Source organism: Acipenser ruthenus, chromosome 6 (genome assembly GCF_902713425.1).
Source record: "Acipenser ruthenus chromosome 6, fAciRut3.2 maternal haplotype, whole genome shotgun sequence".
In the NCBI taxonomy this organism is placed as follows: Eukaryota; Metazoa; Chordata; class Actinopteri; order Acipenseriformes; family Acipenseridae; genus Acipenser; species Acipenser ruthenus.
Genome location: NC_081194.1, coordinates 5,232,887 through 5,377,065, shown reverse-complemented (window position 1 = coordinate 5,377,065; position 144,179 = coordinate 5,232,887). Strand labels below are relative to the sequence as shown.

The following is a 144,179-nucleotide window of genomic DNA, read 5'->3' as shown; positions in this document are numbered from 1 at the left end:
TCTGGGACTCTGCAGCTCCCGTCTAGGAGTGGTATTATCTGTTTCTTGCTGCCTCCCTGTTATTGAGGGATAGATAATCTGAAATTAATTAAATACCTATATTTGTTATTTTGGAATAGACTCACTTAGCTATTTTTTTTTTTTTGTCTGCAGAACAATTTCCTTGTCTTGTAGATAAATATGTGATCTGGCGAACATCTTTGCTATCTTTTAAGTTAATAACATAACAGGTGGTCCAGTGGTTACAAAAAGGGCTTGTTACCAGGAGGTTCCTGGTTCAATCTCAACTCAGTCACTGTGTGTGACCCTGAGCAAGTCACTTATCCTCCTTGTGCTCCGTAATTCGTAATAATAATTTACTAACCACATAACAACTGATACTGACACATTCTGCTCTGCTTAAAAAAAAAAATAACTAAATAAAAACTCACTTGCATAACCTGAAACCTCAGCATTTTGTAATTTATTTTTGGTGTATAGAGTTCTATATTACTCTGTACAACTAAAACCATTTTGTATCTCTCAGACTCTATATTGCTGTCAGTGTTTTGGGATGTGCAGTACTAACCAATTGAAAATCATTTTCAGCTCTTAGAATTGAAGTCCATTAAGAGTCCTGAAATGATTTTAGCTACAGGGCTTGAACTGCGAATAATTCCACACAGACATGAAATAGGTCTTCTTTTGGAAGATGAAAGGGAACTAAAGCTTCCGTAACCCAGTACCTTTCAGTAAATCTTGTCAAATTAGTGCCTTGTTACTGAATGGATAGGAAAAGATGTTTGAGTAACTTTTAAAACAAGGGTTCAGATCTGAGGTGAAATAACAGGGCCTGCTCAGTATTTTAGTTGAAAACCATGAAAGACGTTGAGTAGCAAAATGTTAATACGGAGTCTAGAAACTGAAATTATAAAAAGAGTTTCTGTCAAGCTGTTTTCTGAAAGGCCTTTGCAGGACTGCACAGCAGATGGAAAAAACAAAATAACATTAAAACATTGTAGGGTGTCACTAATGTATGTATATTAAGTCTTTTGTCCTAGCCAGGCTGTCAACATGACTTTTAATATCTTACTTTCATCTTCATAGATATAAAAAATATAAACAAATTGTGTTGTGGATAAAATCAAAGCCTGAATCTCAAAATATACCATTTTTAAGGATGATCACAGTTCTGAAAAAATAATGTGTGGGTCAACTGCCAGCCAATCTGTTGCACAGTTTCTTGAGTGTGCCTTATTATTAACTTATTTAGCTGCTGTTTGTAGCAGAACTTAATTGGCAAGTTTCACAGACCCTGATAACACTAACCTTGGACTACCTAATGTTTTCTTCAGTAAAGTAGTTCAGGATTGGCTAATCAAGGTCTGTGAAACCAACTGTCCTAAGGATTAGGTTATATATATTAACAGATCATATGGGGATGAGAATATCTGTCTTCACCTCTTATTGGTAACTTTGACACCACCTGGGGAATAATGCTTTTTACCCACAGTTTTTTGGTATTTGGTTTCTCAGGAGCCTCTGAATTGTTTTTATTTCAATTATAGTAGCCTATAGTTTCTAAGTTCTTTTACACAATGATTTTCCAACATTAATGATGAAAGTTTGGCACGTGTGTCAGGTCTTCTCTCATTGTGTCTGGTGTCACAGGAGCCGTGTTAGTGTTCCAGTGCTTGGACTGCCATGTCATCTGCCTGGACTGTTTCCACCTTTACTGCGTGACAAAGCTGAATCAACGGCAGTATGTTCATGACCCTCAGATTGGATATTCCTTGCCACGTGCAGGTAAGTCTGTTTTAGTCCCTAATGTGTGCCATTTCTCTTCATTTAGTGAGTTGTGAAAGGTGAGAGATTGCCAGCAATGGAGACAGAAGACGTGTCTCTCCTCTGAGCTGAAAGAATGGGGTCCAAGCTATTTGTCTGTTTTTTACTGTTAGATTTATGGCTATAACTCTTAAACTATAAAGGTCACATGTACATGTCATAGGTGAAATGAATGTGCACACACTAGGCTTCCATAAAAAAGTGAAGAGTCTGAGACTCGCTCTGTTCAATAGATGACAAACCACAGAAAAAGAGAGATGTTTTTAAAATATATATATATATTGTTTCTTTTAGCATGGCCAGCTCAAATCTGACAGTGTACAATGAAACTTCAACATGTAGGGAACATGGAAAAAATGTTTTGAACACATTGGATAATCAATAAAGGAATCATGGCCATATATACAAAAGAGAACTGAACAATTGAAGAAAAAAAAAAAGAAAAGAAAACACATTAAAATTTTGTCCCAGGGACCCTGATCAAATGGCGCAAAATAGAGCTATTCACTATGGGTTGAATGGCCAGCAAGGTGGCGACCAGGGCAACCTAACTCTAACAGCTCTTGTCTCATGCATCTGATCCACAAACACAAAAAACAAATATATATGTATCGGAAAATAGGTCCTGTGCCACTGTGTGACCCTGAGCAAGTTACTTAATGTCCTTGTGCGCCGCCTTTCGGGTGAGACGTTGTTGTAAGTGACTCTGCAGCTGATGCATAGTTCACACACCCTAGTCTCTGTAAGTTGCCTTGGAAAAAGGCATCTGCTAAATAAATAATAATAATAGTGTGTGGACCTTATTCAACTGTAATTATTTGCAAGGGAGAAACAAATCCACTCTAGGGTGGGGGTAATACCAGCTGGATTAAAAAGGGCAGCTGGATTAAAAAGGGCAGCTGGGGCTCCCGTGGTGCATCCAGTAAAGGTGCTCCATGTGGAGTGCAGGATGTGCCCTATAGTCTGGATGTCGCGAGTTCGAGTCCAGGCTATTCCTTTGCCGACCGAGTATGGGAGCTTCCAGGGGGCGGCGCTCAATTGGCTGAGCGCTGCCCGGGGGGAGGGAGGGTTAGGTCGGCCTGGGTGTCCTCCGGGCTTGCCTGTAAGCTGCCCGAGAGCTGCATTGTCCTCCGACGCTGTAGCTCTTGGGTGGCTGCATGGTGAGTCCGCAGTGTGAAAAAAAGCTTTGGAGGAGCTTTATAATTTTTATAAAGCATGCACTTCTACATAAAGGAAGGAAATCAATTATTTATGTATTGTGTTCAATGTCAAAGACTTGCAATTATAGTTTCTATGACATTTCTATGACATAACAAAAATGAATAGGGCTTATGTGAATTCTTCAAATGTAAATGCGAGGCTTCAGTGCCTAGCTATGGGTTTTTAATGATGATTCATTACTGTATAGACATATACTATATACTGGATAATACACAAAGTCAAGCAGCTTCAGAAAATGATTTCAAGTTTTAAGTAACCTCCAATCGACAATAATTCTCTGAAATGACTTACAATGAGCTGTTGCGTGTATATTGAACTACTGCGCACAATCCATCTTGATTGTATAGTGAAAAACAACTCGCTCCTTCTATCAGCTTCTGTGTGGTTAACCTATTTGCTGAGAAGGTGTAATATTCAGTAAGCCAATGCAAATAGAGGTTTTACCACATGATTTGGACTGTGTTTGGAAAATCACACAAAAACCACTTTAATATACATGGTCACATATAAAATACACAAGCAACCCTCTCTGCTTGTGAGGCAAAAACTCAACCAATGTAAATCCACGACTAGCAGGCTCTATAAGAGTATTAGCTTTCAACACATAACCTATTTTAAAATTCATACTGTGAATTATGTTTCATTACTTTTGATCACTTTTCAAAAAAATCAGACTCCAACTATTAGTATTTTTAAAAGCATTTAACTGATGTCAACCAGATATTTTGTGCAGTTTTATTATTAAAAAATATTTAACTTGGAAACAAAGCCCAGTATGTGTTATTACCGGATTGATTTATGCAAAATCTGTTTTGGGGTCATAGTGATGAGAAGGTGATATTACTATGATTATTATTATTATTTCTATATATTATCATATATTATCATTTAGTAGCAAATGCTTTTATCCAAAGCAACTCTGAGAGGCTAGGGGTTGAACTATTATTATTATTATTTATTTCTTAGCAGATGCCCTTATAGCAGCAGTGTCCCCCACCTGGGATTGAACCCACGACCCTCCAGTCAAGAGTCCAAAGCCCCAACCACTACTCCACACTCTATGCATCAATAACTGCTGCTACAGAGGCATTAACAATTGGACCTCGGTTTTACATCTCATCTGAATGACGAGGACATTACTTATTGTGAGTTTGAAAGTCCTATAAACTCTAGTAGGAAAGGTCAATAGTTACTGTACATTGTGATTATCTCTGACAATGCCAGGAACATAGCTTTTTTCTGTAACATGTTTAAATATATAACTGACCTTATTTATGGTCTTTGAGATACAGGTTTCTGTGTCTTCTGAATGTCTATGGAACAGGGGCAGGTTGTGAGATATGTGATGGATCCAATTATGGGGAAATCGCACAATTCCAGAGTTTCAGATAATGTCATTGTCAGATGTTGACAAGCCTCATCCAGTTTAATGACAAACTTGAGAGCTGTCAGCTACAATGACAGACTGTATTAGTTCATATCAGTGACGAATCGCAGTCAACACACCTTAAGCCCATCTAAAAGTAAATATTTGTTTTTATTATACCAATTTATCACCAGGCTTTTTTTTTTTTGCTGAAGTCATAGAGTGAATATAATTTCAATGAAAAAGTGGTGGTGGAAATAAAGAGCCTGATAACAATGCACTGTTGAGCTAAACACTCATTGACAACTGTCATTGGCTGCATCGGTCATTGATTCCTCAACCTTGTTTACAAATCCTGAAGGAATGTCCCTTAAAATGAAGTTCACTATCCCTAACATGACTTTGAGTCATGAAATAAAATGTCAATAAATAGAATTACGCAAGATCATTGGAGGTGTTTATTGAAACAAGGCCAATGCAATGGTATTAGTGATGGTGGGTGGTAATGGAGCTCAGCTGGGATCAATTCAATGAACCTTTTCCGCTGTAATAAACAGCAGTGATTATAGATGTACGTATGGGAATTGAATCAAGATGTCATCAGTGACGTGTCTAATACAAATAGATCTTGTTTCCTATTCCTTCGGTTTATTTATGATTTTTATGTTCTCAAAATGTTTTTTTACTGCTAAAAAGATAATTGAATTGGGCACTTTGTCTCGGCTCACTAATCACGTACGCCCAGCAATCAATCAGTCAGTAATCAATATATCATCCTGGGGCTGTGAGTTGGTGGGGGGATGCCATATTACACATTGTGGACCTTTATTGGTTTAAATGCTTTTCAATTATAGTCAAAATATCATTGCAATATTCTTATTTTGAAGAGGTTATCAGATGGAGATACTTAGGACAGTATCAGGATGAGGAGATTTCTTTTTTACGATAGTCTTTCTCGGTTAGTTAAAGACCTCATTTCAAAAGCACCCAGCCCGTGAAATCCAATTTTTATTATTATCTTTAACTATCATTCTGAACTATCTAATGGTCCCTGAACATTTGCATCCTGTTCAGATCAAGCAATGAAAGAAGAATGACTTGTTGGAATGAAACTTTCTAAGGGTCAAACGTGAGAGATTATAAGCAGTTCTTTATGAGTTAAGCTGGATAAGACACCAGAGAAACGTCTCACCATGTCTTTGAGAAAGCCGCCCCTGGGACATAGTTTAATTGCACACAGTGTACTACTCAAACAATATACTGCACATACAGCTTTAATGACTATGGGAATGTTTTATATGAGAGAGAGTGCCATGGAATATTAGTAGATGCTTGTGCATAGCGGTTGAGCTGTTCCTGTTGGGGTTTTTTGTTTGTTGTTGGTGGTTTACTGCTGGTCTTATGTTTTAGAGCATCTGTTGCCATGGTGTTTTTAGAAGCCTACACTTGTAATAAATTCTGACTATGCACACAACAATAAAGCAGATGTACAAATTGAAGCTTGAAGTACTACCATTATGTTTTCCAGATGTGTGACCCCATGACTTGAAAAGGCAAAAGTGCTTTTTGTGGAAAGGGCTATTTTGGGATGAAATGTGAGGCATGATTTGATAGCCCTTTATTTTCAATGTTTATTTTTGAGGAGCAGTCAAAATACCTATTATATAGACTTTAGATACAGTTTCTCTAACTACATTGTAATTACACTGGAATAAGACAGTAATTACACATATCGTTGTGCAGTTACAATTCAAAGACATGCTTCAATAAAAAATGAAAATGGTTGTACTTGCACATGTGATTGTGTATTTACAATGTGATTATACTGCAGTCACAGTATAGTTAAAGAAAAATAATGCAAAGTACAAATTTGAATGATTTCAATGAGTAAACTTTAGTGTCAATTAGAGCAGTCTGAATTCTAAGAGAAAGGAAACGACAGTAGCCCATTCCATGTTATGTGTGTTACAACAACATTAAGGACTGGAAATCACTCCTTATGAGTTTTTAAAAATTATAATCAAGAAAATGTTCTTTTTAGGAAGCTTTTGGCTGTATAACTTCTAAAAATAACTGTTACACCAAGTTTTCACCCTACATTACAATGCAGGAGGGTGTGCTCCAAACTGCAACACACGGAACGTGGAATGGGCCTAATAGATTATTTATTTTTAATCTCACATTTGGATGTTCTGACATGTGTTTCACAGAACAATCCTGGCCTCATCGTGTTACATAATAAAAAAAGTAAAAATTGCGATATTTACATGGCAGAAGATATTTCTTTGTTATGTAAATAATTATTTACCACAATACAGTACAGGTGATGTGAAAGACTTATTTTTTACTGAGTGTGGGTCAAATATTTTATGCCGCTGCCTTCTTTTACACAAAGTATTAAACCTATTTTGTTAGAGAGAGGCATCCTGAAGGAATTAGCCACTCTGCCAGTTATTGCAGTTTTGAATTTTGCGATATTTATTCGTCACACATCTCTGAATGCCAATAAGAAACATCTGCTTGATGGAAGTTTAATTATGTTTTTGTAAGTTTTTAATCTCTGCTGGGGTATCTCTGACATCTGCACATTGAACCACTTATATCTGCAAGGTTGGAGTTTCACTTTTGCTTTACTCATTTGGGTACACATTTCTTTTAGGTTTTGTATCTAAACCAGTGTTTCTACAGTTTGTTTGCTGTAGTGCTCTCTTGAAGTGCTTGTCATTTAAACTGTGCGTGGACTCTATGGTGGGCTAAGGGTCTCTAAACACTCTATATATATATATATATGGCAGGTGTCTCAGACAGGTATAGTATGGAAGGAGTTAAAAGGGTTTAGTACTGAATTCTTTCCAAAGGCAGATTCAGTATCCATAGGGACAGGATTGATGTGGGATTGCTTTAACCTGCTTTGTGGTGAACAGCTAAGAAGATGTGAACAAGAGATGGAAACTGTGTATTTTGAGAATCGAATACATTTTTAATGCATCAATTGAAAAGGTATGAATGTATGAATACTAAAAAGCAAGTGAGAGAACATTTAAAAGCAGAGTATAGTGTATATTCTTTGTGGTGTACAGTATTTTCCTCTCAACTGCAAATGCAAGTGTTGCTTATTTATGGGGCTCCACAACAGATGCAAACTACTTAAAAATAATTATATTATAAAGTAAATGTGCTCAATCCACTTGTGCAATTAACTCTTAACCTGCCAGATAATTGCATCACATTCTAACACTTTGTTTCACAGATGGAACCACATAGCTGCCTTATAAAAACATAAAAATGAGTTTCATACAAAAATGATGCAGGCAATCCCTTGTTATACAAATCAGTTAAATGTCTGCATGCAGTTTCAATCCCTATTCAGGAGAGAAATTCTGTAACTGTTAAAAAATGAAGTTCTGTCTGGAAAACAAAGGGTTAACATTTTATGGGGGGAGGGGGGGGGATGCCATGCCTTACATACAGTAGATGTAATACTGCATTCCTACGTGAATAACAGGCAACTATTTATGATTGCACTTTCTGTTTGGTGATATGTCATTATAGGGTGTAACAGTAGGGCAGGCAGTGGTTATTGCAGAGCAAACAAAGTGGAGCTGATACAAGTTGGCAAGTAACAGGTTAAAAAGAAATGTGTTCAGGTTAATTGCTCATTGGTTAATTGGGTAACTGGGTAATTGTAAATTCTGGAAATTCCATGCTTTCAGTAGGAAAGGTGGGGAATTCAATTAGTCATTATCAGGTAGGAGGAAGCCACCTGCAGAAAGACACCACACTTACTGTTGGCTTCATTGTTGTTAATTCCTGTGGGATAGCACATTGGTATACTATGATTCTCTGAGCTTTTGGAATGGGGTGATACATGGGCTTCAGTAATAGATGGTTGCCGAACATAGCCAATGTGTGCGTGTGAGTGATTAGGATCATAGATCTACCGCTAGCCAGTGGACGGATGTTTTTAGTGTTTTGGGGAATACCTTGTTATCACAATCTACAGTTGTGCATGTTTCGTTCCCTCACCATTATGAAAGTGTGTGCAAAGGTTCGAGTCAATCCAACGTTCAGACACTATAAGGATGACTTTTCTATCACTTTGCTGCCTTCCACTTTCTGCAGTGGATAAATAATGTTAAAGATCTCCCTTATACAAATAAAAACATGTACCTTGAAATTCTGCCTCATTTCACAATTCAATTAAATGTGCTTGGTGAAAAATCTTGGTTATGATCGCCCATGTTTACCTGGCTGTGAATTTGTATTATTGACCTACAGTAATTAGGCTATTCACACACAGTATATGCACATTCACACACTCACGTGAGAGCACACTACCTACGAACATAAGAACGTGAACATCCTTTTAGTGGAAACGTCTTTTAGTATTTCATCAGTCTGTGCTATGACGTTGATGGACCAGTGATGGACTCGCACACGTTTTCTGTAGCATCCCCAGCCAACCATACAGAGTCAATGCAGGAAATAATTGCCCACTAATAGCCTTCTAATCAGACTGATTTCCAGCACAATACTGTTAAAAGTAAGCATGTCTTTTGTGTTTAATCATACAAATGTTAAAAAATAATCATCTTAACCAAGAAGCGTATCGATACTGATAACAAAGCCAACTGTCTCACTGATATCGGGGGAACAAATCATAAAAATGCAATTATGGCCTACTCTGTAAGGGAGTACAGCTTCAGGCTCCCTTCAACTTCAGTGCAGAACTGTCATTGTGGCTAATTATCCACCTGGTAGCCCGCTGTGTTGGGTATTAATGTTTAATTAATCTGGACTCACACTCCCTCTCAGGATGGGTCTTCTTTTCTGCTGCAGACACTTGCCATTTATCTTCCTGTATCTCACAGATCTGTGCCAAGTGGTTACGCAACTAGCTAACCAGTGGTGTCCTTATTATATTTCCAATCGTCCCCAAACATGCACTTGACTTTCCCTCCCTTCAGCAATTCAGAATTCTTCCACTCTTGAAATGTAGATGTCAAACTTTTAATCTTTGACTCAACTGAGGTTATGCTAAAGTGAACTAAACCAGGTCACAATTATGAAGAGCCTTTGGGGACAATATATACTGCTAGATTTCATTTTGGTGTTATTTGAAATGCTTATTTCCGCTCATTATTAAAAAATACGAGATTCGTAGTCCAGTTGAGCCACTGATTGCATCCTGGTTAACTCCTCCCACCCCTCAATATACACAATTTTCTTTGTTAATTCAAAAGTGAAGCAAGGAATCAATTTTTCCCAGTAATATTACACACGAGTTGGAGTCTATTCATAGTCCATGCCAATCGGTTATTTGAATTTACAATTGAAATTCCCATTCCAAACCAAGCTTTTATTTGACACCCTCTGTCACCTTTCATCAAAACCTCCGTTCTCTCTCCCCCTCGGTCTTTTCCTCTGCTGCTGTCTCGCACCTCCCCTTTATCCAGAATTCGTCCCTTCCTCACTAACTGCTCCATGCAGCTCCTAGTTCAGGCGTGGTACTGTCCCACCTTGACTACTGCAACTCCCTCCTGGCCGGCCTCCCTGCCTCTGCTATCCGTACGCTTCAGCTCATCCAAAACACTGCTGCTCACCTTGTCTTTTCCCATCCTTGTTTCTTCCACGCTACACCGCTGCTCCGCTCCCTCCTCTGGCTCCCTATTGCCGATCGCATCCAATTCAAAACTCTTGTACTCTACTATTGCTGCCTCGACCTTTCTGCTCCCTCCTATCTCCAGACTTTTAATTCTCCCTATACCCCTGCTTCTCCAACACCAGAACCTGCTTCTTCTCCAATCTTGCACCTCAGTGGTGGAACAATCTACCAACGGATATCAGGATTGCTCAGTCCCTGACCACCTTCCGGCACCTCCTCAAGACACACCTGTTCAGACAGCATCTGTAAACCTCACAAATCCGGACTATACTGGACTAGATGGCACCCAATTGTACCAGTATTCACTTATTGTACTTGCACAGAACTGCCACATATTCTGCCACTACTTTCTGTATCTTGTAGTTGATTTAATCTTAATACTAGAAGGACCGGAGATATACTCATACCTAGAAGCCCCGTAATTTCTGACAGCTGTATTCAAAACATCGTAAATAGTATAACGTTCCGTAAACATCTGAAAAACCGAAGCATATATATATATATATATATATATATATATATATAATATGACACACACGTACATATGAACATTTGTTCATGGACATGGGCAGCAGTGTGAAGTAGTGGTTAGGGCTCTGGACTCTTAACTGGCAAGTTGTGGGTTCAATCCCAGGTGGGGGACACGGCTGCTGTACCCTTGAGCAAGGTACTTTACCTAGATTGCTCCAGTAAAAAAAACCCAGCTCTATAAATGGGTGATTGTATGTAAAAATAATGTGTAAAAAATAATGTAATTGTATGTAAAAAAAAAATGTGATATCTTTGTAACAATTGTAAGTCCCCCTGGATAAGGGCGTCTGCTAAGAAATAATTTTTTTTTTTTTTTTACAAATCAAAACAAGAAAATGTCAGTAAATAAACATTTGAACAGACATTGGTTTACAACATACATATTTCCAGGATGTTAACAATGAAAAGAGAAATCACAGGTACATTATTTAAACACGTGAAGGGGGAAGGGGGAAATCCAGTGCACTCAAACTAGCTCGTTTCTTGTCTTGGGGTATACTCTGTGCCTGAAGGGTTAATGTCAAAATAAGAATGGCCCTCATTTTCAAAGATCTAAAAGAAACAGATGAGGTAAAATAAGAACTGTTTTGAGATGCTGTCATGTTTAATGCATGGTAGCCATTATATCCATGGCAGTGGCTAGCAGTGTTTAAAAATGAATGGATTTTGCTGCATGTAATGCCGTGATTGCACTCATCCACTCTCTCCGGAGGGCTGGAGCCCAAAGTCTGACTGTTGAAGCCTTATTTTAAAAGATAAATATAGCTCATCAGCCCTAAAAGTATGTCAGAAATGAGGCACTTGGTCTGCTTACTGCCCCCAGTGTCTTGCTTGTCTACCTCAGGGTGTCTGCAATATATGTCTTTATTGTGCTGAAGGCACAATATTGATCTTTTCTTTAACCCTTTGGCTCCTTGCAAAGCCCAGTTGACGGAACACAAGAAAGGGATCAGAATACAGTTTCAAGAAAGGGATCAGAATACAGTTTCTAGAAAGGGATCAGAATACAGTTTCTAGAAAGGGATCAGAATACAGTTTCTAGCCACACATCGGCTTCTGGCTTCAAGTACTTCTCAACCAAGCCATGGATTATTTATTTATTTATTTATTTATTTTTAAAAGTGAGTTTTCTGTTTCACTACACAACGCCACATCCGAAATCGGATGTTTACTTTGCTGTCAATTTCACATTTGTAGTAGATTAAAAATGAGAAACTTGAGCTACAGTTAATACAATAATCTTTTTTTAAACCCTTAGTTCTTTTTTGGTCAGTTATTTTATTTTGTGGCTTTGATGGCCATTGGAACAAGGCTTTGGAAAGTCAGATTCCAAAATGACTTTGTGAGCTTTACCAGAGAGCTGAATAATAGAACTACCTGACTGTGATACGTATACAATAGATTGGAATTGTGTATTGAGATGTCTGGTCTGACTGATAAATTGATCTCATACCCACAATCAGTGTCTGAACAGTCTGTACTGCCTTCTGTCCTAGAATAACATCAAACCAACCTGCCTATCGAACAGGATTAAAATGTATTTTTGTTTCATCTTTATCCTATTTACAAAAAAGTCTTTTCTTTTAATACAGTTTTAATAAGGCATTAAAATGGCTCTAATGAAAATGTAATTAGTGTTGATGTGATCAGAATTAACTATCTTAAAATCAGTCCAATTGTTATCACACTTTTCAGTGTGATTTATAATGACATTTGAAAATTTCTGTTTGAAGGATTAAGACAAATTGAAAAAAAAAATGTTTATGGATAAAAACAGCCGTTGTTGCTGCTTTGCCTTCTAACACTGTTTTGAAGGTATGCAATATTTTGAAGCTATCAATAATAATAATAATAATAATAAAACAGATACTGCATATGCAGTCATAGGCTTCAAATTACAAAGCGATAAGGCAAAATGCTGCTCAATTTTAGTCAAATGAAAACTGGCTGCTTGATCAAGGCAAAGGCCACTGGCAAACAAAAAGACAGAGCTGGGTTTTTTGTGTTTTTTTAACGTTCAATGCAATCGCATCAATATATCAACTGGATGTGCCACAGTAAATCCCCTGTGTCCAATACTAAGGCATGGGGATCAAGGCAGACTAGCCCCTTGCCCACTGGAAATATCCACTGCAGAAGAACTTGACTACCCTAAGCAACGTCTGTGTTGATGCTTGTGGCAGGACAGGGCCCTGCTTGTAGTGTTTGGTTTGTGTATTGGTGGTGGTGGTTGACAGGGATGGGGTTAATCCCAATGATAATACTCAGCCGTCCTGCCACATAGCTATTGTATTATGTTTACCTCATTGTGAACAAGGTGCTGGACAAAGAGCAAGACCAGCATTGATAGAGGTATACTTAATTCAATATTGTACACTTAAAAGCTCCATTTGATGTAACTTATAGAACAGGTTTATGTTCCTTCACAATTTTTTTTTTTCATGTGGCGATAAAGATGCCAGCTTCTTATAACATGTACGATTTACTCCGTTCTTCATTAATTTTGCTACATATTCATTAAGTGCATGTTTTTGTACAGGTTATTGTCATCGATTTCTCTGAAGGCCAGCTCTTAAGAAAAGTTGTTACTCTTAGATCATGGAGCAGAAGTACTACCACATTGTTAGACTGAGACTTAAATGACAACCAACTCGTTCAGTTTCTAAATGCCGTACAACTGCTCAAACCATGTTCTGCCTGTATGAAATCCTGTATTGTCAATGTTGCTGAAGATTATATGGTTTGCTTCTGTCGAGAATGCCCTTCATGGGTTCACAAAGGCTTTAAAAATGAGATGTAGAAGCCACCTGTATCATCTGCCTGTATCATCTGCTGACTGCCTGCGACCAGTTGAGCTGCATGATATATTGCACATATTTATATCCGCTGAAAAAATGCTTACAGTAATTTTGTGTGTATCGATTCAGTGCATTAGGCCCCGCTTTCCCTGTGACAGACCTCCGTAGTGTTTTGTTGTCTACTGCTAATAATAAAAGAAGAGTCTGATTTATATTTTGTTCTTGTAAGGATATGTTACTGAGTTGCCAGTTTGGCTAGGCTGCACTTATGTACTGTAGAGACTGTTGAGCCGAATTAAGGAATATTTTCATCAAACAGAATCCTAAGAAATCTCTGTGGAAAGCTTGTGGAAGCCATTATAGGGCACATACAGTACAGTACAGTACATAGCTTTCAATAAAATCCTAGCGGGTACCAGAAATCTCCTTTTGAACCATTTAAGATAAGTTTTGAAGGGACCTGCTTTTTGTAGAGCTGGAACTGCCCTCTCCTCATACCATTTAAAGTACAAAATGACATTTGTTTTGGATTTAGGTGATGTTTAAAACTATTATGGGTGGTTTGTAAAGGTCTTTCTTTGTTATTTTAGTTTCGTTCTTTTATAATACATACCCTTTTACAAATGCTGTGAGGATTTCTGAATAATATGTACAGATAATAGTGTTTTTGATATAGTAGCATATGTGAGGTACAAATTATACAAATGATGCATGCTCTACAAAAGATGCAACCCAAGGTAGCGTGTTATGCACATATTGCACATTATATTTGAAGAATCACTGCAGCTATAGAGACAAGGTGGTCAAGCTACAGCTAAAGTTAAAGGTGTATTACATTGTTAGTGTCCTAGCCCTGTTGAATACCTTTTATTTGCATGTAATATAAATCCCTCTTTTGGTAATTCATCCTCTATGAAGTCAGTCTCTTACAGGACAAACTGTATTAGACGACCAACACGTATTTTGTTCAAAAGGATTATGTTCTGAAATCGCTGAAACGAAAAAGTTTGCAGCAGACTTTGAGATTTCATCCTTTGTGTATAAATGCATGTTCTTTACCAAGGAAACTGGCATCCTTACGGTTTGTCCCTCAGCAAGGGCATCATCTTGGGACTCACTTGGATTCAGCCCCTGCTGCAGTGACAGAAAATAATTACCACATGACCTTGCTGGCTTTAAGCTAATGGGTTTTGGTCACCTCGGCCCAGTGCCTTGATTACAGTCCATTCCACTACATTTGGCACTTGCCACCAACTAATTTGTCAATTTCATCCCAAAAGAGCCCAGAGAACAAAGCAGAGACTGCAGTACGATACAAATGCATTCTGACGGAGAGGGTGGTCTGGCTGAAATGTGTTGTCCAGGCTAAATCTGACCCCAAGCAAACTGTTCCTGATTCTTCATCAGTCTTATTCAGCATGGTTCAGTTTACAACCAGAAACACATGAACCTTGGCACCAAGCCAAGTCCACGTCAGATAATTCTTTGTTCTCTTTCCCTAAACCTCTCCCTCTTTCCCTAAACCCCTCCCTCTCTTTTCCTATTCCTCCCTCTCTTTTCCTATCCCTCCCTCTCTTTTCCTATCCCTCCCTCTCTTTCCCTAAACCTCTCCCTCTTTCCCTAAACCTCTCCCTCTTTCCCTAAACCTCTCCCTCTTTCCCTAAACCTCTCCCTCTTTCCCTAAACCTCTCCCTCTCTTTTCTTAAACCTCCCTCTCTTTTCCCATCCCTCCCACTCTTTCCCTATCCCTCCCTCTTCCCCTCTCTTGCTCTTGGCATGTCTAAAAAAGCAATTCAAATTATATTTAAAGCTAATTACTCATTTTGTAATGGAAAATGCTTGAAACTCCTATCAGGTACTTTAGGGGTTTAATAAATATAGAGCAAATTCATTTTGGAGGTGTACAGTAGCTCTAGAATTGAAAAGGAATAGATTTTGCATTCTGTCGGCCTGCCTAAGCACCCAACAAAAATAATGTGTTTCTTCCATTTTGAATATAAAAAAATCCAACAATCATAGAGTTCCATGGAAACTATCAAGATTATTCTTAATCTGAGCTGGGGACAGTGCTGGTTGACTACACTGAACGACAGTTTGAATAGTGGTTTAAACCTTGGATACTTTAGAAATAAGTGCATGACACGGATAGCCAAATTTATATATTTATTGTTCCTTTTTTGAAAAATATAGATTTGTTTTCCCATGTTAAAGAAGAATTGGTATGCCCTTTACTTGGTATTCAAAGTGATTTGAATTTGGATTTGTAGAATCATGGGTGCCAGAATATATGAATTGCACAAGAAGACACAGAGGGGTCTATTCATAAAGGGTTAACACCTATTGAGGAAACAGGAGCACATGATCGGATTTCGTCCACAGCCACCTATTTGCAGTTGCTATTCATAAGAGAATTCAGATGTGTCGTTAAGCCCCAACGATTTTAGTCTATGAAGGCATGTTTTTAACAAATTGAAAGAAAGGTTAATGATGACCTAATTAGCATAAAGTATTCATCGGTCCTGAGCGTCAACCTACTATTCATAAGAGTGAACGACAGCAAAATGCTGTCGATAACTAGGAGTTATTGAACGCTCTCTACAGTCAAGTCTAAACTAACGACTGCCTCGGCAGACTATTTTATTACTACACTTGCTCTGTTATAGTTTGACATACCCGTGATTAACACTGCCTATTTTGAAAAAAAATAAATAAATCTGTAGCTTTATATGAAGGAACATGTTTAATTTAAATATATACCCACACAAGAACATTTTCTCTGGCATAATCATTTTGAAGCAGCGCTGTAAAGCAGAGAGCAAAATAAATATTATTATTTATTTGCCGTGATCCGCGGCTGACAGCGGTCCTTTTCTTTATATTTATTTTACCTGTGTTCACAATAAACAGTTTGCATACTGCCTGTGTGAACCTGTTTATTTTCATGGAGAGTTACAATATACAGTATACCAGTGCTGCTGATGCAGTCGGTGAGAAATTTGGGCTTGCTTGGTATTTCAAAAAACACTACGAGATTAGTGTTCAAAAGGGAGTCTTTTTTTTTCTTTTCGTGTGGCTACTTTATTAAAAAGGGAGCTCCTCCCAAATACAATGACAACATCCTCTTCAGCTGATCAACATTCATTTTGCATAACTGCCTGCACGGTGATCTGACCAATACAGCTTGCTCAATGCCTTAACTGCATTCAGCGTTTGGATAATTTTACATGTTGGCTGACACCTTTGAAATGGGACAGTCTTCTGCATCTGTTATTCTGGGACTTGGCTCTAATTAGTGAGTTTGCCGGCATGTTATTCTAGAATTGGCATAATGCTTCATATGTTTAGCAATGGAATTGGATTGGATATGTACATCACATGCAGTGGCTAGAATACAGTGTATGAGGTTCCAGTTGCAATTTGCCTTAATTGTCTTCAAAGCATTGAATTTGAAATTCTATTAGTCAATTTAAATTGATTTAGTAACAAAAAATCCATCTTTAGCAACTGAGGAGTTTAAAAAAATTCAAACGTGAAGCTGAAAAGTACACGGATCACTAAATTTACTCAAAAACTTCCTTACTCATCAGTAAACTGCTTTATCAAATCAGGCCCCAATAATTATTTTCAACCCTCTTCCAACAATTTAATATGGAGTTATCATTTTGATGTGAATTATAATCTTTTCAAAGACCCTCAACAGGTCACTCCCATATTTCTTCCTCGTTTAAGGAAACCCATTAAGCAGTGGTGAGCTGTTTATTATTATTATTATTATTATTATTAATTTATTTAGCGGACGCCTTTAGCCAAGGCGATTTACTGAGACTAAGAGACTGTATTAAGCTTACCACAAAAAAAAAAAAAATACACATGGACTGCAAAACAAGAGTAATTGTAGGCTTTCTAAAAATGAAAGTTATCGATGTTGAAATTGGTGATACAATAGTATACTTTCTTTTGAAAGGCCTGAATTATGGTTCTGTTTCCCAGACAGCCTAGCTGGAGTCTGAATGGAGCGCATGGGGGTTCTTGTGGAGCCCTGCAGTGCAATGCCCTACATTCAACTCAAGAATAGCCCTCTATCCAAGATTAATGGCCTCCCGGCAGAGATGGTTTATCCTTTCTGACACCTAATTGAGGCATTATTTGGAAACACTGATAACATAAATATACCTTTCCGTCTCAAGCTGTAGACAGGCGTTGCAGCTGAGGTCTATTGCACCTTGCTGTGCCGAGTGCTCCCAAGCAGAAGACAAGTGTTTCTTGAACTACAGAGTTGCTCAGCAATGATCCTGGAGCCACTGCTTCCTCCAGGGGCGAGATGATGGAAATGCAGACTTAATACCAAGCTGGTTGCGTGGGTCCTAGTTGTAAGTGCAAAGCCTCCATTTTTACTGAAAGGAAGAAAGAAATCTATGAACTGGCAACAACCAGGTGAGTTCTTACCTGAGGTCTGTAAAAAAGGGGCAAGGAACTGAATTTCAGCTTTAGCTTAAATAACTTTGACTGAAGATGTGAATACATTTAGCAATTTCATGTATTCCAATAATGATTGATTTGCACAGGGTGAAACGCACAGGAGTTGGTCAAAGCTGATTGTTCAGATAAAATAACAACCATTCTTAGAAGTGATTGCTGTACTCTAGGTCAGGCCTCAGCTAATATTTCTTGAGTGAGTTCAGCAAAATCCAGTAATGTACAGTATACTAAACAGCAGATTTCAAAAGCAAGAGGAAGGTAGTTTTGTAACTTACGAAGTGAGACTTTTAAACGCTGTGTTTGTTGAGAAAGAAATGATAAAAGGGTTACCACTGGCTGCTCACTCATTTATAGTGATCTTGATCATAGCTCACAAGGAAGGATTACACTGTAGCAGGAGAAACAAGGACATTAGTGGTCAGTAATTGGTGCCATTGAGTACCAAACTTACCACTGAAGTGAACTTAAATATAGGTAGTGTGCAGCATTTATGTTTGGATAGAACCCTCCAACAGTGGCCTCTCCTTTCACAAAAGATATTAAAAATGATTAATGTGAGCATATTTCAAGCACCCTCAATCTCTCTGTGTGGAGAGTACTCTTATAATATATATGGTATTTTCTTTTCTCTTAAAACTGATTTTCTTTTACAAAAAAATAAATAAACTGCTAAGATAGTGATACCAGATACAGACTTTCCACATCAGAAGTTTTGATAAGGTGCATTTTACTGTTATGCTTTTAAGTCCTTGAGCCTTTGAAGTACACCAATTGGTTTTCACTGCTCATATTACCATGGCAACTAGCGGATTCAAATCCATTAGGGATATAGCACCCAGAGGTAAACAAGCAAAGACTTAAGTCTTTTGACTTTATATGTTTACCCAAAACTTCCTAAAGATACACTGTGTCTCTTCTTTTAACAACCATATTGATTTTGTTAAATTCAGCTTTACACTTTTCATTTTTTATTGGCTACTTGTTTTGCAGGGGTACAAATTTGTCTCTCTGGCGCTAGATTCTAACAACATTAAATCAGCAACATTAAATTCTGGCACCAGTTGACAAATTTACATTTTTATTATTTTTTTATTTTTATTTCTTATCAACCATAGATGACGATAGTTACTCATTAGGTCTGGGCTACTCATATGACCCTCACACATACACAGGAGAGAAGGATATTTACTCTAACAGAAAACACTAAAAACTCATTGAGGAGCGGGGAGTTTGATTACAGTGGGGTTTGATAATGTTAAATTCAGTTCAAGTGGACGCACTGACTGCAGGTTTTCTTAACATCTATGAAATGCTCATTAAAACCATCCTTGTACTGTTTCTAAATCTCACTGTATTAAAAAAAAAAAAAAATTATCAAGACCATTCAAACTGCATGACACAGTCAATTCCATCAGCACACAGCAATACTCGCAGAGTTGTCTATTTCTGATCACACATTTGCTGTAGGCTAATCTAGCTTCAAAAAGATGATGATGACGATGAAGGTTTTATTTATTGCTTGTAATCGGATCTCTGACTGTTTGGCAAGGAGATTTAAACTTTTTGAAAATACAGATATAAGAGTTTTTCAAAGCTGATAAAATGTTTTTCTTTTTTTTTTTTTTTTTGACTGGTAATAAGCGTAGGTTATTGGTTCGCACTAAATTCTCAGGAAGCTTCCACACTGAATAACATCTGTTGGAGAATATTATTTTAATAGTCCCTCTGGAGGACTCAACAGCATGACTTTAAGATTAGCATTAAGTTCAAGGTTTTTGCATAAATAGGTTGATTTGCATTACATGAAGATGCTCCTGGAATCTTGGTTATTCCTGGAGCCTTTGCTTCTGGATGGAGTGACAAGGTGCTAATTAATCGCCATTGAAATCAATGCTACAAATGTCAATTGATTCTGTTTCTGCAGTTTGAAGGTTTGACATGTACTGAAAAGGTTTAAGTTAGAGGATCATTGTTCATACATGTTATGAAAACCAATAGATTTGTGTGTGAAGAATTATTGACATACTATAGAAATAACTGGCATGCTGTGAAATATCCTGTAGACACGTGCCGTTGGCAGTCACACAAAACTATTCAGTTTGTGTGTAAGATAGATACACAAACGTCAGTTTCATTCCTATAGGGACTTTATACCATGTGCGTTTTTGGAAGATTGAGTTTGATTCCACCACAGGTTAATGGTTCCACTGAGCGATTAACACTTAAACTCTGGTAGTTGGTGTGATGCACTGGGAGATGATTCTGAGAGTGCTATTGAGGTCACAGGGGTGCTTTTAAACTGCTGAATTTTAAAAAAGTCACTTGGATGCAGGGTGGCCAGATGTCCTGGTTTTACAGAGACACTCCCTTTTCCCATCAAATGTCCCGATGTCCTGACATTTTTTTCCTAAGCCTTTGTAGGATGAGGAGGATTTATTTTATAACTGCTTCTCAAATAGGTTTTTTTTTTTATTATTTTTTTCCCTAGGTGTGATATGTTTTAATAGGACAAAGTGATGCATTTGCCTGAAAACCATTTGGGACACAAAATCATTTACAGGAGTTAATGGCCCAGTGGACTTGCCTTGAAGGTACGCGGCTGAAAACTTTGTTGTATGGCAATTAAAGGCAGAATTAATCATGAACTGACACAGTGGCTGAAGGCACTAATCCAGTAGTACATTAACCAAGTGCATCTCATTTGTATTGGTAGCCATATAGCCATCCCTCAGGACTGGTTTAACTGAGACCTCAACTTCTACACCTGGAGATGTGGTATGTGTGTTAAAATCTGGAATTATACAGACATGGAGCAAAGCAAACTGGTGGCTTATTACACAGTAGTCTCCACACTAAAAGTAAACTTGATTCGTCAAAAGCCACTCCTAAAGATGGCATACCCAGGGCTCCCGGTTTCTAGAAGGCCTGTGCAGAGGTACTTAGATTCAGGGGCTTATAGACCCATTGCTATAAAATAAACTGATTAATAAGACCACACACTGAATTTTATTGACTTGGACAATATGATTACAATGTGAAATGTATTATTATTATTATTATTAACACAGCCTTTTGAACTGAGGAGGCAGTATTATACAGTATACAGTAACTGTTCATTTCTATGTATAAAAACCCAGCTGTTCTTTACTGTCCAGAGAGTTAAACAGACAGGTGATGTAAGGCAGTGGGACGGTAAACTAGGACAATTCCCATGTATCACTAATTTGAGATTAGTTCTGCAGATTAATCATTTTCTAAAACTATTAGCAAGAACTTTTTACCTGCAGCAGCTTGCAGTGTTTTTGGACCTCAAAGCTTTGAATGCGACAAAGTGGGGATTTGAAGGATCTGAGCGAGTTAATCTTAAGAATTTATCACACTTTGTAAATCCATTTGCCTTCAATGTGTAACCATAACAACATAAATGTCATTTTTAGTATCTTTAATTACATGTAGGCAAAGTGAGACGTTCCCTGTTTTAATATCCCAGCTCATCTCTCTGATTAACGCTGGTCTAATACATTTGCATAATAATAGTAATATAAAATAAAACGATATGAGTATGTGAGTGAGATAATTGCATTTGCATAGATAGCCTTCAGGGCATCCCTTATTTGATTGCATTCAGTCCCCTGAGTATGTACTCAGGCTTTTGTGTCCCACTTTAGAAAATAAACTGCATTTTTGTTGTAGGACGAGAACATGATAAACCAGTAGTGAGATACATGAGTTTTAATTATACCAATAAATGGTTTAGGCAAAAGCAAGGAGGAGACATTTCACATCTTTCACTTACTCTGCAGCTGCTTTGGTTGCATTGCTTTTTGTGGTTTTGTTAGGCAGTTGCAGCCAATGAAAACTGCATAAACTGTCTAGACTACAACTGTCTAGACTAGATACCATAATTAATATATATATATATATATATATATATATATATATATATATATATATATATATATATATATATGAAGTAATTCTTATCTTGATTATACCCGGTTTTGGCTGTTTTTGTAATTTAGTATTTTGACAGGGTTTTAGTGACCATTGTGGGAGGCGTTTATTTGTGCAGAGGGGTTTTAATTGTGTGGCGCTTTTTATTATTTCTGTTACTGCTCGGTTTTATCTTATCATTTTACAAGTCAACATACTCTGCATACTGTCTGATGCATCCAGCTGCGAGTGTCTGTCTGTCCTAGACAGACAAATCTAAACCTCTCTGGACCTGGACTGAACTTGGAGAGAACTGAATTTGATTATTATGTAAATAGTTTTATTTGTGATCTGTTATTGCTTTTATTCATTTCAATTTGGGTAAGAGCTGTGCTGGGTGTGACCACTTGCAGGCGCCTTCAGGGGGGCTATTTGCCATGTTAAATTGGGGGAAGGTGCCGCACGCCTGCTACGCAAGCCAGGTGTGGTCCGCAACGCAGGGTATTGGGCACAGACGGTATAGGGTCTTTATTGTTTCTTTTTTATGCGTCAGAGTGTATGCCTGTTTATTTTGTTTTTTAAAACATTGTCTGTTTGCACAATTAAAGTACTGTATCTTTGCGCAATTGGTGCAACATTAAAAAACTTATATTGCATTTTAACTGTGGTGTTGTCCCAGTGCATGTTGTTGGTCCTATTGTTGCTGCTCCCTGTCCAAGTTCCCTTTGCAATTGAGTCCCTATACTTCCTATAAAATTAGGGTGGCGTAGCACGACTACAACAGGGTTGTTAAGCATTTCTAATCGCACTATGCCTGTTCTTTTACTACTCAGCGAAAGATTCCCCTGCCTGTTACACTTGGTCGGCAGTGGAATCCACGGTTCACCGCACACCAGCGACCCCAGTGGCTGATAGGGTGCCTGTGAGTCTGCTGTGGAGCCATTCAGGTCCGTGTTGTCCTCCGGCACTATAGGTCTGGTGGCTTTGCTGTGGATCCGCAGTGCGAAAAATGACGGATTGGCAGGAACACGTTTCCAGAGTCGCCGGAGGGTTGCAGCGGTGAACCGGGATAAAAACAATAAATGGGCATTCCAAATTGGGGATAAAACCAGGGTAAAAACCATTGACAATGACTACGTTTATAAATAATAATAATAATAATAATAATACATTTATAAAAAATAATAATAATAATTTAAAAAATAAATAAATGGGATTAAGTAGGCATTTCGTATTAACAAGCCGTCCAAAATATCCATTGGCAGCAAAAGCCACTTCCACTTCATTAAATAAATCCTGTGTGTTTTAGCCAATCAGTCAACCATTTACAACTAAGACTCATATAAACTTTTAGTTTCCTGCCTAATCTCATATACTGTACATGTATATGATCAAAGCAACATTCTGTTCTGAAGTGAAGGGTTCACTTGACAGCAATAAAAGATTCATGTTCTGCGTCTCTGCCAAAGCATACAAGTAGCTAAGCTGAGTGTTTAGAGTCAATTTATTACATCTGAATCTCTAAACTGCCCCTCAAATGCTAATTGCAGTACCTTATTAATTAAGTGATCGTCCAAGGAGACAAGGATGCGATATCAGAATAATTTGTCATCCTCAAGCTCTACATTTTTCACCACTGGGAAATGGGGGGGGTTGAGTCTTGTTTGGGCCACTTCCAATTCTAGCTTTCAATAATTCTGTTTGTAGTTTGAAATTTGTATGCAGAAGCTTGTGAATTAAGCTTGGCAACTCTGTAGAGCTGTTACCAGACAAGTGGTCTGAGTAGCATTCACAATTTTAAATGTCTTCAGGTTTCACATGTTCTGATATATGTGGTATGAGATTTATATTTGTTATTTACATGGCGCAGGGAGAGGACCATTCTCCTTGACCTTTACAGCTGATTCACGGGGGGGGGGGGGGGGGCGACGACAAACACACACACACAAACACTGATACGCAAGGGATTCAACTTAATTAAACCTTTCACATTGTTGGCCATAACACATTGTCATTGTTATGTGATTTTCAGTAATATCAAATTAACCGCTGTTGATCGAGGGGGAAGGGCAGGATTCAAAAGGTGCCAGGCCAGATGTTGACTGGGCCAAAAACTAAAGTTGTGTAAGAAACAGTCAAACATATTTTTACACAACTTCCTTTTCTGATGCTGCCCTTGTTTGCATGGCTCCTCTATTATACTACCATACAACTCACACATCAGACAGTGCATCTCTTAGGTGAAACTATTGCCTCTTTTCAACTGTGCAACCGTGCCGAGTCAGCCTAGCATGGATTAGGAGAAGCCTGGTTTAAATTCCTCCCTGGTACTACAGTATATGTATATGTTTGACCTTGTTGCTATCAGTTTTGAATTTGAAGACCTGGCATAATGTAATAAGCTTATGTGAAATTAATATTCAAAGCTCCAAATCCTCAATCTTTTGGAAGAGCTTTTTCAAGAAATTGACGGAAGAAGATAAAGATTAGGCAGGGAAAATAAATAGTGACAAGTTGTAATAATCTCAACCTCTGGGATCAGTCCTACAGTGAATCAGTAGGAGAGAGGTTGGAGAATAGGAAATGCTACAGTTTCACAGTAAATTAAATTAGCTCAGTGTGGTCTTTATGTTTACATCTTACATTTGCATTTTAAAATATCTTTCATACAAAAGATAAATATAATAACTGTATTCATTACAATTGTTCTCACATTTTGTATTGTTTAATTCATTAACCGTAGTCTACACCCCAATCAAAATCTAACCATACTGGATACAGAAACTCACAGATAATTACCAAATTAATAACTCTGTAATTGTAATCTTGTGTGTTATTCGGGGGGCATGAGCGAGGGCTCCTCCCCCCTATTTCCTTCCTACCAATAACATCTGCTCAACCCCCGTTTAAATCCCAAGCCATGCGCTTGCTCTCTGTCTGTTGTTTTTTGTTTGCCTGTCGCGGCTGATCAGATACTAGATGCTGTCTCGCTCCGAATTCTCAAATGTATTCTCCATATAGATGCAGCAGTCAATGTCAACAGGTGTTTCACTGCAGAGGAACATTCTCCGCCCTGATATATCTTTGCTCAGGATATATCTTATGCCCAACATAGTATTGTAGCAAGCCCAGAGTGGGAGCCATCTCTCCAATGGGACCACCAGAGGTTTCCTCCCCCCAAAAAAGGAGGGGGTGGCGGTTCCTCTCCACTGAGATTAGTCTTTAATTACCCTATCAATATGTGTGTGTGTGTGTGTGTGTGTGTGTGTGTTCAATTTTGCATTGTTTTGCTTTGGTGGCGCAGCTGCGAGGTGCCTCCAGTAGGGTGGCTCTCCGCAAGCCAAGGGGAATTCTTACTCTCTAAGTCACAAAGCACATATCTCCTATTATCAATTCCGAGTATTTTTCTTCCCGCAGCCCTTGCTCATGTCCAGTGAATTTCTGTTAATTATTCCCTGGTGAATATAAATCATGAGTGTAATTCAAATGAAAAGCTCCCTATGATACCCTCATTTAAACCCTAAACTTTATTAACACTTTAAGGACCGGGATCATGTTAATACGATCATACTGAAGCAGGCTTCTAGGACCTCATTTTAATGACTTGCAGGCAGCGCTTCAGATAAGGTTTTGGGCCTGGGAGTAACTTACCCACTAATTTTAACACGGAGAGTAAAATGTATTTTCAGGGGGTAAAATGCAACATTACCTTGAAGTCATGAATAATCTCAATAAAAACTGTTAAATACTTAATGGTAATGGGGTAGGCATTAAAAAAGAGCCTTCCATCACAGCCTGCTTCAAAGAAACTTGTTTAGAGGTAAGAAAGACACAGAAAAACGGTGTAAATCCAATGCCTTTGACAGTTATATTAGAATATTTATTCTGTCTCGTGTTTTAATATATATACAGTTTATGTTTTAAAAACATTTATAAATATCAAGAAATGAGTTGATATAAGCAGATACTACTGATAATAATGGAATGAATAACTATTATTGTATTTTATAAATATTTATTTTGAGATAATAATCAAGAGTAGTGTCCATTATTGCTTATAAAGACCCTGAGAATAAACCTGTATTGTGTCATTGCAGTCGCTCAGGTGAAACAATGTTTTGTAATTTGCCCAAATATTAATATTTTTCAACCAAATGTTCAGGAAGTATTGTAAGGTCCCTCGGGTCATAGAATAACATGTTATTATACATGTATATCTAAGCAGAATACATTATATATATATATATATATATAATATATATATATATATATATTTTTTTTTTATATATATATATATATAATATATATATATATATATATATATATATATCACGCATTCTGCTGTGCAAACGTCTTAGACATGTTTCTACTCTGATGCATTATGAGCATCAAGAATTTACTCAAAGCCTCCACTAGTGTTTTCTACTATTATAACAACCTTGACTTGCATAAAGAAGGAAAAACATTGAGTGAAATCAATCAATCAATCAATCTTTATTTTATATCATGCCTTTCATAGTGGACCACCATCACAAAGCACTTTACAAGATGCAGTAACAACAAGAAAATCCATAATACGTTAAATACAGAGAAATGCATAATACATCATATACAGTAAAAAAAAAAAAGCATAATACAATACAGTGAAAAATTCATAATACATTAAGTACAGTGGAAATAGATCACATCACTCGATTTTCAAGGTGTGGTATCCATAGCATAATCAACAAGTACAGAGAAACATCATTTGTAATTGACAAACCCAGGACTGGAGGACCCAGAAAGCTGTCTAACGAGGATGAGCAACTGTGGCAAAGGGGTTTGCAGTGCGCAGGTACAGGAGTGATGCGGTGATCAATGAAAGACGGACAACGCTAATCCAGGTGCAATGGTGTTTATTTATAATCCAAAATCACTTGACAACTGTAAATAATAATGAATGGCAGTACACAACGATGTGTACTACTCCGTAGAACCCAGGGGTTCTGTGATGAAATAATATCCACCATATAAACACACACAAGACACAACACGGTCACAAGTCCAAAGTGAGTGCTAACGTGCAAGTGGTGAAATACAATTTATTATGTGAACAATAGTGCAGTTTTGTCCAGGTTTGTGCTGGCCTTTAGCGACAGCTACTGGTACTTGTTTAGCCGTCTATTAATAACAAATTAGCAATAATTAGACACGACAAAAACAAACAAACACAGTATAATTCATGTCCGTAACCATAACAAAGGAACAGATCACCTCACTACATCAACTTATGTACCGTCAATCACGCCCCCTTGGTAAATGATTGCAACCGCTCCTCCAGTCTGTGGCTGCCACATCGCTTCCCTTCTGGGTGGATGACTTGGTGTACCGTAGCTCAGCCCCCTTTCTAGATGGCCGACTTCCACTTAACCCTGGGAATTAATTTTCTGGCCATCCAGTCCAGGTCACTCTCTTCCCTTTACACAGCGCCCTCACAGGTCGGGAGGGAGATTATTCACAAAGAATCATTCTGTCTCTGTCACAGCAATCCTTGACGATAATATCCTTAAGGAATTGAAAGAAGACAAGCGTTGATTTGACAACAGAACTGGCAAAGGTGTCATTGTCCATCAGATCAACAGTACGAAGGTCACTCTTGAAATCAGGACTTAAAGGATGTGTTGCAGTAAGAATACCTCTATTAAGAAAGGGGAGCAAGACTAAAAAGGCTAAAATATGCATAAGAACACAGAAATTGGACTACGGAACAATGGTCAAAGGTGCTTTGGACTGTTGATGGATGGACAACGACACATGTGCCTTGTGCTAGTTCTGTTATCAATTCAAGCAACAGTTTTATTAACCTGGATAACACTCTTCAGACAATGTCTATAGGATATGTAATGTCCATAGAATAGAGAGGACCTTGGTTTAACATCTCATCCAAACTTGGGCACGGTGCCCTCTAACTCCACAGCGGAGCATTTATTGAATCTGCCTCAGAGGGAAACACCTGTTGCATATATGTTCTATGGAGGTCCCTTATCCAGGTACCAAGCCTGATCTTGCTTAGCTTTTGAAGGCTGACAAGACCAGGTTCAAATGGTGATGGGCTGGTGTGAAGTTTAAAAACATTTGGAAGGTCTTCCATGATTTAGAAGACATCATATGGGATGCACAGTGTACGTGACTTGTACTTTGGCAGATTTACAGAGAGAGTCAAGCTCTGTGTGTGAAGGCAGAGGAAAGGTTAGCAATCAGTAAGGTTAGCTTAGCATATTGAGTGTTCCCATGGATTGGAGGACATGGACTTGAAACATAGCAGGAGAAATATGAATAGGTACCCTGGGGAGGCTGCTACTCTGGAGTTCACTTAGTCATACAGTAGTACAAGAAAGACAGTTCTTAGAACAAGACAAGATGGCTAATACCAGCAACAACAATAATAATACTGCAACGATCAGCAATCCTAACGCAAAAGCTATTAGTGACTGAAAATGAATATAACTTCCCTGAAATATTGTAAATACCCAGGGTAGCAGGATTGAGCGAGAGCTAAGAAAATTGTTGGATAAGTCAGGTGGAATTATAACAAAAGGTGTATTTTAAATGTGCAGAGTTCACATAAAGATAGCACACCAGAAATAAAATTAATAAATATTGTTCCCATGTTCCCAACAGCACAACAAAACATTAAACAGTAATATTTATGCTATGCATTCTCAGCAGCCCCAAAACCTTGAATAACCTGTAAATTAAAGCAATGCAGAAAATAAAACAATGAAAATATTCAGATCATAAATATTTCTGTGTTTGTTTTGGACAATTCACATTAAACAGTTACTTACAATTCACCCTACAGAATTGCTTGCAATTCACACACACAAAAGCAACAGGTCATGCAGTTATTACTGTTTTGAGTCATGTGTGTTTCAGTCACTCGACAAGAGTTCCAAAAATCTATGTCCTTTGGCAAAAGCACAAAATAAGAGTCTTTCCAAAAAAAGGTCAGAAAAATGCAGTCTCTTAGAAATTCAGATACAAGCCATTTGACAGGCAAACAATAAAAAGAAAACAAAACCTCCTGAGACTTCTGTACTGGGCGCTTATGTAACCTGTAACTGGGTGAAGTGTTACATGTGTGGGTCGTCACTCAACAATACTGAGTCAGACACAGAGCACTGGGTGTTGACACGCTGCACGAGCACGCAGATTTAATTAACACAAGTGCTGACACTAGGGGACCAGCAATGGTAGCCCTAGTGTCACATTTAAAAAAGAAAGCAAAGCAAAACAAAGCTCAAATTAAAAGCTTGCCACACAAGGCAAGCGTTAGCCTCACTAAAAGAGACTTCCCGCTCCAGGAACCAACTACACTATGAAAACCCTCTCTATACACTGTTTGGGATCAACCTCCCCTAAACATTGCCACGCAGTAGCCTCGAGCTGTGGCCACAACCCCCCAGCCAATCCGGACCTCCCGATCAGCTCAGAGCCGGGCGAGCCGAACTGCTCAATTGGTTGCCCAGCAACGAATCTTCTGTTCCGCCTCCCAGCTGCCTACATTTGCACAGGAACCAGCGAAAGGGCTACCCCTGTCACAAACCCCAGTACATAGTTATATAAATGAGACTTCAATACGGGGTGCTCGTTTAACCCGATAACGCCCATGGAATATACCAGCACTGTAATAAAAAAAAGTAAACAAAAAACAGCTAGTTGTAACCCAACTCACAGGGAGTGAAAAAATGGTTTGGCTCATCAGCTTCTCTTGACTCTGCCGCTGTCTGCAACACCAGACATGACACAGGAAAAAAAAGGAGGTACTATATTTTAAATTACACTCTGACTGAGAAACAAAAATAACCGGGCTAAAGATGAATATACATATTTGTAGGTAGTTGACTACAAAAAGTGTTCAGGTCACAGAGCTATTGACCAGGAATGAATGGTGTTGAGTCTTGTGATTCGATCATTTAAAGGTCGCTGGGGAGGGTGACCTTCGAGAAAGGTTACCTCACTACATTTGGATACAAAATAACTGACAGGCTCAGGAAGCAGGTCGTCAACATATTCAGTGTGTCTTTATTTGCTGGTTTATCTGTCATAATAGTATCGATATCACAGGGCCGCTATAACTTGGTAATTGTAACAGCCATAGCAACATGTTCATTAAAAAGGTTTTCTCTGTTTTATAAAGACCTTTATTTTTTAGTATTAATGAATTCTGCTCATATTATAGGGCATTGTGTGGAAAACATTTTAAAATAAGCATGCTAAAGAAATCCTTTTGTATTTTTTTTGTAATTTCCTTTTGTAAGGAGGCTGTGTGGTCCAGTGGTTAAAGAAAAGGGCTTGTAACCAGGAGATCCCCGGTTCAAATCCCACTTCAGCTAGTGACTCATTGTGTGACCCTGAGCAAGTCACTTAACCTCCTTGTGCTCTGTCTTTCGGGTGAGACGTAATTGTAAGTGACTCTGCAGCTGATGCATAGTTCACACACTGTAGTCTCTGTAAGTCGCCTTGGATAAAGGCGTCTGCTAAATAAACTAATAATAATTTTCTTCCCCCTCAGTTAGTGTTATGATTTTGTTTATGATGTTGAATTGCTCTAGGTAGAAACTTCATACCCCTGTACCACGTGCTTCAATTTAATTTTACATAAAATACTAGTAAATACATGTCATATACAAGAAATAAAACCATGTATTAACCCTTTGAGTAGTGAGTTCTAAAATGCACTGTTGGTCCTACAGGAGTGAGTTTTTTTCTTCTGTCTTCTGCATGTGCTTGATTATGTTTTGACTAAAAAAAATAACATGTAGGCAATAAACATGTGATGTAAAACCCCATCTTTATCATGTAATACAGTAATCTTGAATGAGCCCTTTTTAAGTGGTGACTTGGGAATGCACTGTATAATATATTTAGCAGAAGTTGCAGAAAGAAACTGTTGGCTTTCCTAGATTCAGGGTGTAGCCAAAGTTTAGTATCGGCTGACTTACTGGGAAGCCCTGAGGTCTTGGACCAGTCTGAGGTCAAGATTATTTGTATTCATGGAGATATAAAAACTTACCCAGCTACCTTGGACACAGTAAAAAATTGGTTTACAATGATTTTAAATTAAAATGGGCATTTTACAGAGGTTGCCGTACCCTGTAATTGTGGGTCGGGACTGTCAATATTTTGACAAGTTGTTGCAGGCTAGAGAGGTAATTATCTCTAGTGGTGCAGTAGAACCAATTTTAGAGCCAGTGGATGGTCAGGATAACTGTTACCCTCACCCATACATACATTTCTGGCTAAGTGGTAAGGGCCCTACCAACAAGTAGAGAAAATAAACAAAGTAAATTATAAGGTCTTCCAGCCAGGTAAAAGGAAGCCACATCAAATTTGCCATGCTAATCTGTTGAAACCGTGGAAAGAAAGGGGTACACTTGTAGTGACAGTACCGGAAGAGGACATGGATCTGGGGCCTGAAATTAAAGCTTGAGTAAGTGATTGCCAGCTAAAAATTGGCAAAACCTTGATAAATGAACAGAAAGTAGCCGTTAGGTCAATGATAAATAGAAATAGAGATGAGCTACCAGGTAGAACGGACTGTATTGATCATAAAATCAGAACTCCTCCCAGGTTAAGAGTTCACAAAAGCCTTACAGGGTTCCAGAATCTAAGAGGGTCGATATGGCAGAAGTGAGAAAAATGTTGAAATTGGAAGTAATTGAGGAATCAAATAGTAACTGGTGCAGCCCGATGGCAGTGGTACCAAAACCTGACGTAACTGTAAGGTTCTGTATTGACTTTCGCCAGGTAAATGAAGTATCAAAATTCTACGTTTCCCCCCATGCTGAGGGTCGAGTTACTAGAAAAATTGGCCAAAGCTAAATTTATAACCAGGTCAAGGCTATTATGTACTACAGATGTCCGGTAAACAAAAAATAGGTTAGAACATTTCTTGGTTTAATGGGATACTATGGAAGATAAGATTTCGCCACAAGAGCAGTTCCTTTAACGGAACTAACCAGAGGCTCGGCTCCAAATATGGTAATCTGGTCAACTGAAGCGGAAACAGCATTTGAGGACTCAAATCAGCAATGTGTTCCGATCCTGTTCTACGAAGTCCACATCTTGAGCAACTGTTTAACTTGCAGACGGATGCCTCAGTAACAAATGTACGAGGGGGAAGAGCACCCCATTCTGTATTTAAGCAGGAAGCTTCTCCCCGAAGAGAAAAATTATGCAACAATTGAAAAGGAGTGTTTAGTCGTTAAATGGGCAATAGAAGCCCTCTGCTGTTATCTCTGGGGTAGAAAATGTACGCTTCTGACAGATCATGCCCCCTTACAGTGGATGCTTAAGCAAAAATAAAAATAATGCAAGAATAACAAGGTGGTTTCTGGCATTACAGCCTTACTGTTTTGATGTAAAGTACAGGAAAGGAAAGGAAAACATATAAATGCTGATTTCTTGTCAAGGTTCCCACAGACAGGAGAAAGTTTGTATGCCCGACCCCACAAGATCGTGCAAAGGGGGAGTGTATGTGATAGAGTGTACATTCCTAACCAGAATATGGAGTTAGGAATATGGACCCTGGGGTTAGGAGAGGTGCACTCTATCTTGGTAAAGATGGCTTTGTCAGGAGGCCATATTGGTGAAGGCCTCCTAATTGTATAACTAATTGCTCAATTGTTTGGGTTAATTCCATGATTGACGTTTAAAAGCTCAGTGAGGGAAATGTGAGGGAGAGTTGGAGAGTATTGAATTGAGTGAGTGAGTGAGTGAGTGAGTGAGTGAGTGAGTGAGAAGAAATTGTGTTTGTTTTGCTTGGGGTAAAAGGCTTAGTCTGTCCCTATTTAGACAGAAGTCTAATTGTTTAGTTAGGAACCCAGGGTGGGTTAGGTTTTGTTTTCTTTATTTTGTTTTTTAAACAGCATTTACATCCATCCTGGTGACTTTATTATTCTAAAGAAAGAAGACAGGTCTGGTGAGATCTGCCACCGTAATCAGGACAGTGTCTGTGTATTTATTTATCCAGAAAGAAACAAACAAAAAAAAATCTAACTCTCAGGAGTTCAGTGTTTGGTATTTGAGTTGAATTAAAATTAGCAACATTTGTTGATTAAGAATCTGTATAAATAGCCAATCGAAAATACATGATTTGAATTAACACAAGAACAGCAAAAGATGCAACCATGCCCCACTTCAGTAATGAAGATTGCCTGGTTGCTATCGGCATGATTGAAGGCGGTTTGTCTGTGAGAGAAGTTGCCCGGAGAATGAGATGATCTGTTTCAACAATCAGCAGACTAGTCCAGAGAAACCAGGAAACCGGCTATGTGAGGGGCAGGTCACGTCCTGGAAGGCAGAGGGTCACTACACCGGCCCACCAAGTCATGGTGAGCATTATGCTGACTGTTGCGTTGTTCAAGCCAACCGGTGGGACGGAGGAAGTGTGATGATGTGAGGAGGAATCTCCAGCAGTACAATGCAAGACCACACAGTGCTAGGATTACAATTGCACAACTTTAAGAAAACAATGTCGAGGTCTTGCCGTGGGCAGCTTTTTCTCCTGACCTGAGTCCAACACAACATCTGTTGGACCAAATCGCCAGTGGCATCCACAGGAGACAACCGCGACCAACCAACCTTGGCCAGCTGGCTGCAGCTGCACAGGAAGAGTGGCGGAACATCTCACAGCAGTCTATCCAGAGGCTGATCAGGTCTATGCATCAACACTGCCAGGATTGTGTTAATGCTCAGAGAGGTCATACCCAATACTAATATATATATATATATATATATATATATATATATATATATATATATATATATATATATATATATATATATATATATATATATACAGTACTGTGCAAAGGTTTTAGGCAGGTGTGAAAAAATGCTGTAAAGTAAGAATGCTTTCGAAAATAGACATGTTAGTAGATTATATTTATCAATTAATTAAATGCAAAGTTAGTGAACAGAAGAAAAATCAAAATCAAATCCATATTTGGTGTGACCACCCTGTGCCTTCAAAACAGCATCAATTCTTCTAGGTACACTTGCACAAAGTCAGGGATTTTGTAGGCATATAGTCAGGTGTATGATTAAACAATTATACCAAACAGGTGCTAATGAGCATCAATTCAATATGTAGGTTGAAACACAATCATTAACTGAAACAGAAACAGCTGAGTAGGAGGAATAAAACTGGGTGAGGAACAGCCAAACTCAGCTAACAAGGTGAGGTTGCTGAAGACAGTTTACTGTCAAAAGTCATACACCATGGCAAGACTGAGCACAGCAAAAAGACACAAGGTATTTATACTGCATCAGCAAGGTCTCTCCCAGGCAGAAATTTCAAGGCAGACAGGGGTTTCCAGATGTGCTGTCCAAGCTCTTTTGAAGAAGCACAAAGAAACGGGCAACGTTGAGGACCGTAGACGCAGTGGTCGGCTAAGGAAACTTACTACAGCAGATGAAAGACACATCATGCTTACTTCCCTTCGCAATCGGAAGATGTCCAGCAGTGCCATCAGCTCAGAATTGGCAGAAAACAGTGGGACCCTGGTACACCCATCTACTGTCCGGAGAAGTCTGGTCAGAAGTGGCCTTCATGGAAGACTTGCGGCCAAAAAGCCATACCTCCGACGTGGAAACAAGGCCAAGCGACTCAACTATGCACGAAAACACAGGAACTGGGGTGCAGAAAAATGGCAGCAGGTGCTCTGGACTGATGAGTCAAAATTTGAAATATTGGCTGTAGCAGAAGGCAGTTTGTTCGCCGAAGGGCTGGAGAGCGGTACACGAATGAGTGTCTGCAGGCAACAGTGAAGCATGGTGGAGGTTCCTTGCAAGTTTGGGGCTGCATTTCTGCAAATGGAGTTGGGGATTTGGTCAGAATTAATGGTCTCCTCAATGCTGAGAAGTACAGGCAGATACTTATCCATCATGCAATACCATCAGGGAGGCATCTGATTGGCCCCAAATTTATTCTGCAGCATGACAACGACCCCAAACATACAGCGAAAGTCATTAAGAACTATCTTCAGCGTAAAGAAGAACAAGGAGTCCTGGAAGTGATGGTATGGCCCCCACAGAGCCCTGATCTCAACATCATCGAGTCTGTCTGGGATTACATGAAGAGAGAGAAGCAACTGAGGCTGCCTAAATCCACAGAAGAACTGTGGTTAGTTCTCCAAGATGTTTGGGCCAACCTACCTGCCGAGTTCCTTCAGAAACTGTGTGCAAGTGTTCCTAGAAGAATTGATGCTGTTTTGAAGGCAAAGGGTGGTCACACCAAATATTGATTTGATGTAGATTTTTCTTCTGTTCACTCACTTTGCATTTTGTTAATTGATAAATATAAACTATTAACATGTCTATTTTTGAAAGCATTCTTACATTACAGCATTTTTCACACCTGCCTAAAACTTTTGCACAGTACTGTATGTGTATATATATATATATATATACATATATATATATATATATATATATATATATATATATATATATATATATATATATATATATATATATATATGCATACAATTGTTGTCAATAGTAACCCGACTTCCTTTTTCATATTTGTTTTTCTTCTCTTTTTCTCTCTTTAGCCGGCTGTCCAGACTCTCTGCTTAAAGAGCTTTACCATTTCTGAATCCTCGGAGAGGATCAGGTAAGTTAACTGTTCACAGCCAGTAGCTGCGTGTCCTGAAGGAGATGCCCTAATGAGACAGATCTGTCTGTCCTCGGGGAAGAGGAAGCTGAGAGTATCTCGTGACTCCACTGACCCAACTGGAGGAAAGCGCAGAAGAGACGCATGAATATGTTTCTGTTCTTCTTGCCAGTTTTGACAGGTTATTAATTGCTACATCTGCTAACTGGAAGAGCATCCCCCCCACCTACCAAAAAAACACAAGCATTCTTGCATTAAATTGACTTTGTAGAACTGATACATATTAATGTACACTACAATGCATCGAAAGATTTTGGAAAAGATCACATTAACTTTTCCCTTGTCAGATTCTTTAGTCTGTGTAGTTATCTGGAATGATTATGTACAGCTTTGCCAATGTAACGAGTTTTCTGAATACTGTAACTGATAAATAGAAAAGTTGCTTGAGCCCTTGAGCTTCCTGTTTTATCTGAAGCACTGATGTCACAGCAATCGAATAAGAGCTACTGTCAATTATATTTATTATATTTAATAAGTGGGTTTGCAGCTTTAAATGAACTCTTTCTACAGTGCATTTCCAGAAAAGAATCATCAATATGCACAAGAACAGAAGAAGGAGTCCCATTGCGTGGAGTTTAAGGATAAGCCATTCATATCTATGTATCCTCTCAGTGGCCTTGGGATCACCTGCCAATTTAACCCATAAGGTATAATTTTCCTCATTTAAGGATAGCCTACTCTGTAAAATTGGAGCATTTTTAACTGACATCTACCTGTTATTTTAATCTTCTCTTTAATTGTGGTTTAGGGGGGGCAGGAGCAAGGGCTCCTCTCCCCATTCTGTCCTGCCAATAATATCTGCTAAACCCCTTGGAGTAGGGCGAAAGCCCTAAATGTACTGTGTGTGTGTGTGTGTGTGTGTGTGTCTGTGGTTTAAGTAGAGAGTTGGCAGGGAGGGGGTTAATACTTTACCTAGATTGCTCCAGTAAAAACCCAACTGTATAAATAGGTAATTGTGTAAAAAAATAATGTAATTGTATGTAAAAATAATCTTATAACAATTGTAAGTCGCCCTGGATAAGGGTGTCTGCTAAGAAATACATAATAATAATAAGGCTCCAGCCACATGGTATATAAGGAAGTGTGTAGGTGAGTTTGGAAGTCTGTGGTGAAGGCAAATGCCCAACCTTCAGTTGCTTTTTGTATTGTTTTGTTTAAACCTACCTAATTTTGGCCCCTGTGTCTGTTTATTTGTTCCTGTTTATTAAACTGTAGTTTTCTGGGGTCTGAGTCTCATTATTGGTGCTATCCAGCTACACCCCTATCTAAATCCCAAGTCATGCACTTGCTCTCTGTCTTGCGTTATTTGTTTTCCACCATCCTCCCCTTCTCCTCCACTGCACTTTCCTCCTCTATTATGCCATCCCACCTCAGCAATGGTCTCCCTCTGGGTGAAGTTCACTTCCAAACCTTGGAGGCCCAGCCATGCTGGCTTTGTGCCCCACCTGGAAGATTCTCTGCAAGCCCAAGTGGACCTCTGGCCAAACCTATAACTCTCTTTCGTTTTCCCATTCTCTCACCTCTAGGTTCCCCTTGGGTGAAGTATTGGTTGCTTCCCAGGCTTAGAGGCAGATCGGTTCGATCTCATCTCTGTGAGGGCGGCTCTCTGCGCGCCAAGGGGAAAACCATGTACTCTCAAAGCAATCTCTAAGTCACAAAGTGTTCCCGAGGTTCTCCTCCACACAGCCCTTGCTCCTGTCCCAGTCTGTTTCACTTGCTTATTAGTAAGAAGCAATACACAAACACACTGGTCGTAATACACATAGTACCTTTGAAGTGTAAAATTAGCTTTACAAAAATAGCATGACACAAATATGCACATAATCTTAAACTGTTATTAATCAAATGAGAATACAAACTTTTTTTTTTTTTTAAGTGCATTAGCTGATTAACATTTTCTAGAAATTGGATTTCTCTTGACATGCACATTCTTCTGTGTGCCGGAACATAGCAACTTAGATAATATGAGGGATCAATCAATGCCATCACTGGGGTTTGTAAATCACACAAAATAATGAGCTGTTTCAAGGTCAAACCTTGGTAAACTACCATATATCCCTAGACCTGCCAGAAAGCTTTCTTACTTACCTGTGTTTATAATACACAAACATTTCCAAACATCACACACCAGATAACTGAATTATGTACTTGATAAAACAGTCCTGTTTTAGCAAAAGGATCTAAAAAGTGCTTTCTCTGGCAAGTTTAAAGGAATATTCTATTTAATCTTAACTGTCCTAATATTCGTTACCCATTTAATATCTTATTGTGTGTGTTGTAGTGAAATAAACATTATTTCCCTACAACGTTTATATAGTAGTATAAACATTAGATACAAGCAAGCAAAGATGCGCAGGTCACAGCATGCCCTAATGTATACATTTGTATCATAACACAGACGTCCGTGGAGTCAAATCAAAGAATTGACTGACGGTTCACACAAAAACATTACATTAAATACTATGAATATATTAGCATTTCCACCCCATTTCTTATACTCTCTTCTGATCAGTATGGATCCACCCTGCTATCACACACCTTCAACACACCTCCTGGTAAGGGTGGAAACTCGCCCAAATCTATCACATTCTATAGTGCTTCACATTTAAGTATATTAACCTAATCTGTTAGAAACTGTTTCAAACTAGTCCTTTGTTTGTGTTGTTCTGTTTTCACACTGTGTCTCCACTCCTCCACCCATCTTGATTAGACCTGCTAACTTTGGCGCTCTGCCCAGACAACAAGATACGAGAGACTGCAAATGTCTTGCTTAGCTAGTTACATGTGCTTTAAGCTCTATTAAAATATGAAAATAAAACTAACATAAAAGTAAAGAAAATTATTATCAAATACATAATTAATACTTTATGCAGAATGTCATCGCGTACAGTGTGTTATTTGTTGTCTTTATTATTTCATTGCTTCAGTCTTAAGGAGTCTTTTCAGAAGCATAGTTTTTTTTCTGGAATAGTTAGTAAGCATAACAGATAACGATTAAGCAGAAACAACAATTGAAAACCGCACAGAATAGATATTACACTGGTAAGGAATAGATTATATAAAGTCATATTAATCCACTTACAGTTCAGTGATTGTATGCTGTTTTTATTACACAAAAGAAAATTGAACTCATTAAACAAAAAAAACTTGTGAAGAAAACACATTTTAAATGTACAGCACCCACTCATATTCTATCTACATAGCGCCATAGACACAGGGCAGCAGTGTGGAGTAGTGGTTAGGGCTCTGGACTCTTGACCGGAGGATCGTGGGTTCAATCCCAGGTGGGAGACACTGCTGCTGTACCCTTGAGCAAGGTAGTTTACCTAGATTGTTCCAGTAAAAACCCAACTGTATAAATGGTAATTGTATGTAAAAATAATGTGATATCTTGTAACAATTCTAAGTTGCCATGGATAAGGGTGTCTGCTAAGAAATAAATAATAATAACAAGGCAAATACAAAAATATATAAAATCCATATAAATGAAAATCTTTTTCAAAAAGTGTTTTTTTCTGTAATGTATCAGCTTTCAGAAACTTCAAGTGCATTTCTCATTTAAGATAGCAGCGTTTATAAATGACGGTGATTAAATCTCATTATGGAAAACAATGTTAATTAAGTGACTAGATGCATAATTCTACCAAATCCAGAAACTATTTAAAGTACTCTGCAACTAAAATAGACATTGATACTGATTTGAAAGTATGTTCTGTGATTTTCAAATAAGTTTGGTTTCCTTTTAGTATTACAAGACTCTACTAACAGTATGAACATTGAGTACCACCTTAGCCTATAACAGCAATGATTAGTTTCTATATTAGTTATCCAAACAGCGGCAAATCTGAATTACGCTTGGGTGATTGATTCATTGACCTTCATAATCATTTCACCAGATATAAGAACAGTAAAGAAATCTGCATCATAGCATGTTTACAAGTTTCACGATGATTGCATTATTAAGATTCAACGATGATTTAGATCATTTAAATGAAAACAATAGGCATTTTCATTGCGAATTGAAGACCATTCAAGCCTTGTCAGTAATCTAAGGGCTGCACTGATTCTTCGCACACCTCTTCTCCCTGTCTGTCCTGCACTACAATCGCTACCAGCGCTACTGGGCTGAATTAGAGTGTGTGCTTCAGATGGGGGGTCCTGTTCCCTACGCCTGGCTGTGGAACTGGGCTGCTCCCTGGCGATGGACAAAGAAGATTAGAGTGTGAACAAAGATGTGGGCATGGATGTGGGGTAAGCAGTCATTCATGTGCATACTGCTGATGTACAGTAGGTCATGGTGATCTACTTTTTCATGATATGTTATCTGTGGTATTTATTTATTGATTTCAGTGAGCTGATACCGTATACAGTGTATTTTTGTCCAGTAGTGGTGGTGCATTGTTTGTTCTCTGAATAACCACATTATAATGAGGACTTTGTTCACAGTTATCCTACATCTGAAACTGTCCCCTCTGGGGCAGCAGTGTGGAGTAGTGGTTAGGGCTCTGGACTCTTGACCGGAGGGTCATGGGTTCAGTCCCAGGTGGGGGACACTGCTGCTGTACCCTTGAGCAAGGTACGTTACCTAGATTGTATGTAAAAATAATGTGATATCTTGTAACAATTGTAAGTCGCCCTGGATAAGGGCGTCTGATAAATAATAACATTTATTTTACAAATCAAAACAAGAAAATGTAAGTAAATAAACATTTGAACAGACATCGGTTTACAACGTACATATTTCCAAAAATAATAATAATAGTAATAATAATAATAATAATAATAATCGTGAGCTGTCAGGTATCCTATTATCTGCACTACCCACTAATACCGGTAGCTAAGTACATCTCCAGACAGCGGTATTAACTTACCAGATCCCTGGAAATACCAGGAAGCAGCCAGGTTGGTATCTGAACTTTGCCTGGGTCTAGATAGATGCAGGCAGGGGTGTCAGGCTGGAGAGCACCTTGCTAATAGAAACTCCAAGTCCTTTGTTACTAAACCACCAGCTCACAGCTAATCAAAGAAAGAATTGTCAGTGACAGGGGAGGCATTTGCATCTCCTTCAGAGGAGACACTGCTGCAAGGGAATACACAGGGGATCAGGTTCTTTTGCTTTGATGATACTGTACCGTCCCACATTTCAAATTTTAACAAGTTCATCTATAAGCAGTAGCAATGTCTATGGAAGCAGTTACATCTGTACAATATGAAGGGGACTGGAGAAGATTAAATGCGTCTGGGTGACCCTTTCCAGTGATGTAGCAATATAGGATAATGACAGTCTGTTCTTTATTACCCAATAAGCACACTGTTCCGGGTTGATGTAAATGTGTTACACTCAGCTCCTTTTTTGCCCGGAGGCTAATATTCTAGCTACTGAGATCGCAACACTTTTAGAGGGTCTTAAATCACTTTAATTTCCATTAAGCAAGATGTAATTAAGCATTAATTATTATACAGTTACTGCATTATGTAATGTAATTGGATATGCAATTAAAAAAGAGGTACATGTTGAATTATAGTTGCTAGCGAATAATTGTTCCAGCATGTTTGTACTTAAACAACATAAATATGTTCATTATTCTTATATAACAGTGTATACACTAAGCTTTAATGGAATTGTGGCAGGTCAGAAGCCCTGCTGCTCTAAATAGTGTGTGTGGGAATGTAAGGTTGGCAGGGATGGGGTTAAATCCACCCCTGCCAGCAATTACAGGGGTGGTTATTCCCCAAAAAGGTAATTGGTGCTAATTAGGGGGGGGGGGGGCGTGCTGTGTCTTTTGTATGGGTTTAACTTGGTAGTGAAGGCTAATGCCCAGCCTAAAGTGTGTTTTTATTTTGTTTAAACCTTTATTTTGGCCGTCATGCTGTGTTTTGTTTGTACCTGTGCTTTCTGTCAATAGGTCTATTTCCTGCCAGTAGCCAACCTGGGCCGTGATGTTACCCTACCACAGCAATTTGAGTCCTGTGAAAGCAACGATGTGAATGCATTGATCTCATATTAAATCTGTTGTGAAGGCTCCACTCTTTGAAGACCATTCAAAAGTTTACTTTCAACATGGAGTACAGAGAGCTAAAGCATTGTAACTGTAATGTTGAACTCAGTTATGGGTCCGTGTTCAAAGCCCAGCACAAAAGCACATGGATTTCATGTAAAATAAGGTAACGTTTAAAGGATTTCAGTGTGTCAATGTTGTACTGAAGCCACAGAAACAAGCACCCCTGTTTGAATTTGCGCTACAAAGTCTTTATTCTTGAGAAGGTGTTGAGGGTCATTGTTCTTTCATAACTGCCCCGGCTTGTATTAACATTTACAGACCATGATCTTCAACCATGGTCATCAATGCCCAGTCCACTCTTTTGACTGTCAGTGAGCCAGTCCATGGATATAAACCTAGAAAGTGTAAATTTAGTGTACTTTGATTTGTGTTGATTTTATAACCACTGCCATGTCCGTGGTACAAACCACTGATATAATTACCATTGGAAATAGATCACTGGCAGTATGTGGTGGATGGAATTCATGGATTTGACAATGAAACGGGGGGGAACATTTAGGTAGGGGGGTGGCCTGCACTTGCTAGCTGCTTTACAATGATTACAATTAGCCTTTAACAACTACAGTGAAGCCGAGGTGCTCTGTATGCTTCTATTCTCAGGGCTTGCCCGTCTCATTTGCCTGACACTTTGGTTTTACAAAATAACAATATTGAGTGTTTTAATGGTTTTAAATGGGTTTTCCTGCATTCTGACGACTCACTGCCAGAGGGGTAGTAGCATGAGACCACTGAGCAATGTTATCTGACTGGTCAGCATTTGTGTGAGTGGGGTAGCCCAGTCACTCACAGTCAATAAGTGTGGCTGTGACAGGCAGACCGAGGTAAGGAGACTCAGGGTCAGGATGTGCAGGGAAAATAAAACACTTAATTAAACAAAATACACAAAACAAAAGGCACGATGGCCAACCAAAAAGACAAACACAAAAACAGGCTTTAAACAAACTATACCAAAAAGAACCACTCACTCTCTCACACAGGTCTTCTCACTCTCACAAACACTCACCAACTAACATACCCAACCACTCCCTTTTATACAGGTGCCGGGGCAAATTGGGCAATTCGCACCTCATTAGCCCAGGCACATTCCACACATTCCTCACACAAACTCACTCACTGAACCACACCCCAAACTCACTCATATCCACTCTAAACAATACAAAAAACACAAAACCACCACAAAATAGGCTGCACCCCATCACAGTGGCCAATGGGAATTTAAACATATCACCACTTAACCTTCCCAGTGCTAAGCAAGAATAACTCTTACGACTGATGTACTGTGCTGTGATTGTAATGGTTGTTACAATTATTGGACCAGATTTTGGCTTCTGAATGTTCTTTGTGTTTTATTTTATTTTATGTTAAGCTCACCAGATTCATCTCAGATTGAAATAAGACTGTCTTTGCTTAACAGTGTGATCTATTCCTGATTTTACTATGAGATTAATAAGACACACCTGTGCTTGTTACCAATACACAGGGGCTAAACACAAATTAAAACCTGGAATGGGTGAAACTGATATGCAATTGGAGTCTTGTTTCCATCTCTGTAAAATCTCATACACTTTTTTTAACAGGGTAAGTTAGAGGTATTGTGACTAGTCTGTAGTCTACTGTTTGTACATAAAGCTCCTCCAAGACAGGTCATATTTTTGCAATATACAATGTATAGTATACATTATTTTAACCTGGGTTTAGAGAAACAGAAATCAGAAATACTTTTTGTGTTATGGCTGCCATAATGTGGACATGTTAATTTTTTGGTTTCCAGGTAATGAAGACCAACAGCTATGAGATATTGACTTCATACTTGGTACACAACTATTCTATGATTCTCTTGTCAGGTTTGGTTGTGTGTATTGTGTACAAGAAACCCCTTCCTATATACATGTCACGGGTGTCTGGGCGTCAGAAACTATTTACCTGTTATTTGCAGGTTTATTTAAACACTGTGTGCTTAAGGGTTTATTGGCTTTTCATTGACCTGTGGCCTAATGTCATATTGAGGGCCTGTGACTTCGGTATAGAGACAGTTTCTTGGTATAGAGACCGTACAGTTTGAGTTGTCTTAATATGCAGTACACTGCTGTATATGCTATGGGTGTCTCAATTAGGTCCCTTCAGTGGGGTGGTCTGAGCTGTGCCAGTAGGCCTTGGGCTGTGTTTTCAGAGCATTCACTCTCAAGTTGTTTGTTTCCTATTTTTGTAGTTTTAGGTTGTGATTTCTCCTTTAACCCTTTGATTAGTGAGTCTATCTAGACCCTGTCGGCCCTACGGGAGTAATTTTTTTTTTCTTCTGTCTTCTGCACACGCTTGATTATTACGAGTACAGCATACAAACAGACAAATAATTTTTCACCGTAAATAAATAAAAACAAATAAATTAATTTATATTTTGTCATAGGGAAAGGTTTTATACTCCTTGAAGCATGGAGCAACGCACAGAGCTGTGTTGCACTCCATGCACATAAATTGTGTGTCCTTCCTCTGCCTGGGCCTACAAGTGCTGCCCTTTGCTGTTTGGGGTACAGGATGTGGAAAATGTCGGTCGGTGATCCTTGTCGGATTGTCTGAGCTTGGGCGTCCTCCACTGGATGACTTCCGCAGTATGTGGTATTTTTCTACCAGCTGCGAGACATTGTTGACATTTTTGTGACTGGGTTGATTGTGTGTAATTCAGTCAAAATCTGGTAGAGGGCGCAAGAAACCAATAAAATGTGTTACAGAAACCTAGTGTTACAATATCATGTTATCATGAGTTTTATAGGCTCAGTAATTCAAGTTTAAAGTTGCAGAACGTACCGGTACGTTCGCACTCCCTGGTGACCAGAGAGCAGTGAACATACTGGTACGTTCGTACTACACAAAGGGTTAGAAACACGACTGGAGTAAACACTTTGAAACTCTGGCCTTTTATTCTTAATTGAATTTCCAGGCCCCAGAAATGCTTCACAAGACTGCCACACTCAGCTGCCTTCCAAAGAGAAAGGGTGACTTTTTACACTGCAAACACATCAAGTGGCCACACATAACAACATGCCTCTAGTGGATCTGACCACATAGATCAAATGTGGTTATACCATGATTGCATTGTGGTTACTTTGTAATCACATTGTAAACAGTCAACCCAACACGTGTAAATACAGTGTAATTACACAAGTGTAATTTTCATTTTGCTGCATTGTAAATACGGTGTTACTACAGTGTAATTACAGTGTAGTCAAATACATTTATTTTTGGTGAATTAAATATAGGGTAACATTCAATAAACGTTTATTAAAGAAACCTATAATACTGTAGAAAAGTTACACGTCTATGAAACTTGTATTTACATACATGTAACTAGGACATTATAAGAAACCTTATTATGCAATTGGAACCACTTCCTTTAGGATATCAATGAAAGTATAAAGCAACATTGGCATTTTGGGGTTAGAAATATATATATATATATATATATATATATATGTACTGTATATATATATTTAGAAAAACAATCTGTGCAACATTAATATCTGAAGTAGAAGGCAAATAAAGCACAGGTCATAGTATTTGATATAACACTATGTACAGTAATACTATAATTTATACAGTATGTCCTTTCTCATCCACATATCATTGCATTTCATCAGTACTGACACATATCCCAGACTTCCAAAACAAAGCCATTTCCGCAACAGATTTTGCGTGACCCAGCCGTGTTAAGGATGGCAGTCTTGCATGCTCAAATGTGCAGCCTTCAAATTACGAGCTTTGATAATGTAAATTTCACTGTTGTGCTTCAAAGACACCGTGTGAGCTAAAAATGTAAATCAGCCTCCTAATCCCTAAAGAGAAAGGGACTTCAGTTAGGAATCATTAATATTCCTTTGAAGGCTAAGAATACGAATACTGTGTCTGTTTCTGTGTTGAGACAGTACTAGTTTGCCATCTAGTGTTTCAATGACTAATTTGCTCTCATAACAAGGTCAGGGGAAGTCTGTGGACAAGGAATGCATTTGCAGTGTAGTTTCCTCTTGTGAAAATGTGTAGCCTTTCAGCAAACCCAGATGTATATTCTTCTGTGACTTAGTTGTTTACCAGGACTCTAATACCAGTTTTTCTTTTCCTACCCAATAATATTAAGATAGCAAAGAATGTCTAACATTGTGAACTTGTGGAGGCCATTGAAACGGAAATGCCCTGGGGGCAATCTTTGTTATTGACCTAAATTGAGATGACAGTATTGCTCATATTAAATTGCCTTCTCACTTGGCTTGGCTTGCTGAGATCTATATCTATTAATGACAGAGTGTCCCAATACCCTGTCAGGAAAGCAATTTGTTCCTTGGTGGGGAGTCAGAGCAGCAGCTGGTCGAACTAGCCATCAGAGGTTATGCCACAGGGCAAGCCTTGTTTCTCCAGTTTAATGGAAAATGTTAGTCAACCTATTTCCCCCATCGCCAAGCCCTTGTGTCTACAATGTGTCTAAGACATGCCTTAGGTATCCATCCATCTGCCCAACACAACCGAGCTATCATTTGTCTCTGATGGTGCACAGACCCTGCTCATTATAGAGTGACAGACAACCTTGAGTTTGTGTTAAATGGATCTTCTCAATCCCCACCATCTTGTTACTCTGACTCCCATTGACACAGACTTGAACAGACACAAATTACATTTCGTACAGGACTCAGGATTACAGTCAATCTTTATATATACTGTTTTGAACTACTATAGCCATTAGTATTCTATAGATACATTTAATGATGGTACTATAGTGCTGCCACAGCTGTAGGGGTACAGTCATTTTCATTTCAAATGGTTCTAGACTCCATTACTAATACACACATTGTATAAGCCTGTATACAGAGATACACAGACCAAACCCTCAGTAGCCCACATGGCATCGTCATTGTCACAGTATTTCATTGTCGTGTGATAATACAGGAGATTATGTTAACAATAGTCACATGTGAAGAACAGTTTGTGAAGCCTCATGAAGGGCAGCTTTATACATGAGTGACTTAAAGTACATTTTCATACATGACAGTGGTTATAGGACGTCTTGGTTTTCGGATCATAGAGAACAAACTCTTTCACATATTGTCTAAACATTTTGTAATGTGAGGAAAAATTAGAACATTTCGACTGGTGTCTGTTTTTTGTTCTGTTGTGTTGTGTCTCACAGTCAATTTTGATCATCTCTGTCAATCAATAAAAGTTGACTATTTGTGGCCATATTTAGGATTCATTTGAATTTATGTTTTGCAGTATTTCTTTTCTTCGTGCCATTTAACACATAGCATTTTCTTACAAATAAGTAAACAGCATAATTTGGTTAATATGACTTTTAAATAAACCAAACATTCTGTTTTTTGTATGTTTTTTTAATTCCCTCAATGTTTCTCTCCAACCTTGGTCTTTTAACCTTCTGTCCAACTGTCATCCCAATTTCTTTCTTTCTTTGATGCTATAGCACGCTGAACAGTATTTCTGTAATGTATACAAATAATAATGTTCCTATATGTATGTGCACCTTACATCTTACAAAGAGGCTTGCTTAGCAGGTCCATTTAAGTAGGCTGGGTAAAAAATAAAATCAGATTTATATTACTCTGTGACTTCTTCTTCTTATTTATTTATTTATTTATTTATTAGCAGACACCCTTATCCAAGGCGACTTACAATTGTTATAAAATATCACAGTACAAAGTATCACATTACAAAATATCACACTGTAAAGTATCACATTTCAGAATATCGCATTACAGTGTGTCATATTACAGATAAGAGCAGTTGTAAAGTGCAATAAAGTCACTAGCAAAAAGACCAAATTCAAATAAGAGCACAACATAGAGAATACAGTAAATAATTGCATGTAAGAGCGGGTTCGACTAAGAGTAGATAACTTCAACTAGTGTCTATTTTTTGTTCTGTTTTGTTGTCTCTCATTGCCTGCAGTAAACGTCAAGCTGCATTTGATTAGAAGACTGAAACTGTCGAAAAAAGAAAAAAAAAACATCTAAAAGCTAAAGATATTTAAGTGATAATTCTTGAGATATCAGCACTTTGTTGGTAGTGAATTACCACTTTGTCAGTTAATGACCTTTTTGTCAAACAAGAAGGTCATTACCAATCAAGAGTGGACTGAATTTGAGTGTTTTATTACTGTTGTTTACCGACAATAACTGTACAAAAAAAAATAACTGCCATAAAATACTGTGATGACTGCTGCCTTCACAAACTACAACTACAGAAAGACATTGACATGCCTGTTCTTTTGTAACACAGGGGTCGGATGTGATTAACAGTTGGTACTTGTCACACACACACACACACTTGCTGGCTATTTCAGTCATTATTTGTTGTTAGTTTTTCAATTTGCTTTGACATATTTGTGTTTTCAATAACCAATTATTATTTTATTTTTCATTAAGCTTTGTAGTTTTAAATATAGCTACTTTATGCGGTTTGAAAAATAACACACAGCACAGCAGGTTGCTATTCTGCAGAAGAAGAAGTCAGGCTGAATGTAAAAAAAATGGTTTTGTATTTGAGAAAATCTTTTTCCATTCATTATATAACATATAGAATTATTGCATTTTGCCCCTGTCTGGGACGAAACAAAATTTCAGCCGCCATGGCTCTGGAGTAAACATTCAATCACTGCTCTGAAAGAGCCAGGCTCCCTCAGTGGAACTCTAGTACACACCTTGATAGGTTGTCTCTTAGATGGTATGTACATAAGCTCAAACAAAGCTCATCCCCCGGATGCACAGAGCAGCATACATAGAAATACTGGGAAGGGCATTTAAGTCCCTGTTTGGGTGCCATATTGTAAAAAATACGTAGGTTGCTTTGATATTAATGTAGGCAGTATACATGTACTGCTTCAGACAATACATAATTATTTTTACAGACCATACATAGCCAAGTTCCATAGTTCGATTGTATATTTGATTTGGGGTTTCAAATGATAAAACGCCGCCAAAACTAAAAATGAAATATATATATATATATATATATATATATATATATATACACACAATAAACAAAAGCCCACTTCGTCTTTTTAGCTCATTAATTACCAGGTCTTTCAGGATATACCCAAGACACGTCTATATAGCTCTCTGCGCTGTTTGCATTCTACACTGTACAACCCAGTATGTGAAGCAAAATACCTATCAGCGTTACTTAAAGGTAGAGTGACCAGTTGTAAAGGATATTATACAGTTATAATACTTGATGGGGAGAGAAGGAATCTAAGATGTAAGTCTACCTCCCAACCAGGAAGGACGCTTGGTAAGGTGATCAGTGCGCTTTCCCCAAGATGGCTCAACTCGATGCTAGGGCGAAACCTGAAGTAGGCCATCTTTGGGAGACAGCGTAGCTGCAGCAGGGCTAAACAAATCCATTGTGATGAGCACCTGAAATGATTAGTGACTATACTCTTTGTTATCATATTTTAATTACATGTAAAATAATATGAGATTCTACAAAATTGTAATACACAATACATTGTAAGGATGTAATTTCAGTATTACGAAAAATACAAAAAATAAAAATGTATTAAAGTTTCAGTGAGAAGGGACTGGCAATATTCATTGTTTTGAACATCATTTGCAGTGGTATTCTGAATTAATATAAGCCACGATATATAATACAACATTTGCACATGTGTTAGCTATACCCTGAGATATGTACACTACTCTGTAAGGCACACTACCATCCATAACACCCAGTAAAGGTATTAGCTAAAACATTTATCTACTTTGCTTGGATACCTTTCAAGATTAAACAATGCAAGACAGAAATCTTGTAGTCACAATAGCTTTCAAGGAAACCTGTGTCTTTACTCTTTACTTTTAGGTGAGTGCTGCTTCTTGCCATAAAGGTGCCAGTTATTTACTAGATGTTACGGTAGCTTGTAAGGTTATTGTCATCGGGAAGAATCACATTTATAAAAGTGATAAGATAAATTAAACTTATGTTGCTGGTGGCTGGCTAGCAGCTGCCACCTTGACCCGTGTATGAAGCGAGCATGGCAATATTTTGCTGAAAGAAACCTTAGGCTAATTTCACACCTGCTGAGAAGAATCCCTGGAGATCTTCACGAGATGAAACAAAACACTGCAGACATAAAACATTAATAATTGCCTTAACAAATGTGGTCAGCGGGTTCCTGCCTTGCTGTCCTTGTGTTAATAACACAACCAGTAAACACCAGTAAACAGCCCAGCATGTGCAAATATCTCATTTTACCTTTTTAAAGATGCCATTAGGATTTGTGTTGCTATGCTTTTACTTGCTTGGACATGCTTCCAGAATGCCATGATCAATCTCTTCAGCTGCGTTAGTTTATTATTGAACAAAGATAAGTTCAGAGATCGTAGATCCTACCAAAGTTACCGTACACTGTGTTGTATGTGCTCCATGCGCAACCATCGCTGGTAATGCCACGTGAGCTGTTCAGTGTGTTGATATGTAAATAAATCCTATTCGCCTGCGGGGGCGTATCATCTTCAACCTCTGTCTCGATCACATGCCAGGTCACTCAGCAGCGATTGCACGCATCCATGCGGCAGACGGCTACAGTGTCACAAGCATGTATTTTTCTAAACAAGGTATTTAGGGGAGCTCCCTAATAAAAGCTGAATCTCAAAACAATAATTGTGTGAATATAGTAATTGTTATAGCTGTGTATAATGGTATTCGCCTTTTTACATATCCGCCCTTACTCTGGTCCCATTGAGTTTTACATGAATGAAGGCTATATTTGCATCCTGAGTCATTCTAAAAAAAAAAAAAAGGCATAATACCACAGTAGTGATGTCAAAAAGTGATAATTCCTCTAGAGGAAAATATACTTGAACTTTGACCCATTCGACTCCTCGAGACCATCACTTTCAATTCAAACACAAAATGTCTCGTTTTCAATCACTCGACAGCACCCACAGTACAGAAATGTTCATTAATGAGCAACAAAATGAGAATACGTTAAAAAAAATGCAAACCTGGTACATTCGTGTCTCAGAGAAACTGGAGAAATGGATAACGACATATAATGTCTGTAAAGCACTGAAACACTATGCTTAAAAAAAACCCAACTGTACTGCTGAACCTCATCTTCTTTAATATTAGCATAACAAGGGTATCCATGTATTATAAAAAAATAATAGCTGGGCCTCTTCAGTGAGTTACAAGAAAACAATTCCATCTCGGGTTTCTGTGACAGTTTATAAATTACTCGACCTTCGGTCTCGTAATTTATGACGTCACAAATACCCTCGATACTGAAGCCCATCTATTATTCTATATACAGACGTGCTCAGATTTGTTGGTACCCCTCCACAAAAAACGAAGAATGCACAATTTTCTCTGAAATAACTTGAAACTGACAAAAGTAATTGGCATCCACCATTGTTTATTCCATATTTAATAGAAATCAGACTTTGCTTTTGATTTTTTATTCAACATAATTTTGTAAATAAGAAAACAAATGAAAATGGCATGGACAAAAATGATGGGACCGCTAACCTAATATTTTGTTGCACAACCTTTAGAGGCAATCACTGCAATCAAACGTTTTCTGTAGCTCTCAGTGAGACTTCTGCACCTGTTAACAGGTAGTTTGGCCCACTCTTCCTGAGCAAACTGCTCCAGCTGTCTCAGGTTTGATGGGTGCCTTCTCCAGACTGCAAGTTTCAGCTCTTTCCATAGATGTTCAATAGGATTCAGATCAGGACTCATAGAAGGCCACTTCAGAATAGTGCAATGTTTTGTTCTTATCCATTCTTGGGTGCTTTTAGCTGTGTGTTTTGGGTCATTATCCTGTTGGAGGACCCATGACCTGCGACTGAGACAGAGCTTTCTGACACTGGGCAGTACGTTTCGCTCCAGAATGCCTTGATAGTCTTGAGATTTCATTGTGCCCTGCACAGATTCAAGGCACCCTGTGCCAGGCGCAGCAAAGCAGCCCCAAAACATAACCGAGCCTCCTCCATGTTTCACTGTAGGTATGGTGTTCTTTTCTTTGAAAGCTTCATTTTTTCGTCTGTGAACATAGAGCTGATGTGACTTGCCAAAAAGCTCTAGTTTTGACTCATCTGTGCAAAGGACATTCTCCCAGAAGGATTGTGGCTTGTCAATATGCATTTTAGCAAATTCCAGTCTGGCTTTTTTATGTTTTTCTGTCAAAAGTTGAGTCCTCCTGGGTCTTCTTCCATGGAGCCCACTTTCGCTCAAAAAGCAACGGATGGTGCAATCAGAAACTGACGTATCTTCACCTTGGAGTTCAGCTTGTATCTCTTTGGCAGTTATCCTTGGTTCTTTTTCTACCATTCGCACTATCCTTCTGTTCACTCTGGGGTCGATTTTCCTCTTGCGGCCGCGCCCAGGGAGGTTGGCTACAGTTCCATGGACCTTAAACTTCTTAATAATATTTGCAACTGTTGTCACAGGAACATCAAGCTGCTTGGAGATGGTCTTGTAGCCTTTACCTTTACCATGCTCGTCTATTATTTTCTTTCTGATCTCCTCAGACAACTCTCTCTTTTGCTTTCTGTGGTCCATGTTCAGTGTGGTGCACACAATGGTACCAAACAGCACAGTGACTACTTTTCTCCATTTAAATAGGCTGAATGACTGATTACAAGATTGGAGACATGTGTGATACTAATTAAAGAAACTAATTAGTTTGAAATATCTCTATAATCCAATTATTTATTATCTTTTCTAAGGGGTACCAACAAATGTGTCCAGGCCATTTTAGAATATCTTTGTAGAATAAGCAATATTTCATCTCTTTTCACAGCTTCTTTGCTTTATTCTATGACATACCAAAGGCATGCAAGTATACATGATAAAATAGCTTTTAATTTCATCACTTTTCAGGAGGAATGAAGCATTATTTCAATGAGCTGTAAGGGTACCAACAAATTTGAGCATGTCTGTATATCAGTGGCAGAGGAAGAGAAAGATGGGCCCCAATGCAGGACCTTTTTACACATAAAACATGCCAAATCAAGTGTTAACAAATATTGAACAATGTTTTATTCTCATAATGTTAGCATGTATGAAACAGTATACAACTACTGTAATAAGCTTTTCTACTCACCCATCTACTTGAATTGCATTTTGCGTGCATCTTTTCTTCCAATACCACACTCTTTTTAATCACAAACTAACAAGTTTAATCACCAGTCCCTCCAGGATTCCGCAGAAATTCACAGAAATGTTCCTCGCACAGAAAATAGATTTTTTTCTAATAAAAAATACAGGCATGTTAATTTGCTTTTGTTTATTTTGGTACCCAGCAGCACTGATTAACAGCTTCCACCTGAACTACAGGATGAATCATGCTGCACACAGAATATAACTGCAAAAGACTGCTGAACAGTACCCCAAAACCTTCCATGAAGACAGTAGGAAACTGTTTTGCAGTATTGAGAGACCACGAGGCTAAAGTACAAGTGGTCCACTGTTTTGTCATTTCAAATATTTTCGCAAAACAAATGTCAACCTTTGAAACGGTAAGTATAATAAACTAATGCTATAATTTATTAACCTTTGTATTTCTTTCTTTTTGTTTTACTCAGGTAATTTTGGATTCTGCCACCAAGGACCACACACGGAAGAATAAAGCAAGCAGACCAGGTAAGTGCAATAATACAAAGTTTTTTTTTATACAGATGCGTATTCTGTACAGTTAACATTTTCAACTGCCACCAAGGTTTCAATTGTGCAAATACTATTCATAAAAACCATAACACCACAAGCCTATCATAAAGATGTATAAAACATTAAGAATATAAACCAATAAAAAGTATCACCAATAAAAAACCAATAAAAGGTATCTAGAACCAATAAAAAGTATCTAGAACAATAAAGTCTCGATGTCCAGGTTCCAGTTTGCCCGTATCCAGTATCGCAATCCCATTGGTTCAGAAAGTGATCAGAAATCCCACAGGTGTATGAGAGTGAACACAGCGCCTTAGCCACCACTAACTGCAAGGCTAGGTCCTTGCTACACCTCCATTCCCCTTCATCCCAACTCTGGTAAAGAAGTATAACAGATTGTTAAGCACCACAGATCAATGCCTCAGCCATATAGTGCTCCTACACCTAGGCTGGCTGGAATACTGGTACTTAACTCAGACCAGAGCGGGGTTAGTCTTGGGGGTAATCGCAGTGGCAGCCAACTCCTGTCTCCCTGGCAACGCGTCCTCTCCCTCATTCTCTCCCAATCCTCTGGGCAGGCCTCTGGGGGTACTGCACTCTTCAAGAGAGTAATACAGAGCAGCAGTATTTCATCAAAAATAATCTCCAACTGTCTAATGGTTATTCACTTCCTGGCAGTTCTTTGCTCATCAGCGTATACTACCGAAGCTACTTCGCTTTAGTTAGTGTCCGCTAATATCTGTTCACCATAGTTATATTTACTAATAGAAGACACAGCGTACTGCCCTGGTTATTCTTCATCTCTCATTCTAGATATTGATGCTTCAACTGGCTTTATCCGTTCCTTTGTGCTGTCTGTGCAGTGGACTCTCTTGCTCGGTTCGCTGCTCCCCACCTCCCACCTCCCACCTCCCACCTCCCATCTCCCATCTCCCACCTCCCATCTCCCATCTCCTCTCTGCCCTTTTCTGTTTCTATAGGGTTTATATAGTTGGGTCTAATACAATTGATCTCCTACAGGTGTGCTGGAATGCTGCACCTGGAGGTGATTGATGGTGGCTGTTTTTTTAGAAACCAGCTGTCTCTCATTTAACAACATTTACTAACACCAATGAAATAATGAAAAGAAAATACACAAACAAATCAAACAATACACATACCATAAATCAAAACCAATTATTGTGTCAATCTACTAATTAGCGAATTAAATTAAAGAAACCCACAATCTTTTTTACCTTCAAGTCTCTACAATTCAATTTTTCATCCCACTTAAAATCCTAATTCCCTGCCTCCTGCCATACTTTCACTTTTCTTCATTTAAAAATCTGCTTTTTATATCTGTTGTCATTTGTTCCTCATTGATTGTCCTGCCCAGGACCCAGCAGTTCGTTCTGCAGTGCCTTGCTGTTCCTCGTTCTCCTGCATGGAGCTTTTGTCCAGTGATTGGCAGGTGTGCCCATGGCTGAGTGAGGCAAGATTTGTATTTGTTCAGACTTTTCTTAATATAAGAAAGAAAATAACACATACACTGCAGGGGGAACAAACCCAATCTCATCTCACTGTGCTTTAACATAGAATCTGATTGCATTTTTGTTTTTCACATTGAGCTTTCTCTTTTGAAAATGCATTCTTATATGAGTGATACCTTGTATAATCATATATATAATATAATATATATATATTAGGGCTGTCAAGCGATTAAAATAATCTTAGTTAATCTTGATTTGTATCTAACCCTGATGTAACTATCAACACTGTTATCTGCTCTTGAACTGCCCTGATATCAAGTTGTACTGTGTTTTGTATTTGCTCTTATTAGGACTGAAGTCATTGTATTTTGTATCTTGCTCTTAATTGTACTGTAATTATTGATATGTATTTTTTTTTTGTATACAACTGTAAGTCGCCCTGGGTAAGGGCATCTGCTAAGAAATAAATAATAAAACAATATTGTTTACAATAAATGTGGTTATTGAAATAAAACAAAGCTACAATGTCAATGTCAACTATCGATTTTGCAACAGCACTGGTTATAATATAATACTTAGCTAGATTCATGTGTTTGCAGTGATCCTGAATTTTTAAAAGAGTACATTTTTTGTTGTATTGTTTTTGCCTGTAGCAGAAGAACTACTAGAAAGTGTATTTTGAGAAGTGAAAGCATGTTTAGCAGCACGTAGCTGGTACAGCAGTCTAGATGGACTTCTGTGATACTGGAACTCACTTTAACAGTAGTGTCACAGGTGACGCTGAACTAGTTATTCCATATAGTAAAACATTAGACTCCATTACATGGAGGATCTCAGTAAGCTACAGTAAATGGTTCATCAAATGAAACAGATTCAGTTATGTTAAGTTTGCTACTGATGATGTGGAAAAGAACAGTAATTGGATACCAGAAAATATGAATAACAGTGAGTTTTGGCCTACCTCTGTATTCTGGATGGAGGGCGTACCTCGCAAAGTGACTTTGTGCGAACAGAAGGAAATGTGTACAGATTCAGAACTATTGTACATGGTGCAGAATTAACCTGAATACGCGGATTTCGTGACAGTAGATAGAAGTAAACCTCTTTCTATCCAATGACCCGTCAGAAAGATTTTTTCAAAATAAACTTCCCACCATTCACAAGTCTTTCAGTTTTGAATGCTTTGCTTTGCCCCCCCCCCCCCCCCCACCAAATAAAACGATTTGTTTTGTTATAATTTACCAGTTTTATTAATATAATCTGTGACTCTTTCACTTGACATTGTTCTGGCAGAAAATTGACAACTTAATTGAAAACAGTAAATGGTTCATTGAAAAATTCTGCCTACGGCAACTTTTTGTAATGAATATCATCATTTGCAAATTTTTGTTTGTAGTCAGTACACTTAAAACAAAAAAAACAATGCCATTAATATAATGTGGCTTGATTATTCTTTACAAACTAACGTGGGATAGAAAACAATCTCAGATGACTCACAAAAAAAGTCTACCCAAATCGGAATGTCAGATCTTCAAATACTTCAGTGAAAACAGGATCTCTGTAGAATTTATGCAACTTCTCCTGCATTTTCTTATATTCCTTTAAATATCATTACATCAATTTCTGTTATTAAATGTTAATAGTTTCCACACAGATGAGTCCCAAAACAAATCAGGTGAAGAGAACAGCAATGGCATTCAAGGACAGATGACATTGTTGACAGTTTCCCTTGCTAGAATTCAAAGGACAGATACACTTAGCATGTATGGCTTGTCTGACAAGACATTTTAGAAATGACTTCAGAAACAGCGGAATTGGCACACTTGTCAATTTGAGGCAAGCACTCTTGTTGGCAGGATTTAGGGCTTAATTGAAAGTGACAGATGCAGCAGAAATGTGACTGGGGAGATGCTGGAAGTCACACAACGACAATAGGAAATGCATGATGGTTTATAGTAGTGAAGTGTTAAAACCTTTTTAAAAAGGGAAAGCCACTGGTGGTTACTGAATGTTGTTCCAAGGCTAGTTTGAGTGTGTGTGTGTGTGTGTGTGTGTGTGTGTGTGTGTGTGTGTGTGTGTGTGTGTGTGTTTGTCAGGCTGCTTACTGCTTCTCAAAACTATATACATAATTACCAGCTGCTTTGTATTTTTATTTTGTGACCTTTTTAAAAAATATATATTTTTCCAAGGTATACCATACCACAGGTTAAAGTTGAAATGTACAACTGAATCAGTATAGATTATATGAGTGTCTTCTTATGCCTACTACAGTACCTGAACAAGATCAGATGAGCACTAAAATCATTGCCAGGTTTATATGTCCTTTTTTAAAAATTTTGTTTAATTTGTTGACAACAGCTTTACAATCATACAGGCCATAAAAGCAGTTTTAGGCACACGCAACCCATGCAATTGTGTTCTATGCATTATAAAAAGACAGCAGTCTTCATACAGCGGTACTGCAACTGCTTTGCAAACCCATGGCTTTGGGTTTGAATCTCCACTGCGAAAGTACAACAGGGTCATTTTTAATGAGTCTCTCCATGAGTCTGTTTTTTTTTTTTTTTTTTTTTTTTGCTATTACTGTAGTAACATGCAGTGCATTCAAGTCTAACCATTTCCATTTGTTTCTGTTGCAAAGTCTAATTTTCTAATGTTAATTCCAACTTGCTAACTGTTTTTTGCGATTACTGTAGTAAAATGCAGTACATTCAGTACATGCAATATATAGTGTCGTTGTTGCCCTGTTTGAAAGTCATGGTATCGTAGTATTACTGGAAAGAGTAGGAGATAGAGGCCCCAGAATCGAGCTTCGCATGTGGCCACTGCAGGACAGACAGCATCACTGTGTCCATATGAAGACCCTTGTCTGCTTTTCAAGGTCTGTGTCCCTCCAGAGCTGGGCCGACAGGCAGGGAGTTGTGAGTAAACTTCATTTTTGATGTATGGTGTATAACAAACAAAGTGACCTTTTCCTGCTCAGTGCCTGAGACAAGTCAATGGTGTTGTTTCTGATGAAAAATTGTTTGTTTCACTGTTTGCTTGTCCTGACAGCAGCTGATGATTGAAAAGGGAGGCAAAGGAGCACATTTTGAGGTCTGGAGGAGCTGGTGCTAATAATGGCCCTTTGCATCTTTTCTGTAAAATGTAATTGACATCGCACCCTGTCGTTTGCTTTGCTGGGAATCTTGTGATAGGCTATTTGACTGATGGTTTCCTTTTGCCACTATTGCATAGAATCCTATGTATTATAGCGGGAGATCTGATTCTTACACATGATTTTTAACACACTGACGTATACACACACACACACACACACACACACACACACACACACACATATATACAGTTATTTAGCAGTTTTCACACATTTTTACTATTCAGCCTCCAAATCTATGTCACACAGCAAACCAACAGAGAAAATTAAGGAGTCTTTTGTACTTCACCAGAATTTTTACATGAGCATCAGCATTGATGATGCAAATAAAAAAGCAACCAAGGACACGACCTCGGTGTCCTCATAGCTAGTTATGGCCATGCATGCTTTATTAGATTTTGCTGTGCTTTTACTATAGTAAACATTTAAGGGATGTCACTAGTCTCTGTGCCTCTGAGACAAAATTGATTTACAAAGAATGGTATGTGCATATTTTATGCTAATCAGTATGGCCAACCTTTTCTTTTTTGTGACCAAATTATTATTATTTTTTTTAGTTTGGAAAGAGGAGAGAGTGAGGTGGCTGCCAGTGCAAAGCAATCATCTTTTTTGCCGCAGTAAGGCCTGCCAACCAGATCTGCCTCTGCTGTGATGAGTCATCATTCAGCAGAAGTAACGCAGGAGAACAGGAAATACTTTTAGACAAAATAGTGGATAAAGCAGTAGAGACCGGTTCCCAGAAACTGGCTACATCTGGACACTCCCAGACCATCTGTAAGAAAGTACCAAGAGTGCCCGGAGAGCAAAGCAAACAGACAGGGGTAGGGACAAGTTTCATTTGAAATCGTTTACGAGGGGTCAGATATAGTCTGTGAAGAAAATTATAATGAATCATCTGATGATTAGGGTTCCTGGAGGCAAAGCCTGTATTAGACCAGACAGTACCCCAATTAATTTCAGTGCCTGATGGTGGTAAATCCCAGTTCCAAACTGTTTTAATTGTTAATGGTTTATAAGAAGCTTTTAAGCTTTTATACTGAAGCCGAAATGCCAAATTTATTTGTACAGGGTCTGAAAGTATATCTCCCTTCAGAGATTTAATAGATATAATGTTTGCGAAATGCTCGTTAGCCCAGAGTCTCAAGTCTAGAAGATGACTAGGTCTTGAGATGTTGAAATAATAGTGCTGCCTAGCTCTATGAATAAGGAATTCAGCCCGCTGCCTGAGTGAAAGAGTAAGCTATTTTCTAATTAAATCCCATTCCAATACAGTGTTAGCAGAGAAATTAGAATGTAAAGTATTTTCTAGAAATGCCAGCTTGGTTTCTAATTCCTTAATTCTACTAAATCAAAACTTACTAAGGTTAGACGCGAATGATGTTGTACTACTCCTGATAAATCCTTTAATTGCATCCCACAACACACGTGGATCATCAGCCGAATTTCTGTTAAATGACCGAACTTTTCATTTTTAATTAACCTGATTAAAAAGTTCAGGAAAAAAAAAACAGTTTTAGTGCCACATGGGATTATTCAGTGAATCAACTTCTACTTTTATTTTATGCTTTGTTCAGCTAACACAGGTTTAAAGAATAACATTTGTATTTCTAACTTTTTTACCCCACATTAATCGAATCACAGGCATTTTATATTCAGGCATCTGTGACACAAAGCTGCAACAGTTTGATTGGTCCTCAGAGTTCTTATAAATTGACTCTAAATGTGGTTTGCCATTATGAGCTAACCTTGTGGTTAATGACAGCTTAAAATTCCCAAACTGTATCGAACACAATTGCTAATCGCAGGATGCATGCACAATGTAAAATCTCTGTAGAAACCCAATACACTGTTTATATACGCTTTCTGACTTATTGATAGCACACACAAAAAAACCAATCTGAGCCTTCTTTAGTGATCTGTGTGTTTTTCTTTCATCAATATTTGATTTGTATGAAATATTATAGACATTTTCCAATACTGTTTAATATTCCAGCAAGTACACAGAGGCAGTAGACTGTACCGTTTATGATGTACTTGCATGCCCTGTGCTTGGCATAAGACAGCTTGCAATCAGTGCAAATCCCCCATCTATCCCTTGTGGGACAGCACGCTCTGTACAGCCCTGCTGAGTTGCATGCAGTGTGCAAAGTTGTTCCCCATGTCTTTATTGACATTACATGATAAGAACATATTGCCATCTTGAGGTGAAGTGGACTGTACTGTAATGCAATCTGTGTTGCTTCTGTGACTTGCTCCATCTCATTGGTTCTTTTTATCAGCTAGTCTGGCAAAAATGTGTTGACCTTCAGCTCTTGATCACATGATATACAGGAGCCCCTGCAGGATTTTGTATAATGGAGTCATGGGTGCAAGCAACTGATAGGAACTACTTCTGTGGAACAGGGGGAGTAAGGTATTTGCAAACCGTGCCCATGTTCACCTTACAAATCTAATTGCTAAAGTCTGTTTCTATTTTAGACTTTTTATGGCTTTTTTAAAAAACATTCAATCAATGGAATTGTGGTCTTCATAAAGGGTACATCTTGATACTTTGTGAGTTACTGTACTTTCAAATGGATTATTCATTGCACAGTGTGTGGAGTGGCAGGTGCCCAGCCTTCGAAGTAATAAACTGACATTTCACTGCTGCATTATCTTTCTGACTATGGTAAAAACTGATGCTGGTCTTACTGTTTTTATATAAAGAACTGTTATGGGGACCTGCTGTTAATAATATAATAATATAATAATATAATCCACCTGTTAACTTCAAAAATCTATTCTAAAATGTTTTGGATTTTTTTTTTAAAGAAGTAACTTTACAAATCACTTCTTCCAGATATTTCTATGCAGTGCTTCTGCCTGCTCCATGTGAAATATCTAGAAGGAGAGATTGGTAGCTTCAAAAATGTGAATACAGGTGTACCATAATGTGTATATCTTTTGTCTTTTATATAGGGAATTGTGAGACCTGCAAAATGATGATAATACATATTTGTTAAGATTTACTAGAATTATATTATTGTGTTAGCTCTATGTACTTTAAGTGCATGTAAATCATACATAACTGTAGGCAGGTAGGTTTCAGGCACACATGCAATTTACATTTAACCCTTTCCTGGTTCATTCACTGGCTTCCGAATACAGTTCATTCCACCTAACCCTCACACTTCAGCCCTACTCCCCCTCTCTCCTGCCCCATCCGCTGCTTTCACTACTACTCTGCTCTCTGTGTACAGCGCAAGGGAAGAGATGTGCTCACATGAGGGGAGTGGTTTCAACTATAACACCCTAAAGGTGTAGTTCAGCTTCACATAGAGTTCTGTACAAACAGAGCAGATTCAGTCCTGAGAGCAGTTCCTAAACCTAAACATGCAACATTTAGCTTGGTTTGTTCTGTGTTCGGTCATGCATTTCAAGGCACAAGTGGTGCAAAGCGGTACATTGAAACATTGCTTTGCTTTGCAACCCAGTACAATGGAAGAGTCAGAATAAAATAACTGCTAAGACAATTAAAAAAAACAGCAAGATATTTTAGCACTTCTTCTGTTAATAATTATAATGCATTAAACATAGTTTGCTAACCAGGAGGTCCCCGGTTCAAATCCCACCTCAGCCACTGACTCACTGTGTGACCCTGAGCAAGTCACTTAACCTCCTTGTGCTCCGTCTTTCGGGTGAGATGTAGTTGTACGTGACTCTGCAGCTGATGCATAGTTCACACACCCTAGTCTCTGTAAGTCGCCTTGGATAAAGGCGTATGCTAAATAAACAAATAATAATAATAATAATAATAATAATAATAATAATAATAATAATAATAATAATAATAATAATAATAATAATGCTGGATACCAAATCCACATGACATTAGCACATTTGTGTAACACTAACAAACAAGTTTCTGTAGTCTTTGAGAACATTCTTTCCTCGTCAGTTTTACTGTTGGACAGTTGACAGATCGAAAATCATCCCTCATCACTTCTAATCAAAGCAGTTTTATTAATAGAACCCATCGAATAACACTTTCTTCCTAAAAGGTTTGTGGTAATTAATCAATTAGGTGCTTATTGGCCCTGCCAATTTATCAATTCGCTGAGTCTGTCAGTCAGCATATGCTTTGTAATTAATTACCAGCAAAGACAATGGAAGTCATCAAGCCCTGTGTTGTTTGAAAGTATAGAAACTCCACTGTATTGCAGAAACATTGGGACTAGGATATTCTTTTGGTGTTACAGGCAAGTGCTAGTTTTGTTCTTTATTAAAATGTAAAACAGATCTTGCTATCCACATTTCACTATTGGTTGCAATTACATGCCAGTTACACATGCGCAATTGGTCTGTTGGTGTTCTTTCTAGTGCACTACATTTGGCTCTGCAAGACTGGGTCTATACCTTACAGGGTCTGGTTGGATGCCTGTATTGCAGGGCTTACTCAGGTGCTGTTTGACCCCTCACAGCACTGTACAAATCAGTATGTCCTGTTTTCATTTCCAGTTTGTGGAGGAGTATAATGGAGGGGACTGCAGCGCCACCCACAGGTGGGAGAGAGGTGTTGACATGCACCCGGTTTGAACTTTTAGCTCAGAATGTTATTGACCTCTAAAGGATGAGTGAAGGATGTTGCAGAGGTGGGTGACCTTATCTTTTCAGGGTGTTGACAGAATGTCTTTAAGGCAGTACATTTGCCCCCAGTTGCCACCACAGCTATTGGAATGCTGTAGAGAAGCCAAACACAAGTTCATGTTGCAGCTCAGAGAAAGTGTGAACAGAAGTGTCTGAACCTGCTAGCAACATCACAGCCGTCGCAGTTGACAATCCTTTTAGAAGGGATATTAAATGTCTTACTCAATGTCCTTTACTATCCAGTACAGCAATGGATTTGTAATATCTATTTCTACACCAAAACTTGACCTCAAACACTAGTCCCGGTCAATGTCATGATACGAGACGTCCTAAGAATACCAGGAGCTGTTTGCATCTGTTGGTGACTCAGTGTGCATCTAAATAAACAACCCAGAAATGCTGTGGAACATTGAGGACATTGACTCTTATGCACACACATTAACAGAAATGTGTTTGTTTATTGTGTATACACCCTCTTGTGTTTGTTTGTTTGGTTAATGTTTCAAAGTAATTTAGTTCCTACATGGCAAAGTAACTATTGTTTTAGAAAAAATAAAAATACAAATTTTGAATCACTGGTTTCCATTTCATCAGATATTTCTTTTGTTTTTGTATGTACTTAAAATACAGCTACAGCACATTACCTACATGTAGCTGCACTGTAGTTATCTTTTATTAATATTTTGTATAACAGGAAACAGCGTAGTTAGTAGAAGAAAACAAAACATTTGCCCTGTTAACTTCTTCAGAGGAAAGTCTTTAAAAAAGTGAAGAAACTTAAGAGAGGAGTAATTTACATATAAGAGGAATGAAACTGAACTATGATGGGAAGAATAGTGAGAAAAATACAGAAACAAGCTCTGAAAACCAAGTTTACTATACAGAATTACTTTTTGTATGGAAACATGGTTAAGAATGCATCTGCAGTACATAGATGTTCCACAGGGGGGCACCTTTGTCACAACCATTTACAACAGCAACATCATACAATCCCCTCGAGTTATCAAGAAGTGGGATGGTAGTGTACGTCAGTGCATTAAACTACTGTAGAAACAGGACCAGTTCATATTTTTTTTCCAGGGTTGGGATGAAATTGTTAAAAAAAAAGAAAAAAAAATGTTACGTTAATATATTGAATTACATACCGGTTTGTGGTTTTCCATATACGAAAAACTGACAAAAATGGAAAAATGTGGTATTTCAAAATCTAACATGAAATACTGTACTACTATTTTGGCTTCCGGGAGACTTTTGCGGTATCATTTTTTAGTTTCTTTGATTACATGATATTAAATAAAATATCTCAATTATATTCATATAGTTTTTTAATATATATATAATTATGTCTCAATCCTAAAATTCTAGGCAACACTTTTGGCCATAGCTGTGGAGTTTCTGCGTTTCTTAAACACCACGGTTGGAATTTTATTTGATCACAATCATGTTTAGGTTGAGCCTGGCTGCATATGTTTTGGAGGTACATATAATTTAATATCAATGCAAACAATTAAATAAGCACAATACAGGCAACCCTGTATTATTTGTAAACTAAAGTTCTGTTGCCTCAGGCTTGTGTTTTACAAGCCGTAGGAAATTGCTGTCGTTCAATTAAAAAAAAAAAAAAATCAATCCGTAAATAGCTGGTTTGAAGTGCAAGACATATCTGTCATGAGTTCATTAGATGCATGATTTCAATGCTGTATTTTATATAAATTATCTGCAGGTCAAGTACATTAAACTATCATTCTGTAAATGAACGTGAGACGCATGCATGTACAATAGTCTCCTCCTGTCTTCTGCAAAACCTCGAAAGACCACTAGATGTCACCAGTCACAAACCTTAGATGTTGTTACACTGGACATTGCAAGGGCCTAACACTTAATCAGTTGTTTAAAAAATGCATTCAGGTTTGTCAAGGCTCTGAATATGCTCTGTGCTGGAGTTGAAATCGTCAGAACTTAATCAGAGGTTTAGTATAGTGATTAAAAAAAAAGCAGCCACAGATTTCATGGTTTGTTGGGAAATGACATTTGTTAAGATATTTTTGTCAACTGAATTTGTTCGAATGCACAATGTATTACTTAAAGAATCCAATTTTACATTGTACTGTACAGTAGTTAAAAAGAAACAAAGTACATTTTAAAAAGTTATGGGACAATGAGTATTTGGTGTGTATATGTTTTTTCAGATTACGTTTAACTTTATCATTCCAAAAGCAAACACCTGATCAGAAACTAAAAGTTCAACAAAGCAGTTAATTACAAAGGAGTGTCATACAGTGTTCAACCCTCGTAAGGTAACCTGGGGTCCATTCGGACCCCACGGTGCTTTAGTATCAGTTATTATGTGGATCTGGTGACTTGATTTTTGTTTCCTTTTAGGTAGTTGTCAGGCACCCATCCTGTTACACTATGCAAAGGATCATTCTAGTCCAGGTAGCCTGGTTCAATTTTCCAAACTGAAACCAAGGCTTGAGTCATGTGACATGAGTCAGCTCCTAAGTTTTGTTTGTTACCTATTACTCTGTCGCTTCAACAGATAGCGACTCCAGGAAAACTTCTGAAAGCCACCAGGCAACCTGCTTGAACAGCTTTTTGATCGTCTCTGCCTCAGTAACTGATGCTGCGAAAGAAATGTCAGATGCAAATGAGCAGTCAGGAGGGAGCTTTGAAACCATAAACCTTCACTGCCCGAGGTTAGTTCTCAGCCTACAAACAAAGCATATTGGAAGCTAGGCTTGGGGAGGTAGACAAACAGTGCTGTATGCCACATATATAATTTTCCTGAGTACAGACTCTGAAACATACATGTATTGTGGAAATAAAAGAAGTTATTTTTTATAATAAATGCTAAAGGGAGCCATGATGCTTGATGCGCCCATCGGATATGTGAAAAGTTAAACTACATTGTAGTTACATTATTAACTTCAGAGCATTATAAATTAACAATGTCAGGTACATCAGTGTAGCTAAAACACCAAAGTCTTGTATGTATACTATACAAAGAAAATCAGAACAAAGTTACTGCAAAAAAGGCAGTATTGAAAACAAAGCACTTCAATACAGTATTTGGCAATTTACAAAATAGCATTTAATTGACAAACACAGTAAGTGAGGTTAAAAGGCTTTATTGGGAGAGTAAACGGTATGAGCAAAAGGGACAGTGCAACTGTTTAGTCTTGCTTACAAGTCTCACCCACATTTCTCTCATTCTCAGTTCCTGTGTCCCCTACATAATGGTCAACCCTAATCAATCCTAATAGTCCAAATGCCAACATACATTAATTAAAATCTGTAATTTAAAGGTGCAGATACACATTTCAAACATAGTGGAAGTGATAAAAAAGACTTATTATCTGTCCCACACAGTTCTTACTGTAATTTCTTAGTTCATGCCAAAAGTTATCTGTACCATTCAATTGGTACCAGCATGTGTAAATAGCACATGCCAGAGGTAAAGTGACCATATAGCTCTGTGTTCAGTGGGACAGTTTGGGACAGTTCAGGCTTTCAACACAACCCAATGCATTCTGGTAAGCGTAGTCCTTCTTCTCTTAAAGGAAAGTACCTGGGGCAGGTAAAACGTACCAGAATGCATTGGGTTGTGAGTTGAAAAGCCTGAACTGTCCCAAACTGTTCTGCTGAACACTGAGCCATATGGTCACCTTAGCCAGTGGTCCATTGGTTAATAGAAGGTATCGTATTGTAATGTGTTGTATGCAACGCTAACCAGTCTCTTCGTTTACTCTGGACGCTCTCCTCGTGGGAGTCTGGTGACGTCACAGTATCTTACAGGTTCTACTGTACCTGACAATATACACAGCTTTGGGTTTTCAGTGGAATGTGTACTCTGCAAAACAAACACATTCAGTCTCTTATTTAACTAAGAATACCTAATACATTACTGGTAGTGTAACGATTATTATTTGTAAACTTTTAGCCTTAATATTATTACTCAGAATAACGAAATATAAATATAGGCCTGTATATATGTTTTTTGTTGCTTTTTTTGGTAACAAGCTCATATGCAAACATGCGCACCTGCAATACTACTACTACTACTACTAATAATAATAATAATAATAATAATAATAATTCAATAAAAACAGAAATGTCTATTTATTTTGAAAAATCGTGATGTTGAGAGGGTTTTTAAAATTGCCTTGACTATTTGTTATTTTTAATTGTTGTGAGTGGTAATTAAGCACAACTGAAATGTCGCTACACAGCTGTGTGTGCCGAGATGATGTCCAATCTTTTCTTCCTAATGTTGATAACCACTTCTTACGACGTTCATCTTTCCTCCCTCTTCTATCTGAGCATGCAACTGCACAAGTCTCCGGCATACTAAAAAATAAATATAGTCTCTCTCTAACTGAACTGTTGTACGACGGTATTCTCCGATTGCTGCAGGCTATGACCGACACTCTCTTGACTGTCAAAATGTTGGACATGGACTCTGTAACGTCATGTGCAAAACCACAATTGCACCCGGAGCGATCAGCCGCGACTGCATGCAATCGGATTGCATGCAATCACGCAATCGGATTGCACCGAAATTGCATCGTGTATCGTGGCCTTATCCTGCAGTGCGTCAATTGCCTTTAATGAAATTAAATTTTTTTGGTCTAACAGCCTCTTTGGGCCAACTTTCAGGTTACATCACTGGTGCTTTATAACAGCTGCTGTCTCTTGATGGTTTCACATGTAGAGTCGTTAACCAAGGCTTTCAATTTCAATAAACTGCCTGATGGAACAAGGTACTAATAAGATTGAAACCTGAATCATTCCTATCGCTGCTACAAGCGCGACTCATCCTTGGGGGTTTCCTTGGCATTGCACTTTGTAGTCATGCAGACGTTGTGGTTAGACTGTGTTGTGCTCACAGAAGAATTGACCTATAAATAGCTTTAGTGTCTGGAGTGCTGTAGAATTGTACGACTGTTAATAATTAAGCTGATACAATTCTCTGACAACAGGTTAACTTCTGATACATTGCTGGATATCCACATATATATTGAATCTGTATACAGATTTGAGTCTTAATGATCTTCAGTGATGGCAAATGCTACTTGTATTTTATTTGTCTGTAAATGTATTCAAATTTCTCAATTTGTTAAGGGTTAGTGCAACAGAGCAGATGTGTAACAGTACTTGCTGCTTGGATGCCAAGAGTAAAAAAAAAAAATGTTGCTCTACATTTATTATCCAATTTATATTCCCCAAACCATTTTTTTGTGTGTGTATTAGCTGGGAAAGTGTTGTTATAAGGAGGTACCAAAGCAGCAGGTTACTTGTTTCAGGGGGAAAGCTGTTGGCCTCATGTTGTTGTGGGCAGGAATGATGTCACAGGGAAATGGGAAAATGACTCTTCTGTTCTCCTGAGTCCTTCACTCTTGCAGCCCCACCCAAGTAAGTGAACCAAGGCAGCTGTCCAAAACACAAAACCACCACTACACTCAAGTGATAATTAGCCCTTTTTATGCCAGTTTCTCATAAACAGCAAGAACTGGATCTGCAGACTATAGACTAGAACAATCGTATTGTGTACACCCAGAACACTGTACAAACCTTTTTTCAAACCAAGTCCTTCTAAAATGTAATAAAAATACTCAACAGTAAAGCGACATCTAGATACATTGTTTTATAATCAGCTTGAACTGAAGTGTTTTGAGTTACAAGTTTAAGAAACACATCTCGCCAATGGCAGGTTACTGTTTACATTCTGTGTCTGCAGCTGAATCATGTGATGAATGAAAGAAACTAATATCAGCCTGCCACAGGGCTTGAGTCGCTGGCATGATGTTATTTATTTTGCAGACTGCAGCATGTAGTCTTGAATACGTATCATCTTACAATTCCAGTGAATTTTTATAGGACCAGCTAAGCAGTAGAACAAGAACAGTTTTAATCAAAATACTCAAAACATTTTCATGCGTGGGCACTATAATGTGCCCACGCATCGTGATCTAAACTGTTCTCTAAATATTATTTTCTTTAATAAACGGATGGGAATAAATAATGAGCTCATTTAACAATGTACTATATAAAACTGTATTAAACCTTCAATGTTAACCTGGATTCCTGCCTTTTGTTTGTAAATAAATATTTACAAACTGATAGTTTGAGTAATGTGTATTAACTTGACTTACTGGTTTTGGGTTCAGCACAGAAAACACCTCCTGTATTGGCCATGTTCATTGTAATAGAATGCAAAGCATAATGAATGCCTGTTTGATTTGTGTGATTAACTCGTTTTCAGTTGTGTGGCATTGTAAACATGCCAGTTGTCTTGATGATGCATCATGTTGTATTTGAATAGAAGGTATCTACTGTATATACAGTGCAGTATGTACAGTTGCTTACAATCTATGAAAGAGGCTTGTTATTAACCACATATGGACCACGTAATAGGTCTCCTATATACTGCAAAACAAAAAAAAAAAAAACAGCATGGAATCAATTTCACAAACATGTTTCCTAAAATAAACAATTTATTGAAAAAAAAAAGTATTTATTTGATCAGTTTTTGCAGAACAAACTTACAGAAGCTGGCAAAACATGTTCACAGAAGTCAGTGCGTTTGTACAAATTAAAAATAGGTGTGTAGCACAACAAAAACGGGAGAGCTTAAAAACACCTTACACAGTCCAAAATATTTAACAGAACCACCTCCTCTTTCCATAGGTCAGAACACATCAGATTAGTCTGGATTCAGTTCTCTTGAACAAGGGCGCTATCATTAAACCACAGATGGTCCATATACAGTAGTAATAGCACTTTGACTGAAACATGCAATTTTTTTTGTATTTATATTCTTTTATTATTATTATTATTATTATTATTATTATTATTATTATTATTATTATTATTATTATTTTACATTGCAAACAACATTAAAATGAGCAAACATGTGCCAGATAATTATACATGAGCAGCAGTGTATCGTGACATTTTCCAGTCACCGGTGCAGTCTTCAGTCAATGTCAAGGGTACAAGCTCCTAAGCTTGACCACCACCCAGGTCTGTTAATGCTGCCCAGGTCCTGTCTGTCACAGTGCAGGTCCATAAAATACAGGCTAACTTCTAATAAGGTGGCCCTTGATACTGTGCAGCAGGTTAGAAGGCAGTATGGTCACGGTTCCCATTTGTTGTATTATAATCCTGGCTCCCATTTGCCCCATTAGTGCTACATATTTTTCAAGATCCTCAACTGGCCAGGATGCACCAAACTTGATCAGACCAAAAGCAAAACCCTGAAAGACTGTGTACACGAGGCCGGTTTCACCAGAGCAAAATGAGACCTAGTAACTGCCTCCAGGTAAAAAATAAATAAATAAAATCTTCAGACTGATGGCCGTTGATTGTGTGATTCAGAGAAGTCCTGGTGGTTTGTGGACGATCAATTAATAAGCCAGTTTACTGTTTTTAAGCACTATGGGTTGGGGGAAAAAAATCTAATTGCACCCTTGTTGCTGTAGTGGGCAGCTGCATTACAAGTCTTTACTTGGCTATTAAGCTTTACAATTCTATATACAGGTATTACCAATCCAGCTTTATGTACAAAAAGAGTGAACAAACATAAAAGACTTGTATCTCAGCTGCCCAGTTGGGCTTGCTGATCTCTGTAAATGGGACGGGTGGTTAGCTTATCCTTAACTCTGAAGACATTCTTTGTAAATATTACATACAGTAGTGATTTGTATTTTCTTCCCATTTGTCAGAACAGATTGTTAGGGCCACTTTCAACTTCATTCTTCATCTGTGCAAACCTGAAATTAAAAACAAAATAGTTCTATTTATCTTTCCTTATTGTACAGAGCACACAGTCACATGCCAGTTAGAGTTTCTTTTCAGAGAAGTCTCACCTTGACGAATGTATGATCCAGGAGCTGGCTGGCAGTCCATCGTTGCTTTGGCTCACTCTCCAGGCAGTGAGTAAGGAAGTCCTTGCCCTCTGTACTTAGCTTCTCAGGGATGGGGGGTTTGTGGCCCATCCCCACCTTGTACATGATCTGAAAGTTGTGTTCGTACTCGTGCCAGGGACGCTTGAGACAAAAAAACACAATTAGCAATGAGCTCCTGCCCCTTTTATTATTATTATTATTATTATTATTATTATTATTATTATTATTATGCCCCTTATCCCTTGTCAGAAACAGCAGATTCTGAAACAGCTACAGTTTTGAAACCGATGGTGAGGCAATTACCAAAGCCCTAATCAAAACAAATCGTAACAATATTATTATAAAATCAATTTAAAAAGGTGGATATATGTCAAGAACATGTATAAAAAGCTTCACTCAACTGGGGGTAGGTCAAAATATCTATTTTTAATCAGAGAAAGGCATTTTACTTTTTTGTTATAGTAAGCATACCTCTATAGCATATTTGCAGTCATAAGAATGAATGATTTTAAAAGCTAATACTTTTTGTAATGCTTGCTGTCTTGGTGACACCAGTGCAGACAGGTCCTTACCTTGCCTGTGACCATCTCTATGAGAACACACCCGAGGCTCCAGATGTCCGCAGCTCGACCGTGTCCTTCCCCCTTTGCTCTTGTAATCACTTCAGGAGCCATGTAAGCTGCACAATGACATCAGTATTACTATGTTTACGTGCTCAAGGAATCCGTCTTTTTGGAATTGATTCTTTTGAATTGTTGTAAAAAATGTGCAGCATTTACTTTACTACTACTTTGCTACTTCTGAACATATGCATTTGAATCCGATTCAACTTTCAACCCAATTCTAGCTCAAAAGTGGTTTAAATGCAGCATACAGAGGATTTCAGAATCACTTCCTTAAATAGGTGGCTTGCATCTGATTATATTGTGCATATAAATTGGGCTACTGTTAAGAAATGGGTATGGTGTTTGTAGGGGGTTAATTAAAACCCAATGTAACAGACTGTATTGTATTCCCATGAATCTATTGGTTTACCTGCTGTTCCAAGCGTACTGTTTACCTCCCCAGGCATAGTCTGGGCATTGTTTTTTAACTTCACTGAACATCCAAAATCTCCCAGTTTAATTAATCCAGAGGATGTCAAGAAGATGTTGGCGCCTAAGAAAATAAAAAAAATAATAATTAAAAATAAATAATTCATCCCGATGAATTAAAATTAATTTGAATTGTATTGATTACACTTACTTTCCTGAATACAGAAACATACTATATTTGAAGTATATACTGTTGAATGTATTACTTGGCATGATACAGGCTTCATGAAAATAATAACAATGAAGTCAAGAAAATAAAGGAATGCCACAGGATTTCTCTTGAATACACTGAGAGGCAGCAGCAACATGGTTCACTGCACTCTGGAGCATAAAAGAAACAGCTAGGTGGGAAGATACTGTCATTCATATAAATGATTATATCAACATTGTTACTCACACCTTGAGAACCAGCAAAACGAGTCATTTACATCCCGGGCCTACCTTTAATATCCCGATGCACAATGCCGTGTTCGTGTAACACATTGATGGCGGTAGTGATCTGCTTGCTGTAGAGTCGGATTACATGTTCTTGAAGGCCCAGCCTTGCCACCTCCTCCAGAGTGCCTTCATCACAGTACTCCATAAAGATGTACATCTCTTCCTGTTTGCAAGGAACACATCATTCATTTGCATTTATTAATTAGCAGCAGTATTTAGATCTGCCAGTGTTTACATCATTAAATAGACCCGTCTTATGTAAGATATACTTGGTTTGCAAGGGGTGCCTTTACAAAAACATTTTGTGGACGTAATTAGGTCATGCTAGAAAGCCAAGCAAAATGTTAGTAATGCGAAATGTGGAAGCCAAAGCAAAACTTGATCAATTTTATTCTTTCTAAGAAACTGCAGCATGAAGTAAAAACTTCCAACATACCCAGCTGTTAGCTCTTTCATGAACAGCCTCCATAACAACTCTCTAGCTGTAGTGGGGTAAAGGAGTTACTAAAAGCATACAAACAGATACTGCAGCCGATACAGAGGAAGGCTCGTATCAGCAGTCAGCAAAGTACAATTATACACAGGCATGTTGAGGCCTGTGTCCAGGACAATGAGCTACTCACCCGATGCAACTCCACACCGAAGTACCGAACCAGGTTGGGGTGCTTGATGCCTTCAAAGATTTTTAATTCATCCGCTGTCTCTTTTATCGTTTTGTGATCATTCGGCTGGAATCTGATCTGGAGGACCAAACATGAAATCAGCATTTTTAACCGGACTTTCCTTTAGACATGTAATACGAGATCGAATTAGAAACGGTAAGTAGAAGTATAAAACATATACATTGTGTACTAAGTGTTAGCTGTAGAAAACATCTGTATAAAAACAAAAAAGACATACATTGGGTAATATCCTATAAATCTACAAATCAAAAGAGTCAAGAAAAAACACAATTCTAACACATGCTTACCTCTTTCATTGCCATCAGTTCACCAGTGTCAACGTTAATACATGTATATACTTTCCCATACTGCCCTTCACCTGGAAAATGTAAAGAGCCTGTATGATCCATAAGTTCCATAACTCCCAGTACACTTGTTTGTAACTGGTTCTTGCTACATTTAAGAGCAACACCAGCTACTATCCCGCTACGTAGGTAAAATACAATGCTAACATTTTTTAACAGAAGCCTTCATTTTCCAACAGATGCAAGTTATGTGTGTACATTATGTACACACTGTTGTGGTGGACTATGTTGTCGTATTAAACAAAACAATGGAACCCGAGCTCCTACTGCAAATACCAAGCGCTACAAGCAGGCCCATGTTTAATAGTCAACATTAGATATTGAGAGGACTAATTGCAAAACTGTGTCATGACATTTTTCACAGCCAACCTACACTTGGGAAATCAGAAACAACCAGCTGTTGAATGCTTGTTTGTGTTGCCATGCTACGGATATTTTACATAAAAAAATTTCTGAACAGAAGAGGGGGGATGAATTAGATTACTGTTGCAGTATCTGTTATATGTTTTTAAAAGTAGACAAAGTAGTTACATTACCTATTTTGTTGCCTCTTTGCCACTTAAAGGTGACTTTCCTTAACCCCACGTGCATGATGTTGTCGTAGGATTTGGGGGTGTTGCACACTTGGCCGATGATGTTCTTCTGCTTCATCATCCGGTACCTCTCCTGCTCGAACTGCTTGAGTGACTTCCGGACAGCCTCCATGGGACTCTGCTTCGCAGCCGTGTCTGAGCGAGAGGAGAGCAGGGGAGGCTAAGAAGCTGTGCAGTAAACCAGCCTTCATAATAAACACGGGAGTTAGTGTTCTCTCTGTTGCAAGTCTCATCTCACTTTGCTTTAAAATGTGTGCGTTTTTGTGCTCAAACAAAAGTGAGGAACTAAAATCGATAGTATTAGAAACTCTTTCCCTTTTCCAAATTCAAGGTCCGGCATAATATTTTTAAAATGGTAATATTTGGTACTTACAAAATAAAGCACAATAAAAAAAAAAAAAAAAAAAAGACAGCATTCAACATAATGTACAAATAACTGTGTGCATTAAATTACTGTACTCACCAATCCATCAGTAAAGTAAGACTGCTGTGCAGAAACCTTTGTAATCCAGATTGGTTTACAAGTGATTATAAACAGACGGATATGTCGACCAACATATGGCTATTTATGGACCTAGGTAAAGCTATTTCTCCTCAGTATATCACCACCTATACAGGTAGGTATGCTGGCTACTTACCCTTCGACTGACTGATAAATGTGCGCAGCTCCCAGCTCCTTCGTGCTGTAGCACTGGGGTCTCCCTTCGGATATGTGGGTTCTGATAAGATCAATAACATGTACTTTAATGTGCTTGTGATTACAAGGGGAAATATGTACCAGGGAGACAGGAGCGGGCAGAGCAGAGAAACGTCATCACCACCAAACAGCAAACAAACAAATCAAGGGGAATAGGAATTTAAAAAAAAAACATTTTAAATCATAAAGAGTGTGTGTTAACAAGGCAGGAGTCTGGCTTGAAAAAAAGTATTTTTTGGAACTTTCTGTAAATTGATAACTGACAATATGCCTTTCATCAAAAATAAATCAATGGATCCTGGTCTGAGGCTCCTTTCTGTAGTATTGGACTTGAAACCTAACTGGGCCTCCTGGATTCAACATCGGTACTATTGGAAACACAGCACTGCTGGTTAGGGTTGATGTGGTAATTGCAGATGTTGATGCTGACCGTATTCTGAATTCAACCTTCTAGTTACTGTTCCCACTGGTATTATAAATCCAGATGTGCACTGAACTAAACTGAGACCACCAACTAATTTCATTTGAACCGTTGCAAGTCTCCAATTGGTCTCACCCTCGCGATCCTCAGTGGGGCTTGAGTGTCGACTCAAGGATTTGAACTGCAGCTCGGCAGCAACTGAAGTGAGCCTGTCGTTTTCAGGCAGGTTGGTGCCTCTGTGAAGGAAACAAAGAAAATAAGGTTATCTAGAAATCTCTGAGCTTCTTAAACAAGAGGGCTTGTCCATTGCCACTTTCAGTGAAAAGTTTTCAGCAAAGAAACACACAGCCTTGAAGTTTATGCAATAAAATAAAAGACTCAAATAGAAAGATTTAAATAGAAAGATTTACCCTTCTTAGTGAATAAGGCTTTTGTGCCACTTTGTGGCCAAGAACAACATTCACTATGGTAGCATTTTTGCACCTTTAGCAGAAAGAACAAAAAACAAAATGAAGGTTGAATGAGCGTAAATATAATAATCTACTAGCTTTGTGTAGAGTATTGCTGCTGATAATCATTAATTATTTATCACACGCGGAAATAATGAAGTCAAGACAACAAATGCTGAAAACGTACAGTACAGAAACACACAGGATTTACAGACACATAACATTTACAATTATAGCCACTATTCATGGAGAATGCCAAGAACACCTAATAAAACCTGAAGCATAATCATGGTGGATTTGTTCAAGTCACTGAAGAAATACAACAGCAAGTTTTGTCCATAGTTCATGCACCATTTAAATTTACTGAACTGATTTATTTATTTATTTTAGTCCAGTACAACAGCAAGTTTTTTTTTTTGATAAGCTGAATGTGTGAGAACTCAGTACAAATGGTAGTGCAAACCAGAAAAAAAAAAAAACTTGCTATCTTTAAAAGTTTATGCCTAGATAAAACAATAACATGTATTAATTTAACTCTACCCAAGCTTCACATCCTGCACTGGCCCAAGTATCTTAAAAAAAAAAAAAAAAAAAAAAAAAATCAGTTCTAGAAATTAAAACCAGAAACAGATGGATATACTTCTAGAAACCTTAAACATTGGCATTTAAATAAAATGAGTTTCTCTCCCTATAACTGGACACTAAGGGTAAAAGAAAACCCACAGGAGGCCAAGCAAAAAAGTAGCAGTACAGCTGATTTAAAACTCCTCCTCCTGTAGCTTACTGAAATTGAATTTCAACCGATTAAACATCTGTGCATGCCATAGCCACTACGGTGCAAGAGACAAAGCCAAAACAGTAACACTGGCAAAGCAGCAGCCAAACATGAGTTGAGAGGGCAGACTTGCTGACAGCGCCAGTCTCACTCAGGAACGGAGGTGTGGTGGGTGGAGCTACCTGATGTCATTAGTGCTGCTGACAGGTTTGGGGTGAATAGGGTCCCCAGTGACTGGGGCGGGGCGGGTGACAGTAGTGCTCGACTGGTTCCGAAGGTCACACGGGAGGCTCCTAGAACTGTGGTGAGAAAACACACTTGAGGAACACTACCACTTCTCTAGGAACTGAGAATAAGACAGGACAGCAGATTTTTGTTGCATATCGGGAAAAAAGGGGGAGTGAGGCTAAACCGTTTCATGAAAATGCAAAAATCATTACTATAGTTATTTGATCTGTTTTTAACCACCCAGCTGCTTATCCCACGATTTCCACGTGGAGCACATGCAAGTCCAAATTTGTCACTCCCATGAGAATAGCGTGCAGGCGCTTCTGTGTGCATCGGCAAAGTTTAACACGTCTTTAACGTGCTTCAATGAAAAAATAAGAACACTGTATAGGCAGCACTCCCTAAGAAATGTGCTTGACAGCCCGGGTCATCTGTATACACACAGCTGAGAGTGAAAAATGTATGCCTGTGTAGCTACAGAGAATAAAACAAGGATATTTCTATCTATTTGTTGGTGTTACAGGTTGCAAGGAAGCCTTGTCAGGTTTAGTGCTGGTCAAAATGACTTTATTGATAATAATTCATACAACAGAGCTACACATCCGTGCCTGAAACTGGGGAAGATACTGTATAAAAACATGATTAAAATGTATGTGCGGTAGATAAAAACGTTGGCACTGATGAGGTTTTGAAGTGTGTCTGTTTTGAAATCTATCACACAAAAAATAATTTCTAAAAAGTGATATGCCTGCACAAGTATTATAATGTTATTATAATGCTGCCATTGTGAAAAATGATGTTATTTATACTTATATAATGCTGCCATTGGAAAAAAATGATGTTATGTTGTGATCTATATTATAATGATACAATTGCAAACACATTATTGTTATTTTGTTATTTAAGTTCTATTGAAATACTGTATTTCCATTTATCATAATCACAATAAAAAAATGTGTATTTAAAAAAATCTAACAAATTATTTTGAAAACTGTCCAAATTGCTTATTTGAGGGCTAAGAATGAAAAATCTGCAATAATAATAATAATAATAATAATAATAATAATAATAATAATAATAATAATAATAATAATAAAATAAGAGCATTTTTAACATGGAAATTGCCAAAATAAATGGGCAGCTGGGTGGTTACACTTGTTTTCGAAAAATAATGCAGACATAATGTAATACAGTAGCACATCCCGATAAAATAAAAATGGCTAAAATATAGTTGGATTAAAAGAAAAAACCTAAACAATTTTACCATGTGGAAAAAGACTTTTAATATAGAAATGCATGAAGAAACTGTATCAAAGTGCTTCTCACCCTCACAAAGAAACCCAAAGGTGACAAAAGATCTAATGAATTATCCAAGATACAGCTCAGAATATGGTGCACTTGCAAGATAACCTTAATAGAGTTATAAATGCAAGAAACTGATTTTCACATTTATTAAAACAACAAGGGTAGGTAGCCTTTTAGCTGCACTTTTCTTAAACCGAGCAATCTGACCCATTCCAAGTTTCACTGTTACTGTAGCTTTAGTGTTATTTGATTTCTACAAAAGTTTGGAAGCAGCTTTTATATATATTAAAAAAAAAAAAAAATGGAATGGCTGTGCAGTTTTGAGCAGACTTCCTGACGTTGTTAACGAGCACAAATTAAATCACAAGACAGTCTCTGTTCTCTCACACCCTGATCTATATGGTTCAACATTTGAATTAATCTCTGTCCTTAATTATAATCTGTTATTGAATATTTTACAGGACTTTATTTTAATTTCTTTTTAAAAAGCATTTGAAACCAAGCATGGGCTATACCAACTATGGCAGAACTAAATAGTTTGCAGCTCTGCATACAAGGAAAAGTAAGTCACCATGACCTACATCCACAGCATGTGGAATATCACACAAGATCATTAGATCTGTACTTGCATTGAAGACCTACAGTACGCTTAATGACTATCACATTTTCCCCAGATGCAGACCAACCAATCAATCTGTAACAGTTTTCCAAATATAGCAAAGGATGCTACTGTAGCATTCCCAATAACTAAATGAAGAATTTTGCGAGCAGAACAGACTTAGGTATTTGCAGATCACCAGGTTTTTGGAACTGCTCATTGAGCAGACCAGGCTGTTCAGTTGAATAAGAGGAACACTTTCCAAAACGGAAGGGGAAATCAAGTTGCCTAAAATCGGTCTGTTTAAATCTTACAAAATGACAAACTTAAAATGTTGGTGACCTGGGTGAAGAAAACACAGCACAGATCTGTCAGGATGATCTCAGTGATGGTAACACACTGAGTGAGCTATTTTCAAAGTCGTCACAAACAGTGCTTATTAAAATGATTAATGAACAGTGCACACCTGAATCAGCTAATGTTACATCCCCATTCGAACCTCCTAAGAGTGACGTCTCTTGGAAAAAAGATACAAATAATATTCTAACCATACAATTCCTTCCTGGTAACATAAAACAAGGTATTTTAACAAGGCCAACCTTACTACCCTACCCCTACCACCTTATTTCCTGTGCATCATTCTTAACTTGACAGTATTTGGATATATCCTCATTTTTATAAACAAACAAGATGATAATCTTTCTATATCTTTTTAGTTACTATTGCTCAAACTAAGCATTTTACATCCGGTTTGTAAACATCACTTCAATAAATACTGCACAGTTATTAATTTACAGCACTGGTATTCAGGTTGCTATGGTTTTGGTTTTTATTTTAGTCAATAAAAGGGCAGTAAACCATAATATCTTAGTAAAGGTTGGCAAAATGCTACCATAGAGAAAGATGATGGGTGCACATGCATACATCACACACAAGTGATGCTCATAGTGAGAAGATTCTGTCTAAAACCATGCAATCCCTTTCCAAGAGCTACTCAGAACACCAACACCATAAAGAGACAAGCAAGTGATGGAACAAGTTTCTGTTATTCCTTAAGTAGAACATCAAATAGCCCATTCCGTGACCACAGCTTAAGAGTGTCATACTAAGCTCCTACTATATCAGCCTCTTTGAGCATGGTATTAAAATGATCATTGCTAGCTTTTTTTTTTTTTTTTTTTTTAAACTAACTAGTTGTCCTTAAAGGGCACATAAGGACCTTTTTATTTTATTGTGTTACATGTTCCCATGTGTTGCTACAACTGTTTACATAAGGTGTGTGTGTTGTTTTAATTTATTATTATTTTTTTTACATTTTGACCACTTTTTTAAACTTAAATTGCATCCTCCTGTTCACTGGTAAATCCATATTATTTACATATGTGAGCAGGAGGATTATGGGTAATGTAGTTCCGAGAGGTCCATGCAGGGAATGCAATTTAAAAATTTTAAAAAGTTGTAAAAATGTAAAAAAAATAAAATAAAACACACACCTCTTACGTAAACAGTTGTAGCAACACATGGGAACATGTAACACAATACAATAAAAAGGTCCTTATGTACCCATTAAAAGATATATATAATATAATAAGAGACAGAAGAATCATCCTAAATCTATCACTTGCACAGAAAATTGTAGCAATTAATTTAATTATTCCGATATATATGCTGTGACTCCAACATGTCAACAAGTGTATTGTAACAGGGCAATGATTAAGTAACACACGTTCCCCCATGTTCACTCCTGAACCAGTTATGAAGCAGTGCAGAATACCTGAACCCCTCTGGATTGGGAATAATAAGGTGTGGGTTTGGAGGATCGCTGTGGCAGCGAGGGACTTTGACGGGACGAGGGCTGTTACGATTCGGTGCTGCAAAAAGACAAAAAGGTAACAAAATAAAAAATAGTCTTTAAATCAAACTTAGTCTCATATATATATATATATATATATATATATATATATATATATATATATATATATAGGATTCTGCCGAGTCAACACCCAGGGTAGTGCAAAAGGACATCACGAAAAAACACATTTGTAGGTAAAAAACGCTAAAATAGAAGTCGCTACATTTAAAAATATACATAAAACACATTAAATTTTCAGTCCACTTTTTGGTCCACTGTAAGTAAGAAATTGGAGTGTCCAGTGTGAAAACACAACATGAAATACTGTATTCCTTTGAATTTAAGATGCACTTTTTAAACCAATTTCTAAAAAAAAAAAAAATGTTCTGCATCTGAAATTCTAGTGATGTGTGTATCAAAATCGGCAACCAAAGACGTGAATACCAGAGTACACAAACAGCAACGTGACTGGCTGCTGAGAAAAGACGAGCAAAGACGTCACTGCCCGAATACACAAGCAGCAACGTGACTGACTGCCAAGAAAAGACGAACCAAAATGTTACTGCCCGATTTCGAATCATCCATGACATACAGGCAGCCTTTTTTAAAGTCATTAGCTTCCTGAGGAATTCAAATTGCAGAGTTTCATTATTAGGCTCCGTTCTAACAAACAGTACCAGCTATCAGAAATGCTGATCAGACCCCCTATATTTTTCGACATGCCAAGCAATACCACAGTTCACAAAAAGGGAGAAAAACAGGTGTGAGTAATCACGAGTGGAAATGAGAAGCAGCACATAACTAATGCTCTGTGTCACAGTAGACACAAACTGCCTCCTTATGTCGTTTTCTTACATGCGTAATTGAGGTTGTATCTTTGTAAATGCATATTTATTTGAGGTTTTATTTTTTCCTCAAATTGAGGGTGGGAAATTTGGGCTGCGTCTTAAATTCGAGGACATCTTAAATTCGAAGGAATAAGATATAAATGTTTCTATTCACGTGAGCCGTGATATTTCCCCTCAGGCAGTATTTGCACACGGTTACTAAAAACAAAAATGAATGGTGAAAATTGTACTTTCAGCTGAAAGTGGGGGGGGGGGGGGGTAGCGATCGTTCAAACGGGGGGTGTTGACTCGGCAGAATCCGGTATAATATACATACATAAATATAATTTTGTAATAATCTTTAATGGACACTCCCGACTCATTAACCAAAGCTGTTATATTTAGCTAATTAATCTATACACAGTCTTGTAATTTATTTTAAGATTTTAGACATTGTGTTAATGCAATTGCTTCAACACAGTATCAAAGATGAACTGCTTGTGAATGTTTAATAGAGATTTAAATCAGTTTTATATAAAAAGGCATTGAGAATCTTACCCAGGTAGAAGCCTGTGACAGGACTGTGGGGTTTGCCTATCACATGGCCAATGCACTCATTCATCAATGCTTGTAAGCTCTAGAAAATAAAAATAAAAATAAAACGATGCTATTTATTTTTTTTATTATGTACTGATGTGAAGAACGTTTACAGGCAGGACATGTTTAAGTTGTTTTTCAAATTTCTTTAGCATTTCTTTTTTAGCAGTAAAGTTATTTTTTTAAGCAGTCCTCATTTACCAGAAAGTCATCTTCAGGCAGTGCTGACACAAAGGCTGGCTCAATTGCTTGAAGGAAATCAAAGCCCTGTGTGGCCCACCTAACAGAAAAGTGACAAGATAATTTACAAACAAACATTCTCAGTTCAAGTTTACGAATGTTCATGCAGCCTTCTAAAGAACAGTGTTTTTACAAGCTAATGATTTTAAACATGTCTTGCTTTGCTGCCTAATGCTTTGCTTCTTACCTTGCAAAGCAGGGACACTCATTTTTTTTAAAATAAATAAATAAATAAATAAATACACATACATACATACATACATACATACATACATACATATATGTAACAGTGACACTTCATTATTTTGGCCACCAGATGGCAGAGCTGCATGACATTTTTTATTTTTTTATTTACTGTGTGAAACAGCAAATATGACACTCTTACAGATAGTTTTTGGTGCACAAGTTAACACAGGTGTCCCCATTAATAATAAAGTAGAAAATATGGGCATGATTAAAATAAATAAATAAATAAATAAATAAATAAATAAATAAATAAATTGGCAAATGGATATGCCATCCTCACCTGGGTCTTGTACCTCTGCCGCTTTCACACTTTGTTAAAACATAGTTCATCCACTTTCTGGCAAAGGCGATATATCGGTCACCAATCCTCTGTCTAAATTCACCAGACATCAGGCGCACAACTTCTTTATGATACTAAAAAAAAAAAAAAAAAAAAAAGAAAAAAAGAAAAAGGAAAACATTCACTTCTGGACAAGTGGGGGCAGGGGGGTGGAGTAACTTAGAAATACAATCTGCATCAATTCAATGATGTTTCATCAGGGACAGCGCAATGTTATGAATACACAACTGTGGAATAATAATAGTTACAAACAGACAGTTAGGGCTGCATTCATAAAAGGAAATATATGTTTTTAGCATTGTGCACAAAATGTTATGTTACTCAATTCTTGTTAAAATGACTAATTTCCTGATAGTACAAATGTTCTTCAATGTCTGTGCAAAATTTAGCAGTCACTTACTGTAAGTGACTTCTTACAATACAAATTCACTTAACATGAAATTCCTGATAGCATGAATTACTTTGGAGCCCTCCCAGGGAAGAAATGTGAATAAATTAAACATGCAAAGGATATTGGGAAATGTATTTATTAACTTAGTGCCTCTGTACTGTATTTTAGTGCTGTTTGGGGACTACAGATCCTATGATGCATTTCAAGTTGCCATAGTGCTCACGTTACAACGTGCACCATCCTTACAGACAGAACTGGAGAGGTGTTGAAAGCAGTGGATCATTTACCACAGTAGAAGAAAGAAAAATGTTGCTGAAGATTTCAAAACATTCCCACGAACACTGTCAACCATTCTGAAAAACCAGGATCCATTAATAGTCCTATGAGCTGTATTTAATAAAATGCACAGTACTTTTACTTTCTGGAATTGAAATTTGATTTCAGTGTTACTGTAACTTCAATAAAAAATGACAGTATGCATTTGACTTAGACTCCTGATAATAACAAGAATTACTGATAAGACATTTGTTTCCTGGTCCCTTGAAATTCACATGAACAAGAATAGACTGTATTTATTTAACTGTGAGAGTCTTACACAATTGCTTCCAGTAACTCCATGGTCATTAGGTTCAGATTCTAGGGTTTCCTGGCTTAGTAAGAGAGCATGTTACCGTTTAGACCAAGCCTCTAACTTTTTACTGTAAATGCAAGTTTAGTTGGCTTGTTCAGTCCCCCTATGAAAACATGATACACAGCAGCTACAATTGTGTAGGTTGGTGTCTCAGCCTGGGACTGCAGCCAGAGCGCAGCTAAATGCCTGGCATGGAAACAAGAGGTCAGTGTGCTACAGGAAATGATGCCACCTAGTCTACTCTGTGGATGTTCACCATCCTATTGACATGTTACAGAATTCTCATCTAGATCAATACGATTTTGTGTCTGTTCCCCACGGCTTAGTCTTCAACCCCTGCCTGATGTATAAGAGCTTACCTCAAAACCGAAGTTGTAGCTCTGAATCATGGCTTCTCTGTAGTACTGATGTAAGGTGGCAGATTCAGACTCATCAATTTCAGCTTCAAACTGGGAAGTAAACATGTACTCGACACGATCAATAGCACTGATTATCTTGTTGCATAGCTGCAACGCCTCGTTCTGGAAGGGAAGAGCAACACAAGTCAATGTTAACGTTATTCAAGCGGATTACAATACACTGGCAGTGAAGACAAAAACACTGGCCCACCACAACTGCAACTACAACTGCAAGACAACTCCCAAGCTTTCTTGCGTCACTGTTCTTGTCAACAGGCAATTACAAAACAAAGACTAAGCCAAATACAAATTCTAATTTGTATCCCTATAGCACAGAGCTACAGAGTCGAATGGAAAATAACGGGTAAAATAAAATTCAGACAGAAATGTGCTGCTACCTTAAGTTGTTCCAGCGCTTTGGCAATGACAGGCTGACTCGAGGTCTGTTCTCGGTGCAAGGTGATCAGATCGTCCATAGACTGCTGGAAAGCCTTCCTCTGGGCCACCAGATGAGCTGACTGCATGATTATCAGCAGCAGGTTATCAACCTGGAAAGAGAAATCAGATTTGGTTTCACAGACCACCCCGATTAGCAAAACAAGCGCAGGTCTAGATATGTTAGTTAATGCACCGGTATTTCCTTTCCATGCAGTGTTACTTTATATATATATATATATATATATATATATATATATATATATATACACACACGCATATACACACACACACTGTGTATATATATATATATAAAAAAAAAATGTATTATTATACCTGCATGGTTCTCAAGGTGTCCAACGTCTCCACCTGAGGCACTACCTTGACCTGCTTCCCTTCCCACAAGCTCCAGTTATCCCCCTGTTCACCATCTCTGGGTCTCTGTTTGATCATTAGTAAATACGCCTCGTCCATCATGTCATCCAAGTCCTTGGAGCAGTCCTTCCCCGCTGCTGTGTTCAAGAGCTGGAGAATAAGAGGCCTCTGCATGGAGAGGCTGGGAGGGATAAAGACATGGAGGTCTTCCAATCCTGGGACTTGGACCTGAACAATCAAAACACACATTCAGTGGAGATGAACACACACACACACACACACACACACACACACACTTTATACAGCAATACCCCCTTTAGAGATCACAATATTTGTGTTCTACCCATTGAAAATGCATTTGTAGGGTCGCCTTATACAGTAGGGTCACCTTATACGAGGGAGCAATGTGCGAACATTAGGGTACAAGGATCCAAACAGTTTCATATCCTAATATTCATCACAGCCTTGTTTATCCCAACTGTATCAACATTGCATAGTTGTTGTGTGTGGATTACTGCCAATGAAGACACAACCAAGTTTATCAGTCTTTCAGGACTAAAAGAACCAGTTAATTGAACTGTTATGCTTAATGGTTCTTGATAAAGGGTCATGGGTCAGGGCTATCACTCCCAAACATTGTGCATTGGGCAATTTTATCACAAAGGACATTTTACCACTAAGAAGCAAGTCTCAATTATGCAGTCATTAAATAAAATACAGATTTTTAAAATGAGTATTCTGGCTGGGAATTACTTTGAAGCTTACCTTTACATAACCTTTTGTCTTAAGTGTACTCAGAAGATCCAGCACACCAGCCGACACAATAAAATCTGCTGCAATTTCCAAGTCCTAAGGACAAGCCAAAAAAAGAGGGTGAGGGAAAGTTAGCATGTGAAAACAGTGCCTCAATTAATACAAACTCAAATGCCCTTGTGTTTGAGTCACCAGTACTTATCTATACTGATTCTGAGTGGAGTTGTGTGCATCACTTTGTCTTACTTCTAGATTGCAGATCTCCGAGATCCAGGTTTCTCTTTCTATAAGCCCAAAATGTTCAAAGGCCACATGAATGAAAAGAACCCAAACCCAATATAAAAAAATGCAGTCTATTTGCCAGGACCACAGTTTCTGTATTAACACAGAGACAATGGATAATAACAAGTAAATGTGGTACCTTTCTGAGCATTTTGGCAAATCCAAGTGCTTTTGATGCCCTCTCCCTGGCTTCATGAAACAGCTCCTTCAGTGACCTGCTGGTCTCAATCACTGACCTCCTGTAAAAGATGACAGAAGTCACTGGTTACCTGTCACACAAAGCACGGGCGATGTGACGCTTCTTTACACCACGAAGAGCAAGCCGAGCTTCCTCACCTGATTTCGTCCGAAGCCGTGCTGTCATCTGCGCTCTCCCAGAATTCATCACAGCTCTTCTGAAGCCCAGCCTCCACAAAGTCTCCAGTAGACTTCAGCAGCATCCCTGCTATGTCACTATAGAACACAGGAATTTAGACTGATTTATTTTGCTTCACCAACAACAACAACAACAACTATTCATATTTCTATAGCACCTTTCATCACAAGGATCCCAAAGCGCTTCACACACAAAAAAAACCCCAAAAAACATTTAAAATTAAAAACAGAAGTCTAATACAGAATTTAAAATTTTAAAATCTAGATAATATAATAAAATAATATCTAAGTGCTTTAAAATTATCTTTATAATACGCAATACACAAAATGCAACTACATGCAGTAAACTATTCAGGTCAGTGTATTTAACAACGTGATAACTGGATAGAGCCTTGATAGACCGAACAGGCCTCTTCTCCTTCCTAAACGTTTCATGTGTTCACCTGACTGCCTTGTTTTTCCATAACAACAACAACAATAAATAACAAAAAACACAAAACAAACAACCAAGTGCCTCCATACATGTTGCAAACAGGGGAAAAAAATAAAAATAAAAAAAACATTTTCCTACCAAAAAAGCTTCCCACATTGAGCCTCCCCTCCCCGGATATAGGGTGTTATTACTTTGGTGAAGTTCCACTCATCTTCTAGAAGGTTCTTTAGGCTGTGAGAGGCTTGAGGTAAATGCTGTAGCATTTGGATCCAGCTTCGCATGTAATCAAAATAAACCTGATGTGAGAAATTGGAAGCAGAAGTTAATCGCAACATAAAATACATTGCATACAGTAGTAGTCATTCAGGAGAATTCCTCAGTCTATGGGACTATGTGAAGCAATGATAAATATAACAGCTATTGGAAATAGATTTTATTTTTTTTATTTTTTTTATTGCTTGTCTGCATACCGAGTACTCTAAAACCAGCAGGTTTTATAGGTAGCAGTAAACTATTTGCAATTGCAAAACATGTGACAAACTTTTACAAATAAATGTACTCAGGCAACAAATGACAACAAAAAACTCATCCAATCATTTCATAAAAAAAGCAGAAGCACACATTAAATGCACAGTCCATAGTGAACTTGGGAACAGGACACACCACCATTTTTGAAACTCTTGATCTTGAATAACTAGCAACTGAAATCGAACACCACATTACTAGGGGTAGAGTCCTGCAGCGGGTCGGGTCACAGGTAAGAAGACGATGTTGCAGCGGGTTGCGGGTTCGGGTCGAGTCCTGTAGTAGCGGGGCCGGGTCAGAAGCGTGTCGTAAAAATCAAACCCGCGCAGGACTTTAACCAGGGGTCTACCTAAATCACAATTTAGTGGAAATCGGGAAATTGAGGGATCACCGGGAAATTCACCTCTTTAAAAAGGGGCCAATGCATGCCGGACAAGTACAGAGAAAAAAAAAACAAACCTTGTTTAAATGACCTACTGCACAACTCAAGCTAAGTATCTTCCTTCTGTAGATAGGCTTTTTTTTGTTTTTATTCCTTTGTTGTCTGTGTGCATTGCACTTAAGCAAAAAAAATCCTTCGACAATTTATAAAAAAATACTCCAAAGCGGTTAACCTTCTTGTTTACGTTCAAATAATAACAATGTTTTAATCAGCCTATCGGTGCATCTGTAATGGCTATTCTGTGACCTGCACTGTACAGTAGGAGGAGGGACAAAGTCAGTGCTGCATTGTTTTGATTTAGGTTGCTAAAATCTAGTTTTCAGCAAAATGCCAGAAATGGAGGACAAAGCCAAAAAAAAATTTAAAAAGTATATTTCGGCTGATGATTGTCAAGATATTTCCCAAAGAAACTGTACATGCAGATGGAGGTAATTGTTTTGCATATCTTGTAATGTGTCTTTGGATAAAATACGATCGATCGCTATTTAGCTTCAGAATCATACATTAAATGAAAGGCTTCTACAGAGGCTACTTAACAGAATGTAAAATAAACAGCTTTCAGAAAACAAACTGGAAAGTCAGCACATATAAAAAGTATTCCTGTCGGTTGTAACCAAGTTAAATCAGTACTACAGGTACGATCTAGCACAGCCACCTCGCTTCAAACAACCTGCTGCTTACTTTTTAAACCCAGTTAAAATTATTAGACCCGAATAGGCACGTTTTCTTTGTTTTGACTTGGTACTAATAAATTATTGGATGGGACAAATAACATGACAACCAACATGCTGCATATATTGCCTTTATTAAAATATGCCAGATGCCCTTGGGTAACCGAGTTTTGGGCCCGTTTCTAATCGATTTCCACATCTGTATAACTTGGCAAAGCTTTGCCTTACACTTCCAACCAGTTCAGTGGATGCAGACATGCAGTCTCAATGTATGGGCAGGTCCACACCAGACAGAATGTCGGCAGCAACTGCTGGGGGATGTTGCATGCTTGCCTTTAACAAATGACAGCACTCTGTTTTAGTAAGGAAGCAAGCACCACTATTTTTAGGCTTTTACAGAACTCTGAAATATTGTCTACGTAGGTTTATTTAATGTTTAAACAGGTCAGCGAAATCCTAATTTTATTCCATAACCTACCCACAAAAATTACCTAAATTTACAGCTATTTAAGTAGACCCCTACCCATTACTAACCCTGTGTTTTTACATATGCAGTCCTGAAAGTAAATACCAGGGTCTGTCAATTAAATCGCAGTTAACTTCTGCGATTAACACGTTAATTATTTTGGAGAGGAATTATTTTAGCACGTTAAATCACACTTCTGTGTCTTGAGCCTTTTTGCACACTGTACTTCAATCCCGGCAGCATTGGATTGAGTGTCTGAGTGCAGTTATTGTTTAAATAGAAAGTTAGTCACTGAACCGCGTAATGGAGCAAAGCAATACAAATCAATGGGAGCGTTTTGTTTTTTTTCTAAAATGTTCTGACGGCTCATTGGACAGAAAGACACTTACTTGTCTACTGTTAAAGTGAGTTCCAGTATTCACACACAGTATCACACATGAGTACATCTAGTCTCCTGCATGCTGAACACGCCTTCACTTCTCAAAATACACTAGCAGCTCTTCTGCTGCAGACAACAACAATACAACAACAAATTAAACCCAACAGAATTTCAGGATCAGTGCAAGCCCTTGAATCAAGCTAAATAAAGCTCTGTATGCTGCTGATCAAGCTTGAACCGCACGTTTTACTGTGTTGGTTGTATTTGTAATTTCTAAATTATTGCCCCTAGTAAATTTTGGTGACGGTTTCAATGCATACATTTCCTGGTTAAATAAACGAGACTCTGTGCGGTAGACCGAGGTACCGTTGTACCCTGCTCTCTCTCACTCATATTACGTCATGATATTCCTGGTTCCCACTAAACAAAAATGCCTATGTGTGCAGGTGGACACTTGCAGTTAAAACATAAATGAAATACTAGAAAAAGCACTGCAGAGACTCAGCAACTCAGCATCATCTCACAGAAAAAAGGGTGTATGGAGACCTGTTGGACGACCTAAAAAAAAAAAAAAAACTGGCACAAGTGAGCCCAAACAAGCCAGCATTCTGCAGGTCGTTGTCCATGGTAAAGCAAAAACACACTGTAGTTTGTGAATCGTTTCCAGTGATTAAAAATAGAAAAGGCTAATCCTAGTGTTTGATTTGTATTTATTTTTAGTCTAGTTAGGATTGCCTGCTTGTTCTCTTGAGTTTGTTTCAACAAGTTATTTACGTGAATACGTCTTTTTTTGTATAACTATAATTGTGTGTACTAATTATTTACGTGCACCACACAACATTGTAGGCAATGTGACAATCAAAAAACTTATATCCTGTTAATACATTTTGTTAAATGGCTTTGCTTTACACGTTTGGGGCAATGCCTAAAATAAAATTGACAAAGATGGCGAATTTGCAGTTAAGGATAATAACTGGGATAATAATAATAATAGCATCAGTAATAAAACAAATTTAAATTAGATGGATGTAGTAATTGTATCATTTTAATCACTTGACAGCCCTAATAAATACATAAATAAAATGTACAAATTGTGGTAACCTACCATTAACATTTTATGCAGGTCCTCTTCGAATTCATCAATGTTGCTGCTTTTCTGCAGTCCCTGAGGATCTGCAACAACCCCGCGCAACATGAACTGGTAGTACTGCTTCATAAGGAGGCCGCCCTTCAGGACTTCTTTGCATTCCCTTACAAGCTACAAAACATTAAATTAGACACTGCCTTCGTTCACTTGCAGCGCTTTTGCATAATTGCATGTTTTAAGTTTAAGAGCATTCGCTATTGCTAGCGCTGTACAAGGAGCCCATGCTAATTCAGTAACCCCATTACAAAAGAACACATTATTAGACTTTAAAATGATGAAACTGTGGTGCACAAAAATCCAACCAGTAAGTGATTAATTCATAAATTACTATGGAGTCATTGTGGGTAGTAATTAGCCACATCATATCTGTACCAGCTTATTTTATATCTCAGCAGTCTGGGCTTCAACAGGCTTCACTTTCTCAGTGATGTAATTCCAGACCTCAAGGCTCAAACACACAGATTCACTTCTGCCCCATGGTACATTAGGCTTTAAGTTTATTGGTTGTTTGTAATAACATAAGATAATATGATAGGAAGTTAAAATGTATGCAATGTGCCTAACATACAGCTATGACCAAAAGTTTGTTGTCAGTTTTTCCTTAAGTATATAGAAAACTACACAGCGGTATGTAATTCAATATGTTAACGTAACATTATTCAGTAGGTTTCATTCAATGTAATGAATCTAATTTGTTAAATCTATAGGGTGATGCAAAACTTTTGGCCATAGCCATACTGTACAGAAGCGGTTAAATGGGGATGTTACCGAAAATTGGTTGATTTTGCTTATAATTTGCTTGCCTCGTCTGCCTTTAACGCAGTTAACAAAAGCTGACCTTCAAAGTCCTGAGAAGTTGTAGCTGTGGGCTTGAATGCCATATTGAATGGAGGGTTATTATGACTAAACAGTTCAAAGCATTTTTGACGTTGCACTTCGTATCATGCAGCTCATTCAATGCGAGTATAAAAGCATTGCTGTCAGTTTAAACCAAGGAGGAGGATAATTGCCACCCACACTTCAGTTCAGAGGAAGAACAAACACCAAATTAAAAAAGCGAACCTGTTTTATACTGAGCAACGAAGGCTCTCCAGCCGGTCTCTGCTCCAGCCTGAGTTTGAGACACTCGTGTATGACATTAAGCAGCACTCTGCACAGCACCAGGAAGGCAGGCTCAAAGGAGGGCAGGTCCATGGCCACCAGCTCATCCCACGACACCGTGTTGCTGTTCTCTTCCGAGCAAGGAGCCTCATCTGATATGTGTTTAGTGAGCTCTGGCAAGTAATCGCTACACAGCATGGGATCTGGAAACTCTGAGAACTCCTTAAAAAAATAATAATGCAGGTCAATACAATGCACTTTGTAATAATAATGTTACTGTATAAGTAGAGATAATGGGTTTTTAAACTATTCTATTCTTAGTACTGCTAACTCGATATTAACCCCCTCCCACCTCCACCCCCACATCACCACTCCCATTATGAAGGTCACTAAATTCAAATTAAAATATGCTGGAAAGATGAATGCGTGGCTCGTCATCACGTGCTGATGAATGCGTGGCTCGTCATCACGTGCTGATGAATGCGTGGCTCGTCATCACGTGCTGATGAATGCGTGGCTCGTCATCACGTGCTGATGAATGCGTGGCTCGTCATCACGTGCTGATGAATGCGTGGCTCGTCATCACGTGCTGATGAATGCGTGGCTCGTCATCACGTGCTGATGAATGCGTGGCTCGTCATCACGTGCTGATGAATGCGTGGCTCGTCATCACAGGCTAATGAATGCATGACTCGTCTGGCTCATTCCATGAAAACACCCCCACGTGTACAACCTTGTTTTTCATTCATTCAGAAACAGCTTATCTGACAGGAAAGGCTGGAATTATCTCTAGTAGGTGGATAAGCAGGAGTGTGCAATTGTGAAAATCAACTCATTTAGAAATCACAAGGATAATTAACTCCCCCTCTTTCTCTCTCTCACAGACTGGCCAAACCAATACTTGGTAAATGATTTTCAATTGTAACTAATTGGGGTCAATAAGGCTTCTCTCCTGAGGCAGAAATTGATCAAATAAACTTTTAATAATTGCTCTCCTGGAACCAACATGGCCCTGACTGCTAGATGTACTAAAATATTTAGTTATAACATGCATTTGTCTTTCAAACATGTAAAACCCCTTTTTGTCCACCCCATCTTATCCAACTGAGACTGCTTGCTTATTAAATATATTTGTATACCGAATTAGATAAATTACCTGTCCTTCAAAAGCAACTGTACTCCACGTTGTCCTGGCATAACTGAGCATTTCATTTATTACCCACTCAACCCTATTTAACCCCCTTATTCACCTACCGTAAAAAACGTTGAATAGGCTGATTTTCTAGGCATTTTTGTGGGGCCCTTAAAAGGGAGGAGCGACTAATACACCGGTGTGACGTATGCGCCGGTGTGTCTAATACACCTTTCCCACCTGCACACCCGGTGCCGAGGCGAGCCAGCCTGGTACGGCTCGGGTAGCTGGAGTTGCTTTTACACTAGAGAAAGGCAAGCTGAGAGACGTCACAATGAACGTGCAGAGTTGATTACATTAAATGTCACAGACTGCAAAATAGAACTAAGCGTTAATTTATTTTATTGCATAAAAGTACTGAAAATGCGTGTGTGTGTGGGGGCGGGGGGATTGAAATACATACCTAAACAAAAGGAAGCAAAGATGGGGGACCTTATTACAGGTATACATAATTTAATTACATCCTTATAAAATGAAACATGTGGTATACAGTGCTTCCTCGTGGTCTAGTACGTGGTTATCTTTCCTAATGTATTTACTTTTTTGCTGTGAGAGGAGCTGCAGCTTTCTCTGGAAGACGAGACGCTTCAGCCCCGCTCCGGCAACCGAACCTGGGGCGAGCCCATTCCCTCTCCCCCTCTCCCGACCCGCTCTCATCCTTGCACTCCCGTCGCTTCAAACTCCCAACCGCTGTTTAGCTGCTAATTAAAATGACCCACGAGTGGGAATGTTACCTTTTTTTCTTTTTTTTGTAGAAAATAGCGTTGATTACATGGTGCTTTATGCATGGTTAATTCACAGAAAGTTACATTGTTGCTTCACTATATGTGCATTATAGAGAGGGAGTCATTTTATTTTGTATTTTAGTCAGATGTGTGTTGTTATGTGTCCCGCAGCATAAAGGTAAGGAGTTAGGAAAACATTTACCGGTTGTGGTCCTGGAGGTTGTCACTTTTTCTTGGACGCTTGAGCGTGATGATGAAATGCAATAACCCCGCCCACAGCCTGCTTCGGCCCCGAGCCAGATTCAGATATGTTGTGAGGCTGGAGTTTATTATTCCCACCCTCCGAGTCATTGATTTGTCAACATTCAAACTGAACCCGCCCCTGGGATCCATACCAAATAGCTATTGGTTATAAAGCTGAATAGTAAACTTTTCAAGACTTCTGTTCGTTGTAACTGCAATGCTATAATAATGCAGGTGACGGAGATTGGATAAAGAATGACAGTAAGAAAAAAAAGAAAATGCTACTCAACAGGTTTGAAATTTGCGCGTTGTTGAACTTGCCAAAATACATGTTAATCTCAATGCTGAAAAAACAGTACGTGACTGGAGACGAAACAAAGACAAACTTAAAATGGCCAAAGAAAACCTAGACAGGAGGAAAGTGTTTATGGTCATGTAGAAAATATGTTGTTTGAATGGAGTACTTTGAATGACTTTAATACATACTGTAACTTGTTCTACGTGTCAGTGCAACGCAGTGGTACACTTGTAAAGTATGTGTGTGGTTCTGATTAACAAAACTAAATGTATGTATTTGTACAGCTGGAAGTTTAATGCAATTGTACTGCACCGTATGCAACACTAACATGTTTTATTTACTGGTTATTAAATGGTGCACTGTTTAAATTTTGAAAAACTAATAGTTTCTAGCAGTTTAACTAAAAATGAAAAAAAAAACACTGTTAAATTATTAATGGAATAAAATGTTGCAAACAAGGGTTATTTCGAAACTAGACCTGTGCATCTTTCTTTCTTTATCAGTGTTGAGCATGTAGGAAAAAAATAAATTGTTAAAAAAGTATTTTAAAACACAAAAAAGGTGTTTTTCTAAAACTGAAGTCTCAAAAAGGGGGGAGCGACTTTTTTACCAGTGCGACCTATAAAATGATTTTTACGGTAATCTTGATACCCTGAATAAATCTCCCCCTTTGCCAATGCAAAAGAATTGTCAAGAGTGATGAGTGATAGCACATTGAAGTGGTAGAGAGACCACCCCTCCTCTAATACACAAAACATTTCCCTGAAAAAATATTGCGTCTCCAACACCATATTTTGGACCCATATGTGTTGCTACTGTAGCTTCTATGTACATACTGAAGATCATATGTATGTTGCTTTTATGTAGCTTTTTACAAAAATGTCCTTGTGCACAGCTTGCAACATGCTCATTATGGCAAACTTACCAAACCTTTATGATATTCTCACCTCTTGTAGTTTGTTATCATTTATTAGTGCTGAGCGCGCTCTTTGCAAAGACCCATCCATAAGTTTGTGCAGCCTCAAAATCAGCTTCCTGAGACCCATCTGCTTCAGTGCTTTATCCACAAAGGGTCTGTAAATCGATGTGGGGCAGAATTTACTGCTACCTGCCCCACTAGTGTAATCCTGTGCTCCGAAAGGAGCAATCTCATCCTCTGACATGAGTCTCTCTAGTTTGGGGGTTGCGCCTGTTGAATTGGGCTTGTGTTCATGGTTGTTGAGGGTGGTCTCTCCCCCCTCCACCTCCTCTGGCAGCTCCTCTCCCTCGCTGACCTCTGTGTACGTTGCCAGAGAGTCTTTCTCCTCGTCGTCTTCATCCTCATTCCCGTTTGAAGGCCGGGGGGATGGGATCTCAAACACTGGCCAGCCAATGTCTGACAGATTCCTTATCCCCAAAACAGTCCCCATAATCCTAAGCTTCTGGTTCAGGTCCTTGGTGATGTTCAACCACAGACAGAGTGCCTGCACTCTGGTTTGGAAATCCTTGGCTGCGTACTTGTCGTAGTCCCTTTGAAGGGTCTGCAATGACGGGTAAAGTGCTTCTACTGACTCCAGCAGCTCCATAACTCGCTTCACCTGCTCGAAAGCCAGCCGCTGGCGCTGGTGGTGCTCGTGATAACAGGAGGGGCCCATGGCATTGATTCCTGAAGTCCTACTACAGCGAACAGCATCACCCTCCTCCTCCTCCTCCTCCTCCTCCTCCTCTTCTCCCTCAGTACCATCAAGGACCATGTCCTCAGATTGACTAGCAAGGCTTCTGTAATCAACTTTAAAGTGCAAGACCTCGCTAATTATGTCGGGGATGGCTTGGCGAGCTGTGAACAGAAAGAAGTCTTGATCATTGACGGTGCGCCTTGCATGCCACGCCTGCAGCTCAAGCCAGATCACCTCGTTGTTCAGACCCATGAAGGAGGTGTTTTCTAAACCCCTCTGCTCTTTTTCCTTTTTCTTCGAAGAGATTGAGGTAAGCTTGAGTAAAAGCCGTAAGGTCTCAAAGAATTTTAAGCGGTCGGCAGGGCAGTCTGTGCGAGAGGTCTGCCGGGCTGTCCTGGCTAGGGGCACGGGTATGGGAACAGGAAGCTTTCCACTGACGCAGCCCAGGCTCAGGTAAGGCTTGCGGGGATCCATGCTCGGAATCGTGGGTTTAGTCAGAGACCCAGGATCGAGAATGAAAGAGCCTTCAAAGGTTTTCTTATGGTCCCGTTGGGCTGACCTGATGTTGGCACGCAGCTTCTTCCCGTGTTTGTAACTGTGCTCCTCTGGATTGTCGCTGGATTTGTTAGGTTCTTTATGCAGGGGTTGGTTTGATGCACTCATCTTTTCTAAAAAAAGAAAAGAAAGAAAAAAAATATTTTAAAATGGGCCATTTACATGCTAAATTAATATATTAAATATTACAACACATCATTCATTCCAGAAGTTCAAAAGTCTCAAAAAGAAAAATATTGTATATTATAATTTTAAAAAAAAAGTACTCTTACAGTATTAGAAAAATAAATCCAACACAATTATATTTTGTATTTTGATGAGGTGCAACAATATTTCAAGTCTTTAAACTTTTTAACCAAGGGACACGTTAATCCATTCTTCTGTCTGTGACCTCTGATTGATCACTCCAGAAGTAGAATGGAACAGAAGCAGAATAGCATATTAACTTGTGTTGTTACGACAGTAACTGGTTCTGTTACTGACAATTCTGTACCCCTCCAGTGCAATCCTCCGTCATATTTCTGCAAACTGACTGTGAATTATTTTGTCTTGACATCTACAGCATACATTGTGAAGATAACAACTTGCACTCTAAAAAAGGCTCAATACTTAGTATTTAAAATTCTTGCTATTCAGTGCCAATTATCTTAAAAATTCCTAGCAATGACAAATGAGCGCTCCAAAATGCTATGCAGATGTGGGTATGGTATTTCTTTGTTAATAACATTCTGTAAATTCCAAGCCTCTTTCAAAACAGCAATGCCCTCTGTTCCTGTAATGTTTAACTCTGACTTTAAACTTGCCATAAACAACAAATAATGTCTAAAATGGTACATTTATTAGTACCCCATTTTAGGGAATCAATCAAGTGCCTATCTATTGTCCGTCATCTAGCAACAGATGCTAACAATTGTAACAAGCTCCTTCTGAAAGAGAACACTCAAGTGTTTCAAACAAGACCCATTACCGGCTTACTTTAAATTCACTTTGTCTTTCACTTTGACTGCACAAGCTTAAAACATGCATTAACTAAGATTTTAAGCACGGTTACCATCTGTCACCTCATGATTTTTTTTTTTTTTTTTTTAAACAAATTAGTTTTATTAATTTCTCTCCAAATTTTGTAATGTCCAATTATTATTCAACCTGGCTCATCACTGCAACCCCTGAACTAACTCGGGAGTGAAGACAAGCTTTTTATTCACAACTTACAGCGTCGGAGGACCACGCAGTTCTGAATCGCGCACAGGCCAGCCTGCAGGCGCCCGGCCAGCCACAGGGGTCGCTGGTGTGCGGGGAGTCAAGGACTCCTCAGCCAACCTAACCCCTACACCGCCCGGGCAGCGCTTGGCCAATTGTGCGCCTCCCCCTGGGAACTCTCCTCCACAGTCAGCTGTGGCATAGCTTGGATTCAAACGGACGATCTCCAAGCTATAGGGCGCATCCTGCACTCCGACCGGAGTGCCTTTACCGGATGCGCCACTCGGGAGCCCCTCCTCATGAAATTTAAAACAAATTGGGAGAAAAACAATAAATAGATAAAATGCTTATTTTTTAAGTAACAAAATAACCTTAGCTGTACAGATGGCAATTTGCTTATAATGCATTTAGATATAATGCCATAGCAGCTGAGTGAAACACACTGTTTCATTATTACCAGGAAACTCTTTGTTGTTGTGTGTCAACAGTGCATGGAGATAAAACCATTGTTACAGAAACACTGGACTTTTTTGGTTTGTTTGTTTTAAGATTTGAGAATTCCCAATAACAAGCCTATGTCTTTTTTGTCTGATTGTTAACGGTTTAAAAAAACAATAGGTTCATTTGGTTATTTTGTTAGTCCCAACACAAAGATAAATGCATTTAAAACAATCAAAAGTAAGCAGAGTAAAAGTTGTGCCTAATACTGATAAAATAAATATCTGCATATCACCTGATATGCAGGACCGAGTCACATACATTTTAACCTGGAAGCACCAGAAATGCATCAGATAATTAGCCTACAGTAGCAAGCTAGCGGTCTGGGGTGATTCGTACATGCAGTCATGCATAGCCCTTTTCTCTTTGTGATACATTCTGCACACTATACTGCACGTATACTGTCCCTGTTAGTCACAGCATTTCTTGCCTTTACACGACAGAAACCAATTTAACAATCCAGGCCCTATGCCCACATTTAAATAAAGGGATTTCATAATAGCAGGTTCACTTTTGAAAACATAGGCTAAACCATTTTTGCTGCATTGTGTGTAATTATGGTAATCCACTCCTAATTATAATTGCAACAGTAAGTGCGGTCTGCAAAAAAATCCAGTGTTTGGGCAACACTGACATGCTTCCCCGCTGTTTGCGAGTTTTGTTCAGAAGCACGATTTACTGGAATAGTTAGTAAGCACGGCAAATAATGGTCTAAATAGAAGCAGAACACACACACACACACACAATAGGATATTACACAGCCAATAACACTGTGTAACAATTTTTTTTTTTTTTTTTTTGTTCCTGGGTAGTAAGTGTTATTTCCTAATTGCTTATGCCTCAAAAGTATAGAAAATGGCTATTATTCCCCACAAACTTTGCTTTTGTGACCAGGACAGTGATATTTTGAAATTTACCTATTTTCCAGAACATTCCAGATAGATTCAGTGCTGAGTAAACTTGGAGTAACTTCTAGAACTTTCTAGAACTTTCCAGTAATATAAATAGTAGTAGAAATACAGGGGCCTTAAGCCCACCAGTTCAGTTTAGTTCCAGCTGCCTAAGTGGATACATATCTGCATTTTTCTGAGATGGCATCAAGGTCATAGGAGACTTAAAAATGGTGGCATTCCTGATGGGTCTCCAAGGCAGTTTTACCAAGTTTCCCTGCTATCTTTGCCTTTGGGACAGCAGGGACACCAAGGCGCACTACCACAGGCGGGACTGGCCACAGCGGACCGAGTTCTCTGTGGGGAGGAACAACGTCAAGTGGGAGCCACTGGTGGACCCCCGGAAGGTGCTGATGCCACCACTGCACATCAAGTTGGGCCTTATGAAACAATTTGTCACAGCTCTAGATAAGGAGTCGGCAGCCTTCAAGTACCTTCAAGACTTCTTCCCTAAGCTGTCTGAGGCAAAGGTCAAAGCCGGTGTCTTCGTCGGACCACAGATAAAAAAGATACTGGAGTGCAATGAATTCCCCAAGAAGCTCACTAGTAAGGAGAAAGCGGCTTGGAACAGCTTTGTCGCAGTGGTTCGGGGCTTCCTGGGCAATCACAAGGCCGAAAACTATGTGGAGCTGGTTGAGACTCTGGTGAAGAACTACAGCACAATGGGCTGTAGGATGTCCCTCAAAGTCCATATCCTTGATGCTCATCTTGATAAATTCAAGGAAAACATGGGAGCGTACTCGGAGGAGCAAGGCGAGCGCTTCCACCAGGATATACTGGACTTTGAACGCCGCTACCAAGGACAATATAACGAGAACATGATGGGAGACTACATTTGGGGGCTGATTCGTGAAAGTGATTTACAGTATAATCGTAATTCTCGAAAAACTACTCACTTCTAAATCTTTTGCAGTCTTTTTTGTATTACTTTAGTATAAATACATGTTAATTTGGATTCACATGTTGTTTTTTTCTGACTTTATGTGAACGAAAAGACACAAATTCGTTTTCTCTTTGGAAATAGGTAAATTTCAAAATATCACTGTCCTGGTCACAAAAGCAAAGTTTGTGGGGAATAATAGCCATTTTCTATACTTTTGAGGCATAAGCAATTAGGAAATAACACTTACTACCCAGGAACAAAAATTGTGTTACATAGTGTAATGTATATATTATTAGCAAAATGTACATGATGTAAAGTATACAAAAGCCCCTGGAGGTGAGTAGGGAGGTCACGATATACCGGTTTTACGGTAATCCGCGGTATAAACTGCCACGGTTTTGAAACCGCAACCATTTTTTTATACCTTAACGGTTTAAGGTGATAAGGGCACGTTTTTTATTCACCATTTGTCCATGGGTGAGCCACTGTGTTCATTAGAACTAATGAACATAGACATCTGAAGTTATGAAAAATGCCATGCATGAGATTATCCGAGTAGGCAATTAAATAAGTGATGTCATATTTAATATAAAACGGCCTACTAAACAATGATCGCTATCAAACGTGATTGTCAGTAAATGAAAGACAAATACTCAAATATCAGCAAGAACAAGGCACTGTAACTTTACCAAACCAAAGTAACAGTAGCTACTATCTATCGTACCGGTCAAGAGAAACACAGTACTACAATTTTATTCCCATTAAAAAAATTAAACAAGTCCCCTAGATGCCACTTAACTTTGCAATGGTGTCATACCCACCTTAACTTTTCTTCTTTCCTTTGTGTTTGTTGCTGTTAACATGCAGTACAAAACAAAAAAGATTTGCAGGCGCATCATTAAGTTTTGCACTCTGCTGAGAGATCAGTGGGTGGGCTGCATGTCTTAAAACGGCTACTGCTAGGTAACACTTTGCTTCTCTTAACTAATAGGATGCAGTCCAAATGGATAAAGATGAAGAGGGTATTCAGTTGCAGTGGACACATCTTTACCTCCAATCGTTCCAGACTGAGCCCAGAAAATGTTAATATTTTGGTGCTTCTCCACAGTAATTTGAAATAAAATAACAGCATTATTTTGCTGAGCCTGTGTGAGCTGGCGTGAACACTACTTCCAGTTAGGTAGTGCCTGATAGAACTGTAGTACCAGTGTGTTGTATTTGTTTTAAAACTTTAAATTAAAAAGTTATTTTTCTTGTTTAAAAATGACTTGACTTGAGTGTATTTCTTTGAATAGCCATTTAAAAACGGATTACAAAAAAATTACATTATACCGCGGTACGACGATAACCGTGGTATATTTTTTGACAGTTACCATACCGTCAAAATGTGATACCGTGACATCCCTGGTGGTAATACAACACACTCTTCTATCACTCACACCGATTCTCATACAATATACAATATATAATATACAACAGCAGACTCAACAGCAGCATCTGATGCCCATGGTCACCCTACACTACATCCTACTGAGGTGTTTTAGGCATGGAAATAAGATTCCTACTGCATAGGTTTTACTGTGAGCTTCATCAACCACAGTGTGTATGTAACAAGATCAGGTGTGTCTTAAAAACTTATAGTAAAACCAGGAATGGATCAAGCTGCTATGCAATGGGAGCCTTGTTTCCATCCGTGTTTCCAATATTCTATCCAACCCCTGTACAATTTTATCAAAAAGTTTAAGCAAAATCAGACATCTGTTCCCAAGATATAGCCTTCAATAGCTTAGCCAATCGTGTATCATGTACCATCTCTAAAAAACAACAACAACATACAATTCACAATATGTGGATTACCTTATTATAACTAACACCCATGCAAAGTTTTCATAAGGCATGTTGTACAGTAGCCACAGTATATTCTAGCACCTGGTAATCTTCTGTTATTATCCAGCTACAATTGAACTCTTGAGCTGGCAGCTCTTTTATTATGTAATCACTGCAGCATGCAGAAGCCAGGTACAGCAACGGCCTATTCTTTTCAATAGTAATCCCTGCCTGGCAAATTCAGTTTAATATCAAACACCCTTCAAAATTAGCCTTATCTGCTGTTGGTTACCATGGAAAGTAATACAAATATTTACCATTACTGTAGGTTATGAACAGCATTTCCGAAATCCAACCCTTCCGCTCTTCTTACACAGCACGTTACAGTCAAATTGATGCAGCCACACTTTCAATGCACTGTCCTGTTTGACACACTGTTATAATAAAAGCAAGTTTCCTTTCAGATTCAGTACACCACATCCTTAATATGTGTCATTATAAAATGATATGCATATTGTAACAGGAGAAGGTGGGTGGGGGGTGGTGGGGGTTAAAGTTGAGACAGAAAAACACCACCGAAAATGTATCAATTTTATCTTTATTCTCTCCACAGAAGAATCGTATTGACAACAGGGCCACTCAATCACTTCCACTACCCAACATGCTGAACAAAACACCCCATTCCTGGAAGAACTGTCCTCCCCAACCTCCCTCGATGAACTGCCCATCTAAATCTTTCCCACACAACATTAAACAAGACTAAAGCGATGACTATACATCCCATCATTGCCAAACGTCTTACGAGAATGCAATGCTAATGACAGAAGTTTAACAGCAAGCACATGCCTCACATACCTAAACATGACTCTTGCAATGAATATGCAATTTCATTGGAATCAAATTAAACAAACAGATACAGCATGTCCCCAAAGTGATCAGTCCTACAAATTTGTATTTGTGTCAGTTAAAAAGGGACATTTCAATATCAAACTAAATATCTCCAACTAATTAAGGCACACCCCTGTAAAATATTGGACCGGAAAATAAATGAATGAATAAATTATTATTATTATTATCATTATTATTTCTTTCTTAGCAGACGCCCTTATCCAGGGCGACTTACAAGATATCACATTATTTTTTACATACAATTACCCATTTATACAGTTGGGTTTTTACTGGATCAATCTAGGAAAAGTACCTTGCTCAAGGGTACAGCAGCAGAGTCCAGAGCCCTAACCACCACTCCACACTGCTGCCCTGTTGTGTAATTATATATATATATATATATACCCAGACCCTCATCTCTCCCTAAACCCCCACTCGACCTCTCCGCTTCGCCTGCACTAGAAGACTGGCTGTACCTCCTCAACACTCCCCTGCCTCCAGAGCCTGCTCCTTCTCCACCCTCGCCCCGCAGTGGTGGAATGACCTTCCTACAGATGTCAGGACTGCCCACTCCCTGATCACCTTCCGGCGCCTCCTCAAGACTCACCTCTTCAGACAGCACCTGTAGAACTCTTCTTTTCCCTCTGGACACTATCACTCTTCCTTAATGTGCTTTACTTGCACGTATCTGCTCCCTATTTTACTGCATTTAATCCTGTACTTTACAGAGTACTGTAATCTGCCACTAGTGTTATTCAATCTGTAGTATTTTGCATTTAATCGTATCCTGATGTAACTATCACTGACACTGTTATCTGCTCTGATATTGATTCGTATTTTGTAAAAGTCTTGTACTTACTAGAACTGAAGTCATTGTATTTTATCTTGCTCTTAATTGCATTAATACTTGTACTGTGATTCTTGAAATGTATTTTTTGTTGACGACTAAGTCGCCCTGGATAAGGGCGCCTGCTAAGAAATAAATAAATAAATAAATAAATATGTAATTACACACTTTTTTTTTTTTTTAAACCAAATCAACCTATACAATTCATCCCTATAAAGCTGAATCATATAGGTTTCAGTTAAAACATATTATCTTTGTTGCATAAATTATACAGTGCTTCTATAGAAGGTGAATGCTAATTATCCCCCTTGGGACAGCAATTTAGAGGAAGGCCAGTAGACTACATCCGTAACGCACACTTGAATACACTGCCTTTCTGACGTATGGAAATCTGTAATTATCTTAAATGAAGTTGCATTCTGTGCCTTGATATTAATCGTTCACTGTTTCCCAGCTGCATGGGAGGTATGTCTATATATAAACAGTTCTGTGATAAACAGGCACACAGATGAGCTTCAACCTCATTTACCTGGGGAAGTCTCACTATGAATCCAAATGCAAAAACAAAAGTATCATGTCTGAAAAAGTAAAGCACAATTGGACAGAATGCAAGTTAATTGAATTTAAGCCATACATTAATGCTTTCTCTGTGGCTTGAGAGTGTGTAGTATTTTGCATTTTCAAAACATATTTTGGTTTGATGTGTGGACCCTTCAATTTGTTACATTTATTAAATCCTAATAAACTAATGTTTTTAAAAAAAATTTTGTTGTTTTTTTTAATTATTATTCAAGACTGAAAAAACTTCCAATCTGCAGAAAAGGGTGGAAACTAATGAAGGACACTATTATTCATGTTTACACTGAATACATGAATATGTAGAGTAGGTGTCAACATAGCCAGAACATCTGAAAATGTGTAATGCTGCCCAATGTACATCCACTCAAAAATTCTTAAAGCAACAGATGTCCCACAGTGTGTTACTGAAAATCATCTAAACTTAAAATGGCAAAAAAGGAAGATAATAAAGTCGTTTCGGGACAAACATCCAAACATTCGAACGAACGCTGCTTCACATGAAATCAAAAGCATCCAAACATTCGAACGAACGCTGCTTCACATGAAATCAAAAGCATCCAAACATTCGAACGAACGCTGCTTCACATGAAATCAAAAGCATCCCAAACATTCGAACGAACGCTGCTTCACATGAAACCAAAAGCATCCAAACATTCGAACGAACGCTGCTTCACATGAAACCAAAAGCATCCAAACATTCGAACGAACGCCGCTTCACATGAAACCAAAAGCATCCAAACATTCGAACGAACGCCGCTTCACATGAAACCAAAAGCATCCAAACATTCGAACGAACGCCGCTTCACATGAAACCAAAAGCATCCAAACATTCGAACGAACGCCGCTTCACATGAAATCAAAAGCATCCCAAACATTCGAACGAACGCTGCTTCACATGAAATCAAAAGCATCCAAACATTCGAACGAACGCCGCTTCACATGAAATCAAAAGCATCCAAACATTCGAACGAACGCCGCTTCACATGAAATCAAAAGCATCCCAAACATTCGAACGAACGCCGCTTCACATGAAATCAAAAGCATCCAAACATTCGAACGAACGCTGCTTCACATGAAATCAAAAGCATCCAAACATTCGAACGAACGCTGCTTCACATGAAATCAAAAGCATCCAAACATTCGAACGAACGCTGCTTCACATGAAACCAAAAGCATCCAAACATTCGAACGAACGCTGCTTCACATGAAATCAAAAGCATCCCAAACATTCGAACGAACGCTGCTTCACATGAAATCAAAAGCATCCAAACATTCGAACGAACGCTGCTTCACATGAAATCAAAAGCATCCAAACATTCGAACGAACGCTGCTTCACATGAAATCAAAAGCAACCACAGGGAGCTGAGGCATGGGAAGTGCTGGATTGAGCAATGTGAATAGTGTTAAACTAAAGCCATGACAGCACTATAAAAAGCAGGCTGTGAAATTATAATAGTGATACATGCAATCCTGTGAATAATGCTTCACGGCTCTGGTAATGCTGGCTGGAAATAGCTGGAGTGTGCAAACCAACACGACACACTGTGGATGACACTTCCTGCTGCAGCTAATACTAGGAGGCCTAATACGAATTCTAATAATATTTGGAAAACTGCTGTAATGTTATAAAAGTCGAAATTTGTGAGCAACCATTTCAAAATGTTATTTGATTGAGAAGACTGTCTCTGTCCTTAAGAAACTTCAATCCTCATGTTCCTCTAATGAAACAATGCCATACTTCCTGTGCTACAGACTAAAGCACACATTTACAGCATCCACAGCCTACTCATTTCACTTTGTGTGCATGCTTGAATGAATGAATGAATGAAACCACGGAAGCTATGGTACAGTAAACACCATATTTAGATTACATCCAAACAATTAAGACAAACTTCCTTCCAGCGAGCTACACATTGCATAAAGAAACAAAGGAATCACGATTTCTAGAAGGAAACATGACTTAAAATGAGAGTGCACGTGTGTCGATTTAATCCAGCCACATCAGTGAAGCCAGATAAAACAAACAGGAGAGCTGCCTGATAGCATCACAGCCCACCCTGGGGCTTCAGCTTGAGAATGCAAAAAGCCAGAAGGCTTCATTTAATCTCAAAAGTCATCTCTTTATGGTGAGGCATGAGCACAAAAACTGCAGTGTAAAATCACTAAAGTGTTAAATGCAACTACTTTTTTTTTTTCAAATGTTATTACACAGCACATGTTTCTACACCTGGCATATTCCTTCAAATGAACTCTGTGCCATGCCCTGACTGCTGCACGCTTTGTTCTTGTTCTGCATTAAAGTCATTGTAGTGGTTACACTGCTGCCAAAACACAAGGTAGAAATGATTCACTGCAATCAACTGACTGTAAATCTTTAACATGCAGAGATTGTTTTTTGAAATGACTGTTTTAAGATGCAAGCTCCAAGCCTTTGATAAAGAAATAAAACAACTGAGCTAACTAGGGATTTTGCGGAACAATTAATTTTCAATTTATTTATTTATTATTTATTATTTATTTCTTAGCAGATGCCCTTATCCAGGGCGACCTACAATCTTAAGCAAATACATTTCAAGTGTTAATCCTTTGCCTATATGTTAACATCTAACTTTGTGACAACTTGTGGTTAGTCAGCAGTGTATGTTTTTTTTTTTTATTATTATCATTTTTTTTTTTTAAATGGGATAGAAATTGTGGTATTACAGCAAATGTAGACTGGTACTGTATTGCAGAAGACTAATGTATTGGAAATGGAAAACAATTCCTGTTAAGTGAAATAAAAACACATTTCTAGGTAGATTTTCAGTAAAGAACTGTGCTTTGAATGAGCTTCTACTCAACTGCAGGTCCAAGTGAATAGGGTTCAGGGTCACTGTTAGGGAGTTCAAAGGTGCAGGTTGCGTACCAGGTCAGAAATTGAATTATGCAATTACCAAGGGCGTTCAGGGTTAGACACTAGCATTAGCCCTGCACCCAATGCTGTGTTTCTGAATACTTTAAGTATATATTGTTTAAAAACTAACAGGTTCCTTGTTTCAACTAGTCTGATACACTTCATAACGTATCTGAAAAGCAAAACGGTGTTCCTGCACATTGCCAGAAGTAGAAAAACGTTTCAACTAGTGCCTTCAGTGCTGTAGCTAAAATGTTTGTCTACCTGACAGCATTTCTCTACTTGTTCCTTTTTTCTAGGCAAGCCGACTGCCCACTTACAAACAAAACTGGTATTTACTTTAATAAAAGAAAAAGAAAGATCAAGGGTAGGTTACACGAGCAGCCTGGCACACAAGAATTGCTATACCTGCCACACACATTCAATTACTTAATGCCCTATGTAAAGATGTTTGTCCAAATATGTTCTAGCAATGGCACCTGGCAACAACGCTGGCTTCATTTTCGAAATATTCTGAATAAATGTACCGGATTCTGCTGAGTCAACGCCCCAGCTTATTGCTGAAAATAAAATTTGCACCATTAATTTCCGGTTTTTAATAACCATGCGCAAATAATGCCGGAGGGGAAATATCGCGGCTCACGCGAATAGAAAAAAACTGCCTAGAGGTAGTTGCTCTGTGTATTAATGATTCAGACAATTGCTGAGACATGACCCGAGTAGTGCACCACTGCTATAGTGCTACTTTGGATGCTACGTTAATTTATTACATTGTGTTGTGTTTTCACACTGGACACTCCAATTTCTTACTTTGAGATTATGTAAAGCCATTTATTTTAGTGGAACGAAAATTTCATGTGTTTATATATTTTTTAAATGCAACGACTTTTATCCTAGCAATTTTCACGTACAAATGTGGTTTTTCATGATGTCCTTTTACATTGCACACTGTAGCTTTAAAGTTGAATGTTTGTTTTGTGAAAATATTTGAAATGACAAAACAGTGGACATACTGCAGCAACTTTGAATTGTATTTCATCAGTCAATAAACATGTTGATTGCACTTCTTGATTCTGTAGCGTGACTGTGTGCATTGCTCTACCTTGGAATTTTAAGCATGCCTAATTGTAAACGTAATCTATTTACCTGATGTTAATACCAGTAATTTCGCCCCTGCCCCCTGGCTCATTTTCCAAGATGTCCTCATTCCTTTAAGTCCTGCCTTTCAACTTGTTGAAAATACACAGATTAAAATTGCAACTGAAGTTATTTAAACTTTATACGACACCTGAAAGGATGGAAAACACATAACTGCAAGCCTTATGACTAGTAGTGTGCAGCTGATCAATGCTAGTACCCTTTGCCAAAATGTTTGTGCAAGTTACTGTCATGTTTTCATGTTGTTGTTGTATTACTATCTAAAGCAGTTTGTGTTGCTTGACCTTGAAAGGCGCTACATGACCCTGGCTTGTACTGCTTTGTATAAAATAGTGCACCAGACTTCATACAACACTGCCAACCTCTGTTTGGTGCTCGGCTGACTGCTTTCGCCACGCTGTTCCTCTGGTGTTTTCCGGACATGCGTTTCACCTGACGGGGTGTGCATGGTGGGGAGGAGCTGAAAGCTTCCACATTTGGGTCGTCTGAAAACTCTTCCACTTCCAAACTCCCTGAAGCTGCGTCTTCTGATAGGCTGTCTTGCCTGGAAAAAATAGATAGTTAGGGAAAGTCCTCCAGACTAGATGAGAAATAATTCTTCAGAACAATTATGGGGGGGGGGGGGGGGGGGGGGGGGAGGAGAGACGACACGGATGACTGGGGGAGTAATCCTCCAGTCAGCTCTGTAACCTTTCTGTAGTTAGTCAGCAGTGTATGGACTGGGGGAGGTTAAATGTACTAGGGTCCACTTTTGACATGTAAAGAACGTTAGCTGCATGTACAGTGATTTATAAATGACAACAGGGAATGACAGGTAAAGTCGACCCTGTCTACAACTGAAATACAAATGCGTATAGATTGCATGCATGAGCTGCTGGCTTAGTAGTTATTTGCAGGTCCTGGTAAATAGAACTCAAGAGTCACAGTTATGGAGTTCAACAACTTGCAGATTGTGTACTACTGTATAGTCAGTGGTTTGCACCCACTGACTACAAATGCCTTTTGCCTATAGTAGCAGCGTCACTAGCCGGGTTTCAGAAATACACAGGTTACCAATTGATGACAGACAGACAGAAGCGAGACCTATTAATATATTAACTTGTCATTGACATCATGTTTTTCAGAGGCCCAACTGAATTCCAGTCAGCTGGCCATTTAAACACCTAAAAAGAAACCCAAGACTGGGAGCAGGGCTAATGCCCTGACCCAGCAGAACTAGCACTCCACAGCAACAGCAACTGCAACTGCACTTCCTGAACAGGTTCTCACATGTCCCACGGTCACTGTCATGCCAAAAAGGGTGTGCAGTGCAGTCATTCTTCCTGCCTTTATTTACTGAAAAGCTTATCAGTCATGAGGTTAAACTGAAAACGAACCTTGCTGTGTGGGTGGTGTTTCTCGTACGAATGTGAATCCACACAGATCCAGGTTAAAAAAATAAATCAAATTATATGCATATATGTATATATATATACAAACACACACACACCAATCTATCACAAGTTATTTAAAGCAGCTTGGCACTACATGTACAGACAAAAAGGCAATTTGTCCTCCTCTCTATTTTACACTTAAGAGTAAACCAACAAAAGCAACATTCCATTGAAAAACAAATATATACATAGTGTTCGAAAATTATATTGCCCGACACGCCCGGGGCACGTACAAATTTCGGTGGGGCATGTAAAAAAAATTGCTTACATGCCCGAGTTGGGCACCTACAATTTTTCAATGCCCTAAAACAAAAGCAAGTGATTACTTTATTACAGATTTAAACTTCATATTTGCTCCCACATCACTTTCTTTTTTTTTTTTTTTACCTACATCACTTCCAGCCAGCATCTCATGTGTTCCAGTATTGCGTTCCTGTCCACCTGCGCGAGCAGCAGAAAATGTAATGCCCGAGTGTTTTGAGCTGCTGTTGGTTAAGCTGTTCTGCTGTCGGAGTGATAACGGATTGTATTTGCAATGGATTACCGAAACTGGGGGTAAATAACAAAAAGCGCACAGATGCAGCAAAATTTGAGCATTCTTTAAAGTTTATTTTAAAATAATTGTATTTTGTGTCATTCATGAGGTTTCCATGTGGGTCAATTTACACTTGAAATGACAATGCGCGTGCACATTTGGAAGAATTACTCGGGTAAATCAGGTTTCTGGCCGAAAAAAAACAGCCAAAGCGAAGGATAGGGTAAATCTAATTTCCTCGTGTAAATGACGAAACACACGGGAAAATCCGCACCCTGTTTTGCAGGGAAACCCGCATTTCACGTGTAAATGTTAATGAGCGTGTTTATCCTTAACTATAAATATTGCATGGGATCAGGTCAGTTGTTACTGTGGATTCCAAGACGGCAAAAATTAAATGACTGATGGGCGATTTTATAGTTAGCCGTGGTGTAGTTCACCTTAATGCTAATGCGGGCAGCTTTTTTTATTATTGTTTTTTGCTGTGTCTGGACTGTCATGTTGTATATCTCTTGTGGGTTTACAGTTCTGTATAAAACCACTTACCATGAACTGCGTTATGCCCTTGTTATAGTTTTAAAGCAGCTGTCTGAGAATACCCTTGCTGTAAAAACTACGCTAAAGTTAAACACGAAGAGCAAGTGAGCTGCTTAAATGTCTAACTCAATTAATTCCTGTCCTTTTTCTGATCCCAGCTAGTCCAAAGACAACGCGTGTCTGCCCTCCACGTTAATAAATATAGCTGGTGAACTGGATTTCATAAACCAGCTCGATCACCCAAAACAGCGCAACAACATCTAAGCTGTTGATGCCCTCTCAGAACTGACGAAATAAAATTGACCAAATTTGTTTGCATCATTAATATGCAACACAACAGTAAATCCAACACAACTTACAAGACAGCGGAAGCATCACATCGCTGCTGCCCAATTGAAACTGCTGGCTGAGGTAACCCAGTTGCCAAGTCTGCATATAATAAGCGGGATTGGGCTTGTTTTTGAGAGGCGGGTTGGATTTTGCATAACCACAGATACTCTAACATGGGTCACGCTTGTTTTGGGCTTTTTTTTCTTTTTCTTGCGAGACTTGGCAGCACTGTTAACCTTCCCCGTGTGTCTCACGGGCAGCCTGATTCCTGAACACCTCATTTTGTGTTGACAGAGTTTGTGCAGGATACAGCAGACAGTGGCAATTTTGGGAACAAACTAATGCACCTCAGTCCATTTCATCAGCATCTGCCACCTCCCTTTCAAGTGCCCACCAGCCATATTTGCCCAAGCGTTGTGTTGAATGCTTCCTCAACAGCTGTCAGCCGTCCGGACGGGTAGGGTTTCTAAGCCAGGGTAGTATACGCAGCATCACCTGATGCCCTATATGCTGTATTGCCTGAATGAAAGGGGCCATGGTGATCTGCAATACCTGTTGGTCAGTTTCATTTTATACTCATTTTCATTTTTAATTCGTAAGATAATGATTTGTATTCACTACTAACGACATGACACCACGCTAATAACATTTGAAAAACAATTTGGGCAAGAGCAGTAAAACACATTATTAACTAACCCGGCACAAGGTATTTTGCTTTATTACAGCAGCTTAGATTCACTCGTGTACCAGTTCTCTGCACATGGAAACCGCATTTTCACAAAATGTCACTAGTCTTCAAAAACAGCACAAGTTCTTTACGCATAGCTAACTTGCATATCAACCCCCACCTTTCCCATTCATTTGCATAACGTCGGGTGAAAAGCCCGGTTTACTCGAGTAAAATAAACTGAGCGAATGGAAACCCAAAAAAACATTTTATACCAGACATTTCTTGTGTAAACATCTCGAGTTTAAAAAAAAACAAAAACACTTGCATGGAAACCCCATGATTGAGTACACCACTGTTAAACTATTTTGGCCGTTCCCCCTTATGCACCCCAACATGAACACCGGTTTGACCCACGGTCTGCACTATTATCAGCGATGTGTATGCAACAGAAGCCGCTGGTAGATTACAAAAACGATTAATTAAACTTAGGCTAGGTAGTTGTTATCTTAGTATGTTTTTATTCTCTATTAATTAAATTATATCAAGAGAGAACCAGATTGTTGTTATTTTTTATTGCTTTGGTTTAATATAATATAGCAGGCTAATGTTCCTATTGAAGTAGACTACAATATATTTTTTTCATTAAAGTTGTCGTTGTTCTTTGTTGAAATTAATGTTCAGCTTTCATATTTTGTTGTGTACTACTAATTTAATCAAACCAAGTAGTGTAAGAAGTTGTATCGTTCATGACGTTTTTCAAACAAGTAAGCTTATTTGTGTATTAAAAATGACAGAGTTGGGTTCCCGAGTGGCGCATCCAGTAAAAGCACTTGCGTAGAGTGCAGGATGCGCCCTATAGTCTGGACGTCGCGAGTTCGCAGTCCAGGCTATTCCTTTGCCGACCGAGGACGGGAGCTCCCAGGGGGCGGCACTCAATTGGCCTAGCGTCGCCCGGGGGGAGGGAGGGTTAGGTCAGCCAGGGGGTCCTCGGCTCACAGCGCACCAGCGACCCCTGTAGTCTGGCCTGGCGCCTGCGGGCTTGCCTGTAAGCTGCCCGAGAGCTGCGTTGTCCTCCGACGCTGTAGCTCTTGGGTGGCTGCATGGTGAGTCCGCATTGTGAAAAAAAGCGGTCGGCTGACGGCACACATTTCGGAGGACAGTGTGTGTTCGTCTTCGCCCTCCCGAGTCAGTGCAGGGGTGGTAGCGGTGAGCTGAGCATAATAAAATAATTGGCCATTCCAAATTGGGAGAAAATAATAAAAATAATTGGCAACGACTAAATTTATTTAAAAAAAAAAAAATGACAGAGTTGAGCCAGTGTTATCTTACTTAAAGGCACTCAAGCTGAAATCGTAAAGTAATTTAAATTAGGCTACAAACGTGGCAGCGGACTGTCTCTCTTTAGAGCGCACGCAAGAACTTGCAGACTTGATACAACTGTGTTGAGAATTTAAAAAGAAATCATTTTATGAGATTTTTACCTAGAGGTACCGGGAATATGACTGCATGCCCAGAGGTAACGGGGCTGTGCCCCGGCACAAATTAAGCACTGGATGTATTCTTATTGGATGAAAAAAAAATGGCAACTAAGAGGATGCAGCAGTGGAACACTGGATGTTTGAGACTGTTGGCACGAGACACTCTGCTGACACACAGCAGGACATGCAGTCCAGAAGTCCTATCGGTGTGGAATTGGTAATACTCAGTAATTCATTTTACTTCACTAGCCCAATGAGAAGAGATGCAGCTACAGTACAGTATACACAAGTATTGAATACTTCCACTTTTCCAACAGCAGTTTTTTGTGGAGTATATATACAGATGGGCTTTTTATCACATGTATCTTTCACCACCATGCAGTGAGATAGGAAATTATCATTTTGACATTAGTATCCAGACTATTACAATCCCCGGCTCCTACTCCCTCCTTTAATACATAATGCGCCCACACATATTCCCAAATAAAAACAGATCTACCAGAAGCCAAAACAGAATTTAAACCTGTATTCTTATTGTTGGCAAAAGCAAACAGCACAGTACTAAATGTACCTTATCAACAGAACTGAACATTTTGCACAAACAAGTTTTGTTTTTGTTTTTGTCCCCTCTCATTTTCCTGGACAAAAGCCATTAAGTATGCTTTTACTATTGGTACAAAGCAGATGATGATGAGGCACAATTACAGACAAATACAGTAATATAGTAGCTGTTCCGATATATCCCAAGATCCCTGAATCAATGCCCCCTTTAACAAAAGCACCGGATACTGTAGCAGGTTTCACAACTGATCTCCATTACATCTGTTGCTGTATTGATGCCTTGCTTTCTGCAGACCACTGGTGAGTGTAATTAGTCAGTGGTATTGCAATACACATTCCAGAAAGCTGCCTTCCACGGATGTGCCTAATATTGCAGTGGGGTTTACTGTGTAGAGCTTCCACAACTAGAGTGAGAATCAACAGGTAGAAATCCTTAACAAAAGCAGTGCAATACAACAGGTACTAGACTTGCCTGTAGGCTAAAGTCCTAGGTTCACATCTAGCAATATCTTCATACTACCAACACACTGGAATGGTATACTGTACAGCATTGGATTTTAAACTATTTAAAAAAAAAAAACAACAACAAAAGTGATAGAAATACCAAAATATTCAGATGTTATTGTATAAACAAACACAGGAATGATTAAAAAAATAATAATAATAAAAAAGTCTGCTTGTTTCGCGAATCCCCTGAAACCTCCTCCCCCCACCCCCTCCATACAGGTGGCAGTGGCAGTGTGAAGGCACTTTATGAGTATAAAGAACATTTGACCTGGAAGCCGACTGTAAAACACCTGAGCATCTTTTAGGCATTCATCTCCAGTACGGTTCATTACTTTTCAGAAACACTGGTTCCATGCCAGGAGTAGGTAAGCAGTCACATAGCACAATACTGCAGCCATACCAGGTCACCAACACCATGGATACTGTAGATTTGATTCAATTGGCATCTCAAAATGAGATAACAGCATTAGAAACACTGTAGTCAAGTTACAAGTCAGATGGTTACCTGGTGTTTACAGTATCAGAATTCAAATCTCAAGAATCAGACTGCTGTTCAATTTCATCTGGAAAATACTCTGAACTTGACAGCATGCGTTTACTGTAGCAGTAAGATAAACGTAACAGAGTGTTCCAGTCAGACTGAAGTTACTAGAGGTCATTAACACTGCTAAGCCTGAGACACATGAGCGGTACAGTAACGCGTGGAAAAATCAACACTTTGACGTGCATATCGCTCACCATTTCTTTAAGAGAATGAACTCGTATTGACGAAAAAATACCGTAGCGGAAATGTATCGCAGCAGCTCTCACTCTAACCAATCAGATGGGTGGTTTGGGACTGCATGATACGTCATATCTGGATGAAAACTTCAGAATATCCATCAACATGATTTGTGTGATTAATATCTTATACTACTTCATCACACACATATGTAACAAGACGACATGTTAATTCCAAATTACATTCAAAACATTCTGACCTGGTTTTATTTGGTGCCTGTTACAGGGCTTGAAATTAACTTTTCCATGCACTAGCCACCATGGCTAGTGGATGGAAAAAATCCACCGGCCACACAGACATTTTACCAGCCAACATCGTTCTGGGGGGCAAATGAAAATGCAAAAACAAGCAACATTTATGAGCAGTCTCAACAGAGTCTGAAACAATCTGCCTCATAAGTGAAGATATCGCTTCTGAGATGTGTTGGGCATCTGCCCTCTCCACTCGCACAAACTGAAGTTACCAGCCCTTTCTGGCAGAATCATACTAGCTCCTCTTCTATGACAGTGGCATCAGTTGAACCATCTGACATCACTGACAGGAACTTTGCGCCTTTTATTTTCTCTTGCAGCTGCCTTGTTTCTACCTCAGCAATGTAGCCTAGTGCATAAATACTCTTGCTTTTTTGTCATTCCTGTAAGGACTTCCTAGATTTAGCCTGATCTGTTCAACCTTATATTACTAAAAAATAATTGAAATAATTTTTTAAAAAATTCTATTTTCTATTGTCACACTTTCTGACTGAGGATCTGCTAAGCATTAACCTACTATGTTTTTCAAGCTTTAAAACAAGTCAGTTCAAGATAAAATTGATTCCAGTAAATTCGCCAAAATTCATCGTTAAGGATACCATTTTGTCACCGTAATTTTTAGTACATTTCACGGGCGAGTTGCGGGAAAAAAACATTTTTTTTTTTTTTCTTCAATAATATCAACGAGATGTTTACATTGGTTGTTTCTGAGTAGCCTACACTGCCTCTTAAACATAAATACAAACAAAAAAACTGAGTTGAAAGGTCAAATCACACAGGCAGCACCGTGTCCAAGAAAGGGGGCATCAGCAATATCAGAAAAAAGACCTGAAACAGATAAACCTCTTGTTTTGTCTACAGTTTGTCAGGAAATAAAAAAGATGTTCAGTGGCAAGCTAAAGTATTTTGTTTAGCAATGTTTAGTTTTAGAGAAAGTGAGTATTTATTTTTAAGACTAAGACTATTAAGAAATGTCATTAATATTTTTTGAAGATGCAAGCCCACTTTTTTTGTTTCAAAAAATTTAATTAATAAGCACTGTATGCATGTGAAGATCACAACTGAGAGTTTACAGTAACATGTGATCTATTCATTACATGCTCGCTCAGCTACAAAATACAAATCTCATTCGCTGACCTGCATAGCTACATGTAAATGCTGTGTGCAGACACACCCAAATTATTTACAGATACTTGCACATTTGTATATTCAGTGCATGACATAATGCATTTTAAAGGAAATAAAGGCAGTGCCTAATAAAATGTGTTTTTACATCGATTTCCAAGATTTCAGACTTTTGTTCAAATTCACAATTTTCACAACCTCAGTGACAAAATCATATCCTTATTCATTGTACCGTGGTTGCACTATAGTTTACAAGCAATCATTTTAATCTATTTTTCAGAGTTTGTAGCAAGCAAAATAATAATAAAAAAAATATTGGACGTACTTATCCTAAATTGAAAATAAATAAATAAATAAATAAATAAATAAATAAATAAATAAATCTTTAGCACAGTAATATATATATTTTTTTCTTAAAGGTTGCCCTACTAAAATGAACACCTCTTTAATTGACGTTTATTTAAAATGTAACTAAGAAATCTCACACAGAGTGAAGCAATACACATTTTAATTTTGCAACATTTAAATAAGATCACTATTCATGAATGACAAGGTAGCGTTGAGATGATGGGATACTGTTGCAGAGTACAATTCCACTCGTTTCTTTCCTGGTCTGTAAATAACAATATTTAATACTTTAACTGCATACTGGACTGCATACTGCTAAACGGCATTTAATTTAGTTTGAAATTCTTCCTCTTCCGTCTCATCATCACTGGAACTCCAGTCCATCATTTGTGGCCAGTTTGGCTGTATTGGTAGCGCCATGATTTACTTTGGAAACCGCCGCCGGATACGCTGTTGCGTGTCCACCTATTTTGCAGTATCGCCCCTCACCGCTCCCAGCTAGCAGGGTCACGACACTCATGTGTGTCCCAGCCTTTACAGGGGAATACACACGTGAATTTCCTGCTCGCCCAGCCCAGACAGCAATGTATTTTACCTGCCACATTTAACTTGTAGAATAAATCTGTACAATAATGAATAGGCTTTTCCTGTATCAACACTTCCTTTAGTGCTCCGACAATATACTGCTCCCCATTTCAATGCTGATTTTATCCATTACAAAAGGCAGAAATACAGTAACTTTTAAAAAATATGTACTTAATTGGCTTGGCAAACTAGCCACGATGACACAAAGATTAACACATCAGCTTGGAATGAATAATAAAAAAAATAAATAAAAAAATAAAAGTATTATGTCATACCTCAGGATGTTTGTTTTGTTGCTGGAAGAGGTGCATGTTAGTAACCTAACACATAAAACTTAATTCAGATTAAATAACCTGAAAGTCCGCCAACAACATTGTGCCTTTATTGTAGAAAAAAGTACAGTCCATAATGCTAATACACACAAAAAAAAACAGCAGCATGTGGAAAATGTGGACCAAACTGTACTCAGCACATTCACAGTACATGTACATACTGTGTTTAATTGTGTACATATACAGTAGATGATATGCACAGTACAGGACTAGACTTTGCATTTCAGATAGACTTCCTTTGTTTCCATTAAAAAAAAAAAAAACACTTACGCAATGCACTTTTTTTTTTTTTTACAGTCAAGATGATCTAGAGTGCTTATACAGTAAAGCTGAAGATAACTAACAATCATAAGCCAGAAATCAAGTGAGCTACAGCAGATTCTAAGAACCTCCAGAATTTGTATACCCAGCTTTATCCCAAAGAGACAAACTGTTCTAGACAGATATAGGTCTACTAAAGCAGTGTAAAGCAGCAACCAAAAACAGAACTTGTACTCAGTAAAAAAAAAAAAAATAATTAAAATGAACATGCTTTACAGTTTAAGGTGTAGTCCCTGTTCGGTTTACTACTTCTGTAGCAGTGTCCTCATTTGAGCTGCTTACTGTAGTATGGTAATCACGGCATTGCTAAACACCAGTTTTAGAGAAGGGGGTTGGGGTTTCTTGGTGTTGAGTCAAAGCTTTTCTGCAGATATCAGAGAAAGGTAATCTTGGATTCAGAGACTAGGCATGTGTCCTTTCACTGTTCAGCATGGGGGGCATCCATTGTCAGTAGGTGGCAAGCGTGGCTATTATTTTTTTACTTGTGAGTAACCCATTCACTGAGAATTGGCACTTACCGAATTGTACGTCACAGCTGGTTTGTGAGCTAGAACTCACACCAGGGGAAAATGAAAAGCTACAAGTATCAAATTGTGTTTCTGGAGACATAAGGGATCCAATTTCACACTACAATAGCAAGCTAGACTGGTGCTCATACTCTTCCCTTTTGTTTGTGTGTGGTGAGGGAATTGGTCATTTTGAAATTCTCTTAAAAAAATAACAGGGTCACCTGTTGGCAGTGTGTGATACATTACAGATTAATTGAGAAAACTTCACTTGTCAGTGAAACTAATATCAGCAACAACAAAAAAAGGACTGAATGTGCATAAACCACTTCCATCGTGCTGATTACTGGCAGCCTACAGCATGTGCGTAAGCTTGTAAACCACCTCTGATGGTGCTGCAACGAGGGCTAAGAGCATTACAGTGTTTATGCAGGTATATAAACAGCTTTTTTCATGGGTGTAATTTAGCATTTATTTCAGGATATTGTTTGTTGTCAAGCCTGGAAATTAATTATGCAAACTCAGAAATGAACAAAAGCTAGGTTTTACTTTGAACTTTCCTTACTTGTTTTGCATGTCAGGTACAGACAAGTCACATATCATTTACTCCATTCACAGGAAGACATAATAATAATACAAAGGAATCCACAGACAGCCTTGCAAACAGCCAATCAAGATACAGGAATGCCTCACTCTCTCTCTCTGTTGTTCCAACAGGTGTTTGACTCCTTTAAATTACATACATCATCACATTGTTATGAACTAGTTAAGGGCAATTTAAGCTGTGCTGTGTACATCAAAAGAAACAGAGTCCATCTGCTTAGAAATACTCTAAAGATAAAGACTGTGATAGCAGCCCATTCAGATCTGTTTGTCATCCATTTGCCAGTAAAGTTGATAGATGTACTGGCCATTGGAACACGCATGGGTCAATTTGCTTACTTTGATTCCAAGAATGTGCAAAAATCGAAATACTGTGGTTAAAATGACTTCCCCTATAACGTATATTTGTTTTTTTATGGTGGCCAAATACTGTTAAAATAATGTATTTCAAAAGTAATATAAAAGGAGAAAATCATAACCAAATTGGTACCACAAAAAGTTATAAATAAATAATAAAAATGGTGTTTAGTATCCAGCATTAAATGATACAAAACTTTTAGAAACTAACATACATTCACGCTGCATGAAACACACTGGATCAATAAAACATCAAAACCTGGCATCTGCCAACATAATACTTTATGTAGTGCTGTGCAATGCAAGATATCATCACTTCACGAGCTCACCTCCAATGACACAGCAGCCACAACACACCTCTCTAATTAAAATATTCCAAGCAAAACCTCCAAATAACAGATGCTGGACAATAGGCTTAAACAGACCGAGTCTGGAAAATATTTCAGCAAGTACAGCAGCAGTGTAGGCTACAAACACACCCCACCCCCCGGAAAATAACGGAGAAGCCCTGGAAACAACACGGCACACTGGTCTCGGAGGTGATCAAGCCCAGTGTGCCTGAATCAACCCTGAAAATGAAACACAATGTGTAGGAAGATACAGCAGTCAGCCAAATAAAACCTGGCAAGCCTGAATCATGTGCGTCGGTTAAATTAGAACTGCAGTCCCAACTTTAACAGGTACATGCTTTTATCCAGCCTTGGTGCAAGCCATGAACACATCAGAGACAGACATCCTGATTTACACATGAATTCACCACTCAGACTTTGCACTCAAGTAAATACGCCAGCATTTCACTAACAGTAACTGATAAAATTCCATACAATTACTAGCCTGCTCCATGCAAAAAATAAATACATTTATGGTTTGCACATCTCTGTGGGTAGTGGGATCTGACAGTTGCAGTTTCTTTTTTCTGGGAGCAGCTGTATTTCTTACATATCATTTTTCATAACTTAGTAAACACTTTGGACCATAATCATACACATTTCAAAGACTCTGTATTCACGACAGGGCTATATGCAACGCTTTGTACAAAGAAATAATACGATCAGAAGCATTTACAGGCTGATCAGGCTTTTAAACATATAATTTGGAAAAACAAACAATGTTTTGCATGACTAAATTTCAAGGAGGTGCAACATTAATACAAGAAGCGATCTGGGGTTATCAAGTTTAATCTAAGCAATGCAAGTTCAAAGACAAATTGCTCATGCAATCTACTAAAGTTTGTCAATGACTTCTTGTTATTGGTTCTTTCAGGTCACAGCAACTTGTTATTGTAAAGATTCAGGAGGCCTGGAGTTTTGAAACTGCAGAGTCATGTCTCCAGGATGGTACAGCATGGGGTCCAGAAACATTAAATTTTTAAATCCTGCAGTTGGGTTTACAATGCCAAGCTGGAAAGGATCTGTCTTCATTTCTATTTTTATTTCTCTGTAAAGCTGGCCAGATATCAAGCCCACTCTAAAGCCACCAGAAATGCTGAAACACTTTTCAGTCTGAGTTGCTGCTTCCTTCCTCAGGCTCCGATTGTTCTTCCCACCCCACGAGATGACTTACCACAGCTTACCCGACTTCCGAACTCTACCCACAAAGAGAATACACCACTCAACAGCTTTTTAACCCCAATACAAAACTGGGCAAAATATAAAATGCTCCCCCTTACAATATTTTCAAAGCAGCGTTCCATCTTAGCTTTTTAGATACTGAGGAACTTGACGTTTTCACTGAGAAAGGGTAAATTATCATCGAGATACCTTAGGCCACGCATTAACCCTTTTAATATATTATTTTTGTTGCATTATGTAATTTTGAAACAATATTCCAAGACTAGTATCTCAACAATTTTACAATTTGCTTTAAATTTAAACAAGACATTTATTGTGGCTCTGCCTCTGATTCTGAATCATCCTCTGATTATATATATATATATATATATAATCAGAGGATGATTCAGAATCAGAGGCAGAGCCTTTTGAAACTTGCTAGTCCTTATATGAAGTGCCTAAGTTGGAATCAACAACAGTTGGGGTCACTAAAAAGAGGCTTAGGTTTTACTTTCCTAAAAAATAAACACAGTTATAAATTTTTAGATTTAAAAAAAAAAAAAAAAAAAAATTAACAAAGGCACCTTGGTAACGCTCCTCCTAATTGACCAATCACCTGTTTGCACCTCATTACTGAGCGATTACTATACTGTGTGCTGAGAAACTCAAACTCACAGCATCAGACGGGATGACAGAGGAAAATTTCTCTCAGTCGTGTTACCTTGCTGACCACAAAGCTCTGTCTGAAATTGACACCGATGATATAAATGTTTATTTTATTGTTCACTACATGTGTTGCTATTTACAAAAATGCTGGCTGGTTTGTGGAGTTGGGGGTTACAGCCTGGGAGTGATTAAATAACTATGAATTAATACCAACAATAATTAATGTACTCACATGGTATTCACTAAAGTCCCAATTTAAAGACAGTACATTACACTGTAGCCCTCGGAATTAAATTGTTAGCAAGGTGGCTACATTATTATTATTATTTTTTTTTTTTTTAATTAACAGTGAGAGAAAACCGCTTCAGCAAGTACAGTAGAATCTGCCAGATCTGACGGACGCTGAATCTACTAGGTTGGATACTAATGAGAGTATAACAAATACAAAAGAAAAAAGAAACGAGGAAAAAGCAGATCTTTTCAAGGAAGCTGGGAGACTTTGTTTAAATGGATTTGAATATGTGAAGGATTGCCTTCCGGTTTGTCAGAGCCACCAGTGAATGTTTTATTTTTTAAATGCTGCAATAACAGTTCTCATTGTGAAGCATCCACACTATAATTTGACAGAACAGGTGATTTATTTGCACCATGACCTTATTTTCCCCCATTGGTGCTTAAGCCCCAGAGCACTCACGGAATAGCTGCCTATGCACCAGTGATTTAAAGCCTGTTTTTTCAAACTGATTATCGCTCACCAGTACTGTATTAAAAAAAAAAGTGTGTTTTAAAAACGTAATTTCAGCTTCCACTTAAAATATGCAGATGATAATGTAAACACCAAGCTACATACAGAGTCCCAAACTTTAAACATGTTACTGTTGTTTATAGGTAAGAACTCAACTTTATTATGAATATATGGTGTTATTACGTTTTGAGCAACATATTATGATCCTGTTCATTATTGTAGTTGTTTATTTATTAGTTTTAAAATGTTTAGTAAAACATGGTCTATTTTTTGACCTCTTTGGAACCCAAAACCCGCCCCCTTTACTAACGATATCTTCAGTCTTTTTTTTTTCTTTTGTGGTGGGGGGAGGTGGGTAGCAACCCGGCATAAATCTCCACATTTCTGTACAATGACTTTACACTTTATTCAAAGATGCAACGTGTCAGTTAATTTAAATGCCCAATAAACTTCGCATCCCTCACAGAGAGAGAACACAAACATAAAACGTCATTAAGTGGGGTTGGCATTGCAGGGGAGATGAAGGGAGGTTTCAGTTCCGAGTGACTGTTTTGCAACCATTATGAATGCTTATTGAAAATGGCCAATTCCGTTATTTCGGGAAAGCCCTGTCTGAGCGCAGTACAGTACCTTCGTTTTTCTGCATGGAAGAATGCAATGCTTTGCCATTGCTGCCATCTTATTTGCTTTCTTGTTCTCTACGTTTATGACTGGCAATAAGATCTTTTAATGGTATTGACATATATGATCAATGGAATGATAATCAGATTTTTTTTTAGCTGTCTTACCGAAACATTGCATTTTTTTCTGCGTTGGTGCAGCTGCCATGTTGAGTTTTAGCACAGCCAGATGAGTGAAGTCACATGATGAATAAACTCAACTTGCAAAATAAAATGCACATAGTATGTCTTATTCAATTACTATATTATACACTTAAATGTGTATTTTAGACTAATATTGTGATTACATTTTTACCAGTTTCAACACGATTGAGAGGATATTTCTAAAATTGTCATTTTTTTAAAAGGGAAATAAAACAAAAAACAAAGTATGAGTATTGTGATTTTTATTTATGTTTACTGGAGTAATATATAGTTCTAAATAATGCAATAATGCAAAGATTGTGCTTCACTGATTAGTATTCAATTATAGGACAAATTCAAAACTGGCAAGCATTTTTAGAGGGAAATCAGAGAATCAGCTGCAGGACAGACACACATTATTATGTTAATGATTTGCAAGAATGCTCTTAAAATAATAGGTTCCCCTCGAGAGGTTGGAATCTCTATTAAGGTTGATATTTATGATGTTAAATGTGCACATTTTAACCCTAGAGGCAACGTTGGTTCAAAGTATCAGTACTTTGGAAGTCCACCAGATGTCTGAAATCATGTAAATTAGCAAAGGGTTCCTACGCTGCAGAAACCAGGATGAGTAAGCATAAGGTTAAGGCTAAACTGCCAGTACTGGATAATAAGGTTACACCAGGACTCCCTTTCATCCCTTCTTAAAGGTGTTAAAATGTAACACAGTGATCTGGAAAGAAACACAGTGGAACAGAGCTTGCATTGCTATCCACTGGCACAGCCCTGCCAAGTAATTTGCCTGGCTGGCAGATCTCTACCCAGCTGCATCACGACAATGGTGATTTGTTAAATGAGCTCTTTGCAGATGCTACCGCCTTGCAAAATGCATGGGTATATTAAACAAACAAAAAAAAAGTGATAAACAAACCCTGTCTAAGTAAAATCAAGGGGAAGGGGAGATGAGTTACAACAAACAGATTAAGAAAAATGTGTTTAAATTGATGTCTTTGATGCATCCAAAAATGCAGTAAATAGAATGTTTAAAAGTTAAACAATTCTGAGCATTTATTCGACCTACATTACATAGGATATTTTTTTTTACCCCGTTTTTCTCCCAATTTGAAATGTCCGATTGCATGTTTAGGCTCAACTCACCACTACCACCCCTGCACTGACTCGGGAGCAGCGAAGACGAACACACGCTGTCCTCCAAAGCGTGTGCCGTCAGCCGACCGCTTCTTTTCACTCTGCAGGCCCGCCATGCAGACAACCCAGAGCTGCAGCGTCGGAGGAGAACAGAGCTGCTCCGTGGGTTTTTGATTATAGTAGATAAAAACAAAAATTAATAATAAATTCACATCCACTGAACCTATTTATTTGATCAAATTAGAGTTGCCTTTTTTGCAAAGTTGCTTAGTGTTGACAGGTTAAATGAAAATACATGTCTGCTATAACGTGATTCTTTCAAAGCTGCACATATGCATAGAAAATGTAAGTGCATTACAGGTAAATGTATGGCATTATTTCACAAGAAAACAAATGAACTGCACGTGACAGGAGAGTGCATTTAATAGAATCAGAGGCCACAAAATGTTACAATTCAACTTGATTTAGCTCTGTAAGGAACTGAGCAAGCTCAAACCAGACATAATGACACATACAACAGAAGACAGACAAAGGGCTCTGTTTTAATACCAACAACCACAGCTGTCAAATCCATCTGAAATAATGGCATTTTTACCAGCACTGTAGACTGGGGCTTTTATTCGAATATCAGACTAAACCAGACTTTTTTTGTTATTATTATTATTATTATTATTATTATTATTATTATTATTGTAGTGCAAACCTGCATTTTGAGCTTTAGTTTTAGCAGATGTTAAATCTCAAATAAGTGTAATTAAGAATTACAATCTAAACTAGTTACTGGCCAACACTGTATGAAAATTCCAAAATAACAGACTGCATTTCAAGATACTTGGCAGAGTTATAGCGAAAATAAATTACATGGAGGAAAAAAAAAAAACATAATGACGCAAATTTTATTACCAGAGCTTCCAGGAATCTAACCTCTAATATATTATTATTTTTATTATTATTATTATTATTATATTACCAGTTTTCCAGTTTTAATACTGCAAATTCATAATTTTGCAGTATTAAAAAGCGTTATAAATACCACAGCATCTATTTTCAAACCAAATATTATGTCGTTTGCTTTTATCAAAACAACGCCTTTTGAATGACACATAGATGTGCGTGTACATTTGCAATATTGACATGCAAAGATTTCAGAGCAATGGCATAAGCCTTTGCATAGAGCATCAGTTTGGTTAAAACACTTGCCATAACTCCCATTTGCACACATGTGTATTTCAAGTCTGCGGTTCTGCTACGGGACGTCAGATACCGTGAGTTGTAAACCTGTTATTTGCTGAACATTACACTGTACAGGACAGGTCAGGGCATACAGTGCCACACTAATTCAGTCGAATCGTAATAATAGACTGCTGCACTTGTTGACCGAGTTTTTGCAACCCTGCATGGGGAACACACTTCCAAACACCTGTATGTAAAGATGCATTTACAATTGAAAAACTAAAACGATTCTGCAGAAAGCACACTTGTAGTACAACAGGTCACTCGTCTGTTTATGGAATGGTACGACTGAAAACATAAACTAGGCGATTTCCTGTAGCCGCTACCCACGTCAACTGTCCATGGAAGTCATAACAACAATGATTCGACTGTAAATCTGTGATTGTTATGTTGTACAGAACCAAGATAATCATAAGAGATTAAAGCAAACATCGAAATTATTTCAAAATGCACTGAATTACGATTCCACATCTGCAATATGTTAAATATTAAAAATATAAAAAATAAATAAAAAAAAACATTTTATATATTTAAAAACAAAAATCTTATTTTGCATATGTTTCTTCCGAAAGTGTTATTTTGGATAAAAAAAAGCACTAGGTCTATGGTGTGCAGACAATTGTGCAGTTGTGCAATGGTGTCCGCACACGTCCTACAACGATGCAGTTTGTAACCGAACTGTATTTAGCAGTTACCTCAGTCTCAACCCCAGAGCATTTTCACGAAGCTTCTTGTTTTTCACTTATCACCAGGAAATCCATGCACATTTTTGCATATGAAGAAGAAAACTACTTTGCAACTCCCAACCCCGTACAACACAGGCACTAAGATACAGCTGCAAGCTACTCACTATTTGACAGGAAGGCAGTTGCAAGCTGGTACGCAGGCGCAGTTACAGGTCTCTCTAATTGAAAGTGTAAGCTCACAATTTGGCACCTCGCCGGTCTGGTTGTGTAGTTTAATGTTTTTAAACCGCTGCAATTCTTTCGGATTTACTTACCTGCTGAGCGCGCTAGGCTCCATGTTGGGGGCGAATGTTGGTGTTTTTCTATCTGTGCATGGGCCCCACCATGGCTAGTCGAAGATGGGCGCTTGCACTTTTTTCAGGAGTTGCTAAATTCGTCTCTCGAATTCCCCAATGTCTCTATCAGCCTGCAGCGACCGGGCAGCTCTCTGTATACGCAGCAGCCATCTTGGTAGCAATCACTGAAGGAGTGACAGAGATCATCACTACGGCAACCCGCGCGATACATCACAGAACCGCCCGTCACGACTGCATGAGCTAGTGTGATGACACTAGACGTAATTCCACTGCTATAGGAAATTAACTAGCTTTTAGTACCATCATTATGTAATAGGAAGGAAACGTAAATAGTTTATAAAATGCAGAATTGGTATTATTATTATTATTATTATTATTATTATTATTATTATTATTATTATTATTATATCTGCTGGCCTTATATTGCAGTCATTATATGTTTTCATCATTTATTGGCTTTGTAATTTCAATAGGTTATAGCTTACAGCAATATATATTCAGTCAGAGGTACCCAGGTCTGAGCATCCTAATGAGTGAGGTTTGGGAACACTGTTTTTAAATGCATGACCATTTCCTTTTTTTTTGTAGGAGTGAGACTGCTAACATTTATGCCAAATGAGTGAAATTTCAGATTCATGACTTTATAAAATTAGCTTTAATGCATTAAAACACAGTAATAGGCCTACTCGTTCTTGCTTAATACAAATTCCGTACCAGTACGTAGGTCACAAAAACCACTGAAGTGTACTTCTATAAACTCATATAAAGCATACTCATTTATGAGCAGCATCTGTCTAGTTTTGTCAGACTATAAAAATGGTAGGATCTTTCATTGAAAACTGACCTGTTCATTATTTAGGGGGGTCGATGTATGGGATAAAGCAAAGTCAGCTGGTGGAGCCTGTGTGCATTATCTTGGTGTCTCTAGGCAATATTGTTTGCAATAAAAAGTAATTACTGCTTTAAGTAGACAGGTGAACCTTCAGCAACAGAAATTACCAGCTTGATTTATTGACACATTTTTGAGACAGCATCCTGGTGGCAAGCATTATGGTGCCTGTGTACAGTTCACACTGCAAGGAACTGCTCCTTATTGGAATAGAGATTCTGTTGTTCCTAACCTCATATGCTTGATTTTAATCTCTATTTTCAGGTCTTGCCTAAGGCACCGTAGTCACTTCAGGCAGCTGGAACACAGATTAACAGCGCGTGGTGAAAGATTCACACTGAAATGCACTGAATACGAGTGTCTGTGATTTTCCATGAACTTAACAGAGGAAGTACTTGGCTTTAGTTTCCCTGCTTGTAACAGTCAACAATAGGTTTATCTCCAGACTGAACAATAGCCTGCAGGATTATGAAAAGACTTATTATTTACACACATTCATGAGCCATGTACATTTAAATTCTATTTTGCAGTAAAACAATGTAAGTGGCACTTCCTGGTCTTTTCACTTCCAATGCTGACTGAATCATATGCCTGCACTTGGAGGAGTATAGCACAACTCATCACAGAACTGACGCAGATTGTTTTACTGAGTCAAAGAAAACACAATTGTTTACAGTGATTTATTTCCTCCTCCAGTGATAATGTATTTATGCAGTTAGCAAGGACCTAGGAAGTATAAGGATATCATTACTATGGATATGCATGAATGTCATATACTTGTGTCTGCAGATCAATTGCAGACAATTTGATTGTCTTGCCATATTGATTAATATAAAAATATGTTTTTTATCCTTTGTTTGCATTTTTGCTTTGCTGCTGCATATGGTGGAATGCATGTAGCCATTTAGTTCAGTGAGTGGCAGGGGGAAGTCTGTGTTCGTACAGCTGAACCTGCCTTCAGGTATGCAAACAAACTGGACAGCCAACTACATTCAAAGTATGTAGGAAACAATCATTTTTTTAAACCTTCTCAAAATAAAAAGCAAGAGGCCATAACATCTGTGTACACATCATTTCAGCTGTGCCGCCATTAAAAATGAATTACAGACTATAAAGTTGTTTCTTTTTACAGACTCCTCAACTAGAAAGTGCAATCTTTTAAATTACATAATCCTAGAATTTCTAAATAGTTTCTGATTAGTGGTGTGTGTTTCTGTGTGCTCGAAAGCATTAACCCACACTACAACTAAGATGCATAAGTTTTGTTAGAGAAGTGATATTTATAGGTTTAGCATCTTAGTAATAGTGAAACACAACCCTAAAGGCTATTGGCTATAACATCAGGTAACACAGGCTTGGTTTACATGCACGTGAAAATTGATTCCACAGTCATGACTGTGTGACGTTGTCACGCGAATACATCGTGAAACAGCAAAAGAACGTACTTTGGTCAGCACGACTTTTGAGGGCAGGGTCAATCGCTTTCTCATGATAAAAATAGCTATAAAAACCCATGTATGTAAACCGGATCAGGAATCGTGCTTGTGGCTCACGAGATTTCAGCAGTCAAGATCCCGTTTAACTGGTGGAATCTCACGTTATTCCTCAGCAAAGCCGAACCAAACCACACACACACAGACAAGAAAGAACGCAAAAGATGCTGCAAATGTAAACCTCTCCTATAGCCTATTATTAATATTTGTATAAATGCATGTTGTAAAGCACAACTAGCTAAACTTTTAGCCTCATATTATTATTATTATTAGTAGTAGTAGTAGTAGTAGTCCTATTTAAGGCCTAGTAGGCCGGGCTACACCGACTGCCCATTGGCAGCCGGTGCACTGGCCTCTCAAAGGCGGCCGGAGAAAAAATTCAGTTTAGCACCCCTAAACAAAAAGGGCTGCCAACAAGGACTGGACATTAGTAATAGTAGTAGTATTTTCCTTCTATAATTCTTTTTAAATGCCCCAGGAACAACAGAGTTCTACCTCTTCTTCCACCGCACAGAACTTGAATTCTGTGCTAGCATCAATTGGCATATTGTGCAATAAGTAATGGAATATAGTTAACAAACAACATAAATGTACCGTATCGCTTTAGATAAAGACTTTTGTTTGCATGTTTAATATTACAAGACATCCACGTTTCATTATAATGTGTGTTTGTGTTAAGTGGATTCTGTGCCTTGCACTTCTCCCGCAGCAGCAGACCAGCAGTCACTGGCTTCACTGAGCAGAGGCAGGGTATAGGGACTGGCAGATGTGTACAGGAACATTAGGATGCTCAGCCTGGTACTCTGCCTATAGAACTGCCAGTGCATGAAGCTGCTCAGGAACCTTGTATGTATTTTTACATATCCCCCTGTTCTCAATCTTATATTCATATAGGTCTGAGGAGCATGCCATTTTTTATTGTATTGTAGTGTAACCCCCCATGTTCCCACATTTTACACATACATTTATAGACTACTTTAATTAAATAAAACTTTTAGATGTTACGCATATCTATTTTTTAAGTTGTAAAACTTGTACTTAGTAGAAGTTTTATTTTATATACTGTTATGTGTGTGCGTGTGCATGTGTGTGTGTGTGTGTGTTTTGGAAAGGTAACGAGACACAATCAAGTTATGCGTAATAACTCGGAATGTCCGTGACAACAAGTTAATTATTTTTTCTTGTTAATTTTTTTAAATCTTCATAGCACTGCATGAAGCTCTCCTCACGATATTCAGAGTCATTCTTTTCCTAATTACTAGGCAGACACACACTTTTAAATATCCCCTACCCTAAATGACTACGAATTGAGTAATCTGCATTGGTACGGCGGACTTTTTTCCCTAAATTTCCTGAAAAGTACGGCAAGAACATCGTGAGGAAAACTGTCATGACTTGTCCATGTAAACGCCGTCATTGTCACATAAATTTGAAAATGGTGATTGTATGTATTATGCTTGTTTTCACATATTGGTTCAGCTCTCACTAATTATGTAATTAATGTGCACTTGTTTTTGTTATGTATTTGTCCTTTTATATTTTCTTTTGTTGTTTGGTTTAATTGCCCACCGTTGATGGTGGAGATATATTATTATTTGTGATCAGAGATTTGTTTTTTTGCACTGGGGATTTAATAGGTGGAATTAGTCACAAACGCATTTCAGCTGCTTTCCATCTAAACTCATTATGGTTATTTACCTGCCCTATAAAACCAGACATTCTACACTCTAGAGCAGGCAAGCTGGAATTAGGAACAAGGCTTGAATGAGACAGAAGCTGCAGTGAAACAGAAAGCTAGAGACCGAAGAAAGCAACTGGGAAGCAAGACGCAGCAGGGCTCGGGCTGAGACACTGATCGAAAGGAAGAAACAGATTGAGTTAGCAGCAGGAGCCATTGCTACGCAGAGGGAACTAAAGGGCTTTATTATTATTATTATTATTTGTTTATTTAGCAGACGCCTTTATCCACGGCGACTTACAGAGACAAGGGTGTGTGAACTATGCATCAGCTGCAGAGTCACTTACAATTACGTCTCACCCGAAAGACGGAGCACAAGGAGGTTAAGTGACTTGCTCAGGGTCACACAGTGAGTCAGTGGCTGAGGTGGTATTTGAACCGGGGACCTCCTGGTTACAAGCCCTTTTCTTTAACCACTGGATCACACAGCCTCCTAAGTAACAGCAAAGTTACTACTGGGACCACTGGGAAGTTGGAACTGGGAAGAGAGACAATTCGATATTGGGAGGTTTCACAGACTGCAGTATTCTCTGCAAGTGTTGCCCCCTGCTAGACAGAGAGCTCCAAGTGGTCCTTGGTTTTGGCTGGGTGTGACGATCTCTGGTCCTGGAGGACGAAGAGGATTGGTAGCCACTTTCCAGGCTAAGGATTAATGTCTCACATTCTTCTTGTGTGCTCAGGACTGGACTCGGTAACCATTGATTAGGACTGCAAGCTTCCTTGCTACAGTACCCGCCCATTAGGCTCCATGAGTGGCAGGCTTGCCCTGTCGTCATTGTATTTGTATATTTTTAAAGATATTTTAGCTAGTGTTCTATAGGATTTTATAATAATTACTGCTTCTAAGGGCGCTGTTTTGTTAGTTTAAATATTATTACAGATACTTGTCAGAATGTGTTATTAATGCTCACATTTAACAGTTGAATATCGATTCTGAATTATTGCATTTGCCTGATAGTCTCACAAAAATGTATTAGTATTATTTATACTTACCCGTAGGGGATAATCCAGCATCGCTTATATTTAATTGTTGAATGGTGATTTTGACTTATTATACCTGCCAAATGATTTGAAGTACTGTGTGTATGTGTAACACAATATTGAACTTACTCACTTGGTTTGTGGTTCCTGTTCATTCATGCTGGGGGTTAGAGGTGGTGACACAGATTCCAAAGTTCCTGTCCAGAGAGAGAAGGACAAGGTTTAAACTGAGCAGTCAAGTTGCGAAAGCTATAGTCAACTGGTTCTCTCTCGACCAGCGAGTGTGACAACATCTCTAGATGTTGCCTTGATTCCAGCCCAAAAAGAAAACTGTTTACATCCCTAATGACTGTGCTGGTTGAATAATAAAACATGGCATGCTATTAAGAGTTATGACAGTGTTTCTGCATAGGTAGGTCATTCAAAACAACACTAGTCACCAGTTTATTTAGGGTGTTGGTGCAACTAATCATGTTTGTGCAGGTTACATATTCCATTTCTGTAGAGTCACTTGTATTATGTCACTACAAACTTTAAAACCAGTAAGGGATAGACAAGCATTACGTGTAGACCTGTTTACACTGGGTTTAAGCCAACTTTGGTCTTATGACAGCTCAGTGTTGTTTTTACTGTAAATGCACAAGTACATAGGCTCATGTCAGTGGTGACACCCCCTTTAGTGTCACAATGCCCCAGACTGGAATTCTTAATTTAACATGGGAAAAATTACATTTTAATGGAGCATTTTCTGCCCTGGTATCCCCCTGGTAATCCCAGGATAACCCCAGATAGGTGATTGATGCAATCCAAGGTGATTCTCCAATGCAGTCAAATTCCATAAGAAAATCCAGCTGTGGCCTATCCCAGCTCGGTAAAGGTTGTTAAAATAGATCTGTGCCAGTGGCAGCTGGTCACTTGACACACAGAGGAGGCGCGTTGTAAGGGAGTTTGGCTTTTTATATATACAGAGTGTGTGTGTGTGTGTGTGTGTGTGTGTATATGTTAGAGGTCGGCACAGGTACCCGAAAACCCGGGTACCCGCCAGGTTTCAAATTACCCGATGCTTCTTGAGTCTCTTTTTACTACCTGAGTTTTGATTTATTAATTTGAGAATTTAAAGAAAACATGACAATACAGTTGTAAGCGCGGGTCTCTGGCCGGCGTAATAAAGACAGCGTTAAAACAAGCTTTTGCATGAAGTGTTTTCTTAACTGACAGGATATCAATGTTTTACAGAAAACAGTAACACACAGCGAACAGCAAGTACACCTCAATAATAACAACTGCGGCAACTATTCTTCTCAGGAACTAAATCAGAAACTAAACAACATAACATCCTGTTGGTTTATGTCAGTGATAACTCTGTGATCCATTAATAATAACTGTATGGCTTCCAATACGGAATAATTTATCTACAGTTATTATGCAGATATAGTTTCTTACCAAAAAGTTAAAATAAGTAGCCTTTATTTAAAAATAAAAAAGCAAATAAATAAAATAAAAATAAAATAATGTGAAGCACATTAAGTAAGTGTGCTTCCTCCTTTGAATGAAATATTTCCTTGGCAGAGTTCTATTTTCTCCTGCTTGGTAAAGAAATTCCACCCAATGCTTTGCTTGGATGCCATTGTTATGCATTCACAAGACAGAATTTAGTCATGATCAGGAAGGGCGCTTCATTGTTAACCAAACAGATGCACATGTCTCTTTTGCGACTGCCGTCAAAACCCAGCTGGCTCAATTTACAGTAGCTACAGACAGACAGTCCAAACATAATAATGGTGCTGTACTACTGCATTAGTTTTAAAACTAAACAGAGCAGCCATGTTAACAACAACAACAACAGCGGAATATGGCCAATATATGTCACAAAGAATCCCGCAGTATGATGCGCATTTAACATTAATAACTATTTAAACTGAGATTATTATTATTATTATTATTATTATTATTATTATTATTATTTCAATTTTTCAAGTACTGAAAAAGGTTACACAACTCTACAGATCTGAAGGGACTAAATGTATGTGTACTATATAGTATTTAAATATGTGTCATGCACTTAAAACATTAATATATGTGATTTTTTTTTTTTTTTTTTACCCGGGTATTTTTCATGGCAGATACCCAGTTCGGGATTTTCTACCTGTTTCCGTAAGATTTCTTTTTTACAAACTGTTTTCAATTACAAATCTAACAAAAATAGAATCGAAGCTGTGAAAAACCGGCAATACAAAACATCAAAAACATTTTTAAATAAAGATATGACATCTGGTGGTAGACCATGACAGCAATGCCCAAACATAAGTCACTCAAACCACATAAAACCATAAACAAAGTACCATAAACTGAACACACAAACGCATTGTAATTAATATACTGGAGGAAATGGGTTTCCATATTTGTAAACACGGTATCAAAATAGTTAACAATAGAAAGATAGCACAAATAGCAAAGTCACAATCCACATACTATCTTGCAAAGAGAACATGTTTAGTGCATGTCACATCACTATGTTTCAAAACAATCAATGTAGGTAAAAATGACTGATAATTGAATTCCCAATCTTTTACATTTACTGTGGACTTTGACAGTAAATTACTATTGTATGGCAAAAAAGATTGAAGCTGTCAGTTCAACAGTTGTCTTACCATTACATGTAAATAAAGTCTGCCCTTCTCTCGTTCTGAGATGTGAAATGGTCAATCACACGGTCATGCCAGCAAGGATTCTTCACGATTCCCTTCTCAAGAGACACAATCATCAAGTTCTTTAGTCGTTCTTGTCCCATTGTGTTTCTGGTATAACTTTTTAGTCTCTTGAGACAGGAGAAGCTCCTTTACACCCCAGCTGAAGTTGCACCTCTTGTCATTATTAAAGAAACGCGCTTGTAAAGCTGGTGCATAGCTGTGTCAAGACCGCGATCCTTGTAGTACCGCAGCAGATCTGCAATTTTGCCACTGTCGCCTTGCAGCTCCCTGTCTGAGTAAAAAAACTTGCCTCTCTGTTTTTAAGTGATCCATGTCAAAGAATCGTCCATCTACTCTGTTCAGGGTATCGAATGCTTACACAACTTTAAAGGGTGGGAGGCATACAGTACAGCATGCGTGTCTGTCTCCCCAGTGTGAAAATTAAAAACGCTGTCTTTCAACACAGTTAATAACTGAGGGCCTTAGGTAGCTATAGTTGCAAGGGCAAAAGCACATTTTCTGACATGCATAGCAGCTTAAAACAAGCCAGCAATTGCTCAGAACAGTCATTTACCTGGCCTGCTCATAGCTGCACATACATCGCTTCCTCCTTGTTTTATGACCAGTAAATGGTGCTGGTAATTTGCATTCTAAACTGGGCCAAGAGCCAAGTGTTTAGGGTTAACAAAGACTGTAAAGGTCAGTTTCTAAACAGTGGGTGAATTGCATTGCATTACTGTTTTCTCACTGCCGGTATAAAGAATGAAATGTGAAAGAAGTCATTCCAAACCTGGTGTATTTATGACACTTGGCATCTGCAGAAAGTATTTACAAAGGTCAATAAACATTGCAAATGTTCCCGTGGCTCAGTGACTGCTCGGGATCCCAGATTGTACTCTGGAATGCAGATTCTGACTGGTTGATTATGACACTGGCTACCAGAGGGAAAAAAAACAGACCCTTTCAAGCTATGATTAGGGGAAATACTGTCAGGGTTTCACACACAAATAATAGTTAATGTAGCCTGGGAATTTTGATAGTTCAGTCCAGACAATCTTTCATCTGAGTTAGAAATGTAACACCCTGTATACATCATGCTAATAGCTTGTTGTTGAAGGGGAAACTCTTTGTTTTATGATTTGTGAAAATATGCTCCTCCTGACAAAATGCTTTTTGGAACATATTTTGTATCAGATATCAATGTGTTCATGTAATATTTTTAAAAAACATGCTTGAATCTGTTTGGATTGTGTGATAAATGACCTACATTAAAGTGTTTTGTAAATAAGTAATTCCATACCCCCACCGCCATGCACATCAATTCACTATAGAGGTCTCAAATGAGCAGTTTGTGTTTTAGCAATCATGTATTTTCATTTAAACCAAGATATGTGGTACCTCACTAGATTAAATAAACCACACAGCCTTGCCCTTCCTTAGTCATTTCACCCAGAGAGAGAAATTGTCCCCACCTCTTCAGGGCCTGCTTTCCTGTCAGTAGCCAACATGCTGACATGCTTTGGAACCAGTCATTTGCTTTGACCCCAAAGACACTGCTAGGGTGAAATGACCTAGGAAGTAAAGCACTAACAGACTTCCTGGAAGGGAAGGCAAGCAAACTTAGAACTTTATTTAACCTAGTGTTTGACCTCAGTCTCTTTTTTGACTTTTAAATAGATAATAAAAAGACATTAAAACAGATTCATCACTGATGCATAGTTCACACACCCTAGTCTCTGTAAGTAGCCTTGGATAAAGGCATCTGCTAAATAAACTAATAATAGTATTGCAGCATTACCGAGCATGTCAGCTATTGTCCTGGGCACAACACTGCTCTTCAAAGCACAAACGTTGAAGTTTTGAGGTCCACTGTTTTAATGAAAACTGGACAAGTGGTTTATACATATGCATATATAGGCTTTCACATTGTGTTGCCCCAAGGTTGTTCTGTGTCAGTATCATAATAAGCTATGGCAAGTGTGGTTTTACCCCAAGTGCCTTTATGCCAGCCCAGCATAGCATTTTACCATAGTAATTTAGCAGTTTACCAGCATGTGCTTTTACTATGCATTCAGTTTTATTGTGGTTTTTGAGAATGCTGTACCATTTTTTAAAAACTAGTTTAATTTAAGAAAAGGTTATGATTAATGTGGTCCTTATTTATGAAAAAAGTACTTTAAAGAAAAAAGATTCTACATTTCTACCCTCTATAAAATTACAATGCTGACTAGAGGGTACTGTGCCACCTAGTGGCAATCAGTGGCACTGTTGATATAGATGCAGTTTCCCTATAGACTTGCCTAGCAAAGTTTGAAGCACAATACGACAGAAAAGAGCCCTTGACAGACAGCAAGTGATTATTTTAAATGCAGGACATACTGTCAATTATAATAGTTTTCTAGAAATCTGTGTGGGTTTCCTTTGTATGAAAGAAACATTAATTGCAACCATGTGTGTTTCTTTTGACATTGAATACTTTTTATATGACAGACCGTCGCTTATCAATATATTCACATGTAGAATATAGAGATTACTCTGGGCACAATAATGAATGTTCTTGTCTGTGTTTGTTACTCTTTACTTTGGCCACTGCTTGCTATAATGTGTTCAGTACAGTAGACCGTCAGCAGGAGCTTGGTCTGAAGCAGGGATATGACAATCATTTTTCTCTCTGGGGGCCAAGGTTATGTGAGTCTCCTTTCTGAATTTCTGTCCATAAATACATGTACTGTAAATGCCAGGTACAATAAGAAACCACTTTCCTAAAGCGATCGCAGCTAACAAAATCAGGCAATGAATCTTAACTGATTTGCACTTCAATTGACTAAAAAGCTTTCAAATGTGCAGTTTTGAAAGGAACACGTTATATCAAACGTACTTTTCATTTTAAAGCATGATATTTCGTTCTACTTTAGGTTAAAAGAAGCACACTCAGGTTATCTGATTGCACTTCCACTTCCTGGGTCATTTTAACTCAGCAGTGTCTTCTGGGTCAAAGCATGTTATTGGCTGAAAGCATGTCAGTCAACAGGGGAAACAGCTGTTTGGTTTGTGTGATGAAAGAAGCCATTGATGGGGTGGGGATGGTTTCACCACACATATTCAGATAAGTTTTTTTTTTCTCTATTGACTGAAGAAATCCAAAACATAATCATAAAACTATTAAAACGCTTAAAACAAACTGAGTTGATTCATTCATATTACAATGGATGGAATATCACATCCACATTATTTGAACTATTATTATTTATTTCTTAGCAGACGCCCTTATCCAGGGCGACTTACAATTGTTACAAGATATCACATTATTTTTACATACAATTACCCATTTATACAGTTGTTTTTATTGTTTTACTGGAGTAATCTAGGTAAAGTACCTTGCTCAAGGGTACAGCAGCAGTGTCCCCCACCTGGGATTGAGCCCACGACCCTCTGGTCAAGAGTCCAGAGCCCTAACCACTACTTTACACTGCTGCCCAACTATGGTGGTATCTTATAGCATTTCAATGTACCTGAATTTCAGATCCATTTCTTCTGTTTGCTCATCTGCATGTCTATAAGGCAGAATGCCAGTGCCAGGTAAAGACAGGCTGTGTGCTAAACAGATGCTATTTGGCTGGTTAACTTATTTGTCAAAGAAGTTCCATGCTTTGGAATTAGACTCTGCAGAGCCTAAATGAACCACAAAGTGTCCCAATTGTTCTTCAGTGAACTATATGCCAAGTGCAGTTTATCTATCTCACCAATAGTGTGACCATTTTAAAAACATATACCGGTATTTGAACTTTGCTATTTATAAATACTATACTTTGTGTTTTTATGGTTCAGAATCATATATATATATGTTGTGGTGGATGGGCTGAGGGTGCATGCACAGAATCATATATATATATATGTTGTGATGGATGGGCTGAGGGTGCATGCACAGAATCATATATATATGTTGTGGTGGATGGGCTGAGGGTGCATGCACAGAATCATATATATATGTTGTGGTGGATGGGCTGAGGGTGCATGCACAGAATCATATATATATGTTGTGATGGATGGGCTGAGGGTGCATGCACAGAATCATATATATATGTTGTGGTGGATGGGCTGAGGGTGCATGCACAGAATCATATATATATGTTGTGATGGATGGGCTGAGGGTGCATGCACAGAATCATATATATATATGTTGTGATGGATGGGCTGAGGGTGCATGCACAGAATCATATATATATGTTGTGATGGATGGGCTGAGGGTGCATGCACAGAATCATATATATATATGTTGTGATGGATGGGCTGAGGGTGCATGCACAGAATCATATATATATGTATGTTGTGATGGATGGGCTGAGGGTGCATGCACAGAATCATATATATATATGTTGTGGTGGATGGGCTGAGGGTGCATGCACAGAATCATATATATATATGTTGTGGTGGATGGGCTGAGGGTGCATGCACAGAATCATATATATATGTTGTGGTGGATGGGCTGAGGGTGCATGCACAGAATCATATATATATATATGTTGTGATGGATGGGCTGAGGGTGCATGCACAGAATCATATATATATGTTGTGATGGATGGGCTGAGGGTGCATGCACAGAATCATATATATATGTTGTGATGGATGGGCTGAGGGTGCATGCACAGAATCATATATATATGTTGTGATGGATGGGCTGAGGGTGCATGCACAGAATCATATATATATATGTTGTGATGGATGGGCTGAGGGTGCATGCACAGAATCATATATATATGTATGTTGTGATGGATGGGCTGAGGGTGCATGCACAGAATCATATATATATGTATGTTGTGATGGATGGGCTGAGGGTGCATGCACAGAATCATATATATATGTTGTGGTGGATGGGCTGAGGGTGCATGCACAGAATCATATATATATGTTGTGATGGATGGGCTGAGGGTGCATGCACAGAATCATATATATATGTTGTGATGGATGGGCTGAGGGTGCATGCACAGAATCATATATATATATGTTGTGATGGATGGGCTGAGGGTGCATGCACAGAATCATATACATATATGTTGTGGTGGATGGGCTGAGGGTGCATGCACAGAATCATATATATATGTTGTGATGGATGGGCTGAGGGTGCATGCACAGAATCATATATATATATGTTGTGATGGATGGGCTGAGGGTGCATGCACAGAATCATATATATATATGTTGTGGTGGATGGGCTGAGGGTGCATGCACAGAATCATATATATATGTTGTGGTGGATGGGCTGAGGGTGCATGCACAGAATCATATATATATGTTGTGGTGGATGGGCTGAGGGTGCATGCACAGAATCATATATATATATGTTGTGGTGGATGGGCTGAGGGTGCATGCACAGAATCATATATATATATGTTGTGGTGGATGGGCTGAGGGTGCATGCACAGAATCATATATATATGTTGTGGTGGATGGGCTGAGGGTGCATGCACAGAATCATATATATATGTTGTGATGGATGGGCTGAGGGTGCATGCACAGAATCATATATATATGTTGTGATGGATGGGCTGAGGGTGCATGCACAGAATCATATATATATGTTGTGATGGATGGGCTGAGGGTGCATGCACAGAATCATATATATATGTATGTTGTGATGGATGGGCTGAGGGTGCATGCACAGAATCATATATATATGTATGTTGTGATGGATGGGCTGAGGGTGCATGCACAGAATCATATATATATGTTGTGGTGGATGGGCTGAGGGTGCATGCACAGAATCATATATATATGTTGTGATGGATGGGCTGAGGGTGAATGCACAGAATCATATACATATGTTGTGATGGATGGGCTGAGGGTGAATGCACAGTAGCCAGTACAGAGACTTGTTTTTCCGTTTCAACAATACAGTTGTGTTTATTTATAACTTTTTTTTAAAACAGAAACAAAGATAAGCAAAAACCTAACTCCTCATGGAGATCCTAATTATCCACACTTCGTTCCACTAACTGAGGTCAGGACAGGTAAGCTGTTTCCCAGACAAAACAAAAAACAAGTCTGTGATTATTTGTAGCGCACAGCTATCCTTTTCTTTGACACAGTTTTCCCATGGACGAGGAGGTCGTCCAAGTAGACCAGGCAGCTCTGCGGGGGAATGCTGCCCAGGACCTTCTCCATGAGCCGCTCAAAGGTGGCTGGAGCGTTGCACCGTCCAAAGGGCATCACCTTGAACTGCCAGAGGCCCCTGCCCGTGGAGAAGGCGGTCTTGGGTCGGGCTGCAGGGGTGAGGGCCACCTGCCAATATCCACTCTTGTGGTCAAGGGAGGAGAACCAGGATACAGTTGGCTGTCGTGTGAGGAGCCAGCAACCAGGTCCAGTGATTCGTCGATGCTGGGGAGGGGGTATGAGTCCTTCTGTGTGATCTCGTTCAGGCGCCTGTAGTCCACACAGAACCACCACTCCCCATCCTTCTTTGGGACCATCACTACTGGCGATGCCCAGGGGCTGTCTGTCTGACAGTTCGATTATTTCCGCCTCCCTCATTTCTTTCAATATTCTCTCTGCGGCCTCCTGTCTGGCCAGAGGCAATCGACGGGGCCTGAGCTTGACTGGCGCTGCCTCCCCTGTGTCGATGTCATGTTGCACCAGGTGTGTGTGTGGCCCACTTCCTGACTGCCGGTGCTGCACAGGAAGTTCAGGCCCAGGATACAGTTGGCTGTCGTGTGAGAGAATGTTCGTAGAAGTGGCACCCACCCCTCCCCCTGGTTCGTCTGCCTCGTCGTTACACTACATATGTACATGGTTCAGTTCAGCTACGAGCAACTGAACTACCCTAATAAAAGTTTCCTATGCTTTCTCCATGGTTATACTGTGCATTCACCATGGTTTACCCTGCTTTACACTTGCACCAAGTTCAAGCCATTCGCTTGTGGAGATCCATGAGATTGTCTCGGTGAAGGAAAGCTTGAGAACCCTTAGTCTTTATATTTTGTAACATACTAAACTGGTTGTCTTGAGGTACAAAACTTTATAATCAAAGTAGGCAAAGAATATACTGTGTTGGTCGAGGTAACAGATACTACAGCACTTATGTAATTACCTTAGGGAGCTTAGGCCATCTGGAAACTGTGTTTGAAAGAGTGCTTATTTTGTGATCCTGCAGGCATTAATGCAGCAGCATGGCCTGATGCATTGATGCCTATTAATCAGAGAGATCTTACAAGTTGCCTGGGAGACACAGCAGACACTTGATAGTGCTAGGTTACATGAGGGGCAAAACATGCATGTTTTACGAGGTAGATTTTGTATTTAGGAAACAGGCATGTTTTGCATAACGTTTCTCTTGGATACTCTGACTCGGGCTTGCCATCATTTTTAATTCTTCTAGATCTAAGTGCTACTTTTCATATTGTAGACCATTCCATCCTGCTTAATTGTCTTGAAAGCACAGTGGGACTATCTGACCTTGTCCTATCCTGGTTCAAATCTTAACTTTCTGATAGGTTTCAGTTCATCTCACTGGGGAGGTAAAATCTGCATTATCGGAAGTTGTCTGTGGTGTTCCACAGGGCTCCATTCTAGGTCCCTTGTTGTTTTCATTATATATGCTACCGTTAGGTGACATTATCCATAGACACGGAGTGAACTTCCATTGCTGTGCTGATGATACCCAGCTATATGTATGATCTGCTGATAAGCTCTGACTCTGGCTTTCCATCAGTTTTAATTCTTCTAGATCTATGTGCTGCCTTTGATACTGTAGACCATTCCATCCTACTGAATTGTCTTGAAATCACAGTGGGACTTTCTGGCCTTGTCCTATCCTGGTTCAAATCTTATCTTTCTGATAGGACTCAGTTCGTCTCTATTGGGGAGGTAAAATCTGCATTATCGGAAGTTGTCTGTGGTGTTCCACAGGGCTCCATTCCAGGTCCCTTGTTGTTTTCATTATATATGCTACCGTTAGGTAACATTATCCACACACACAGAGTGAACTTCCATTGCTATGTTATGAGTTACTTGCCTTACAGACATCAAGCATTGAATGTCACAGAATGTTCTAATGTTGAATTCAGGTAAAGCAGAGGTTATGCTTTCACAGAACCAACTAAAAGAAAATGTGGGACTACATAAAAACATAAGAAGAACATAAGAAAGTTTACAAACGAGAGGAGGCCATTCAGCCCATCTTGCTCTTTTGGTTGTTAGTAGCTTATTGATCCCAGAATCTCATCAAGCAGCTTCTTGAAGGATCCCAGGGTGTCATCTTCAATAACATTACTGGGGAGTTGGTTCCAAACTCCCACAATTTTCTGTGTAAAAAAGTGCCTCCTATTTTCTGTTCTGAATGCCCCTTTATCTAATCTTCATTTGTGACCCCTGGTCCTTGTTTCTTTTTTCAGGTCAAAAAAGTCCCCTGGGTCGACATTGTCTATACCTTTTATGATTTTGGATGCTTGAATCAGATCACTGCGTAGTCTTCTTTGTTCAAGACTGAATAGATTCAATTCTTTTAGCCTCTGCTTATGGCATGCCTTTTAAACCCGTAATAATTCTGGTCGCTATTCTTTTTTATAGCTTCCCCTCATTGTCTAGATGAAGACATTTCTGAGTCAACATAACTCCTTTACTACTGCAATGGTGTTTGCCACTCCTCCTATTTTTGTGTCGTCTGCAAATTTAACAAGTTTGCTTACTATACCAGAATGTAAGTCATTAATGTTGATTAGGAATAGCAGAGGACCTAATACTGATCCCTGTGGTACACCACAGGTTACCTCGCTCCATTTTGAGGTTTCTCCTCTAATCAGTACTTTCTGTTTTCTACATGTTAACCACTCCCTAATCCCTGTGCATGCATTTCCTTGAATCCCTACTGCGTTCAGTTTGAGAATTAATCTTTTATGCAGAACGTTGTCAAAAGCTTTCTAGAAATCTAAATAAACCATGTCATATGCTTTGCAATTATCCATTGTCGATGTTGCATCCTCAAAAAAATCAAGCAGGTTAGTTAGACATGATTTTCCTTTCCTAAAACCATGCTGACTGTTATAGGATACTGTCACCATAGAGGTAATTTTGCATTTTGGATCTTATTATAGTTTTCATAAGTTTACATATAATAGAAGTCAGGCTTATTGGTTTGTAGTTACCTAGTTAGGTTTTGTCTCCCTTTTTGTGGCTCGACCCTTGCAGTCTCTCATCAAAACTTTAACTAGAAATGAAGAGTTTGGGGGTTATCTTTGATCCTGATCTATCATTTGAGACTCACATTATTATTTGTTTATTTAGCAGATGCCTTTATCCAAGGTGACTTACAGAGATTAGGGTGTGTGAACTATGCATCAGCTGCAGAGTCACCTACAATTACGTCTCACTCGAAAGACGGAGCACAAGGAGGTTAAGTGACTTGCTCAGGGTCACACAATGAGTCAGTGGCTGAGGGAGAATTTGAACCGGGGACCTCCTGGTTACAAGCCCATTTCTTTAACCCCTGGACCACACAGCCTCTTAGGTAAGTTACTAAAATATCTTTTTACCATTTGAGAAATATAGCCAAACCAATTATTTCCATATCTCATGCCGAGAGACTAATGCATGCCTTTGTTTTAACTAGAATTTATTTCTGGTGTCCCAAAACATGTGGTATGTCGCTTGCAGCTTGTTCAGAACACCACCACTAGACTTCTGAATAAAACCAGGAAAAGTGAACATATTACCCCTGTTTTGGCCTCTTTACACTGGCTCCCTGTGCAGTATAGAATTGATTTTAAGATTTTGCTGTTAACTTACAAGGTACTGAATGGATTAGCATCTAGTTATTTGCAGGAGTTACTGACCCTGTATCTTCCAAACCACACTCTGAGATCACAAGATGCAGGGCTGCTGGTTATTCCTAGGGTCAACAAAAGCAACACAGGAGGTAGGGCTTTTTCTTGTAGAGCTCTGAAATTATGGAATGCTCTGCCTTCATTTGTCAGAGAAGCTGGGACCGTTACAGTTTTCAAGTCAAGACTAAAAACACACTTTTATAAAATGGCTTTCTTATCTTAGTGGGTTTTAATAGAACTTTAAAATTGCTGCTTTAGTAATATTATGTGTATACTATGATTCAAATCTGTTATTTAAATGGTCTGACTGTGGCAGTTGTATGTGTGACATGTATTGTGGTTTGTTCTTTTTTTCTGCTATGTACTGCACAGTGTTTTGCGATACTTTTGTATAAAAAGCGCTATATAAGTGCAATAAATAAATAAATAAATGGAGCCAAAATAAAAAAATTGTATATATGGGGGTCTGAGGGTTTGTGGAAGGAAATGAGGGTCTGAGCCTGGAGACGAGGGTCACATGAAGTCTGGACACAGTTTCAGCTCCAGCTCCATGGTCATATTACAATCTAGCAATACATCATGGGCCTAAAGTATAAAAATATATATACTGTGTACAGTGTGTACACCATGCAAAAGGAGATTGCAAAGTCCAGGTACATTAGATACAAGGAAACAGTAAAGTTATCAAGGAAGAAATGAATAACTGAGATGATTTGGCTGGACATACAGTATGTACAGATGTAAAGATATGAAGAGGCCAAGGCTAACTTAAATCGGATAATT

The 144,179-nt window shown here is 38.5% G+C and overlaps 1 protein-coding gene and 2 long non-coding RNA genes across 8 annotated transcripts in view; 2 read left to right on the top strand and 1 right to left on the bottom strand.

Moving 5' to 3' along the window:
- Positions 1–6,005, top strand: part of LOC117411283 (uncharacterized) — a 12,977-nt gene extending 6,972 nt beyond the window's left edge. The window contains exons 3-4 of the long non-coding RNA XR_009328827.1: positions 1,651–1,785; positions 4,012–6,005. This is a non-coding gene — a long non-coding RNA (uncharacterized LOC117411283). The remainder of the gene's footprint in view (positions 1–1,650; positions 1,786–4,011) is intronic.
- Positions 6,006–35,371: 29,366 nt separating this feature from the next.
- LOC131696730 (uncharacterized) lies at positions 35,372–37,349 on the top strand. The gene is made up of 3 exons (XR_009328829.1): positions 35,372–35,477; positions 36,048–36,184; positions 37,064–37,349. It is a non-coding gene; the product is annotated as an uncharacterized LOC131696730 (long non-coding RNA).
- A 31,639-nt stretch (positions 37,350–68,988) lies between these two features.
- LOC117411192 (mitogen-activated protein kinase kinase kinase 4-like) lies at positions 68,989–126,024 on the bottom strand. 6 transcript variants are annotated; one of them, XM_034018466.3, is made up of 27 exons: positions 125,749–126,023; positions 107,705–107,886; positions 94,356–95,731; positions 90,912–91,172; positions 89,808–89,960; positions 86,358–86,515; positions 85,748–85,864; positions 85,551–85,650; positions 85,142–85,225; positions 84,338–84,604; positions 83,965–84,114; positions 83,528–83,689; positions 82,087–82,220; positions 81,522–81,600; positions 81,282–81,360; positions 79,819–79,915; positions 76,096–76,212; positions 74,825–74,925; positions 74,210–74,290; positions 73,515–73,706; positions 72,922–72,992; positions 72,575–72,691; positions 71,955–72,114; positions 71,455–71,577; positions 70,992–71,098; positions 70,381–70,560; positions 68,989–70,284 (listed from the first exon to the last, which is right to left on the bottom strand). In XM_034018466.3, the coding sequence occupies exons 1-27, from the start codon at positions 125,769–125,771 to the stop codon at positions 70,264–70,266; spliced, it is 4,692 nt and encodes a 1,563-aa protein (XP_033874357.1). In that variant the 5' UTR covers positions 125,772–126,023; the 3' UTR covers positions 68,989–70,263. The 6 variants fall into 6 exon arrangements, with proteins under 6 accessions (XP_033874357.1, XP_058880829.1, XP_033874359.1 ...); XM_059024846.1 differs by lacking the exon at positions 125,749–126,023 and adding an exon at positions 125,599–125,653; XM_034018468.3 differs by lacking the exon at positions 125,749–126,023 and adding an exon at positions 125,444–125,592.
- Between the last annotated feature and the right edge of the window lie 18,155 nt (positions 126,025–144,179).

Coding starts and splice junctions, on each gene's coding strand:
- LOC117411192 (XM_034018466.3), bottom strand. CDS start 125,771: ATGGAGCCTAGCGCGCTCAGCAG. Junction 95,732..107,704: donor CAGCCGAGCACCAAACAGAG/GTTGGCAGTGTT, acceptor TTCTTTTTTTAG/AAAAGATGAGTGCATCAAAC. Junction 70,285..70,380: donor TGGATCATACATTCGTCAAG/GTGAGACTTCTC, acceptor TTTTAATTTCAG/GTTTGCACAGATGAAGAATG.